The sequence below is a fragment of the Zonotrichia leucophrys genome, chromosome 3 (assembly GCF_028769735.1).
Source record: "Zonotrichia leucophrys gambelii isolate GWCS_2022_RI chromosome 3, RI_Zleu_2.0, whole genome shotgun sequence".
Lineage (NCBI taxonomy): Eukaryota > Metazoa > Chordata > Aves > Passeriformes > Passerellidae > Zonotrichia > Zonotrichia leucophrys.
In genome coordinates, this window is record NC_088172.1 from 28425056 (window position 1) to 28569234 (window position 144179).

General features: G+C 40.2%; 3 protein-coding genes and 2 long non-coding RNA genes across 5 annotated transcripts; 2 read left to right on the forward strand and 3 right to left on the reverse strand.

Annotated features, from left to right (window-relative positions):
• Nucleotides 1-1170: 1170 nt before the first annotated feature.
• NOL10 (nucleolar protein 10) lies at nucleotides 1171-50395 on the reverse strand. The gene is made up of 21 exons (XM_064707718.1): nucleotides 50281-50395; nucleotides 49771-49816; nucleotides 48947-49045; nucleotides 48104-48181; nucleotides 46239-46276; nucleotides 43297-43433; nucleotides 42504-42569; nucleotides 40788-40848; nucleotides 40190-40275; nucleotides 39756-39834; nucleotides 38409-38558; nucleotides 35949-36015; nucleotides 31227-31279; nucleotides 14858-14984; nucleotides 13806-13885; nucleotides 13530-13628; nucleotides 12854-12943; nucleotides 10987-11160; nucleotides 10351-10598; nucleotides 5069-5171; nucleotides 1171-1570 (listed from the first exon to the last, which is right to left on the reverse strand). Exons 1-21 carry the CDS (start codon nucleotides 50344-50346, stop codon nucleotides 1451-1453), a joined length of 2067 nt encoding a protein of 688 aa, XP_064563788.1. The 5' UTR covers nucleotides 50347-50395; the 3' UTR covers nucleotides 1171-1450.
• Nucleotides 50396-54212: 3817 nt separating this feature from the next.
• Nucleotides 54213-74366, forward strand: ATP6V1C2 (ATPase H+ transporting V1 subunit C2). Its single transcript, XM_064707720.1, has 13 exons — nucleotides 54213-54278; nucleotides 55150-55367; nucleotides 56517-56584; nucleotides 62895-62980; nucleotides 67047-67141; nucleotides 67835-67926; nucleotides 69521-69619; nucleotides 70580-70648; nucleotides 71577-71669; nucleotides 72079-72172; nucleotides 72509-72606; nucleotides 73029-73158; nucleotides 73976-74366. The coding sequence occupies exons 2-13, from the start codon at nucleotides 55239-55241 to the stop codon at nucleotides 74069-74071; spliced, it is 1149 nt and encodes a 382-aa protein (XP_064563790.1). The 5' UTR covers nucleotides 54213-54278; nucleotides 55150-55238; the 3' UTR covers nucleotides 74072-74366.
• Nucleotides 54611-61320, reverse strand: LOC135445367 (uncharacterized). The gene is made up of 4 exons (XR_010439516.1): nucleotides 61264-61320; nucleotides 58346-58442; nucleotides 55190-55283; nucleotides 54611-54724 (listed from the first exon to the last, which is right to left on the reverse strand). It is a non-coding gene; the product is annotated as an uncharacterized LOC135445367 (long non-coding RNA).
• On the reverse strand, nucleotides 74272-90379 carry PDIA6 (protein disulfide isomerase family A member 6). The gene is made up of 13 exons (XM_064707719.1): nucleotides 90296-90379; nucleotides 87199-87340; nucleotides 86318-86375; nucleotides 85551-85677; nucleotides 84947-85053; nucleotides 83439-83572; nucleotides 82913-83027; nucleotides 81867-82007; nucleotides 80606-80690; nucleotides 80440-80512; nucleotides 79268-79426; nucleotides 76585-76681; nucleotides 74272-75872 (listed from the first exon to the last, which is right to left on the reverse strand). Exons 1-13 carry the CDS (start codon nucleotides 90327-90329, stop codon nucleotides 75804-75806), a joined length of 1341 nt encoding a protein of 446 aa, XP_064563789.1. The 5' UTR covers nucleotides 90330-90379; the 3' UTR covers nucleotides 74272-75803.
• An 18490-nt stretch (nucleotides 90380-108869) lies between these two features.
• On the forward strand, nucleotides 108870-111814 carry LOC135446374 (uncharacterized). The gene is made up of 3 exons (XR_010439763.1): nucleotides 108870-108948; nucleotides 109045-109110; nucleotides 110821-111814. It is a non-coding gene; the product is annotated as an uncharacterized LOC135446374 (long non-coding RNA).
• The last annotated feature ends 32365 nt before the right edge of the window (nucleotides 111815-144179 follow it).

Sequence of the window (144179 nt, forward strand, 5' to 3'; positions counted from 1 at the left end):
AAGCACACCCAAACTGCACATAGATAGTTTCTAAGAGATAACATAATGCTCCAGGGGGAAGATGCAAAAATAAAAAGCATGAGAAACTTATGAACAATACAGAAATTTGACAGCTTGAGGTAAAAAAATAGGTATTGAGAGACTTATCATTTAGTTGTATGCAAGGGCAGAGGTGATGACTACAATGTAAGTTTTTGAAGATGAAAATATCAGGAGAAAAGTGCCTTTTTAAACTAAAGGTAGCAACATAATCAAAACCATTAATTAAAGCAGGCAAAATTAAGTCAGAGAGGAAAGAAGTTATCCACGTGGCTAACTTTTCTATCATCTAACAACAAACAAAAAAAAAAATCAGGCTATGAGAAACCAAGGCTTTTTACTGAAGTAATTGCAAATATTCTACAAATACAGAAACCTGATCAGATTAATACCTCTCTGGTTTATAAAACAAAATACTTAAGAACCTATGAGTCTCTTAAAAAGATTAACAGTTACAGGGAGATTCACTGATTTTAGGTGAACCAAAGTTCAGGTTCTTTTATCTAGCAAAAAGGTAATTTATAAAGGCTTTTAAAAAGCAATAAAAGGTTCCTTTAGGATCAAAGGTAACAACTAATTTATTTGCTAAATAATGACCTACTTAGGTTCAAGGGTTTTTTAAAGTTATTTAACTAAACTCTTTTTTTGAAGCATAGGAGACTACTGGCATGGCCTTAAAGTGCTTGTTATATGAAGATAAACCACTTGATCTATCATGAAACATGGCTGGCTTTCCAAAACAGAAACATCAGGATTAGGTTTTGTACTTACAAATTCTAAGTTAATAGGACTACCCTTCTGAGCTTCCCCTTTGTACAGTGGTGTGGCAAGAGAGGTTTCCTTACAGAATGACTCAGAGGAACCCAAATCAGGCATTCTCAATTGTCCCAACAAACATTTGTACCATTTGCTATTAAGGCAACCCAAGAATATAAAGCCAAAGTCAGTTTTTGAAAAATACAACTGTGTGTCATCCTTCAAGAATCAGAAAAATTTGTTGTGTCCTTGTAAAGATAAGCTTTTAGACAAAACAACTTACCTTTGATGTTTTATCTAAGCAGTCACAAAGATTTCAGAAACTGAAACTCACAGTTCTTAAGTTAAATAAAAGACAGGCAGCCTTGTTGTATACTAAATTCTTATATAGAAAACATCCAGGGTTACACAATAACCAATTGCTGGTGATTTCTGAACAAATACAGTTCACAATGGACCATATTCATATTGTCCTTTGGTCAGTACTTTAACTTTCATAAGCTTTTCAGTAATTAACACAAGGTTTAGGAGGTTCTGGCTTTGTGTTCACCAATGAATCAAAATACAAATCCATTGGTACTGTGTCCCAATTTGAAAAAGCCCCTTTTTCAAATGAAAATGAGGTAAAAGGTTTCTTAAAAAAAGCCAACATAAATCAATGAAATAGTCGTCCTCTTCCACGTCTGCTCTTGAGATGACTGGCAGAGCGCCGGAGGGTTTTCCTCTCCTGACGATGTCGTTTCTCAGCTTCCTGCTGTTTCCTTTGCTGCTCTGACTGGAATATTAAAACAAAAATAGACTCAGGTTCCTGTAAATTTATACATCACCTTATTGTCCCAGTATCAATATATCAAGTCAGAATTCCATTAAGCAAATCTGGAAATGTTACAGTTAGTTGCTTTGTGCTATCTTGTGTCAGATTCTAACTGTTAATTCTAGATATCCTTAGGCATTACCATTCCAAGCTTTTCAAAGCAAATGTTTAACATAAAGATATAAAAACACAGTGAATAATGTATTTCAGATTAAAAAAACAATGCTTAACAATACAGTCCATAATTTATGTTTAAATACTCTTAAGAACATCAATCCAAATTTGTGGTTACTTAGTATCTACTTTGGTTAACTAGTGTTTTCAAGTTTAATCACAGAATCACAAAATAGAATAAGTTGAGTTGGAAGGGACTCACAAGTATCACTGAATCCAACCCCTGGCCCTACAGGAGCCTCCCCGGCCAGAACCACACTATGTGCCCAAGAATATAGTCCCAATGCTTCTTGAAATCTGTCAGGCTTAATATTGCACAATTTAATTTTTAAAAGACAGAACAATTAGTTAAATTTGCTGAAGCACACGTTTCCTAAAACACGTTCTTAGGAGTTCTTGAAAGTGTTTGATAGACTGTGCGCAATTCTAGAAGGAATTTCTACATAAAAGTAATCTCTGCTCCTGTGGCACATGATCTATTAATGTTTCTTTCCTTAATCAAAAACATGCAAGATATTTTGATGTACCATGTAAATGAAATGGTTCTTAGAGTCACAAACTATTATTTTCTTTGGAAGACTAAAGTTTGTCTTTAAACTGTGCATGAACTGGAACTAGCAGACTTGAACTAGCCAAGCTCAGGAAACTGCCCATGTCAGAAAGTACTCCAGCAATTAGAGCAATTTCAAGCAGCCCAGGATAACTGCACTGAGAGTGTGACAGAATTACTACTGTGGATGCAGCTGCATCCCCACTGCACCTCTTTCTGTAACCAACAGCATTCACATCAGCTCATCCCCCCCAGCCTCCCATGCACACACCATTTAAACTAAGCTAGAGGTTTGCTTGCATGGACAGCATTTTGGCTGAGATGCAAACCAGTTTAACAAATATAGCAATCAGCCCATACTGGTATCAAGGCAGAAAAAGCTACTGGTTTTTAGACTTTGATGAAATTTATGAACTTCCATTTTCACTGCAAGTACAGCAACAAGAAACCCCCTATTTGAAAATACAGGTAGTTTCTCCCTGTCTCCAGACCTCTTCTGAAAGAGTCTTGATGAATCTTACTTAAGCTCATGTTGACAGCTACTCATAGTATACTGAAACTGAATGACCTTGATCTGCATCAGAAATTTTAAGGTTTGGGGTTTCTAAAGGTCTTTTATACTGTCCCAGCAGTGTAAGTACTTTGGTATTTTAGAAATCACACAATTTTGTTAGATCTATTTGCTATTGAAATCGAAAAATAAGCTGCCACATTGTAGGAACCATATTCCAATTCCCTGAAAACTAAACTGTGAAATATCAATGACAAATAGTTTCATCACTGGATGTGTCACTGGTAGCTGGGCATCAGGGGGCTGCCAACATACCACACCTGCAGGAGCCAAGTTCAGCCTCAGTTCCACTGACTTAGGAGTTGAAGTGACACCAACCCCATGGAAGGACAATTCTCTCCCCTACTAAATCTTTCCACCTACTCCTAAATACACCTGCCCTTTGAGGAAAGGGCAACACAAAGCAGAAGCTGACATTTCAAGTGACATTAAAATCCCTTTTATGCCTTGTTAATTCTAACTCTTCATCCTCTGAAAAGGAGTGCCAAGACCACATAGCGTGACTTCCTCCTAGCTCTCCCTGGCTCATTCCTTAGGACTTCAGAAGATATACAGAAAGTCTAGTTATTTAAGAGAAGACTTGTTAAGTCTTACTTTGTTATTTTTTTGGTAGGAGAAAATATCTTCACTGCAGATGCACTATTTTTCTTTAAATTAGATTTTTAAAAATCATTTTAATGCAGATGACGACTTTGTACATATTTCAATAAAGTAATATCAGTAAAAAGTCAGGAAAAGAAAATCCATACATGTCAGAAGCACTATAATTGAAAAAACCCCTCAAAGCTGTATCTTATCTGATGGAATCAAGTAAATTTGGCATTCTGAACCACTGCAGTGTCTGTCTTCCTCCTGCAAGGTCTGTCTACTTTGCTCTCAAATCTCCGTCAGTAAAAGGTGACAGTTCAGCATGCACCACCAACTGCAAGAAACCTTGTGGCTTTGCACTTTGAAAATTCAAGCTACTGTAAAAAAGACCTTCTCTGAAGCCCTGCAAACCCCATTTAATGAGCTGCAAGACACCAGCAGTTACAGAGTTGATAAAATTGCCAGAAAGATTACCCTACAAGGCCCTGCAGAGGAATTTGCAATTTTATTCCAGAGTCACCACATTTTAAATTCCAGCAATATAGGAATCAAAAATAGATGAAAAAGGACATCTGCCAACAGATAATAATCAATAAACTAAGTAAGGCAGAAACAGTCAATAATTCTGGGGTGGTTTTTTTCCCCTTTCAGGCATATCCAACATGACAATTAAATAACTACTTAGCCATTTTTGTGTTAGCCATTTCTGTTTTACCACTGAGAACAGTATTTGACCAGTGATAAGGAGAAATGTGTTATAGCAAAGATGTTTACCTGAGGAAAACCAATTTTAACCAAAGGAAATTTTGTCAGGTCAAGTATCAATTCATATGGATTTTCAGCTTTTAAATTGGATCCTCTCTTAGTTCTTAAGCAATTTTCCAGTACAAAAATCCTTAAGTGTATTGCAGCAGTAGCACATGCACAGAGGCATTTATTTAACTGTCTCCACACTATAAAGCAATCATCTGTATGCAATCTACAAAATTCTTTAGAATGTAAAATCAAAACTCTTGAGCAAGGTAAATAGGCAGCAGTCAACCACACACTCCATATGGAATTTGACAACCAGTACAGGACCAGAGCTCATTCCTGTGACCTGTGTTACATAAGGTCAATAATAAAGGTGGTTTAGAGCTCTGTTTCCATTCATGCTGAGACCTCTCAACATGCTGAACCAAGAGAAAGCCTAAATTGCAGCACCCTAAGTTGTGTTTGGATCTGCAGACTGAGATCTGATCGGTGCTGGCACTGAAGTCAGGCAAGGCCACAAACTTCTGGTGGTACCTCTGCAAATAAACTACTAAAAGATGCAAGCCATTATTTTCCACCAGAACATAAGATTTTATGAGTGTTGCCTGAGTTATACAGGATAAACACAGAGTCCTACCGGAGGCTTTTATTTTCTTGGCAAGAACCTGAAGAGTTGGCAGCTTATAAAGGAATGAAGAGGGACATTTGCTTGACGGTTTTAAGTTCCTGTTCTTTCATGCAAAAACTTAAGTTACTTGTGCATTATCTTAAAAATTACACACACACACACACATAAATATATATATGTACACATATAGCTCACCTTCTTTAATTTGAATGTTGCCTGTTTGCTGCCTACTGTGGTATCAGACACATTGAGTGTGCCAAGTTTTTCTTCAAGCTTTAAACGATCTTCAAGAGTTTTCCTGCAGAGAAAAACTAACATTAGTCCCTATTTTTGCCATCTTTTTACTTATCATTTAAATAAAAGTTGATAATGCAGTCAAAACTAATCTCAATTTCTCTGGAAACTTGAAATGTCATAACTAAAAAAAAAAACACTCAGGAAACAGAAAGATAAATTCAAATAATTCCCTCCAGACACTGCTTTCAATAGAAATACCTTTAAAATCTATGTAAAGTTCATTGTTTTTGCTGCTAAAAATTAACATGATTCTAGTTGAGAAAGAAACCACACCCTTCTATTGCTATAGTTTTCTCTGAAATATCCAATAAAGTTGGTGATGTTAAAAAAAGCAATGCTAGATATATTCAGTTTCCTTGAAATCTTGTAATTTCTGAATTGGAAACACTTTTGAGGGAAGGAAGTAAGCTTGACTATACACCTGAACGAATTAATCTCCAAACAAATCACTTCACTATTTAATCCAAGCACGAATGCCTGTTTGGACACTGTGCCCAAAACAGTCTAAGTAGTCTGCTGATTAAAAGAACAATACAAACAAGAGAATGTTATAAAGACAGACCCTGGGCCCAGACAGGAGCTCAACACAAGCACATGCCTTCAAGCCCAGTTTATCACTGAGTTTCTGTAAGCAAACTGGTGTAGAGCCTTTCCCTCAGGCACCAAACTCCAGTATTTCTGCAGACAAGGGGGTAGGTGCTGTGGACAAAACTGACAATTTTCAGCTCTCCTCCACTGAAGTTAATGCTCAGCAAAAGCAAGCCACATGGATGTGCCCCAGTGGCTCCAGGTTGTGAGCTGGTATTTAGTATCATGGTTGCCAACATCAGTTAAGGTGGGCTGTAAACTGCAACAGCTGAGGAGTAGAAAAACACCTTGTTCCCACACAGCCTCCAGCTCAGGGGGCAGCAGGCAGACAGGGACAGTGCTGCCTTCAGCCAGCCTCCCTAAAGGCACCCGGGAGTCCTAACATGGCTCATCCTTCTCTTGTAATGTAGGTCCTATGAGTCAAGTAGCACCCTCTGAGAATATGACATGGCTTCTATGATCACACTCTCTGCATGTGCTTAGAAAACATTCCCCGTACTGTAAATAAAATCAGTTTCTGCAATTTGAGATTCTGTTAGTGCCTCATTAGCCCTCTCTGAAGAGGTCAAAGAGATCTTTTCTGTACAATTTTTAAAGCAGAAAATAAATCATCATAAAAACAGAGATCATATATAAAAAAGAGTAGCCACCAAAGTCAAAGGCATTTACTGTGTATGAAGAACTCATGGCTGTGGCCTATGCATGAAGCCTCTGAAGTCCACTGAATTTTGGTTAATGAGCCATTTTATGTAACAAAGACTTTTCAGATTAACAATGAAAAATTACTGTCAAGAACTACTTTATTTCTCATGACTAGGTACTTTGTATTTTTTTCTGTAGTATATTTTTCATTGAGTACATGTAAAAACTTGTTCCATCTGTGCGAATCGGAAAGACAAGCTAAGCCTTAGAGCTAACTGTGGCAGAAGATCAGTCACCAACACTGTGGTGGGATTTCTACATTCAAGTGAAGCCCCATTTTCTCCCCTTTGAAAGTGAACTGGAGAAATATGGCTACAACCCAGCAATTATTGAGCATGACTGCCTAGACATTGCTTCAGTCAGGAGAAAAATTAAAATGAGTAGGTACTAGCAACATGCTGTGGGGTTGTAATCTTACTGAAAAAAACCATAGGTATGGCTCTATTTATCTGAAAATGTGCAGACCTCAAATGATAGTGAATTGTACATACTGATATACAAACAACAGCTGGGTTCTTTGGTTTGGGTTTTTTACATCTTCCTGAACAAATTAATTCAAGAGATACATTCACACTATCATAGGAAGCGAATTCCCCTGCCCTAATGTAAAAACCAAACAAAAAAATTACCCATGCAATTTTTTTTTTTTCTCATTATAAGAGGACAGTTTTTCAGGACATCTCCTGCTGTAAAACAGGAATATCTCTTTACCAATACTAAGGAATATCAACTATGCTTTTGTTGGCTTTCTTGGCCACCTCTGAAGACAAATGCATTAACTGTCATACTTTTTATAAAATATGACTACTATAGTTTTTGATTTTGACATTTTTTAACTTCAGTAACATCTTCTTTAAAGGGACATCAAGTATATCAAAAAACTCTTAGCACACAGATAAAAATCCTTTCCTTTTATGGTTTCCTTTCAAATTACTAGGTAGGAAACTTATGTTGTAGGGAAAGAAAGCAAGGATTTGAAGCTTTTTTGTGCAAGTGTAAGAGTACAAAAGGGGAAAATTAAACATAGACGGATTTGAAACAAGGGGTTTTATAGAACCATGAGTAAACTTTGCAGCTTTCCTGGACAGAAAAATGTAGACTGTTGGTCTAGAAAGAAATTTATAGTACGCATCACTGCTTTAAAAGTTGGGCTTGGAGCCGTGCTGAGTCAGGAACATGTCAAAAGAAACACCCAGTTTTATATAAGTCATAAACTGTTTCCTCAGGTAGAACATTATATGATTAGAGAGAAAAAGAACATCTAGCCATTAAATGCATAGTGAAGGTATTAAGGTACTTAATTATATTGGTCACAGACCATCATCCTGTAACTTGGATATATCAAATCAAAGACAAACATGCCAGCCTCACCAGATTGTACATGCCACTACAGTCTTCCCAGTTTTCAGTATCCTACTTCAATTAATTACCTTTATGCTGACTATTTATCACTGAATAAGGCCAGCACAAAACATATTTATTTTCTCCATAAAATTATAATATGTAAAAATACTTACTAACCAAAGAAGTTAGCTCAACGCAGGCTAAATCATTATGACTACAAAATGGTAACGGATATGCATCATATGTAAGAGATATCAGCTGTTGATTTTTAAATTTCTCCTAAGAATTTGATGAACACCAAACTCCATACTGACAACAATGCTTGGATGACCACAAAGGGGATCAGTGAGTACACAGCTAATTGTTTAGACAATGATAAAAAACCCCCATGTAAGTCAATTCAATGACAGCAACTCAGAAAACAAAGGAAGTGATGCTACCACATTAATTTTTTTGGTCATCCTGGTCTGTCCTCAAATTCCTTTCCTTTTTTTGTTTTTTTTTTACATTTTACATTACAGTCTATTTGTGCATCTACCAGAGAGGATATCTATTAGCAGCACATCTTAAGACATTCTCCTTTCTTTACAAGCAGCCTGCTACAAGTCTTTTGATGGTTTATGTCATCACAGATATTTCTTCCTCTACAGGACAGGTCTGTGATATATGCTTTTGCTTCTCCTGGGGTGAAGAAATTATTTTTCTCCCTTAAACCCATATAAAATGTTTCTCTTCCTTACAACTATCTTGGCTTATTTACTTGAATTTCAACACCATTTTTCACATTTAAGCCTTCTGTATTTTGAACAAAATGAAATCTTTATGCTTCAAATTGAGAGTCCTTAGAGTTTTCTTTGGGGCTCAGCAGCTGAATTTGTGCAAAAGAGCAGTATATGAGTAGTCTGCAGCCATACAGTCTTTTAATGAAATATTTCACTTGCACTGAGAATACAGTGCCATTTGACCAGTGTTTCAGGCTCCTTCCAAGTTACAGCTAATATGACTATAAACCTAATCACAATGTAAAAAATTATTTTTAACCTATAATACTTTGTCAGAGTATCCGGAGTAGATTTTCTCCTGACAAAGAAGAAAAACTGACAAAATTGAAAAGTTGCTTCATCGTCTGGAACAAAGGTAAAAAGAAGAATAATCAGAAGACAGTTAATGGAAACATCTAAGGAAATTAAAAGTTCAGAATAAGTGGACATATTCAATAAAAAGAAGAAAGAAAAATCCCTGTGTGAAATTACTTGCTGATAAAAATAGCTAAGGAAAACATGGCAATCAGTTTTGCTGAACTGCTATAAATCCCTATTTATAAAATATCACTATTTCTGCTTAAAAGAGGTCTTACAGTACAACATGGAAATCATAGACCATCTAACTACCATAGGAACACTGTCTTGCTAATACTTAAAAATCCACTTTACATGATCATTCTAGTTAAAAGGTTGAATTTTTATCAAGTGTTTCTTTATGTGTCTCCCAAAAATTCCCACCATAAAACAACTAGATTGTAGAGTAGTCATTAGTGACAGAAAGAAACAGCCCCATTGTATTATTCACCTTCTTTCCTTTGCCTGTACAGTTTCATTCCAAATAAAACCGAAATGTTTATTATGAGATCCATCGAGCCCAACAATCCATTTCCATCATCAGTCAAAATTCTGTTCTGCACCAGCTGTGCTGCAAGAACTTTGAAGTTACTGTCTTGAAAGGTTTAATGAGTGTCTGTACTCCAAACAATAAAATTCTATTAAATCTCACCTTCTGAAGGGCTCAACTCACCTCTGAAAAAAACTAAATCAATGAGATTTGCAGCCACTGAGCACCTCAAAGCCAAGTCCTTTAATTAATGTGCTCTTTCTTTCTTTAGTTTGAAATGCTTATCCATGTACCCATTATTTCAGATGATCACCAATTTAAGGAAATGAAAGAACCAAACCAAACAAACTACACTTAACAAACACCCTCCTAGCCTGGTATTTTGTACTGCAAAATGAAAAACAGAAATAAGTCCTGACATTATAAGGACAGTGTAGATTTTGAAAAATTCTAGATGCCATAAAAATACCCAAACAAAACAATTTTTCTTTCACCATGTTGACCCATCTTGATCCTACTCCCAAAACAGTGACCACTTATGTAGCATTCTAAACCCTTTTGGACAGTCAGATTAAAAACATCCAGTCTGTTAACCTCATAGTGACACTAGTGGAGAAATATAACCAGTCTCAAAAGACATCACTGATACCTGTGAGAACAGCACTGCACTAACACTGAGTAATGGATCCCCCAAACGGACTCAGGAGTATCTTACTAATTTCATTTGCATTGTGTCTCTGTCCTACTTTAAATAGTGTATTTGTTTATCTATAAAACAAAGCATACAATGACCATGTCACCTTAAGTTATACCCTTGGATCACCAAATGTAGCTTTACTATCAAGTGCTTCCATGCCAAAACACTGTGGGCCTGCACTGTAGGGAAATACTTGAGAGTCATCTACCCCCACCTATTAAAATAGGAACATTAGCCTTACTTCATTAATTTTTGTTTTTTGGCAGAGTCTTTGAAGCTTCTGAATTCCTCTCCTTCTTTAATCTCAAAAAACTGAGGTTTTAGTAATGTTTGCTGATCCTCCTTGAGCCTTTCCTGCCGCTTTAGTTTTTCCTCTTGGCGTAAAAGCTTGCGCTGTTTCCTGACCTCTTCAACCCAGCCTTTTTCATCATCTGAACTCTCAGAACTTTCTGCATCACTTGCTTTTCCTTCTGGTTCTTCCTCTTCTTCCTGCAGACAAAAATAGTATAAAATAAGAAATCATCAACTAATTTTCTTTCCAAATCATTCCTGCAATTGGAGTACGTGACAGCTTTTACACAGATACAGCTGCAGACAACTACAACTTTTGAACAAAAGCAGTAACAGCAAATAAGCTGAAAATATATCACAAAGTTGTTACCATCTACATATTTTATGTTTTTTCAAACCTGTGTTTGTGCAAAAACAGTATTACATCTAAAAACTAGAATAAATTTATAAATGACACTTAATTATTGTAGCTGGTAAGACATCCTTGCATTGCCTTCATCTTTCTGGGGTGAAAAGTCTGAAAGCCTGAAGCAGAGGAAAAGAAAACTCCATAGGCTTTCTTAATCCAAATGGGAAAATATTTTACCTGTCCTTGTGCTTCCAGTTCTTCTAAGATCTTTAGCTTCCTCTTTCTTTTCTCACTTATTTTAGAAACAAGTGGGTTAAGTAGCCTAAATTCTTCACTCTGCTCATCCACCTGGAAATCTGGATTCTCAAACATGACCTTAAAACGATCATCTTTGAGAAGGCTGGGCAGATTCTGGAACAGGAGCAAAGCATGAGCAAGTTAGACAATTCTGAAACAGACATTAACAAAATACGTAACACTTTTTCTTAATTAAACTAAATTAATAACCAGCATATGAAATGCCAGTTGCTTTATCCTTCCAGGTCAAATAAAAATCAAGATTTATGCTTATTGTACTTTAACAAAGATTGTTTTAAGCTACCTGTAAGCAAGAGTTTTTTTAATACAAAGTACAGACACTTTAAATACACAATTACTAATATTTTCAGATAAATGTTTCTCATACATTCAGCCAGCTAGTCTGGAGACATGTTGATATCTACTGACTAATCAGCAGTACCTGCAAGGCAAATATACTGCCTGATGGGGATGAGTCTACAACATGTAAAACAAATTATAAGGGTACGTATCTTTATGTAATGCTACTATTATTTTAGTGTAAATACTTAAGAGGAAATGTTGTTATACATATTATAACACTTTTTCTTCACTACTTTCACACGCAGAATGTAAAAGGCAGTTTAAATCATGTCAAAGTAAAATGAACTCAGTATAAATTATGCTGCTGGTGAATTCAGAACAGTTCAAGCTACTAATTCATCTTAGGAGAAGACCAGTTACTGTCATTTTGAAATTATTGCACAAATAGCTTTTTAATAGAAAATGTTAATTTTTTAATATTGCTCAACTTATACCAGCATATTAATCCCACCACTGCACTAGGTTTTCATTGTTATTGAAGCAAAGGAGGGTGGAACTAAGGATACAGAAAACAAGAATAAATTTCAAACACAAAACCAGTGCAAATGTGTAACTTTCAACCACAACAAAAATTAAATCCCAAAGCCTGAAATAAATTGCTTGTCATAGGACTCTAATACTGTTTGAGAAAAATAATCTCTATGTACATTTTTATATACACTTTATTTAGTCCACTTAATAACACAATCTCTAGGTACTTCAAGACAAATCAGTCCCCATCTACTGAACTCTCATTTAAGTTTCACCACCAACCTATCTTTTTAGTAATTCATCCTTCCTCTAACCTCAACACTAACATTTCATTATTTATCACATGCAGGCTAGTGTCTGCCTATCATGAATGCTATAGTCCTGTAAGAATGAGCACCTATGAAGTGCTACCTATAAAAAGCCCTCCCTCCCACTAGATACTAAACATTTACCCATTTCTTCAATTAAAAACTTCTCATAGCAGAGTAGTAGATTACTTTTAACATCTAGAAGAACTCCTGTTGCATAAAAGCAAACCATTTTGGCTATTCTATAAAACATATTTAACTGTATACACAAAAAAGGCAATTGTATCTTAAATTTTATAGATAACATCTATCCTGTCATGGTCACCACCAAAATACCAAAAACATATGCAAAGAACAAGTCTTGTTTGAACAGCTGTGGTATTGAGGCTGCATTAACCAGTTTTTGGAGTTCTGTGAAACCCATATTACCTTCACAATGGGTATTTAATAATTTTTAGAATCAAGTTACTATATGTTTTTTTTTGTGCTGCAGCTACAGTCAAATACACTTAAAGCCACCTACCAGAATACGTTATTTGTAAGAAACAGAACCAATGGTATTTTGAATCTCTTTGGCCAAACAGCAACAATAAAAAAAAAAGAATCCTGTAAGCATTGCTAGTTCTGTGCTCCCAGCTAGAGAATTCACCAAAACAAGAGCTCACCTTTTGTTTTCTTTTTTTACTGAACTGTTGCTCTTCTCCTTCTTCTTCAATCAGTTTGAGTGCAAGTTCTTTATTAACTTTTGGGAGTTTCTAAAAAGAGGAAAGCAATTAATAAATTAGCCTTTTACACATGCAACCTACATGCTTTACTTACAACTGTTTCAGAAAAGCTCCTTGCTGTTCCAAATATCTCTAAGTACTAGTAAAGTAACTGCCCTTAGAGAAGATTAAAGAACTTGTATATTATTTTTAATTTCTAATGCATCACCTTTAGAACTTTAAAAGCAATTCTTTCTCCTTTTATGTTGAACAGATCCAATCTAGAAAGTTAGTAGTTATAAACACAATACAATTTTCATGTATCTCTTTCCAGAGTATCATGTTTCAATGGCTCAAGTAATTTAATGACAGAAGTAGAAAATGCAAAGTTTTACCAGTGGATTATTTGCTGAAGTGGCAAATGAGATGAGACCTGCTCTTTTAGTTTGGTATCAGCCTTTCAAAATCCCACACATGAGAATTTTGCTTCCATTCAAGAAGTTCTATAAATTACTTTGTGTGTGCAATGACAACAGATTCAACTCCTAAGTCACTACATCTCTAAGATACACTTAGGAATACATTACTCTTTATGAATAGCTTTCCCCAAAGTCTACCATTTATTTCTAGGATTTACCTTCAATTGAACTCTCTGTGCACGAGTTTCTTCTATCTTCTGCCTTATTTTCTCTCTTCTATATTCTTCATAGGCAAAGGGGTTGGCCATCATTTTTGCCTTTGAACAAACAGCAGGAAGTAAAAGGAAAGTACCATTAATACAGGACACAGTCCATTATCCGGATGGAAAAAAACTCCAGCCAAAACAAGAAAAACCACAAAAAGATGAAGAAACCCCACAGCACATATAATTTATTGTTAAGAATAAAAATTGACAAGATTCAGCCATAGTTACCTTATGATAAAGTCTTATGTCCATGAAGAAGCCATGCATGTATGCTCTGAGCAATGATGATCCAATGAGATGAGCAAGGCCTAGGAAAAAAGTTCCAGAGAATTTCAAAGAACTTTCACATATAAAGAACTTCTATTCCAAGACAGCCACTTCACTTCCTTAAGACAAACAAACACTGCCAACGCAAAATATCAATCTAACAGTCACAGTCATGACATCAAGACTAATTAAAAGTGGGAATAAGAATCGTTTTGGCCAGCAAAAAAATTTAAGATTCTTTGGAGCAACCAGATCCACTTTTCTTGTCATAATACATGTTACTGAGCACTTCTTAAAAATTGCCACATGCACTATACTCTATAGAACTTCACAAAGAATTCCAGAGGATGATTTTTGGGAAGTCCATAGATATTTGATAATCCCTTTTTTAGTGTGATAAATTTTTCAATTAAAGAGTTTTGCCCTGGGTCAAACCCAACACAGTCAGAGGTAAAATAAGTAAACTGGAGCAAAACATTGCAATCAAACCATGTAATGGACAGAAAAAGGACTAAGTGCCTCAAGACAAGGTTGCTTACCTTCTCTGCTATATAATTTTCAGTATTTCAATTTCTTGAAACTATTAGCCCTAGAACGATTTGTATTTTCTGAAAATTACTACATTCAAATAGGGTAGCCTTTGGCTGCAAGTTCCAAATTCTATTTCAGCACCTCAAAAATATTTTGACAACTAAACCAACTTTTCTTCCTATGCTTTCCATGTGGCATATGAAAGCACAACCGATTCCCAGATGCATTATACCAGCAAATATCAATTACCTTCTTGAGATAAAAATCTGAGAAACACAAGTGTCTTGTGTTATACTGGTTGGGAATCAAAGAACTTAGAGCCATCAGTCTGGAATATTTATAACCAAGAAAACAAGAGAAAACTAATGTCAGTGAATTTCTAGTAGCCCTCATACACGACACTGGAATTACAAAAATCAGATGTGTAAATGTTCAAAAGCTCAACAAAGAAGTCAGCCAAAGAGTGTATACAACTGTTTTACCTAAATTTTCAAGGTCTTTTCTGGTAACAAATTTGTAATCATCATAAACAGTGCTTTCTGGATTCTCTTCCAGTTCTTCAGTCAAGTTGTCCAAGAAGGAACACCATTTTGGGGCAGGTCCTAAAACCTGTGAATATTAGGGAAAGTTATAACATTGCATTTTCTCACAGAAAGCCTACAGTTAGGCTCTTGGCTACCATGCTACAAACAAATCAATCCCACAGCACTTAGAGAACACAAACCTATTGCTTGCATTACCAACAAAGAGTACTATAGATTATGTAACTGTTATTTTAATTTAGATCATTTGAGACCAGCCAGTCTGGAGGTTTCAAGTTTAACTGTTTCAAGCGGTCCCAGTCTGATTAATTTTTTAAAAGCTTAGAGACAAACATTATAGAAGAAATTACAAACTAATGGCACTAGATAACAACTAATTTGTAAATTGCTGCTGGATCTTGAACGTGCTAGGTTCACTATGCAATCATATTAAATCCTACTCTACCCTGTTTATCTTAATTATAACACCACAGATGTATTTAATGTATTTTATTCAGGGATAAACCCAGACTGTATGAACAGATAATAGAAAATATTAAGAATACTTGCATATTTCCATGATAAGGCAAAAGATTTGTTTGCACAGTATTAGGTAGCACTATCAATGTATTTTTCCATATAAGTTTCCTCCAATTCCCCAAGTTAAAAATCAGCTCCCTTTACTTTTCCTTCCTGCTGTTCTGATGGAGATTCCTTTCCATCTCGACTCATGCAGCCACACTCAGCTGTTCCAGTACTCCTATTTTAGTAGGCGAGTTAGCTGCATGGAAAAATCTAACACTGCATTTCTCTCCCTAGTGTAAATCAGCTGACATTTTAGAATGTTAAGTCACCAGCTAAATCCCATTGTGGGACTTTTAACGAGGCTTCTGATTTGTTTGCTAAAAATTCATGTTAAAAACTCCAGTCAATCATACAAATGCTTGTGACACAACAGCATTTTAAGATCCTATTCAATTAGGGAAACAACTAGAAGTGATTTTATTTATTTAACATACACATAGTTTGTTTTAACTTGATTGCTGATTAACTGTATGAGCTAATGCTGTTCATTTAAAAAACGTGTTTTTTCTAATTCAAAAGTCTTATTTTGAAGACAGCTACACTCAAAAACCCTGTAAAATTGTGCTCTAGACCATAACATTTTATCTATCATTTCTTGCCTGTAACACTCTATTCTAGAGAATAATATTTTATTCTGGCCCACTACTGTCTCTATATTAAATACAATTTATCTTCCTAAGATCTCAGCCCTAGCTGAAACCATTACGTGCCAAATGAAAAGTGTACTTTTTTTACCATGCTGCATATTTCATCCCAATTACCAAGCACTTCCAAGGAAATACCCAAGATGTCACTAACAAGAAACATTTTACCTACTTAATTAACCAAAATCCCCATGTCTGCTCCAGGAATAAATGACATATACAACATTCAGACTGACTTCTTGCCAACATTCCAGAAGCTTTTGTCTCCATCTTGTCTCCAGCCAGATTTAAATTTTTGTTTTATTTCCCCCCAACCCACTTATTTAAATAAGCTTTTATATTAAGCTTATATATTAAAAAACTTTTATATTAAAAAGAAAGACATCTATTAAATGTCTTCATGTCACTTAAGTCAGTTATCTGTGCCTCATTACCAGACCATCAAAACATGACTACAATTTTGTTTTAGATGAAGCAGTTTGTCCTTCTTACTAAAAAAAACTCCCAAGCTGCTTACTAACTAAACAAAACTTCTCTTTTAATAAAATTTAAGGACAATATTCTCTCCTATATGCAAAGCCTGATACTTAGAGTAAAACCTTTCATGGGGCATAATCTGTGCCATGAAACACATGAAGCAAAAACCTGATTATTCACAATCATCTGTGGAGTGAACTGGATGATCAGATCATAGAAAACAAAGTGGGGGAAATGAGATAATTAATGGAAAAAAGTGGTGGCAGAATACCAGGAAAAAATAGAAAGTCCAACCATTATTAAAATTTTGCATGTTAACTGACAGAAAGGAAAACCCTACAGAGATGTCTGTGTATGTTTATTACCTTATTTCCCCTTCTCCCACCCTGCTGAAACCACTTGCCTACGTTCTAGGACACCTTAGGAGCTCCGCTTCATATATTAAAATGAAACATTTTTGAAAGCTTGGGAAGAAATTCAAAAATAGAAAAACAGTATCAGCCACAATGACAAGAACATAAATAAGAAAATTTTGTCCTTCTTTTGCAATAGTAATTCTTCACATAATTTAACTGCTACTGCATTTTTAACAGCAGAATTTAATGGTCCACTGTCAAACAACAGCTGTCCCATGATGATGCTAAAAGCACTCCAGAATGCCAGGCTCCAGGGCTCCACCATTCCTGCACCCAGATACAAAAGCAACAATTGACAGGGTTGGTTTGCACTGGGCCTCCAGGGACAAGGTGGGAGAAGTGAAACTGGCCTGTCTTCCCCAGTTCATGACTTTCCATGCAGTGGCCACATTGCAACACAAGTGGGACCCCTTGGAGCTGCTGTCATCCAGCACTGGCACCACCTCAGCCTGGCCTGCAGTCCCTACTAAAGCCACCAGAACAAAACAAAACTGTGGAGTTTGTGTAGTCAAGTAATATACTGGCAATTTGGAGTGAAAAGGTACAAATCTACCACACCTCACAGAGAAAAAGGCACTGAAATTCACAGCACAAATCAGAAAATGTTATGAGGTAGGTAATTGCAAGCAACTTAAGGGACAGATATGATCTTTACAATATTCATGATATGCCAAACAGGTTTCTCTGCAAGTTTTAGAAAAGTTGCACTCAGTCAGTGGGAAAATAATTATTAAATGAATGCACATCTATGCTTGGCTTTTATCCAAATACTTTTTAGCACAGGAAAACCAGACATGAGCACCAACAGTGATCAAATTAATATTTTTTCCTGTTTTCATTATTATGCTGCTTTCTGTAGGATAACCACTTCTAGAGACAATTTCTGCCAATTGCTACAGAAAGTCAGTAAGATTGCTTTGAAAATGTTTTTGCCCATCAAGAGAGGAGCTTCCCCCACCAGCAGGGCCCAGCTGGCAGCGAGTGAGGGGGTGCTCTGCTCCCCTCCCAGCACTTTCCTCCTTCACTGGAAACAGCACCCAGGAGGTACCAAAGCACAGCTGTCCCTCAGTGTCCCACCACCACACTGCAAGGCAGAGAGACAGATGGGTCACACCAGTGCCCCCTCCCCACAGCAAAACTTACCACTACCATGGTAATGCAGACACCTCACCACTGCCCTTCATCCTATTCCAACCCATAGGAAGTAAAAATGTGGACTTAATAATTATTAATGTTGTGCCACCTAATATTAAATTTTTCTTACACACATTAGAATATTTGTCTACTTTATACATAGAAAACACAAAATATGAGGAGTCGTCTCTGCTCAGTTGCATGCTAGACAAGTCCGAGACCAAACTGTCAAAGAAATGGAAGAGAAAAATGTTCACAGAAAAATATGTTTTAAATATTGTAAAAAAACTTCAAAAATCACAGTTCTTTGTATTCTATTCTACAAGATGTTAGACTTTGTAATCTTGTGGCACCACAAGTCTTACATGGTCCAGAATGTTCTTCTGGCCATGCCTAATTCCTGAGCACTTCTATAGAAATATCACCCTGTCATTGGTCTGTAATTCTCCTAAATTTAACAAAGCCTAGAACAGCATAGGTATTATGCCCAGCCCACAACAGACGTTCCTTATCTTCATTTGAAACACCAGACAGCACTTGTACTGTTTTAAACACCACTCAACAGTTTGACAGCCAGCTCTGTAGAGCTCTTACTGCCACAAAAACCTGCCCTAATCCAAACTAGTACTAAACATGTTCAACTACTTAAAAGAAGTCCAGGATGTGTAGAAGCTTCCATAGTCAGGCATCAAGAGATTTAAATTAAACTACTATGAATGCACATCCAGACAAGTTTTGTTAAGTATCTGTTTGAAGGTTTCTAAGACCAATTCTACAGGAGTGACTGAACAGTTGCTCTTTTCTTCTCAGGGAGCAAAAACAGGTTCCAATCTGTTTTTCTGGATGTTAAACAGTAAGTTCCTGGAAGATTTCAAACAAGGCAGTGATAAACTCTTCAGCAATAAACAAGATGTCAAATATAGTAAGACCAACCCTCCCAATCTTCACTGGTTCATTTTAGCAATCTGAAATACGCAAAATGCTCACAGACAGCATTTATCAGATTTGAAAATTACTCAGTAGAATTTGGAAAGTTTAGACTGTCCAAATTTATTCTAGAAGGCTAACTTAATGTATGGGGACAGCATTTAACCACGCAGTTCCAGAAAGCAGAGGCATTGGAAAGCAGAGGCATTATTTGCTGTGGCTGCATGAGATTCAGAAAAATTTCAGTTTCACAAAAATGAACTCTGTAAGGCTGTATCATGTCGCACCATAGTGATAGAGCTAGTAACAAAAAAGCATGAAAACACATCCTATCACTGTTCTTTTGTATTTTAGAAGTAAAACCTTCCATCAAAAATCTATGTGTTGTGGTACCTTCCACACATTTTGATGAAGATCATGACTAAATAGCAAAAACGTACTAACAAAATAATTCACTGCCATATGATTTGAATAATGGTGATTACAACAAAAATAGCACATATTAAAGGTCTTCAACAGATCTCTAGGTACAGTATATTGAGAAAAATTATTAATGAGTTGGTGGAGACATTTTGAACAAGTCCAGTACATGTGAATGCAAACTGTAGCAAGGACTGTGAAAAGCAGCAAGGAGGATTTCTGAAACAGTAAAGCTTGCAAAAGAATAAATACATCACAGAGACACTACAAACTAGAGCTGAGTTAAGCATCAGAAGAGCGTGACTCTTAGCAGCTTTTTAAGTGGCAATAATGGGGAACAACAAACAACAAATTTCAGATGAAGTCTGAAATATTGAAGAAAAACATTATATAATCTGAGTGCTTGTAATAAAAAGGGACTTGAATTCAGAATCCAAGGTGGCTCATCCATTCCTCCATTCCCAATTAAAAACAAAACCAAAAAATAAAATTTAAAGCACTTCAACAAGGAGATATTATTTTCTAGGCTATACTGTCTTGAAACTAAATATATTCTATATATCCAACTCTACACATATTATATATAATATAATAATGCTATATATATAGAGTTATATACACAACTATATATCACTCTCTCTCTATATATATATAAAACTATATATAACTCTATATATATTATGTATAATATATTCTATATATCCATTCTATATATCCAACAAGGAGAGATTATTTTCTAGGCTACAATTTCTTGAAACTAAATATATTCTATATATGCAACTCAAAGACTTCACATACATATTTACCTAAAGGACAAAAAAGAATTCCTTGGAGAAGACATATAGTAACAATAAGATCTCAATTTTGTTTGTTTGTTAATGAAATGGCACAATATAAAGCATTTAAAACCTTTAACAGGATACAATTGCTGGAGAAAGCAAATGCACATCTATGCATGCATATTCTCAGTTTCAATCACACCACTTAACAGGAGAAAAATTACAGAAGGTCTAATGACGGAGATAAAAAAAAATTATGATCCCCAAGGTGTGAACAGTGATAGAAATGTGCAATTGCATTTTAAACATAATTAGCTCCCTAATTGCATAGCCAAGTTTAATTAATGCAATTACATGAAATATTAATTACTATTCATTTTAAGAATATTGTTTTCAATGTTTTGTTCTCGAATTTTAAGAATTAGACAGATCTCAATATGTACTAACTTTGAAAAGTTTCCATCTAGATGCATTGAGAAGACAAGAGAAGAAAGAACACCTCATTGCACCTTGTTAACAGTTAACATTAAATCAATTGCAAGTGGTAACTCAAAAAACCTAATAGATCTTTTCTAGCTTGTAGATGAGAAAAGCTGCAGCTCTCTGTTCTTGTTACTATGCTTTTGGCCTTCAACCACAGCCAGCCCAAGAGATCAGCTCGTGTAAGAAGGAGCCTTGGGATCACATTATCTTGTTATGTTTCTGTCTACATTTCCATACACAGCAATTCCCATAGCAACCAATATGCTCCAAACAATTTGTAATTTTGAGTTCTCCATTCTTTTGTAATCGTCATCCTTCCTATGAATGCTCTACAATCAACTACAATTATGCTCTGTTAATCTTGTAATTCTATTTAATGGACTGAAGAAAATTCTTTGATTCTCTAAATTAAATTGGTTTGGGGAAAAAACTCCAAACAAATTTCCCATATATTCTTCATAATTTCATGTTTTCATTCACCCTGCATCATATGGTGTGAATTTGGTGCTTTTAAAGACATCAAGTAGCTCAGTGGAGTACAGACATGACCAAGAGAGACTAAATAGCACACTCTCCCCTTTTGGCACACTACTGACAACAGCACTCATAAATTTCACTGAACTATACAATGAATTGGCTCTTTCACTCATCCTAACTCCAGCACATCCAGACATTTTTGGCACATTCATTAATCAGTGAGGTTGAATACCTTTCACTATGCTATGGAAGCTGCCAAATCAACTATTTGGAGGTTTTACTCCTTAGAGAGCACGTTAAAGGAAACATTGCTTTTAAGACCTCCCCAGTGTTAAACAAGAACTCCTGCAGGAACTTGCATGCATCTTCCAGAAATGAGAGTCTAAATCTTTCCACCCTGGTAGTTATCAGATAGTAAGTACTTCTTTTTCTAATTCTAAGCAGTTTGGCTTTATAGTGGTGGTTTGGGGTTTTGGTTTTTTTTTTTTTTTAATCACATACTCTCTGGTCTGATAAGTACTACAGTCCGTTAACCAGTCACAGGTCTGCTCTCACTGTGAATGCTCCTTCTATCTTTTGAAGGAGACAATGGTCCAGTTGCTCATAATGTTGGGAAAAAAACCCTCAAGCGAACAAAGTTACTCCTTAAAACTGTAAATAAAGTTACCAGAATAGCTCTTTTCCTCACAAGACAGAACTAAAAAGGTACACTTCTAAAGTTATCTGTGACTTACCAGCCATGGCATGAAGAGTAGAATCTGATGCCTCCACCAATGTCCCTATCATGTTCTGACATACATAAAATAAACATTTCATCAGTGTTGCTATAGATCTGTTATTTATCAGACTCCCTACAGGTTTTAAATATTGAGATAATGTGAAGTCAGAAAGATACACTGAAACTTGAAGCACAAGAAGACACTACTTTCACACGAAGTCAACTCATCAAATGAAGCTCAAAAGGTAAGGGGAGAGTGGCTTCTCAAAGCATCTGTTACAACCATGAACTGCTTCAAGCACCTTCCCAAAAATACCAGTTGGAAACAATTCAGGAGTTACCAAAAGTGTGTCCTTATTCTACACAGCAGGTTCTATGGCATACCAGCTGTAAAAAGAGAGGCAACTAGGAAAATTGACTTAATCCTGTGCAGTAGGTTCAGCTGGGACTCCCTTCACTGGTTTTATTTACCTATGGACATGTGTTGATTGTCTTTCTTTATCCATGAAAAAAAAAAAAAGTCAGGAACCACATTTTACTCTGGCCATCCACACCTTCCATTCCCTACCACATTTCACTAAGTGCTCATACCAATTCCTTTGCATAGGTTCTGGTACTCATCAGAACCTTCACGAAATCAATTAACTGTTTAGTGACTCTGTGTCACTGAACCAGCACAATCTCCCTCACATCAATACCACCTTCATGGTTTACACAGTCTAACAAAAACCTCCATCCCATCACGACACATTAGAAAGAATAAATTCCTTGCAAAGTTCTTCCCTTGCCTTTACAACTGGGACTACAGTAGAGGCAGACAAGGAAATGGTAAGTGGGAAACTTCATAATGTCTTCTCTTGACCTTCCTTTTAAACAAGGAAAGAACAACTACACAGCTTCCAACTGTTCTAATATGTTCAGAAATCTGTTTCTCAAAACATAATGGCACATACGCCATTCTTCTTACCACACAAAGGGCACAGGCCATCAACAGACAAAACTTCCACTACTAATATGGATAAGAGTAACACCTTGGTTTTAGTAAGTATGCAACAGCCCCCGATGGCAATCTAAATTAACAAGTAAGAACCACCAAAAATAAGCTAGAAATGCCAAGTCCCAACATGTCCCCTTATCAATTTCTCTTGATGGGACAGGAAAATTCCTCAACTGTTTCACTGTGTAGGATCTTGCCTCTTGTGCTTTTAAGTGGCTGGGAACAGAGTTCTTACAGTACACACCAATGCCAAGAAATGTTACAGCATAAATATCTTTACAGTCATTAAAACAACACATACTTGAGGATGATCTGTATTTTAGGGAAATATGAGGAATGCTACAGATATAAAAGTAATGGCAAATCCAGCTCTTGTAGGTAAGGTAGACAAACATGTAAGGTTTGTCTACCTTACATGACTGACAAACTACCAGAAATCTAGGAATGTGTGAGTTTCTAATAACTCCCTACTATTTCAGCTTAATTGCTTTTTGCAAAACTGGGAGGAAGACTTCTGAGTTTATGCAAGTACTGCCAGACAACACAAAGGGAAGGAAAAGCAACTACCTGTTGAGAATATGCAGCTCCTCCAGATAATGAAGATAAGCTCAGCATAAACCAACTTCATTGAAGAGCATAATGCTAAAGAAATTTTGCACAATTCAGGAAATAATTTTAAAGAGAAAGCAGCTTTCAAATAAATACTCGAAAGCTTTCACATACATGATAGTTTTATTTACTTCTAAGGTCTTCTCTGACAAAAAACTTAAAATCTTTGTAAATTCCACTACTTCTGCATAAAATAGTCATAACTCACAAGACATTTCAATTCTGAATGTAACACAGAAGATGACAGTTACCCTGTACTTTCAAACGCAATGAAATAAAGACTGAGTTGAAATTATTACATGGAGAAAATTCTCACATGCTTTGTCTTTTCTGATTCAAAAGCTAAAACACTCCAGTTCTTATTACATGCTGATAGACATGTAGTACATGTACAAATACAAAACTTCCATTCAGCAATTACACATATTCATTATCTGTGACTGCCTCTCTCTACACTGACTGAAGCTAGGCAACTGCATCTCTAGATTTTCAGAAATCAAGTGAAGAATAGATGGACCAAAGGAAAGAACAAGTGCAAGTTAAGAAATAAAAAATATCTTTCAAATACTCAAGGCTTAAAACAAGGGGAGCACACTCCCCCTTCAAAACATGCTTCTTAAAATAAGAACTCAAGAACAGAATTGCTTGAGAAACAGTCACAACACTAAAAAGCACATGATTCTTTTCTCAGTGGTAAGAGCAATTACCTGGTATAATTCCATACAACTTCTGCTTTTAAGAGTTTTCTCCTGTGCTCTATGAAGGGTTTAACATAAACTATACGTATTACTTTACAGTCAGTGTGCTGCTGTCTGGTCAAAAAATACTGAAGAAGTGCTGCCTAGTACACTAACAGCCACAACAGCATTAAGCAGGGTTCATACACATTTATAATCTAGACTAGTACATCATCAGCACCAGAAACATCTAAAACAAGTTTTACAGGAAGATCAGAAATTGTTTCCTGATCATCACACATTGGTGTTTTCCTTCTATATACATGTGATAAGCGGGACTGTGTCTCTCAGCCAACACATGGGAAATGGAGGATATCCTTTGTTGGGAATAAGCCCAGTGTGTTATTTTTCAGTTTGAAAGTGTTTAGGTTAAAAGTAGGAAGCTCACATTTCTGCTTGTAAAGATAAACAACTTTTTTCCTATGCTTGTAAATACTGTGAGATAGGTAATGCATCATTCACCATACATTTATTTTTGTGTAAAGGATTAGACTGTTCTGGATGGAAAACACAATTTTGCAAGATTGACATATCAAAACTCAAAATTATTTTAAAGGCCAAAGATGCACTCAAGTATCTTTTTATTAATGGAAACTTTCTTCTTTTGACACTTGGCAGCCCTAAAGCTCAACCTAATACATTACCTCATAACAACCCTTCTTTCCAGTCATTTCACAGTTTTCAAAATGAACAAACTAAGATTAAGACCAACATTTTCCATTTTACGTCACAACTACCATTTTATTTTACTATCCTTTTTCCCCAGACTATGAAATGCTTTTCTACATTACCTATTGTTTCAGGATAGAAAAAAAATCTCTTAGCACAAGCCAGTTTCATGGTTGCTTTCTACTTTACCAAAAACATGTTAGGGAAGGGCTGTATTGAACAGGATGAACAACTGTCTCCTAGTTTTCCAGAAAACACAGCCTCATCATATGATCTTCAAGACAACACTTGAGGTAGCATCTATACAGAATGACCTAATACTGCCAATCAGAAGACATGAAAACATTCTAAAAGAAACCAAAATCTTGCACTCTATTGGAAATCTGTTCTATTAGTGTCAAAATGCCAAACACAAATATAATAAGAATTGCATCATTTGATTCATAGCTTTTACCACACTAGCCAAAAATCTGTACAGAAGGTCTCACTGTAACTGCATCCACAAACTATCTGAATGACAGCTGACTATGCAGAACACTGGCCCTAAAGGTATGAAATACAAGATGTGGACAGGTAGGTTTGCATTCCTATCATATAAAGACCCAAAAGAGAAAAAAAGACAATCAGCAGATCCCAAATGGATAAAATGTAAGTCTCAGATTAACAAAATTTTTCTAAAAGTCTGTGATCATAGAGCTAAATGTGGAGAGTATAACACAGGGGAAACCTCCCACACTTTTTAAAGTGAAAAATGACAGACTTGTAAAGATAGGTATCTGATGGTCATAACATCTTGTATAGAACTAGTGAGAGCACCCTGCCACAGACTGACAGAAAATACCTATTTCAGATAAATGCTTTTTCTGTCTGTGAGTGAACTGAACACAACTTTAACCAATTCAGCCATTTAGAAGCAGCTCACCTGGGCACCTATGATCAAAGCATGTTCATCCCTAATTTACATTCTAGAACTACTCCAAACAAATATCCAGAAAGAAATAAAGATGGTGAACTAAGATATTAAAAAACTGCTTTCACTTGTATTTCCTTCAGTACAAGCTCCCTCTACAGATTTGTTTCACCAAATAACCAGAGCATTTAATGAAAACATGTAAACTAATAGGATTTGTTGCCTTAATCAGTGATTATATTGTTTCAGGGTTAACCACTCAGGAAAAACTAGTTTTTCTCAGGTCTTGTAAAACAGTTTTTTTTCTAAATCCAAAAAAAAAAAATTAAAGATAAGCATTTTTGATGCATATTCAAAACAAAAAGATGCTGATAAACAGTAATTAAACTAGACTAGAGGAGTATCAAAAAAAAAAAAAAAGAGAAAACAAAATCAATTAAAGAAATTAAAGAATATATGAAAGGCAAACAATGCCTGGTTTAGCTGAAAAGTCATATGATTTTAAGAGGACAAAATTCATATTTCCAACAATAGGGACAGCCACATATCCAAAGTAGGTATTGTATGAGAAACCAGAACCCTTATACTCTTAGAGAAACTGAATCATTGAGTAGGCAAGAAATACTTGCTCTTGAAGCATTTCCAGTTTATAACTCCAACAGCCCTGAACTAGGGGAGTGCTAGGATATCAAATTATTTTCCAAAACCACCTGAAAAGAAGCCAGAGACGCTCCAGGATTTATTTTTCCTTGAAGAGCTTAATATCTTCACTACACCAAAAGTACATTGCTTCTAGCCTCAATAGGGAGTGTTCTGCCAAGACTGCAGGAAAGTAAAAAAAATCCAGAACACAGAATATTACACTCAATTAATTACATGCTTAATTGCTCTCTTCTTTTAACAGCCTAATGAATAGAGCAAGTTTCAGTTTCAGTATGTTCATGTAGCCGAAAGTTTCAAGTCCAATAAATGAGACAGGACTGATTTGCAACGTCTGTGCTAAGATCAGACAAGTTTGTGCAACCAGAAGTAAACACTAAGAGTAAAACCTATGCCCCTTGCTCTCCACCCAGAGCACCTTCTGTACAACCTTCAAACAGAACCTTGTATGTTATGGAACATGACAGCCTCAATTAAGCTTAAAGAGAATCTGACTCATCTTAGATCCCAGGTCAGGGGACCACCATGTGTCAATGGAACTTCTGCTCTCTTCACTTCTTTGGCCAGGATCGGCTTGCACTATTGAATCAACTTATGTTTCTGAGTCAGTAGTCTAAAAACTATCCCAAGGCACACACAACTTTCATTTCAACCTTCTTGAGGCACACATCAAAGTGATGAACCAGGAAGCCAGCTGGCAAGAAGCAGGTTCCAAGTGTTTGCATAAACTGCAAGTTAGCTATTAAACTAATGGCAAACAGCCCAATTCCAGTCAGGAATTCAGAGGCACTTGCCCTCATTAAATCCCAGCAAAATAAAACAAAAACAAAGTCTCTAAGCTAAGCCACTAATGTTACCTATGTAATACAAACATTTCATTTCAAGGGTCAGATTCAATTTGCTTTTTGGTCACTCTGTACTGTGTACCTATATGAGGTATCTTCCCATTGAAAATCAAACCTGCCTGTCCTTTCTAGAAAACAAAAAAAATCACCTTGTACTTCCTCTACTTACAGCTTTGCACACAAAAGAAAAAACTGCAGTGATTTTTTACTTCTTTATAAGAAATGCAATGTTCCCAGACATTCCTAGTCTCAGCTGTAATACCCACTCTGATGAAACTTCTGCAGGAAAAGCTGATGCGTGCCATTTCTTTTACAAGCAATATTATGATACTCACTGTCAAAACTCTTATAATCCTGAAGTTAAGAGTAATTTTTTGGGTTTGAAATGGAAATTTAGCTTTGGCGTTCACAATGGAGAGAACGGGCACACGTACACAGATAATTCAGTCAGACATGAGCTCAGCCAGAGCACATTCCAAGCTGGCCGGACACGAGCCAGCTCCAGTTCACCAGTCATGAGCTGTGCTAGCACAGCACTGTGCCCACACCAATAAAACCTGCTGAGAGGCTGGGCATGCTGGGCTGGGCACAGTCCTGCCCTGTCTGGCCAACTCCAATCATGGACAGCGGATGCTGGGTCTGTATGCATCCATCTATGCACACACCGCTCTGCAAGTCCCACTCCTGTGAATTCTTTTCTCCTTACAGAGAGCACAGCACCCTACACTTGGGATTTGAAGTATCCTCCTTGATCACAGCCATGACAATTCCTTACAGCTGTTCCAATGAGCATTTAAAACAAGAGAATAATTATTAGCACTACAGGCCAATGACAGGCACAGGCAATTAAATGGATTTTATTTACACAACTGTCCTTTGCACTTAGTAGCATTTCTCCCAGGCATCTATTCTGTTGCAGAAATCAACACGACTCATAACTCAGTTCCTGTCAACATCTCAAAGACAAAAGACACATTTTTGGTACTATTCAAGTCTACCTTAAAGAAACAAAGAGAAAATTATGTTACTCATTAAAAAATTGTGAATCCTAGTTCTTAGGAAAAGATAAAAAAATGACACCATGAGAAGAGATCAATAAAGTTCTTCAAAGTTTTGCTCCAAAGACCCATGTAACTAAACTTAACTCTGCCTGCGCAAAGAAATTAGTAAGTCTTCCAAGGATGGAAAAAACACATGTATTAATCATCTACTGACAGAGAAACCAAAGGACAGGTGTGCTACTCTGAGCTCAAATAACTAGTCTGGAAGATCAAGGAATAAAACTGTAACATGAACGTGTTAATAACATTAAGTTTTCCTTAATAAAAAAAGCCCTGGAGCAGTTGAAGGCTGACACAAGTCCTCCATTTCATATTTTCGTCACTTAAAAGGTAGATTAAAAAATAAACAAAACAGCCAACAAACACAGATCTAGCGAGCTACATACTTGATTTTTAGGAAATGTAGTAAAACACTGTTCAATTATGCAACACTGGCTGTGCCAGCCCCTTCTGTCTTGCCTGTAAAAAGGCACAGGGTAAAAAAATCAGACAAGAGTGTGAGATTTCTGTCCCTATTTCAAAGTAACTTCTCACTACTATTTTTCTATTGTCTAAAGTAAGTATTACATGTTTTGAAATGAACTACAAATTGTCAACTAAAAAAGTAACAACAGTATTTCAGGTATGTTCAACAGCCTTCAAACTCAAAGCCATTGACATAAACTGGAGAAGTTTAGCTTATTTGAAAAGCAAATTTAAACTGGCCACTAGCCTTTAAAATAAATTTTAAATTTTCTTGTATACAACAATATTTCAAATATAGAACTCATATTTGGATTTATGCTCTTTATTCATCATTTGGGTCCATCTGTATACTCATTACACTGTGAGTGTAAAACCCATAAAAAGATACCATCCAAACAAGTTTAGGCAGACTCAGGTAACAAAAATTGGGGGATGGTCACACAGGAAGACGGTTTAGGGCAAAATTTATGTTAATCTTCACTGGAATAACCTACATGCTGCAAAAATACTAGATAGTATCAGTCAGTATTTAAGTTTGCAATATTGTCTCTAGGTATGATCTGAGATCTAATACAGAGTGCTTATAATTCTTAACTAAAAATTGCTTGTCTGACTTCAGAAACAAATTTAGTACTCACAGAGGATTCTATGGGAGATTTTTGAGAGAGCAAAAAGTAAATATTTTTCATTTTGATTTACAATTTGTGCAAGAATACTCAAAAATAATGCTTGCTGGAACAAGTTCTAACAGACAGTCATCACTGGTGACAACCAAGACAATGAAATAACTTTTTGGCTAAGTTGGATGTGAACTGCTCATGTGCTATAGCTGTCAGGTTCATGTATCATGCACACCTGCATAAAACAATCTCAGTGCACAATTTTCAGAGAGAAGCTGAACCTTACCTTTAGTGACAGAAGGAATGCTTTTTTGCATCTGGATTATTTAAATTGACTAACTAGTCCATTCCAGTTTTAAAAACTCATCAGATTTCAAAAAGAAGTGAGTTCGTGCTCCCTAATCCATTAATTAAAAGAGACGATAGAGAAAAAAAATGCTTGGAGAGCTACTCTCTCAACCTTACAAAGGACAAGGCAAATGGAAACAAAGTGTTCATCTTCTAAATACAGTTAATATTTTGTCATAGATAAAAAAATATTTGTTGTCTCCCTTTGTCACTCAAAGCATGGAACACTGCATGGAACAAAATGTGAGTTGGGGAGAGCTGAATTACAGAAACAGGCAATTCACATCCAAAGAACAGCCTGACATACCTCATGTATAAAATGCCACATCTTTTTAAATGCAAAAACCTAATAATATAAGTAAATATATCAGACTACAGAATTGTTTAGAGAGGTATACTGTTGTGTTTAGACACACAAATACAACATGTATATATATTCTATTCCACAAAGGGAAATGTAAACTCATAAATATCTATCCTGAACATAATCAAGATCATACACAGTAGATATGGCAGTGGGGGATGACCAGAAATGAACTGAAAAAAATGAAATTTAAATTCGTTTAAAATCTATTAGCTAAATGAAGACTTTTTGGCTCACTTAAAAAATAGTAAAATATGTATTTCAATATTAATAAACTTTATAGTTTGTCCAAAATTAATTAAGAAGTTACGTATTTTTAGAATCTGGTCAGCTCTTCTGCATGTAAAATTTACATAGGTATCCTATTTATCGTCTATCAGAACAAGAAAACCTCTAGAGAACACACTGTAGGAACTAAACCAAGAGTGAAATTCAGGTGTAATTTTCTGTACAATTCCCTGACACCAGAAGGCTTGCTGCTAAGTCTCCCTAAAACCAATCTGCAGAGATAAAACATGTAGTTAAACCTACAGTTAAGCCTTTCAAGTGGAAAGCTTATCCTGTGAAAAGCTGCATTTGAAGGGCATTGAGCAGAAGCTACAATCAAGAGCTGTACCTGAAGTCACACAGTATCACTTTGTCAGAAAAAAGAATATTTACTGCTATGACTATGTCACTGTACACCACATATTAAAGACACTAATAAAATATTTAACAAAGCAAAATTATTATCTTGAAAAACATAGTTCCTATTTTTCATCAGTTATCAAAAAAAGCTCCACCTGAATTTTCTGCAGCCACTAACCAGTTTTGAAACTGGCAGCAAAAAGCAAATTACAGGTTTTTTAAGTAATTCAACATGTTAAATTAATAAATTATAGTGACATCTCAGACAATGTAGATGTGAATTTCAACTGAAATACCTGAATGGCACCAAACAATTGTGTCTTTAGGAGCAATATCAGCAACAACTTGTAATACTTACTGGTATATAATAGATATTCATTTTAGGGGCTTCATTGGCAGTCATTAGCATTCCTAAAAAGAGATTTCCACATTTTAAAATATTGATTAGAAGAGGATAATACTATTTTTAAAAAAAAGCTCATAAAGTACATATTCTTGGCTTGCAATGGACATTAATCAAGATCTGTAATAAATTGTTGCATCAAATACCACAGAAAGAAAGGTGTAATATCAGCCTAATTAACAAAGCTTAATTTTCTATATATTCATTCCCTTTTGTCTTCTATCTTAATTGTTCAGCACCACTTTGCAACCACTAAGCTCTGATAAATGCAGGCTGCCAACTTTCATAACAAATATGAACAGTTCATCCCTTAATACTGTTTAGAACAAGTCCAGTTAGTATTGCAGTTAAAAATTACACCGGACATAAAATTGCATTATTAATACACTGGTATTAGAACATGTGATTATTTGTGTTTTTTTTTTTTTTAACACACACCTCAACAGAGCCATAAATTATAACATGGTTTACACCCTCCTTCATATTTCATCTGGGGAAATAAATACAACAGCAGCTTCTCAACTCAAAATGAGATAAAGGATACTGTGGCTTCAAAAGGAGTAATACTAGTCCTATAACCAAGCAGGGCAAATGTAGAATTTGAAGTATCTATGAATATACCCAAGAAACACCACGAATAAGGGGTTTACATACTCTGAATATAAAAAAATTACTGTAGGAATACTAAAATCTGTGGAAAATCTACTGCCACAATACTTCTTGTGAGTTCAAAATGAAGAACACTCTCAATTTCCTTCTACATAAAAGAGTAATAAGAACATTTGCCATATACTTTTATGTTTATCTCAATTCAGTCTTTCCAAAGTAGCTGACCAACAGGTAATACAAAAGATTGATTATGAAGAAGAAAAGTGCCATCAAATTAGACAACATTCTGATCTGAAAGAACTGTAACATATGCCACTGAGACTATGAATAATTGGGTCAATTACTACACACCCAGAGGGCAGAAATTTAATTTACACCCAAGTAGAGGAATGCAATTACCATGGGTGGAGTAATCCTTCCTACCTAATCCTTTTATTATAAATACACAATGCAGCTGGACTTATAATGTCAGAAAAAAGGGGGCTTGCTTTACCAGCAAAGCAAAATATTTGTGAAAGCTTAGTCAGCAAACAGACTAAAAAACTGTGTCTGGAAAGGTTTGCAGACAATTTAAGGAAAAAGCAAGAATTTACAGCATATGCTTGAATACACACACACAGTACTCCAGTATAGTGTACAAGATAAATGCTCTCCTAATATTAAACTCACTACTATTTTATAAGACAAAGTATCTTTCCATTGACTGAATAGGAATCATTAGGAAAAAAAGACAAATTAATTCTGCAGATGCTTCAAAGATGACAGTGAAGTAAAACCTCCTTTTTGAGAGTCTTCCACCAATAATCAAAGGAGGACAAAAACAGATTTCTGAACAGTATATGAGTGTATACTACAAGGGAAACAGAAGAATGAAAGTTAACAAGTCTTAAAGGAGAAGTCTATTCCATGCATTTTTATTGCTTTAGCTTGTTAGTTTTAATCAATTTTTATGGGAAGAGAAACCACACCCTAACAAACTACACAACAGCCTAGTTTGATTACTGTAGAAGGGAAATAAAGGAGAGGCTGTTTTCAGAAGTTATACTAAGACTGTCTCTGGAAAATGGTCTGCAATACAGTATCATGAATGTAAAAGAATAAAAATGGGAGTATGCAGTGAGAATATGTAGGAGCAGCAGTTTTAGAAAATGCACATTTTTACCTTTTAGTTTTTCTTATGGTAATTGGACACAGATTTCTATCACTGGAGATACTGTCAAGTTTCATTTATATTCTACAACTTAAATTGAATAAAGGCTAAATGGACTCAGTAAGTAAATTTTTTTCCCCTGCCCCCATTGTGTTCATTTGTGATCAGAGGAAGATATTCAACTATTAAGAGATCTACTGAAATTTGTCATCATATAGTTTTCAGTCAAAGATATACAAGGGTTTGCTTCCTAGGAAAGGTACTACTACTGAAGATGGTAGGTAAAATAGTTTAATTAAAAATGCCTAGCTATGACAAAATACCACCAAAAAAACCAGTTCACAGTATACTGATCTTGAGTTTACAGTAACTGATAGAATTATAGAACCACAGAACAGTTTGGTTTGGATGACATTCCCATGGGCTCAATTCTCAAGCTTGTCCAAGTATGCCTGGATGGCATCACATCCTTCAGCCTGGTGTCATCTGCCATTTGCTGAGACTGCTCAATCCCATTGTCTGTGTCACTGATGAAGATATAAATATCTAAATAAAGCTTGTCCCAATACAGAGCCCTAAGGGACACCACCTGTCACTAATTTCTACTTGGACATTGAACTGTTGACCACTACACCTTCTGGATGAGACTATCCAACCAATTCCTCATCCCCTGAATAGTCCATCCATCAAATCCTTATCTCTCCAATAAGAGTGAAAATGGGGTATTTTGCCTTTCTGAGCAGCAGTGACACATGAAGCGCTAAAACACAAGCTAGGCAAAGATCTCCTGGCTTTCCTGTGCCATGCATCTAGAGGGGCTCTGAGAATGCTGGGGCAGCAGTAAGAGCACGGAGCCAAACCATACTGATACTGAAATCATGTTATATTTCCACCTTTCCACAACTACAAGCCCCTTTTACTGAAAGCATTTCTTTATTTTCAGATCTTCAGTCATGATTATTCCTTAAACTCTGAACAAGCATGAGGTGGTTCTCAGGCATCTTAAGTGCTGGTCCAACAGTATTTATGATGAACATGCAATGCACCACCTCTTACCCTTGATCTCTCCATTGCAACATGCTCTTGTTTTTACCCCACTGTCTCCATGGCACTACAAAGTACAACCCAGTTTTCTTCCCACAACAGTTCTTACCAAAACCATCAACCCATCCCCCTACAGACAACAGGAAAAGCAGCACTACAGAACTGGACTGCACAATCTAGATCTCAATCACAGACTTGCGAAAAGCAATGTCCAATAGCAACATCAGGGACGTGTGCATTCAATTCTTTGTGCTACAAGATTTGTCGTGCAAAGTCTCATGAAAATAATTTCTGCAAAAGCACACGAGTCATGTCCACATACCACAAAGGCTACAGAGCATCCACAGCTGAGTAATGCCCATCCTCAACATATTCAAACTTGGCTTGACCTGAGCAATCTGATCAAACTTCAAAGCTGGATCTAACTTCAAGTTGGTCCTGCTTTGAGTAGGAAATATACAACTCCCAGGGGTACCTACCAACCTAAATTACACTATGATTCTACATTGACAAATTTTTTCTGTTCCACTCCCTGTAGTGAGCTCTTCATTGATGCTGTGTGGATGTTAATTTGCTGCTGGGCTATCTTTTAGATGCAACCAATAAGCTCACAGGTGAAACCTGGGTGAAAGGCTGAAAATCAGTCACTCCAACCATCTCTCTCTCTGCAGCCACCACAGATGAAGGTTTATCCATCTCCAGGGCGTAGAGTCCACCCTGTCACCATGCAGTAATTCTCAAATACACCCACATGAACTCCTACATTCAACCAGCACACATGGCATGTATTCTGCTCATAAGGTCGAAAATGCCCACCATCTTATCAGGGAAGTGTATCTAATTGCTCATCTTACCCCAAAAAGGAAAAAAAGGAAAAGAAAAACCTCCAACCCATTCTTAACTGAAGTTGGCAGAAAAGACAGATAAGTTTTAACTTGCCAAAAATCTCACGCTCACTTATCTACAATCTTAAATTTGAGCTGCTAGTATGAATCAAAGTCCAAGTTCCTCTGTCTTTACTGCTACCTCTCTCTAAAATTAAGATAATAGCAGTTTACAACTCAGGCATTGTCTGTTTCCAGACTTTTGCTCTGTGCCATCCTAGTGGCCCTAACTTATTTCATCCTTTTCAGTACCGCTTTCTAAAAGAGAAGTAGGTATCACACCATACTTAAGAACTAAAGCAACTCATATTAAGCATGAAAATTAAGTCCAGTTGCAATCTGAAGTACAACCAAAGCATATATGCACATACAACCATCATTCTGTAAAATATTTTTACTCATAAATTAAAGTCCCAGAGACCTTGGTTAAAAGTGATCCTCAGTTTTGATCTCTGAACATAACATTATGAGATGCAACAAATCTGAAAAAAATCACAAAAACCATGCAAATTTGTGCACTTAGGAATCTACACTTAAAACCAAAGTAATAAACCTAAGGGATGGCACAATTTAAGTGCTGTATTTAAATCAACGGAAGATCAAATTCTTGAAACACTTGAAAAAAAAGTGTAAATATGCTGTAAAGAGGTATTTCCTACCTCTAGGAAGCAAGCTCTAACTCATTGGGACTTAGTCAAGACAATAGGCCAAAACTTCTATTCTTACTATAGAATGAGTCACTTCAGATATTTGAAGGGGTAAAAGAGGCCAATCACTCAATTAACAGCACAGCAGCTTCCAACTGCAAAGAGGCTCCTATATAATATAGATGCAGAGGAAACAAGGAAAAAAGGAAACTAACTGACAAACAACCCTTTATTCTAAGTTCTCCCATAAGGAGGAAAGTAGACCTAAATTGTATCACCTAAACAAAGACCACACCTTGCTTTTCCTTTTGAATTTAGCAAGACATTAATATACTTAACATACCTGAATTTGGATAAAGGCAGACATCATTTATATCATGTTCTGGCTCCATTGAAGTAAATATCTTTCCCTGAAATTGCAGGAAGAAAATAAATCATAAAGAACTCCAAACAATATAATTAAATTCAGTAAATCTAAACATTAATAACAACTACTATAGAAGCTAAGAAACATGATGGAATAAAGATGGAACAGATTTTGCAGAACAATAAAATGTTATTAATATCTGAACATAACAAAGGGAAGACAGTATTGTCTTTTATCTCTGATTCAATCTCTTACAAGGAAGTACAGCCTACTGGTAATTGAAGACACAGCAATGTACAGTGGCACCTCTAATTTCTCAGCTTACACTTCTGTATTGAAAATATATGTCAGATTTACTTTATTTTATGCAAAAGTGAGGCTGAGGTCCACAAGTTCTGGGCACACTGTCAGTGTAACCCTCACTTTATTCAACTATGAATGTGGAAGTTTTAAATAATTTTACTTTGCTAAGTATGATTAGCTGAGAAAATGGATTAGGAGTAGAATTTGATTCTGGAGCTTGATTCTTCCACTTGTACTAATGTCTACATGAAATTAAATATAGCTCAGCACTTTATTTATGATTTATAAACTCATTTTTAAAGAGGTCTTGATATAAAATAAAAGCACTAAGAGCATACAGTGGTATCTAGCTTAGATCAGAATTGAAGTTATAAAGGTTACTTAAAAAAGAGGTAAAAGCGGGAAACAATGTTCTCAAAATAATAACTGGAACACAGTCTGAAAAACCCAGACAAAATACAGGTGCTCTTATAAGCCAACACACAAAACAGCCAGTAAAGGAAGAGTCTCTAACAACTGGACCACATAATCTGAAGCATGAGACTACATGCCTACACAATTCTAAATGAGGGACAGGAACAAGGTGAATTTTGATCCTGTTCCTCTTTTTTTTTTTTTCTTTCCCTGCAGCAATCCCACCTACCTTTCTGGGCCCTTCCTTTCCCTCCCAGTTACATGCTGTTACCCCACCCACCTCTGGTCTCTCCCTGATGATTAAGAGGAGTCCTCCTCCACCCTGGCCTCAGCAGACAAAAGCCTGGTGCTCCCCACCCCAAGGCACGTCTCAGCATGGGGCCATTCTGGTATCAAAGCCATGTGCTCTCCACCCGCAGTTTGCCTCTGCACTTGGTTCCTGGCCAGAGGTAGTCAGGAACCAGCATCTGGGACAGAAGGAGCCAGCTGGAACATACTCTAGGAAAGAGTCCAAAGCTATCTTTGCCTTCCAGCAGTGAGAAGCCCTCCTCTTTCCAACCAGAGGCCACCTGACAAACTTACAGAGCTTCATTCTCAAAGAGGGAAATATACATACCTAGGAAAAATGGAGAGAGGCCACTGCAGATGTTTTAAATAATAACCAATAATTTATTTGCTCTTTCAAACAGTAACAATTAACTGCAGAGGAGCTTACAAAAAACTACTTGCCATCACAGAAAAAATAAAAGAGGCTGTTGAAAGTTCATGAGGCAGCACAACAATACTGAAGTGACTGCCTGAAATAATTAGGAAAAAAAGCCTCTACTACAACTCTCTTTATGTTTCACTATAAAGTTATAAAAGCGTAAATGGAGCATGTTTTTCAGAAGGAACACAATGACTACAGACATCCCCTCAAACCAAAACAAGTTACAATAGTGTTACTATGAATCTCTGGGGTAACAAAACATGCTGCCCCATAGAGTCATAGTAAGGTTCATTTACAGAAAGATAAGAAAGAGGACAGCATGATATAATGAAAAGAGTGAAAGAGAGTGAAAGAGTGAAAATTAGAACTTACAATTTCACTTGGAGGCGCAAAGGGCAAGGATAAAGACATTGCCCATTGCAATATAATCCCCTAATACAGTGTTATTAAGACACGCTGTTATTTGGCTCGCTGCATGGTATCTGCTTCAGTATCCAAACGGGATCCCGTGAAAATAAGCAGTAACTGATTTTAGTACGTCTTTTAACTAACTGATCTACTTTTGAAATTAACCCTACTTTGAGCAGGGAATTGGAATGAACATGTTTTCTCTGGTAAAAAAACCTAACTGGATGTGTTCAAGAACATAGTGAGAAATATACAAACCAAGGCAATGGCTAACATACTACTTTTTATGTTTAAAACCTTCTCCTGAAAGAAGCCTCTTGGCCAGACATGTACAAACAGCTAAAAACCCCCTGAGACTACATCTTTATACCTGACAGGCTATTGAATAACTTCCCAGATGCTGATTTACTCAGACAGGACAAAATGCTGTGTAAATTAAGAGACATTAAAACCTCAACTTCTTACACTGAATTTCAGCTTAATTAATTAAGCTGCACAAAAAACATCCAAAAACAACAAGCCAAAATAAAATCCCCCAAAACTCCCAACCCAAATAAAGTAAACTTTTAAAAATCTGAATGCAGTAACATAAAACTACTTACTGTATCTTTGTTCCACATTTTTATGATTCGAGAATCCGCAGAGATAATTAAATCCAGCTGATGCTGAAACTGAATGGATTTAATAGGCAGTCCATAGTGGTGATCTTTGACTATTAATGGATTACTAGACCGAAGATCATATAATAGGACCTTGAAGAATAAGAGACAAATTAAATTTATAAAATTGTAAGACCATCAGGAAGTCATGCCCATCAGATCTTCACTAAACATTTAGCTAAACTTGAAATTTTACTTACATAGGCAGGATTTACATAAAATAAATTATTTGAATTCTGAAAACAACTTATTAAGTGAGCCGAGTTTATTCTAACCTGGTATTTTAACATCAGCATGCCTCCATCTAGAAAAATTAATGAATTTAAGACCTAATCATCTTTCTAAAGACTTTTTAATTTCTATTCAAAAAAATAAACCATTTATTGTTTTCAATATTCTTAGAGTTTCATAATTAGTAACATTTCACTTTCAGATTCTTGTGTTGTTGTTACATAATTTAAATTTTCAGACTCCCTTCCAGATTCAGTGAATATAACTTTCCCTCAGTGAAATACCACAGAATGTAATTTTTTATGTCAAGGAAAGTAGAGAGTACAGACCCTGTCTTCCAGAAACTTGTATTTTATCTCCAAAATTTCCTATGGAACTTGAGAAAGTTAAATCTTTCACATGTAAAGTGTGAATAACAATAATCTTTGGGAAAAATAATATTATCAGTTTATTTAATCAGAAACACCATCTGCAATAAAATTTGTCTGACTCGTACCCTAACATAGCAAATACAATTCTCACACGCATATCTGTTCTTGAAGAAGCTACAGCTTTCTAAACCCATGAAAATACTGATGATGGCAGGAAACAATCCCCACACTTCCCTTTACAAATATGATGGCAACAACAAATGAATTTGAATTAGTCTTCATATCAAGACAAGACACTAAAAATAACAGTTGAAAGCCAATAATTTCTGGTTTTCTAGACTTTAAGATGAAGGAGATCACATATGTTGCATTGAGATGGTACTCATAGCCCCAAAAAGCAGCAACTTCCCCTCACACTTGACTCAAGTCATAAGTCAACTGCAAATCTGCAGTTGTAGAGTATGCAGGTTATGATGATTTAAAGTGGTACCTACAAAATTCTGAAGAGTACAAGCATTTGATAAAATTACATTGCAGTTTGACTATTACTACTCTATACCTGTAATTTATGGTCTAATAAATACTTGCAGTAATAGATAGATACTGCACTCAATGTATTGATAGACATGGATTGGGAATTTCAAGAGCAGGATCTCCTAAGAACTGTGGTACATGAAGTCAAATCTACCTGCCCAGTAGATGTTCCAACAGCCATATTCAAGGCCCCATCAAACTTCAGTGCTGAAATGGATGGCAAACCTTCTATCCTGCAAAGCACAATGCTTACAGTTAGGCATACTTTCAATAAAGCCTGTAAATAATTTTTTTTAATGTTAAAAGAATAGCTAAGCTAATTCTTAGCTAAGTAAAATAATTCACAGGTATCACTGAGAAGTACTACTTCAAAAAGATGCACTGTTTACATTCACAACATGCATTTGTATACAAAAATAGCCACTACTTAGATCAGTGTCTAAGAGAACTGCTTTGTGACTAAGAAAATCCTTTATTCACACTAGCAATGACAAGAGAACAGGCAGGTCATTTTAAAGCAAAGTGGGATTTATTTCTAAAACAACCAAGACTTCAGAAAAATCCCGTGAAAAGGAAGCCTTTACTCACTCTGTGTCTGCTGTCACACTGCTTAATGCACAGTCCAACAGCCCAACTCGATTTCTAGTTCTAGGATCCCAGCATTCCACTTTTCCCTAAACAGTTTAGAAAATATGGTTCAAGCTTATGTAGCAGACACCTGATAGTCTGAAAACATTTAAATAAAATTATGAATTATCTAATCTAAGGAATAATTAACAAAATTTCCTAGGTTGACATGAGTTGTTCTAATAATGACATACAGGGTGCACACATTTCATTTGTAGTTTTTTCAATGTAATCTAAATGAAAATCACTAACACTAATTTTCTTAAGATTAATAGGGTACACATGCCAGCTAGTTTCTACAGATGGCTACACTGCAAAATGAGAGAACATTATTTTTGCTCCCATCTGCAAAATCTCAAGTGCTCAGCAACCAAGTAACTCCAATATTTTATCTGCACTATGCTCTGAAAAGTCATCTTTAACATTATCTATATCTACCATAGCAAATGAGACCAATTAAATTAATTAGGTTCATGATTTCTTCTTTTCCTCCTGCAAATTAATTTCAAAATGCAACAAACACTACTGCCCTTTTCATAAAAGGAAGGCAAACATTTACCTCAGCTGTCCCCATAGCAAACAAGAAGTGGACAGGATTTATGTCACAGGCATTACTCTCTCTACAACAGAAAAAGGAGCAAGTTTAATGACCTCAGAACAATTTAACACACTAACAACTAATAAGATTTCTGCAATCATGTACACTATTGTTCAGCCTGGAAAAGCAAAAATTGGAGGGAGGTACAAATGGCAACAGCTTCCCATACTTAAGGGGAGCTTACTAAAAATCTGGAGGCAGAGACAGTGCTGATTACTTCAAACAGGTAAAGTTCCAACTGGATGCAAGGATAATATTTTTATGCTGTAAGGATAATTAAGCACTGGAATGTGTTAATCATAGAGGCTGAGAAATTTCCATCTTCGGAATTTCCAAGACCCCCCTGAGAAAATTCACCTGAATTCATGAGACTGTGCCCTGAACAGGAGCCTGAGCTCTGAGTCTCTCTGCACTGCTCTGCCCATATCCAACACTTACCACCAAGCCCTGCCACATCACTCTGCACCACTGTATTCTTAAACAACTCAACAGGACTTGAAGAAATTGCCTCAAGGTGTGCCAGGCTCAGATTGGATACCAGAAAACATTTCTTCCCTGAAAGGGGCTGCCAAGCACTGGAACAGCCTGCCCAGGGTAAGTGGTTCAATCACCATCCCTGAGGATAATTAAAATACATGTAGATGAGGCATTTGGGGACATGGTCTAGTGGTGGACTTGGCCATGTTGGGTTAATGGTTGGGCTTGATGATCTTACATGTCTTCCAATCTAAATGAATCTCTGATTCTAATTATGTCAAAAGATCCTTATGATTACTTGTGTTCTAAAGCTTACATCTCCAGCATGTTCTGTCTGACAACTGGTCTCCTTTCTCTCACCCAAGTATTCTGTTTCTCAGTAGGGCACCCTAGAGCCCTGTATTGTGACAACAATTCTTCCAAAGTACAAATATTTCTTCCTTTCTACACTACTTATCCCAGCACTTTCCAACTTCTTCCATTCAAAGCTCTCTACCTCTAATTCTGTAAATCATCCAACTCCCTCACCTCAAAACCTTCCCACAACTTAAGTCTCATCTCTCTAATCCAGATTTTACTTTACACCCTTACCTCTCCCATGCCAGGATTTTCCCTTTTTTAAACTCCTGTTGCTCAGTTTTTTATTGTGCCTTCCCAAATACTTCTTCATCCGTTAAGCTATTCTGCCTACCAGCTGTTGCCCACCAACAAGCTACTCCATCTAGTGAAGTCTGTCTGCCTCTCCCCACATGAAAAAAGCTCAGTTCCTACTCTGGTAGGGTTTTCAAAAGAATCAGACACATGCTGGAGATATAAAAATTCTCTTTGGGCTACTTCAAGAGCAGAAGGACAAAGACATGTCTGGGAAAGTACATACCCTGTGGGTAGATCTCTATATGATGGCTAAATTGAGTAATAATGGCAAAGTTTTAATGAAATGCTCTTAAGATCAAGTTATATAATACCTATTTAGTCCATATTAAGCAATTTTAAAACATCCACAAAAGAAAATTCAATTAAACATAAAAACTAGAACAAAAAAATTACAGAACATAAAATGAAATGAGAGTCAGACTCAGCATATGCTCACTTTCAACTGTGCAAAGCATTTGGGCAGCTTTCAGTACTGGTGGTGAGCATGCTAGGAGTCTGCTCCCACCTGGTGGAAAGAAGAGAGGTCATGCATTACACAGAACTTACGAAGCTTCGGTTTGCAGGGAGTTCAGAAATCTTCCTTGTTCCAGATTCAGCCTGTACACTTCAGAACTACAAAAGAAAAACCCAAAATTACTCTTGTGTCTAACTAATACTGAAAAACACTGCTGTAAATTTGGAGGCATTGTAAAGATTCTTATTCACAGTCTAATTTCAAATATACAATTTTCAGAATTCACAATTTACAATGACATAAATATATACTCTGGTGTTCAAAATACAGAGAAAAATGTGCATGTTCACCATTTATTCATTATACTTCAATATCCTACCAATTACTATTTTTCCAGGCAAAAGATGCATTAACTCATTTCTCAAGACCTTTTAATTTCCTGTGATTTAAGTTACATCTTGAATTTCTACTTACTTTGCTTGAAACCCTAAGAATCTAATTTTATTTTTACCATGTCTTTTCAGAAACCCAATTATGTGATTTAACTCACACTTCACAGCAATAAAACACCAACCAGGATAGGAAGTTATTTAATTTTCCTTAAATGCTAAACACTTTTAAAAACAATGCACTGACCTGCAGTTTTGAATACAAATTTGCAAATACATGATATACATGGTTTAAGAATAAAAAACCAGCTTAAAAATAGCATGGGAAACTGAACTAATTTTAATCTTCCCACATTTTCCACCCTTCACCATTTCCCTTATTATTTTAGAAGGAATTGTCACTTTTTCTGCTTTTTAATTCTCTAATATTTTAATGTTTATTTTATTATTGGAAAACACTGCTAACAAAACTGAAACAAAATAGTCCACTTAATACCTTGCTCCTACGAAATACAGGTCACATGATGGGTAGTGGTAAGAGAAATCTCTACCAAATTTTGGTATTCTTGTCTTGTAGTAATGGCCATGTTGTGAATGAAACTCCACAAATCTGCCACACTGCAAGAAGACAATCTGAAAATAAAATAGAAAGCACTGAAATATACAGAAACAGACAAGTATCTCTCCAACTTGTCTTTTAGCACAAACTTCAGTGATTCTTTTTGTTCAAACTCATGAAGGCTTATCACAACTTATTCAAACAATTTCTACTAAAATGACAGAATCAACTAGTGCTTCATTCTCACTAGCCACGGCAGAGTTTTGTTAATATACATTATATGAATATTCACAGGAGTAAATGAGACACCCTGAAAGTGACTGTGCAGTCAGAAGCAGCACAGTTATTTCACACTCTGTTGCACCAAAATTAACATTTCTACTTCCTTCAAGACACTGCAGTTAGTGATTTCTTCCAGGTACAAAGCTTTGCAGACACCAGTACATTCACATGGACTAGGCAGATGAGCTACACATCCTGATGCACAGCAGCATTCCAGTAAATGACACCAGTGATCTTTCTACATTTTTGTTCTTTGCCAACTGAATAAGAACATTGTTTTTTTTCTGAAACTTAAACAAACATCTCACTCCTGGAAAAACCTACAGGGAGGCATTACTAGAGAGCTCAACCTACCCCAGTAAATAAAATAGGCCAGGTTCTGCTGTTACACTCCTTATGGCAGGTTAACATGGCACATACCCACAGGAAGGGATACCCAGAGACAGGATCACCCCCATCACGTGCTGCACCTCAAACTATGGCACTGAGCAATGGAGGAACAGCTGGCCTGGCCCAAACTCATGCCATGCATTATAACCCCTGCCAAACCTTCGTCTCTGACCTCATCACTATTTAGCTTGGATTAGAGAAGTGATACTTTAGTTTAGCCTGTGTAGTACATGCATCTTCTAAAAACAGTACACAGCAAATATCTAAAATTTTCTACTGCTGAATTACGTAGCTAGCAATAAAAATAAGGATGAGAAACTCAGGGAAGTGAGGTGACTTTTAAGTTTAAAGTTAAATTTAAAGTTTAAGTTGAGTTTTATTTAAAGTTACTTTAAATCTGTCATCTTTATTTATAAATCTGTATAACTGTCTTACCGCTAATAATTTTCTATTTAAACACAAATTTCTATAATATTAGACTTGAATATATTAATGTTCTCTTCCATTAGTAGTGAATACAGCTCACTGTAAATTGTGTTTGTCATTTCTTCTTACTAAATTAATTTTGGTCCTCACCAGAAAACTACAACTAACAGTAGCAAATGCATTGGCACTGGTGTGTGGCAAAAACATTATGTGGAAATACAGGTCTCCTGGCAAAAGGCTGAGGGAAAAAATACACTACACTCTCTCCCAAGCCTAAAACTTAGTCCAAGTCTAATACTTTTAAACCTAAAACTTAGAAAGGCAGAGAAATGTAACTGGCCTTTTCTTTCATACAGATTCATACTCATCTGTATGAAAGAAAAAAGGTGCTCTCACTATGAAAATGCAAATAAGCCTCAAAGAAGCCTTAAAGGGATGGCAGGAACAGATTTGGAGAGACACTATTTTCCCTGGCTATGAAAGGATGCTGAGAGCACCAAGAGGGCTACCAAGACTGACAAGGGACAGAATCCAGGACAAAAAAAATCCCTCTTTCCAATAGCAACAGTAAAAACTCAAGATTTTCCTGGGCAGGAACTAAAAATTCTTTATGACAAGATAGAGCAGAATTGCAACAATTTATTCAGTAAATCTTTGGAACCATCATCCCTGTGGATTTTGACAGAAATGTTCAAGCATTAAAATGATATTTTAAAAGACCCATTCCAATCAATACTTCTATGATTCTAAAAATTTCAAGTGTAATTTCTCGAATATCGTTCCCTCTTTCTAACATGTCCACAACACTATGGCAGCCACTTGAAGTTTATTTTTCTTTCTGATGATTTCTTAAGTTTTAGTAAAATAAAACTGAAAACATAAAGATTACATGAAGTTGAAAAAGTAGGGCTTCAGCCTGAAATATAGCACCCATTTCAGCTGAAAACACACACATCTTTCTGTTCATAACCAGTCAGAAACATTTGGGAAGACAGCATGTTCCTCAGTCTCCCAAATGACTATTTGGAATGTAGAGCCAGAAACATCTTCCACTAGACAGACAAGTGGGAAGCTACTGTGAAGTATCAGCCATTACATTCTGCTACTTGAATTCATGCACTTCCTTGGAAATCTCACAGGAAAAATGCAAAAAAAGCTACAAGGCTAGATGATTGTGCCTCTGATCAAAGAGCAGTATTTATTAAAACAATCCTGTACCTGAAATGGTAAGGTCTTTTCACAGAAAAAAAAGCGTAAAATAAACACTTGGGTGATTCCTTCAGGTACAGCACTTCATTTAAAAATAAAACTAAAGAAAAAAGATATTACTTCTCTCCACAATTTTTGCTTCATATGCTTATCGTCATGTCTATAACAACAATGACAAATCAGGTTGCTAATTTACTCATAGCTATCTCACCTTCCAAAAACAATGTACGTGTGCATCACTTGGCACAAGGGATTGTGACTAAATGTTAGCTCAGAAAGAACAGTTAATTCCATTTTTCACATTATTTTGCTTGTAGGATAGATCACTATTTGAGGCTTTTCTCTCCAACAGACAAAAGACTTTAAAAGTTGTAAAGTAAATTATAGTACAAAGACACAAAGAAAACAAAATTTTAAAGGTGCTAAAATGTTTACCCTGTTTGCTGTTTTTAAAAAAACATTTTTCATCCAAAAGCTGTGTTGATGGACTGCCTTTACTATATATGAAAATACATTTTAATATACATACTAAACAATTCTTTTATTTATACACTGAAAACTATTAAACATACCTTTGAGTAATCATCTGATAAAATCTCAAATGTAACCACTAGAAGAGAGAGGAAGAGAATTTTGAGTCAACTAAGCAAGCAGTTATTTGCAAACATTGGCATAATCCTGAAAACATTTAAACTCATGCTAATCTTTAGTCATGTAAGTATTCCCCACAGGTGTCAATGCATAATGCAGGCATTAATCTTTAGCAAGATCTCTAATTATGTAACTTGATTTACAAAACAATAAGTAGTTTTCTAAAACTTTAGAAACATATGAAGCATCCTGTAATCTTTTTATTGTTCTTGTATACTTGACACATTCCTCAACACAATGCTCAACCACGAGTTTATCGGTGTGGGAAATGTCTAATCAAATGGTTTTCAGTAAGTGTGTGGTCCATGGAGCTTGGTAATCCATCAAAGATGATAAAAAATTTAAGAGTTTGGACATATATGCATAAACTTGCACATGCAGTCCTTCCAAGGGGTAAGTACTTTCACAAAAGAAGTTAAGGCTCAAAAAAAAATCACAAATGTGAAAGCTACTACACGTGTTGAACACTACCATATTGAACTTTGCCTAGTTTTAATTGAGCTGAGTTGGGAACATTAGGGAGTAGCTGCTTCAGCTAAATTAGTTCTATTTAAATGAGATAACTCATTTAAAGTTACCTGAAGTGACTCTATGCTAGACTTCAAATTAAACATACTTCTGCAGTCTACCAAGATGCCAATTCAAAAAAATTTACTTTAATTAGCAGCAAGCATTTATAATTACAATGACTTCTACTCTTTTAAAGAGGGTTTCACTCTTGCCATACGTTCCTCTCCCCAGCTTCTCTGAAACCCTGCCTAACACTGTTCCTTCACCCTACATGACTTCTTGTAGTCCTGAGGCAGAGAGCACAAAAACACCTCCATGCTCTTATTAAGATTTTTATTTCTTGCATCACTTTCACACACATCAAAGTTCAACCAGTTCAATTCTTCTGTAATGAATGTGCTCATCTCCTTATTGTTTTGGTCACCCCTACATCCCAGCTTTCAGTCATCAGTCTTCAAACAGAAAAACCTGAAATAACAACACACCCACCGCCCCTGCCACCACCCCCCTCCCGCAAAAAAAAAACCCAAAAACCAACTAAACAAAAAAAAATAACCTTCTAATTACTGAAATTTAAGCACCCTAAAAGCTCAGAGCTGTAGCAGCTCCTGCCCTCCTCTAACTGCCAGATGATTCTCCCTTTCCCATTGTCTAGATGGCTCCCTATTTTCCTCACCATAGTTGTTCTCCCACCAAATTAGTAGCAAATAAGGTGCAATTAGGGCCTTGGCCATGCTACCATCTACCCTAAGTATTTGTTTCCAGAGAACAAACAGAAAACCAAACCAGCAAACAAACAAACCGACACCCCCCTCCCAGAAGTTCACTTTACTCTGTAACTCACCTACTGACCTGGGCTCCAGAGAGAAAACAGAGCAACCCACAGTGTGTTCTCCCATCTTCCTGCTTCACAGAACAGGTAAGAAGGGAGATCTTGCCACCAGCCAGCCACTGAACCTTTGTCACATTCACCAAACAGAACACAGACTTCAGCCACATTCACTCTCTGAGCCCCAGACTTTCTGCCTCAAGGTAAATTTTACATCACTCACACCCTCTTTTCCAGGCAAGGAAAGAACTTTGAAATCAGAATAAAGGGGAAAATTCAGAGATGAAGACTAGATGGTTTTACTCTAGATTCCTGCATTCCCCTGAAGTTCATTCCGTCTCCTCAGCACAGAGAGCAGAATTTCTGCTGGAGTCCAACCTGAATTATGTATGACAGACATGTACTAACATGTACTATTATGTACCAACAGCCATGGCTTGTACTAACCTTCGGAATCTAAGCATCTTTCAAATTTCTGGGATAACTGATAGGTATCAAAACAGCGAACCCTGGGCTTGTAAGTTCCTGAAAGAGTAATTGGATGTTTGATTAAATAAAAAGTTAAACAAAAAGATAATGCAAAAGCATTTTTTCAAGTATAATGTCTTAGATATACAGGCTTTACTATAAGTCTTCTGACCTTCCCATAGTCTCTATGACAAGAAGAACACACCTCTAAGTAACACAACCTTACAGCCTGGTTTCTGTAAGCACCCTACTAGTATGCAGGTTCTCCTAGCTACCAGATATGTCCTACAGAATCTAGCAACACCTTCCAGTAAATCTGAAAGATCAAGGCTCTTTATGTTATTAACACCTATTAAAGTACTCATGTTTGGATCCCATTTTGACAGTCACAAAATGCAGATTATCCTCCTCCTATAAAACAATACTCAAACAATGATGTTCAGAAGTTATTTAACATACATACACTAAAAGTAATTCAGAACTTAACATATAACTGTATTATAGATGGATTTGTTTTATTAATTTTTTATTTGTATTATAAACCTTGGCAGCAGGGGAGTTGGATTAGATGATCTTCAATAGTGCCTTCCAACCCAAATCATTCTATGATTCTAAGAATGTATGTATTCTAAAGAGAAGTGTTCCACAGCACCACTCTCAAGACAGCTTTTCTATCACATGTTAAGAGTATGTTTCCAGCAGAATGTTAATTTCCACACTTTAAAATGAACTCTTAACAATTCTACCTGAAACACTCAGTCACTGCACCCAAGATTACCTAGGACTTTTGGCCTCTCTTAGAGAGACTGTTTGTTAACTCACCAACTGCCATAATATACTGTCCATCTCTTGATACCTTAATCTTTGTGCTAATAGTGGGCATTTCAAAGTCTTGAATAAGTTCAATTCTTCTACGGATATCTGTAAAGAAAAAAAATTGTAGAATTAGCACAATTCTATCAGTCTAAAAAATTGTAACCGTTTCCTAAGGAAGCATGTTGAGTTAATTGAGTACAGGGAATATCCTTTACAGATATTTTAAGTACCACATTATAAGCAGTTTAACACAGTCTGCTAACCCTGAGAAGCAGACTACCCCTGTGAAAAAATAAATTAGAACTGCCATGTAACTGCGTAACAAATCATTATACAACATAGTAGCAAATACTCATTGCACACTGTCACAATTAAGGCCTTGTATATAAGGTATTCCATACCCCATTACCTCTACCCATTTTTTTCTTGGTTAAGTTTCTTGTATAACACTTCCTGTGAATCCAAATAGCCTTTTTTATTTTGTGTAAGAAGCTCAGGCTAAAATGATGTAGTCCTGCTCCCTAAGATTAGCACAGCATCACAAAGAAGTTTATTGTCTGATTTTAATGTAAGGGACAAGATGGAATTCATCCATCATGTTTCTGTTACAATCCACAACCCAAATATTTAATGTCTAAAATTTAAAACACCACTGGTGATACAGTGTTCAGGTGAAGCTATATGAGAAGTCACAATAACTATCTGCAGTTTAATTCTGTAGTTTTTATGTTATGACTTAGGGATAACTTCTGTGTATCAGTCAGTGAGGAGTCTCCTCTGGGCCTGCACGTTATGTATGTGGAGTAGCCGAGTGCGAGGGGAAAACTCACCCACATCTTTCTTCTGCAAAGCTCTTTTCTTCCTGTCAGAGAGCCACTGCAAGCAAAGGCATACATCACTCTTGAGCTCATTATTCACACAGGAACCCGAGAATCAAAGTTTATCCAACCATTTGAAACATAAGACATTTAGGCCGCTAATTCTTTTTTTTTTTTCCTAATTATCATCCACTTTCCCTTCCAATGATAAACTTAACCATTCCACATCAAGAAAACGCACAAGATCGTGCTGCTTACGGGTCTGTGCACTAGCACCGCCGCAGCCAGAGGTTCACTCATTTAAACTGCATATCTACACTCATTTAAATGCATATCTAATGTATGAAGCACTCAGAGCTGTTTCCCGGTAACGATCCCAACACAAGCGCACATGGACCGGGGCAGCCCAGCCAGGCCGGGCCGGGCCGGTGCTGGGCCCCCGCGCCGGCACCGCGCCGGTCCGGCTCCCGCCGCAGGACCCGGGCCGGGCCGGGCCGGGCCTGTTCCCCACGCCGCCCTCACCTCCGGGAGGCTCCTGCCGGCGCTCAGGCTGTAGATCTTCACCTCGTTGAGGCTGGAGACCTGCATGGCCGCAGCCGCGCCCGCCTCTTCCCGGGCAGAGAGGAAGCGGAAGGCGAGGCGCTTCCGCCGGCTCGGCCTCACCCGGCGGCGTGCGGAGCCGGCGGGGAGGGCGGCCTGTCACTGCGGCCCTGCCCCTGCCTCACACCGGGGAGAACGGGGGAAGCAGAGCAAGCCCGCGGGACAGCGAGGTCCGCTGGCTCCGCAGCTCACAGCGAAGCAGCTCCGCTGCCGCCTCGTCCCTGGGCGCTGCCCGCGGTCCCGGCGCTGCTGGGAGTCGGCATGGGGGGAGAGGGCCGGAGCCGGGGCGGCCGTGAGCCCTCTCCGCAGGGCCCGGCCTGTGTCCGGACACAGCCTGTCTGTCCGTCAGGAGTGTCCGTCAGGCAGCTGTGGCGTCATTCTCCATGGTCTTCATGTGAACTCAGGAATGCAGGAGTTCTTCCTGCAGCCTTGGTGGAGGAGGGTAATTTTCTCGCCCCGTGGCAGACCGTGTCCCTTAGCCATGGAAAACAGTGAGTGCGGGATTTGCTGATCAGAACCTTGACAGCAACCGTAGAAAGACACATTCTTATTGCTTTGTAGCATCGCTGCTGAAAAAAGTAAAAAAGAAAACCAGTATGCAGAATTCCAACCATTCTTGTTCCAATTCACAGGATCAAAAGCAAGGACTGAAATGAGGTATATCCAGTCCATATGCGTGTTCAAGAAACAATGAAAATCGCAACTAAATTTTTAACAATGCATAACTCTGGCACTGAAGCAAACTGAAGCAGTTCCAAATAAGTCTTATGCATGGAGTATCACAACAATGCTGATACCAATATCACAACTAAAAAGAGCTCTGTTAGAGTGTTAGAGCTGAGATTCCTGGGAGATGAGCACACCTAAATACAGGTACCTGTAAGTTTAAGCTAGGTGTTTAAGCTCCCATTTCAGAAAACTAAGGCTGTACTTGCTTATATGTAGGTTGTCTAGTGACATCTGAGATGCCATAGGTTATCCAGGGCACCTGGATGGCACTGACACAAGACCGATGGAAAATCCAAACCCTTCTGTAGTGTAATCTGCAGGCAGGATGTGCAGGGACATCTCTGGTGGCATTAGAAGCTCACGCAGCTGAATCTCATCCCTGGTAAATTAAGCCTGAGGAGTGTGATGCAGCGGCCACTGAATGTTTTCTGTGGGGTGAGTTTGATCAGGTGCCACAGTCTGATTAGAGCACCATGAACTGTTAATAGACATTTAAAGCTGAATTGCTGAATTCACTTGTCCACAATTCTGGGTATTGTAAGGAATCCCAGATATCCATGGGAGCTTGGTTAATGTGACTTGGAATGTGCAGCAGACCTGTGTTATCTTAGAACAGCAGCTTGAAGGCACAAGAGGGTATTCCAGGGCACCTCAAGAGGCATTCAGCAGTCTGATGCCTGAACCTACAAAGAATTCCTAGAGGTGTAGAATGCTGAAGAGAGCAGCTTTCCTTCTAGTGTCAGTGTCATAATTGCCTAGGTAATTAATTCTGGTTATCTGTTGGAGAAAGTTGTCTTGGGATATTCTTCAAGTGGGGTATTTCAATACCCTTAATCATTGTCTGGAGGCAGAGTTTTGCTCCCTTGCTGTGGCACCTGAAGAAGTACTCACAAATACTGAGAGAGGCAAAGCCACAGAAAAGTTCATTGCTTTGGTGGATCAAAGGGAGCAGAAAGACACGTGATGATCATGAGGGAATTAGACAGCCCTGAGATCACATGGCACCACATGTGGGGCCAGCCAGGGAAATGAGCTGGCAGAGCTGTGTTACCACCAGACTGCAGCACAATCCTGGTCCCACAGCATGTCTGCCTGCTCCTTCCCCTCCACCTTCACTGCTGCCTCATCCAGCCTAAAAATATGTAATGGGGTAAAAAGAAAAAAGTTTGAAAAGTCACAGTAAACTGAGAAAATATGATAACGGAAAACATTCAACAGGACATTGCTGAGACATTAACATCATTCTTGTCTCTTTTCTTGTTAGTTTTATTTTAAAACAATAAATAAGTAGCATAAAATATTTCACTTTAATAATAGTAAAAATGCTATACAAAGGGGGAAAAATGGCATTCCTGCTATAAAAATGTTAAGGAATTAAGTAGTGTATATTGTAGAATCCAGAAATTCAACAACCCTACAGCTTGGATTTTACCTTATTTGTTATAACAAGCATGTGTACAAAAAAACATTCCTAAAATCTATCACCACTGCAGCAAGAAACTTGTCTCATCTGTTAGCACTAGTTTCAACTTACATGATTCTAAACTTAAGGAGATTATGAGAATGTAACATTTCTAAAATTAATTATGCAAAGCATTTCCACAGCTTGAGACTGCGACAAGGATCCAGTTAAAACTGTTCTTGGTTTGTGATGGGAAAGAACTGCCTTATCTAGGTGATCAGGTCTACTGTAACTTTCAGACCTGTAAGCTGTGGGTAAAGATAGGTATGATGTAGATACTTAAACATCAGTTAAGTATGTTTTCATTATTAAAATGTATAGTTTAAAGAAACAAACAAAAAAGAAGGATTAGAAAATAATTACTTCTTCTGTGAATGCCATCTCACAGATCAATATGTTCATTTTTTCCCATAACTTCTGGAACACCCTTTGTCATGCCCTAGGGGACGCTATGATTGAAAAGAATTAGAATAAAAAAAAAAAAAATCCCTACAAAATGGTTATTTCAGCTACAGATCTTCTCAGTATCTTTTTCTGACTGCTTTCAGTAGAGACTCACTTCCTCCACACATGAATTGCTTTTAATATATCACTGAAAATGTTAAAGAGAAGTAAAGGAAGATGAATCTTTGGCTAACCTAAAGAATCTATACATTTAGGGTTTAAGACCTTGACCTGCACATTAGCTACCTAAAGCATTATTTACATGGCATCATTCAGGATGCCTTGCATCAGCTGCTTCTTCCTAGTCCTGAAGACACTTTAATATTTCAGGGATATTCATTTAAGGTTCTTGGAAGTGTCAAGAGCTTCTGTGCATGACCAGACCTGCCTGCCTCCAGCATCTCAAACCCTCTCAGTTTATGACAGATCATGTAGAAAACCAAGAGCATCCTTCTGTTTAATTACTTGTAGGGGCATTATTTACAAAGAAACATGAGTTAAAAATACACATTTTTGGAAGAAAATAAGCCCCCAGTAATAGCAGAGTTTGCCTAAGCATGACAAGGATTCCTAAGTATTAGACAACTCAGCTGGAAGATGAGAACTGGATAACCCCCAGTGAAGGGGCTCGACTCCGTCTTGCAGAGGTGCCTCTCAGAGGCAGGTACCCAGCGTTTAGACATTTGTTACCTTCAGACCATGTCTGGATTAGAAATGCCTGGAGAATATAATTCCACACAACCTGTGAAATACTCCCAGTGTCTTAACCAAGCTTAAGGCAAGGTAAAACAAGCTCAAGAGTTGCTAAGGACTAAAAGCCACAGCTACACATGAAAGAAGCAGCATCACCAGGAACGAAACCATCTCTATTATGCTGAGTCCACTACATATTTGCTTCATTAAATGAAGCACTTAGGGAAGTCCCTGAAACAAGAGTTTCCTAGAAGTCTTTAATTATTCCGAAAGTTTCAGACTTGCTGAAGGTAGGCAGTGTTTAATAGAAACAAATGGCTTCTGCGTTGTTTGCGCCAGCAAATAGACAGCGAGGAGATGCAAAGCTGCCCTAGTCAGAGCTGTGACAGAGCTTTCAGGGCACCAGGCGCAGCAGCTCCCTGTGCTCCGGGAGGGAGCCCCGGCCCCCTTGCACCCCCCGTGGACGCGGCGGCCGCCTCGCTGCGCTCCGCCCCGACCCTGCCCGGCCGCCGCTCCGGGCACGGCCGCGCCGGGAGCCGCCGGGAGCGGCGCGGGCACGGGGAGCGGCAGGGCCGGGAGAGGCAGCGGGCAGGTAAAGCAGCGGGCAGGAGACACAGCGGGCTGGTGAGGCAGCGGGCAGGTAAAGCGGCGGGCAGGAGAGACAGCGGGCTGGTAAAGCAGCGGGCAGGAGAGACAGCGGGCAGGAGAGGCAGCGGGCAGTGCCCCGCGGAGCCCCCTCTCCCCTCACAGCCGGGCTGGCAGCGCTCGGGCACGGCGCGGGTGCCGAGGGGCGAGTGCCGCACCCGCCCTGTCCCGCACACCTGAGAGCAGGACGTGTGGCGGGGATGCTCCGCGGGAGCTCGGGAAGGAACGGAGGATTGCGGTGTGGTGCCAGCTGCTCGCTCTCCTGCCCTCATCTCTTTGCTTCGTGCCACAGTAGTTGTCCCTCTGTTCTCGCTACTGTTCCATCTGTGTGGCTCTGCCGATACTGTCCCCGTACGCCAGGGCTTGCCTTCCTCCAGCTCCTTCCTATCGAGCCTGGGAAGAAAAAACACAGAGGGAAGCAATATTCTGTGCTGCCAGTGGCACCTTTTGCAGCCTCTATGTTTAGCAGAGGTCTTGCTTTCATTTTTCCTTGCAAATGTCTAACAATTTGAGAGAGAATATTTATCAAGTGGAAATTCTTTATTACTTTTGGGTGGTTTGGTGAAGCCCCCAAGCTCCCCAACGGGCACTGAACTTAAAGCGCAAGGCAAAAGGAACAGGCTGGGAGGGAAAAGGGGAGGAGGAAGCTTAATTTCTTCATGCAGAAACTGGATGGAACAATCCTGAGAAGGAAGGAACAGCCACACTCTTTCCGTGACATTCTGGAGAAGGTCATGTTCCATTTCAGCCTGACTCACTCTCCTGGTGTTTCTGAAGAAAAGAAATCAGTGATCTGTTCTAACTCTTTCTGTTCTTAGGGAAGGACACATTTTGTGTGGTGCTCTTTTAGCCACTTACCTGATTTGAGTTTCTACAGTGACCAGCAGCGAAGGGAAAATATTTTATCATGTCGGAGTTCTGGCTAATTTCTGCCCCAGGAGACAAAACAAATCTGCAGGCATGGGAGAGAATGAACACTGTGACATCTAAATCCAACTTGTCCAGCAACAGTAAATTCCATATTCCAGACTTAAAGGTAAGTGAGGAAGGGGTTTGTGTATGGGCAAAACAGCAGCATTAGCCAGGGCTAAAGACTTTTGGGATAAATACAAGATTTATCATTTGGGATAATATGCAGAGCATAGAAGAAGCCTGTGGTTGGGGGATGAGTTGTGTTCAGTCAACTGAAAATTGATCAGAGAGAAATAAGTAATTGTTCTTGAAGCTGAGCTTCACATTGGAAAGGTAGATGAATAAGGAGTAAACATGAGTGAGATGTTAAATAGCTGATCTATTGCATTCCATGTACAATGTGCTCCTAGTCATGAAAGTCATACAGCACGGTACATCCTGGATTGCTAATGCAAAGGGAGCAGCTGACTATCCACAGCCATGGCAGCAAGACTACTGACAGAGAAAAGAGTGTTGCTTTTTTGTGTGCACAACAAAGAGATTGATAAGCCTTTTATCATCCATAGACCTTATTTTTATCATCTGTGGACCTTACCCCACTGGTGGTGGTGAGAGTCTGCTTATGTTGAAGGAAGTAAAGCATTTGGAGTATCTGAAGATGCTCATTTGCATTCTATTTGTTCTATGTAAAATTTATTTCTTCTCTCTTAGATTGACCCAACATAATGTTGAGCTGGCAACATTACAAGAAAAGGTTTGGCAATATGCTGCAATACCATAAATATGAGGTTATGACTGACAGTGATTCAAAAAGCAGATGTTGGTCAGAAATGGCTTTGTGAGAGACTTGCTTTGGTAATAACAGAACACAGACACCCCCTTTTGAATAAGTGCTGCTTCCCTTTGTTCTCTTAGTACATCTGACTTGTTTGTATCTGTGCATTATTTGTGTGCATTTCCAGACACTATTTTGTCTGGTTAAGACTATTCTATGGAGCTTGATGATAGAGGACAAAGAGAAAACAGGAAGAAAGACACTTATGTGTAATCTTGAGATTACACATACTTTTTTCCTTTATTGGAAAAGGCTTTTTATGCCCTAGTTCTTGGGTAAAGAAATTGCTACTATTTTCCACCAAGTAAATAAGTTTCTGTTTCTGCCAAACTGTTAAATTCATGTGTACTAAGGACAAGTCAGTCCCCTTAAGGCTCTGCTAACAAAAGCCTTAGACAGAGTTGTGCATCTTTCACCTAATTCTCATCTTTTGCATAGGTGGGGACACTGGATGCTCTTGTTGGTCTGTCAGATGAGTTGGGAAAACTTGATACCTTTGCTGAAAGGTAAAATAGATCTTATTTACCACCTACAAATGAGAAACAGACATTGTTTTTATGGGATGGTATGTCCTTGTGTTCACCTTGGTCTGACTCAGTTCAGCCTGGACTACAACTGGACTAAAGTGGATAGGCTTTGTTTAACCCTTGTGTTGATTGTCATGGAGTTATCACAAAGAAAGACTCATTCCTTAAAATGTAGATGAATTATATCCACAGTTGCTTTGTCAGCACAGCAATCCATTCGAGTGGCAGTGCTAGGGAAGCTGTTTCTCATAAGGAAACTGTTTTAAATGGTGGGTTGTGGGGTTATTTTGTTTTGTGCTTTTGTTTTTGTTTTAAAGAACATCCTCCCACCTCATCCAGAAACTTGATAAAACAACATTTAGAGAATGTGAAGCCCTCCTTGGTCTTGTTTTGACAGAATATTTCTATTGAACCTTCTATCCCTTTTCAACTAGATAGAGGACCTCTAATGATTATATTCATTTGAATGAAGTCCAGACTGCTCCCTCTCAGGCTTTTAAACTCCTTAAAAACCAGAATATTGACTCATATTGTATCAAACCTACTTAAGCAAAGACTCACATGTTCTCCTTGCTGACAATTCCCAAGTTTGCCTTTTGGGACAAACTGACCTGGGCATACAAAAGAATAATGTAGTACAGCAAGCTAAGAAAATGACAGGTTTTAAGATACTTCATGGCACAAGGCAGACTTTGAGGCAGTGAAGGTATAAGCTGCTGGGTTTTTCTGCCTTGTTCTACTTTTTGCTTTGGCAGCTTTGGTCACAGACACATGCATTAGCTCTGGGTCTTTTGCCTTTTTTCTCCCAGTCCAGACTGATAAGCATTTTCTTGTCTAAATATGCTCAATCCTTTCATAGATCTTTGTGTGGCAGTTGCAAAGAAATACAGAAACCCTGATATAAACTGTTTGCATCTATGCTAGGCAGTTTAGGTGAATGTTGGTCTGCTAGAATACATTTCTCTATAGCATTTTTTTTCCTGATTTTCCTAGTGCTACACAAGAGTTGTATTAGAATGATTGCATATGATAATTCTGGGTTGCACACAAGATGGATCTTTTAGAATCATAGATACGATTCATATCTCGAGTTGAAACGGATCCATCACCATCATTGAGTCCAACACCCTGCTCCTCACAGAACTACCTAAAACTAAACCATACTGATTCTTCAGGACTTTAAGCAAGGCAAAGCAATCTAATTTATCAACAAAACCATCTCCATTGTGACCCTACCAAAGATACTGCCCCAAATCTTTGTAACATGTTCCAGCTTCTTCTTCAATTGTAGAGATTCTTGAGGAAGTGGAAAGGGGGGCAAATTTGGGGAGAGACAGTGCCCATACCTGCTATCTGTTCTAATGGAAAGTGTTGGATGATCCTTGTGGATCTCTTCAAACTCAGGATATTCTGTGATTCTATGTCTCTAATCAGGGCAGCAGATAGGAAGCAGCTGTGTGTTCTGGGTTTGAGGGCTGCCAGAAATTATCAGAACTTATTTTTCAGAAAGGCATAACTAATCCCCAGCTTTGTGAAGCATTAGGAGTTCTGAAAAGCTGAGTTCAGAATCCATGTAAGATCACGGAGGGCAGTTAGAAGTAAAATGTCAGTAGGAGCTCCTTAGGCTCACTGGCTCCTGTTATCTTTGTCTTTACTTGCCAGCACGATACAGCTGCTTGTTCAAGCTGAACACCACTTTACTGCACTAATTGTCCCTTTAATGCCAGTAATGACTCTTACCCTCTGATGGGCTCTAGGGACATGGAGCAAAGGGGTCAGTGAGGCCCATCCACTGTAGTCTGCTGAGGCAAGGACTCTTCCTGTTTGTCTCATTTGCCTGTCAAGATAGGTAACCAGCAAGATCAACAAGATTTAAAAGTAAGAAATATGTTTTGAAAAATAAGAAAAATGCATTAGAGTAGTAACATTATAGTAACAGAGAATAACAGAATAATCAGAGGTATTAGCTGACTGAGTCCCACAAGGACATACAAAAGTACTTTGCATTAAATAAATGCCTCAGGTTTTATGTGTAAACCCTTGTGATTCAAGGGTTAAAATGCCAGGCACTCTCACTTGGTTGAAGTAAATGGCATCCAGAGGGTTACAAGCCTGTTCAGATGACCTGAGCATTTATGTTCCTGGTTCTGTGAAAGAGCTGCCTGCTGAACTGTTGCTGGATAAACACAGCTGCCAGTAAAGCCAGGCAGTGCAAACCTGTCAGCGCTGCCTCCTGCCAGGACAGCAGAGAAGGGGCAAGAGTTTGCAGGAGCTATTGTTTCCACATACTTTTATTATTTATTTACACAGGGAGGAGGAGTGTTTTTCCATGTCATCCTGTGGTAGCATGGAGCTCTCTCAAAAGCTGACAGTTTCCTGGGTCACTCTTACCCAGGGGTTCTCCCTGGTCCTGGGTCAGTGGCATACCTGGGAGTGGCCTCAGACTGCAGGACTTCTGCTCCCTGCAGTGTTTTGGAGGCCCGGTGGGTAGCACCCTTTCTTTCTCAATATCATTTAAAGAGTGTTAGACTTTTATTTTTTTGGAAGCTAAAGACATTGCACAAGACATAATAGTAGCTTAAATGGAGTTACTCCCTTTACAGATTTTTATTACTACTTCTTGAAGCAGTTTTGCTGAAACTCTCTTTTTATAATGCATCATTTGATCATGGTATTTGCTCAAGATGGGATTCATCTAAAATGAATCTAAAAGCAGAGATCTGATACTTAGCTGTGAAAACTGTCTATTGTTGGATATCAGTGTAGTCAGTGGGGCTCCTCCAGGGGTCTGATTCCTGTCATTTGCTCCAGGCATCAGTGGTGTGGAGGGGATAGGTTCTGTCTTTGCATGGGAAATATATTGGGTGAGCAAATCCCACTTGCTTTCACAGGATGCAATGCAAGGCACAGAGGCTAAGGCAGGACTGGAGAACATTGCTCTGGCACAGTGTATTACACACAGTGTGGCTGTATCCTGCTGCAGGGACCATGGGATGTGTGGGTGGGAAGGGAGCCAAGCCTTGCCTGGGCAGGTAGGACTGTCAGGTGCATGAGAGCACACACCTGTCCCCTGCTCTATATCCATGGAGAGAAGCCAGAGCTGTCTCCCACCTGTCAGTCAGCCACCAGATGCACTCAAGAGTCCTGAAAGCAGCTCAGACCCTTTGGAGAAGCTCCTGGTTTATACATGTCCCTGTGAACTGCTTTCTCCATAATGTCTTTAATCTCTGCTATGCTGTTGGTTTTACCACCTGCTGTCTTGTTACATGTTCTTTGGGCTCTTTGAGCATCATGAAGGAGATAAAACCCAGCTCTAGCTACAAGCTGAAATTTGCAGAAGTGCTTGGTAAGGCTACAATTGTCAGGGAAGCTTTGCCTTGATCCCTCAACCCCCCCACAGCCTGAGTGTGGGAAACGTGCTGTCCCCTCACAACCCCCAGATGAGTCCCTATGGGGCTGCAGCCAGGTGGGGAAACACTGCAGCGGCTCTGAGAAAGAGAGGTGAACTGGAGCACAGTGGTATAGATTCCTCCTACAGGCACTCTGAACTGCATCTGTCCAGGGGCATGGGAAGAATGATTTGGGTTGAAAGGCTACTTTAAAGATCCTCTGGTTCCAACCCCCTGCCATAGGCAGGAAAACCTTTCATTATACTAGATTGCTCAAACCCCTATTCAACCTGGCCTTGAATGCTTCCAGGGGCTGGGCATCCACAACTCCCCTGGGCAACCTGTGCCAATGCTTCATCACCCTCATAGTAAAGAATTCTTTATATCCAGTCTAAATCTTCTCTTAGTTTAAAATTGTTGCCTCTTGTCCTGTCACTATAGGCACTGGTAAAAAGCCTTTGTCCAACTTTCTTATAGGAGCCCTTTATATATTGAAGTCACAAGATCTTCTCTTCTTCAGACTGAATTGACCCCAAATAGCACAAATTTTGAGTATTGCATTCTTGGCAGCATCAACAATCTCAGACTTTTCCCTGCTGTCACAGGACTGGAAAACCTTTCCCAAGACTCTAAGTTTCTTCACAGTAACAAAGATAGATGCAACTGCTTTGCAGCACATGAAAGAAAACCCTCTTTTCTAACACTTTCATGGTATGTATACCTGGCCCAAAGTCTCTTTTCTGGTCCTGAAAACCACAGGATTGGTCAAACACCGCATTGTCCAACCACATAACACAATGTCCAAACACTGTAGATGCCTTTTCAGTCTCCAGCTCATCTGCAGCTGTAGCAGTCTCCTCTTAGTAAGGAAAGGAAGAGAAATGAAGCAGAAGTGAAACCTGCTGTTACACTCCCTGTCACAAGGCCAAGGATTATGTCTACTTTGTGTCTCTGCCAGTTTAATGGTCAGGCAGTAACCTTGTGGCTTCAGGGTTCTATACAAGGTGTAGTCAACCTCAGACAGTAGGGAACTGCAGGCCAAATTCTGTGAATACTTTTGAGTGCAGAAGGATACTTAAACAACCAGAGAGTCTTCCAGCCTGTATGAGACAGGTACTTTGACTACAGACAGGGGGGACTACTGCTAGAGGGACTCGATTAATCCATTTCTTAAAACAGGCAAAGTCTTAGTGGCACTGTTGTCATACATAGTGCAAGAGTTCTACTGTCATTACATTGCAAGGGTTCCACATTGCCAGAGTTTTGTACCTCCTTGGTGTTTCTTGCAGGCAGCTTCTCTAGTCACTAACTCTTGCTTGTCCTCACAGCAGCCAACTGACTCCAGTTCCCACCAATCCACTCTTTTATAACACTCTTCAGATTGGCTACAGCTGTGGCCTGCTAACAGCTGGCCTGCTCCTAATCCTTAGTAATTGGTTCAGCTGCAACTCTTTAGGGGGTAAGATTACTTTGTATACTACCTGTATTTACTCATGCTCTATCCCTCTACAATTCCCCCTTTTACTTTTATATATGGAGTTGCAGCATTCCTAGAAGGGCATATTCAAATAAACTAACATTATGACACAGTCATATATTTCATTTAGAACTAAGAATTACAGAAATGTTCAGACAACATATTATAGTACAAATATATATATTTCTGAGTGTTGGTTCAGTTTTGCAGCTTTTCTCGCTTTATAAAGTACTTATCTTCAATATCTTTTATAATCATATTTAATAAACACTAATACCTGCAATTGATGTATTTTACCAATAGTTTAGTATTCAAGTCCTTTTCCCCAAATCCACAGGGTTATATAATTGAGTCCTGTTTCCCCAAATCCACAGGATTATATAGTTTAGTCCTGAATCCATGGGGTCATATACTTTAGTATTTGAATCCTTTTCCTCAAATCATGTCAGGGTCACCAATTTGTTGTCATTATACTGCAAGAGTTCTATTGTCACTACATTGCAAGGGTTCCATATTGCCAGAGTTTTGTAGATCCTTGATGGTTCTTGTAGGCAGCTCCTCCAGGCACTGACTCTTCCTTGTCCTCTCAGCAGCTAACTGACTCCCATTCCCCTCAGCCAACCAATCCACTCTTTTATAACACTCTGCTGATTGGCTGCAGCTGTGGCCTGTTAACATCAGGCCTGTTCCCAATCTCTAATAATTGGGGCTCAGCTGCAACTCTTTAGGGGGTAAGATTACTTTCTATACTACTTTTACTTATGTTCTACCCTTCTACATGGCACAGTGGAGACGGTGTTCTCTAGGAGAGTCTCTGCACAAATCACTATTCTGGACTGGATGGAAGGATTTGAATCTAGCTCTCCTACACCTTAAAGGAGTGTCTTGTCCACCATGCTGAAAGAGAAGAGAGAAGGAGTCCTGCAAAGATAAAGGAATAAGAAAGAAATTCCCCATCAAGCAAGATAACACTGCTATTTTCCCCCGAGTATTTTCTGAGAACCTTTTCTCAGCGAGCACTAAGAATGTCTTTAGCATCCTATGGAACAGATCTTTAGTCAGTGTCTATATGTAGCCTCCTTTGCCTTCATTGCCTTGGGGGTTTTAAACATGAGTTTCTTGCCTTCTGGTTTCTGCTATGCATAAAATGAGTGTACAAAAGACTGAATCTTGATATTCTGTAAGTCCAGAACACAGGCAAAATGACATTACCTATGTTTTTGCAGAGATCAGTGTATTTAGAGGTAAGACATTTAGTTCTGCATTGTGTCCTAGATTTTTTATTATAATTTGAATTGCAAATTAACCTGCCTTGCTTCAGAAATGTTTTGTTTGGGCATTTCTGTGTTTATTAGATCACTGTGAAACTGTTTTTAAATAATTTTGTTTCTTCACTAACAAAGCTTCTTTTGTTACACTTAAGTGTAATAAAGAAAATAGCCCAGTACATAGGAGAAGTTATGGAGGACTCAAAAGACAAAGTCCAGGAAAATCTTCTGGCCAATGGAGGTAGGTGCTGTGAATGTGGGGGTTTAAATGCATTGATGCTGCTTTTGCTTGCTTCAGAATATGAATATGTGGAATTGAAACCCTCACACTTCAGAAAGGACAACCATCAGCAACATTTTATAAGAATGTGTCTAGCCTGCTCCCATTTTTCTCAGCAGAAGCTAACTTTGGAGTGAAGATGAAAGTAAGAGACATTCTTGTTCACTCCTAACATGACTTAGCACACTCCTGTGCCCTGCCTGGGCTTGATTTCTTAAGGGCACCTAAATCACATTCTGTATGGTTGTGTGACAACTGTCAGTGATCTGTCAGTAATTTGCATTCCCCAGCTATTCTGGAAAAATACAACAAAATTGGATGTGGTATGCATGCTGATTACAGACTTACAGCATGATGCTTTTTGGATAAACTAAGAGTGTACACTCCATCTCCCTTTGTCTGCAATGTTATACTTCAGACCTGTATTAATAAAGGATGGGGAGGAAGTTCTTTTAGAAATGTCCTTGAATGATATAAAACTGATGTTTGATGGGTGCAACTGTTCGAGAAATACAATAATCCCATTTGCTGTGTTTCAGGGCTAAAGGATAAAATGAAATGTCTCCAAAGTATGTTGAGGACTGATGGTTGTGGTGTTGTTCCATGCATGCATTTGTGTATATTAGTGCTAGACACAAGTCTTGGTCTGGTTGTAGAGATACAGTGATCAGGTTACGATGGATTTCTCAAGTAACAACCTCGTAGCTTGATCACGATATCCCTATGACTTGAGAAACAACAGGTTTCATTAATTTCCTCTGTTTCCCCTTTTTACACCATTTTTTCCCTATCAGCTCTGCATGTGTTCTATTAGAAGGATATGGAAATTGCTTGCATGTCTTACTAATTTCCTCTGTCTGGGGTTGGTCATCCAAACAAATCATATTGAATTAGGGCATTAACCTTTATAAGATTACTGACTGCATCTTAAAAAATGAAGTCAGCTTTAGTATATGAGGATTCCCCTAATATATTCCAGTGTCAGTCTTCATAAGCTTCAGCAACTTTACTGGACCAATTCTTCCTCCTTCCCTTTCTGATTAGTAAAAGAACTATAAAGTTGAACACTTTCTTGAGGCTGTGAAATCAGAACCAAAATTATAAGACATGATTTATTGTTGTACAGTCCTGTTTCATACTATTTGACCATCCCAAGATTGTTTTAAGTAACACTGGCTTTAGCTCACTTGTATGTAACCCCACTAGCAGTTTGGTAGTGGCTATGTGTCTAAAAAGTTTTTTTGCTAGATTTTTAGGAACAAAAATGCAAAATAGTAAAAAATACAGCACTTTTAGTTACATGAACTTGCACACACACACTCTCTCAACTTTTCGGTGGATAACAGTTGAAAGCAGCCACATGCAAATTTTCCTCTTATAGAGGGAAATGTGTGCTTGTGTAATATAGAAACTTTTAATATATCATAACAGCATAAACAACCTTTCTTGAAATGTAAGTAAAGCTGTCCTTCAAAGATTCATACCAAATTCTCTTCCATTTATGGAAATGTTAAACCTAAATGAATTTAAAAAATTGGTAAGTGGTGGAGCCATTCCTTATAGTGAGCCCAAAACAAAGCAAAATGGGAATCATAACAATTTTGAAGAATTGAGTGTTTTGGAGAGGAAGTATTTAACATTGTGTTTTAGAGCTGGTATGTAAGTTGGATTATGAGACATGCAGGCTGTGGGTTCCCTGGGCAGCTGTGAGCTGGTAGGAATCATCTCTCCTGGGTGGGCAGCTGGGTGAAGCCCTTTAGAAGTGACTCAACAGGTTCCATAAATGAGGGATGCCATTCCAGGAGCATCAGGATGCTGGGGCTGCTTGGCATTTTAAACACAGCTGTGCTAGTGTGTTCACAGTAGTTTTTTCCATCCCCAGGATCAGGCTGCTTAACTAACCTGCACCAGTGCCAGCTGGCACTGGCAAGTTCACTCAGGAGTGAGCTTGAAAAACTGGGCTGAGAACTCAAGCAGTGCTCAACTGCCCAACATTTGGATGCTGCTGAGATTCAAGGAATGTGAGGTTAGAAAGGACATGTGAGGTTCTTCAGGGAACTTTCATATCTCATCAGCTATAAATCGGTCAGTATCTGTCTTTAAAGAGCCTGTGTCTGCAAAGCCTGAGCCCACAAGCTTAGAAGAAAGGCAGCAGGGTGAAATCCTTGTGTTGTGTACCCTGTGCTGAAAATGCTGTGTGAACTTAGTTGCTGAAGTATTTTTGACCTGTCTGCCTTCCCCACAGAGATCACGAGCAAGCATCAACAGAGAAGTGTGCATGCAGCAGCTGTGTCATAGCTCTCCCAGTCTTCTGCCATTTTGCCCCTTTTCTGCACCCTCCCTGTGCATCAAAATTTGCTCATTCCTGATGGGGTATCAGCAGGAAGGGTTAGATCTTTGCTCTATGACTCTTGACCATTGAATGTGGGGGACATTGACACAGCTGTGGTTTTGCAAGAGGGGGAGAACACTGCCATGGCAAGGGCTCTCTGCCTTCCAGGCAGTTTATCTCTTGCTAAGAAGCCTATTTCTCCTAACATAAGATTTTCCATGCTTTGGAAATCTAATAGGGTAAACTGACTCTGTTGTGGGGTGAGAGAAGCCCATGGAAAGGATAGTACTCTCCTGCCAAGGGTATTCAGTATCACATGAGACTGCAGAGTACCCTCAGCCTGGTAGTATGGCAATTACACAGTTTTTCACATTCCTTCTCATGCATCTTGGTTTAACTAAACCTCAAAGTCCAGCCCATAAGAAATTGTGCTCAGACCTTGCTGTGGGACTGAATTAACTCTCTGAACAAGGCAGCAAAGAACACTGAAGTGCCCCAGCATGCATGTCCTTTTACTTAGCACGTTGAGCTTGTTTTGCTCCCTATCACCTTAGAGCAACTTCCCAGACATTCTCCATGTCTACCCTCCTGGTCTGGAAGGAAGCCCACCCTTTAGGTGACATGATTCTGGCCTCCTTGTCTAGATCTTGAGACCCTGCCTGCCGCCTTCCCCTCGTCTCCCTAACTTTCTGGGGGGGCATTCCAGCCCTTCTCATTGTGACAGGGTGCATGACTTTACCCCATCCTAGAAAGGTCTGCAAGAACACTGTAGTGGTGAGTTCAGCATCCAAAGGCTCTTAGGACTCAGACAAAGGCTGTTTGATTTCATGAGCTGCTGGAGGAGAATTCTTTATTTGGTACCATAATGTAAGCCTTAATGTTTCCTAACCTTAAGAGCCCTTGATCTTCAAACAGTGAAACAGGAAAAACCTTGTTCTAGGAGCTGGGTGTTGTATGTGTTCATTTCCCCTTCATTCTGGAAAGAAGCTGTGGGTCCCTGTGGTCCACGGGTGCTTTGTTTTGAGGGTTGCATGCACAGGTCCTTATTGTGAATTTCTCTTCTTGGATGCTGTGACTGGATTTATCTATTATATAAATAGCCTCTAGCTTTGTGTGAAATGGGGACCTTTGTGTGAAAAGTCAGTGAGGAATTCCTCATCACACCTGCATTTGTTTGATTTCTAGTGAGCACTTGACTGAATCACAGAGAAGTGAGATCTGCTACAGTCTTAGTACCTTTGATCAGGCTCTCAGCAACCCTGAATATTACTGCTGATCCTGGGCACAAAGTATTTTTCTGATAGCTGTTGCTGGGATTAAATTCAGGCATATTGCAGAAATCTAGATTGAGTTTACACAAAACTGCTTTTACTGTGAAGAAGAGTAGCTGTACACTGCTGTGTCCCACTGATACAGATAATTTTACACTTTCTCTGTACTTTTAGGTGTAATGCAAAAAATATTTTTGGTTTAACTTTTAATTTTTGGAGATGTTTAGGAAGTTGATTAGATTGGGTCATCTGTGCATATTTGATCTAGATCAAATCTCTATAAGAATTGAGAAGTAGGCTTCTGGTTTTTAATGCTCCGAAGTTAATCAGAGCTATGCCTAAGCTATAGCTGGGGACTGCTCCCCAAAGCTTGACCTGCCATCTGGTACACTATCTGCTTTCATGCATCTCTTTTTATTTTCAGTTGACCTCATTAGCTACCTGACACGGTTTGAGTGGGACATGGCCAAATACCCCATAAAGCAGCCACTGAAGAATATATCAGAAGCATTATCAAAGGTAAATTGTACTCCAGATTTTAAGATGTCAGCTTGGGGAAGTGTCTTTTGACTGGTTGAGATCCCTCCCCTCATGGTAGGAGAGGAGCCTTTGCCTTTGGTTTGGGCAGGAACAAGCTCAGAAGCACACACTTTGTACTAAAGCAGTTGATATTACTATTGCAGTATAAATTAAAATAATGATACATATATTGAAATTTATCCAGTCTGTAAGTATATGGTCCTTTATGAGATTCACTAGAGTACATTGATATGTTCTGTGCACTTTAATCCCCTCCATTGTAATTTTCTTTTTTTTTTTTCATATACTGCCATATTATTCTCCACTTCAGAGGTGTTTTTCATGAAATTGTTAGTCTGATATTAAATCAAAAGCCTTCAGGCTGAATGAATTATTTATGCTGTCAGTTCATTCAGAAAGGCATGATGTGTTGTTGTTCAATGTAGGTAAACAAATAAAACCATGAACTTGCCCCTTAGGTACAGCTCTAGCACAGCAGCAGCTGACCGAACCCCACTTTCTGCAGAGGCCTTTGCGCCAGGGGAGCTCTGACCCTGGCTCTCTCTTGGCCACAGGCCGGTGGTTTTAGGAGAGCTGGCAGCTGTGTCTCTGTGTTAAGGTGGTAGTTGTGGGACAGAGGGGAGAGCAAGGCCTCAAGCACTGCATTGACTCCCTTTTTTCACTTTGTTTTAGCAAGTGACTCAAATAGAAGCAGACCTGAAGACCCGATCAGCTGCGTACAATAACATTAAAGGAAATTTGCAAAGCCTGGAGAAGAAAACGATGTAAGTATTTTGCACTGGGGATGCTGTTGCTGGCCGAAACGTGGGCAGTGTGTGCTCACACCCATTGCTGTGTTCTGGTGGGAACAACTTTTCCAGCTTTAGAACATGCTGAGCATTTAGAGATCCAATGAGAACAGGTGGTAGCTGGTGTGGTCAGCATATCTCAAAATCAGCTCAGGGAGACTGAAGTTCCTAATAGGATTTTATTGACATTGTGAGCAGGCAGTCTTGGGAAAAGTCAACTGTTTTGCTCTGATGGGACTTCAGGGAGTCAGAAATTAGATGAGCTGTGTCAACTGGTGGATTCCTTTGCCACATGGAGCTGTGCCTGATATGCTGAACAGCATTTGCAAAGCTCCAAAGGAAAGGGCTCTGTCTTTCTTGATCCTGCACCTCATTAGCATCCCACTTATATTTTTGTTTTCTTTTTTTCCTTCTGTTGGTTCAGGTAATGCACTGTTCAGGCTTCCCAAATGTTTTCTCTCCTGTCTTCATCTGCTTATGGTCTTTGCCTATGTTAGTGGTGACACCTGGGTTTTTTTCTAGGATATTACTAGGGAGAATGGTAAAATTCAGTAAGTAGTAAATTTAAAACAAGTTAGATGATGCTGTGCAAGCTCTCACCCAACACATGCTCGTATATACTATTGTTCCTACTCAGGATTGGGCACAGGGCACAGGTGGCTGCCTGCTGGCCAGGGCTCCACCAATGTGCAGAGGGAGAAGAATGGAGACCTCATGGCCAGGGACAATTCTCCTTGTCATCATTCCTCCATCTTTAAATGCTGTCAACTCTGGTGTCCACCAGTGCTACATAGCTTGGGTTGAACAAACATTGAATAAGTTACCAGCCAGTTAGTTAATATTTAGACTGGCCCAGGGAACCTCAAACCCAAAACTAATAATTTAGGTCCTTCTTCACTCCTGCCCAGTGACAGGGAGGGCAGCTCCTTTTCACACCTAGTGCTTTCCAGCCACATACAGCCAGCCCTGGCTATCTACATGTCCTAGGAATTAATGTGATCAGGTGGGCTTAGTGTGTGGAGACCTCCTGCAGGTGCCACCTGTGCATGAGACTGCTGCTCTCGCTGCTGTTCAGCAGGAGTGTCTCAGCCTGCTGGTCCACAGCAGTCCAGGAATGCCAGGTTGCTGTGATGGCTTAGGTCTGTACATACATGTTTCACTCTGCCTGCAGTACAGTCACACAAGCAGCTCAACAGGCTTCCTGAGAGAGCAGGTGCTTCCCACAAGATGCGGTGATGACTGGGAGCAGATGTGCACTTCCCAAGTATTTACACCCTTACTGTAAAAACAATAGCAGCAGAATGGTGTGTTTTACATAAAGGGCATAAACTGGCCTTCTCTAGTCACCAATATTGTGTCCTTTAGTATTAGTTACTTTTTGAGTCTTTTAGTTGCTGTAAAAATAACAGAACAGCTATTTAAGAAGTGTAGCTGTGTCCTTTAGCCACCTCTTTCTGGACCTTCTTCTACCCCAGTATAGATTAGCATCTCCACCCACAGCACAATGCCCCCAATGTTGCACTGCTGAGTTCCTGCTACTGTTATTTTTACTTTGTCTTCTTCACCGTAGGGGAAATCTTCTGACCCGGACCCTGGCAGACATCGTGCACAAAGAAGACTTTGTTCTCAACTCTGAGTACCTTATCACGCTGCTCGTCGTGGTGCCAAAGTAAGGCAGCAGTGGGTGGCACTGAGTCCCAGGCCTAAGCACCACAACCTGGTGACATCTGGTCAGGTTGGGGCAGCTCATGACTGCCCTGCTGGGACACAGGTGGAGCCCTTAGCAAAGAAGAAAGAACAATTTCTGCCAAGAGTGGTGCTAGCACAAAAGAGGGAGATAAAGACTGCACCAAAGCTGGAGCAGGACAATTGGCCTGAGGGTTCTTCGTGGTTACAAGTGGGTTCTCAGTCTCCTGATAGGAATAGTATGAGCTAAAAGAAAACCAGATTTTGACTGCAGCCTAGCCAGTCTCTAAAAGGAATTAGACCTGTTCAACTCACAATCTCTCTCTGCTGGCTGTACCCTTGTAAGTGGTCATACATAGGATGACTGCTAACAATGGGGAAGTTACACCAGGTTCTCCTCAGAGCCCTACACAAAACTTTTCCTCTCCATATAGCCCTGTCCCAACACACACATACAGCACCATCACTCTTCTGTCTTCTCTCTTTGCAAACTCCTGCCATACCCTTGTTCCTTTCTCACAGGGCTGGCATTCACCATGAGTGCAGTCTAGCACCAGATCAGCTCTGGGATTGCACATAGCAGATGTAGCACACCTACCCATGGACCAGAGCAGCTTGTGCAGGGGTCCTGGAGCATGGGACACTGTGTGGCAGCCTGGAAGTATATGCCACGTTCTTCCCACCATCAATTTCCTGATACTGACCCTTCCTGAAGCCAAGGTCCAAAGTGAAGACAGCCTGTAGTATTGAGGGAAGCATCTTCTCAGCTGGTGACTAGGAGAGGAAAGGATAGGAGAGGCTTAATGCATTTTAATGATGTAACCAAGCACAAAGAGTTCAACCCTTCTACCCTAAGTTATTAGCATAATTAACTACATATATCAACATTTGCTTTCCAGTATATAGTATTTATTTACTGTGCTTTGGTTTGTGTTGCTCAAAGGTCAAGCTATGTACAGTGGCAGAAGACCTATGAATCACTCTCAGATATGGTAGTACCTCGCTCCACCAAGTAAGTGAAATTCCAAATTAAGCTCTGTGTTTGTTTCTGAGATCCCTGTCTTGTTTCAGCCCCTCAAACTGGTGGATCCTAGAGGAAATCACTAGCCTAAATGCATAGGCTCCACATTAATATATTTGCAATTCAAATAGAAATTAGTTTGTTGAAGGAAAGTACAAATGAAAGAAAGAAAGGTCAGATTTTTTTACAATTAGCTTCTCTTTTCCAGTAATCTATTCGTTTTTACTTTCAACCAGACTGTTGCTTCTTTTTGTGTAAAACAGGCAATTTATTACATTAATTGAGGTATAGTTCAGACATATGCAATCATATAGAGCTTTATGGAAAGTACTTTATAAAAAGATGAAACACTAAATATGCATTTTTAATTGCTTCCTGTTGTAGCATAGAATAATTCAGCATACTGTCATTTGAACTAGCAAAAGCCATATTAATGCATTCTTTCACGTTGGGTAAAAAAAATCTTTCCTGGGACTTAAATATTCCATTACATAGCTCATGCAGACTATGAGATCCAGTCCAGGGCACAAAAGCTGACCATGGTATTACCTGAAATGCAGAAGGTGGAAAGCATAGAGAAATAAACAAGCTGTCTTGTCTACTGCCTGTGACGAAAACACAAGTGCATGTAAAGCTGGGGCAATATTACCAGGAAACACAGAAAAATCAGGCAGACAGAATGTGTGTGGATTCAGTGGGCTCAAGAACTAAACCAATTGAGTTTTACATTGAGATAGAGTAACCAGTGCAAGTAGAGTTGTTGTTTCCTATTTCTGTCACAGCAGTTTTGAAAAAGCAGGGTGTTGTTCAGTATCATAAACGAAAATAGAAAGAATTGCAAAAGAGGAAGATGAGGTAGGTAAAAAAGGCATGAGGGATTTGCCATGTCAAATCACAGCAGTGGATTTCCCTCCCACAGAATGATTGCTGAGGATGCAGAGGGAGGACTCTTCACTGTGACCCTATTTAGAAAAGTGATGGATGACTTTAAGGCTAAAGCCAGGGAGAACAGGTAAGAAGCCCTGACTGCTGGGCAGGGCAGGCTAGCAAGAGATGAGGATCGGGTGAGGCCTGTTGTGTGTGCAGGATGCTGAATCCATCATTGGTTTTAGGACTTCTTGACTGCTTGTGTTTCTGTTGGTCCTAAAGCCATTGAGAAGGCAGGGTGGGAAGGAGCTGTGGTAGCAGAATGAGTGATCCTGTTCTTTAAGCTCCAAGTTACAGATCCTGGAATTGCCCTTTCTGCTCTCATTCTGCTGGCTTTCTGGGGGTGATTTCAACTCCTACCCTCCCCATACTTTAACTTGTTAAATGGCTTAAATGGCTAGCAACTTCCCATACTTGCTTCTCCTTGGAAAAAAGAAATGAGTTTCACATTGCCTGGACTAAGGCTTGTGAGAGCAAATGTCATTCAATTGTAGGTTCATGGTTCGAGAATTTTATTATGATGAGAAGGAACTGAAATGTGAAAAGGAAGAGCTGATGAAATTAGCTTCTGACAAGAAGCAACAATATGTAAGTAGCACCTTGTGAGCTGGTGGCCCACATAGTGGCAGCCTTTGCTACCAGGGTGCCTAAACACCTCTCTCAGAAATGGCTTTATGGTTCCAACTGTCTCTGGTGAGCTCATTTAGCCCATAAAACTGAGGCATATATAATGATAATAATAAAATTATAATAATTAACAAAAATAATGATTTGGCCAAGGTCACTTGAGTTTCTGATAGACTGGGAGCTACTATCAGGCTGCCTGGGAAGTATCCCAGCAGTCCATGATGGCCTCAGTGGCAGTGCTAGCTATGGAACTGCTTCACTCAGCGAGGGGATCACAGCACTGTTCTGGTCTCACAGGGCCCCTTACTGCGCTGGCTGAAGGTGAATTTCAGTGAAGCATTTGTGGCTTGGATTCACGTGAAAGCCTTGAGAGTTTTTGTTGAATCTGTCCTCAGGTGAGTACACACAGAGTGCAGGCAGAGATTCCTGGGCAAGTCAAAATGTACAGCTCTCTTCCTGGTGCAGGTCCTTTGTGGGAAGAGCCCTTACTCACCTTTTTTGTCTTGCTCGAGGTGTGTGCCTTACACACTCCATTCCAGAAGCTCACAGCAGACAATATAGACGTCCACAAAAAAGGTGACATACATATCTGGTGAAAAATGATTTTTTGGGTGTACTTACAGGGAAGGGGAAAACAGAAAGGCACTGTTTAGTTGACTTTTGGCTTCAAAAAGAAAAGGCTTTTCAATAAGGAGGCAGTGTTGTAGATTCTGCAACACACAACCAGTGGGCATGCCTGGAGGCTGAGGAGGGAGAAGGGCATGAGCAGACGGCTGTGGCCTTTCCCAGCAGGTGATCAGGTATGTTGTGTTCCAAGGTATGGCCTCCCTGTGAATTTCCAAGCAATGCTGCTGCAGCCAAACAGGAAGTCTGTGAAGCGCCTGAGAGATGTCCTGAACGTGGTCTTCAAGCACCTGGATGAAGTTGCAGCAGCAAGTATAATGGATGTATGTATTTGGACTGCAGGTGCACATGCTGTAGCTTCTCTCAGCTTAGCTGAATGAACATTTCCACTGTAATGGGGTTAGAGCATGCATCTGCTCACATCTTGCCATGACAGGAGTCTTGGATGCAGCTCTAATCCCAGCTGGTTACAGACTGGATTAGGGTAGGCTCAGATTATGATGCAGATGCAGAGAGATTGCTTGCATCTTGAAGCATCTGATGTTTACAGCTACCAGTACAGGTAGCTCTGCTACCAAAACAGGTCTGCTCAATTATGGCTGTTCATCTACATAAAAAGCTTAAAATCTACTATAAACATTCAGATCGACACAAGCAAGAAACATTAATTTGGAACTAAAACCTAGGACTGTCACACCTCTGTCCTCTGTAAAAGGCTGTCATTTATAAATAACTACGCCTTCAAAAAGCAGCAGTACTTGCTTTCTCCTTCCCCGTATGTTGAATTACAATTCGAAACAATTTAGGCTTAAGCAATAAATGAGGTTGCAGGCCTTCAAAACAGCCTAAAACCAGCAAGCATGGGTCCCATTGCACGACGGGAACACAGAGATGAGTTGCTGTGAGCTGAAGCACGCAAAAATGCTACAAGTTCATAACAGCACAGGCATGAATACTCAATGCTAATTACATTAGGCAGCCTGAAACAAGAAGCAGAGCAGATTCTCAGTGAATTCCCCACCTTAAGCATGGCACATACAAAGCTCCATTGCACCTGTGGGAAAGGAGCACAAAAGCAATCCCCTGGAGCTTGGAACTGCGCAGGTTTACTGGTACTAAAGTGGTTATTTCCTTTTGCAGCCTGGCATGGACATCCCTGGGTTACAACTGAGCAATCAAGAATACTATCCTTATGTCTATTTCAAGATTGACCTCAGTCTTCTTGACTGCAGTTAAAGAAGAATTGCTCAAGCTTCATCTATTAAGTTTCAAGACTGTCATGTTACTGTAAAACAATCTTTAGCTGCTGAAAGTCAAATTAAAATGCAACTACTGTAGCAGGATGAGCTTCCTACCACTTCTAGTAATTTTTAGTGACTACAGTAAAAGTTCTCTCTTATTCATAGTTTTACAAAAACATATTTCAGAGGCAGAGGTACTATGGTAGTATTTATTTTTTTGGTAAATTACAAAGATGGAATATCTACTGGACTTGAAATAAAGCAAATTAAAAAGTATGGTGGCTAACGGATCTACTAGGTGTATACAGTCCTCTTTTTCTAACAAAGCAAACTTAAAAAAATCCAAACAGAAAAAGTAGAAAGCATCAGAGCAAAGCCCAAAGTTCCTTTAATTTAACAAAAAACCCCAAAAGCCTAAGAGGAAAGTGCTGTGGAACTTATCATAATATGATTTACAGTCCCAAGTACTCATGAGTTTAGTTTTTGTAAAGATATTTCAGTTAGAACAGTTGTGTTACAGCTCATCTGCTGGGATGAGTTAAGAGTTGGAGCACATGTCCTGCACAGCATCAGCAGTTACTGCTGGCTGCCCATGGTTCTGACACTGTCTTTTATGAGGATGAACTACGGGCAATCTCTTACACACACCAGATGACAAATATCCACATTATGTTATTTCCTTGAAAGAAGGGGAATCTTTCAGCTCTTTCATTCCTTATTTATAAACAAGCTGATCACATCAGGGTCACTTCACTACACACCAATATACAAGACATAGAGAGCAATAAAATAATGGTATTTTTATTAAAAAAGCAGCAGTAAACATCCCTATTCACAGTCCTGATTCCCCTTCCAAAGGAAATAGCAATTTCAGATCAAAACAATTCCAGATGGGAAGTGAAGAAATATTACTTTATTTGCTGGAGACAGCACCAGGGTGGTTGTCTGTTAGCACCTGGAAATCCTTATGCCCTAAACCAGAGATTAGCTTCATCACTAATCCAGGGGAAAAGACTGACAGCTCCCAGCATCTCTCATTGCAGCAGCAATCCCACTTCCATTGTTATAATGATCTTATGAAGCCTGGCACAAAGAAAGAGAAAGCCCCTGAGAAGGAACAGGAAAAGGAAGACTGAAGAGCATTTAAACTAAGATTGTCCATCTTATCAAGCTTTTTAGCCAAACTGTCAAGATCTCACAGCAAGGAGGTGGTTTAGGACTCCCCTCTGCACAAACCTCTATTCTAAAGTTCACTTTGAAGAGTCATCCAAAATGGGACTGCTTGTACTATGTGCACCTTTCTTACTCTATACAAGACTAACACTGTGTGTCAAAAAATATTTTATTCTTTAATTGAAACAGAAGCTGAGCAGTTTCCACCTCCATGAAAAAAATTACAGTTAAAATTGGTTACACTAACAGCCTCCAGTAACACTCAAACAGCACATTATCAACAAAATAAAACCCAAGATGTTCCAAAGAAATATCCATGTTGTCCTCAAAATATTTGTTACACAATACAATCAAGTTTACTGGTTATGACAATTCATAGAATTTCTGCAATGTTTTCTTGAGATGCGTACAGTCCACTGCTGCAGTGCATCCACTAGCACAGTGTGTCATGTGCTACTTCTCCAGAAAAAGGCCACTGAAATATCTGTCTGATTGTGATCCAGGCTGCAAACTGCTGCACAGGCTCTCCCAAGAAAAGTTGTTTCCTGAAGATCTCACAGCTCATCTTTACCCAAGTCATCCAGATCCACATCACTGAGATCAATGTCATCTTCAACTGGAAGCTGTTAAAAAGGGAAGGTTTTGAGTACATGTTTAGAAGTGCCAGGAGATCCCTGAGTTGGAAAGATTCTTACTTCATCCTGAGAGTAAAGCTCTCTCCTGTCATCTCTTTCATTCACAAAACTCTCAAGTGCACTAAGCACAGGACAAGTGATCAGAGTTTAGAGTAGGAGGTTGGTTTTTCACTAATCAAAACACTCCAGATGAAGGCTATACAAATAAACAATGTAACAAAACTACTACCCTATTCTGTGTTTTTATCTATCTGGAGTAGATCAAAGGCTGCAGTAACTTCGGTTTTTACACCAATGTTGAACCTTAAGAAGGCAGACTTGGTCACCATGTTATTTATTACACAGGCTTTACCTAAAGCTTTCTGGCATTAAAACCTTGATGGCAAGGTCAGCATATTCAAACTCCACAACACTGGGGGTGTTGAATGCATGCACTACCACCTCCCTTAGTCAGCAGTGGTAATACATTTCTGCCTCAAGTGATCCAGCTTTCAGATCACATCCTAACAGCAGGAGGAACATCTGGGCTGCAATGTCAGATGATCAATGTACCATTTGGTCTGCTGGCAGGATTAAGATAAGGGGAAACCATCAACACAACTTGCCACAATCTTGTTAGAACAGGAACTTTCACACTGACAGCTGTTAGTTACTTCTGAACACTATTGCTGAGCACTCTCAGAAATGGAGTATCTCTTACCTCACCATCTTTGCCATCCCAAGGTTCAACTGAATGAATTTTGGGGAAAGCTCCACCACCCACTGGTGCTGTAGAGCCACGACCAACAGAGAGTTCCCTGAGAAAAAACAAATAGAATTAAATTTAAGGAATTCCTCCAACCATCTGGAACAGAGCCTGCTTCAGATAAGAGGAATACAAGTTCAAGATTTCATCTCTTTAAGTAGATCTAAACTATCTGAATGCAAAAACCTCAAGAAGCAGAAAATTACAGAGTTCTTAAAGCACCATTGAAAATTCACAAGTGGATTCAAAGACATCTGTGAGATACACTATTTCATAGTTCAGCAGTGTAAAAATCAGATCAGTGCAGCCTCTTTAACAGTTTATCACTTAAAGCAACTCCAAGAGGAGCCTGTAATTCTAGTTCTGGAAGTCACCTGCAAGTGTTAGTGGAAATCACCAATGATTTTCTTTACTGGAGGCAGCCTCCATGGGTTCCACAGGGTTTGAGGTAACCAGCTTTATTAGAGGCACTCCATCCTGAGCTTGCTAGTTAGGCTTGCTGAAAAAACCCAGCATTAAAATCCTGAGGACCTAATCCCTTTGCATCTTTCAGAGGCAAGCAAGACTGAATTAGCATTCCTCCCCAAATGGAGTTGACAGTTTTTCTGCTCTTCATAGTGCCAATTTCCTTACTTGTAGTCAACACTGCTGAGACTGCTTATTAGATTGCAGAAGCTGCCTACATCAGCTGAGTGAATGGCCAGCCACACCAGCCATGATCATACTGCTTTCTCTAGGCAGCATAGCTGAGCTGAACTGGCAGTAAGAGATTATTCTAGCAAGCAGTGCTGCATGATAAGACAATACCAAACCAATTACCTAATGCAATATAAGCTGTTAAATTGGCTGTTGTGTCCTTGAAGCACCATCCAGCCTCACCCAGGAGAGGCCTCACTAAGATGGACAGACTAAGAGAATTTGCCATGTTTCACAAAGACAGACACTTTCATGTGCATTAGTACAAACCATCTGGTATTTCTCTTGCATCTGTATCCTGACTTTAACTTGATGCCCTAAGAATGTTCCTTTTTTTGGCATTAAGAAGAAAGTCTGATCACTTTCACAGATAAGACTATAGCACTGATTCCATTAATCCAGTAGGAACTGCATTCAATTAATGTGCTTTTTATGGCAAGGTGGGGAGAGGCTGTTGCATTTGCTTTTGCAATTCTTGCTGTTTCTCTGCCATTCTCCAAGGACAAACATGGAAACAACACTTTTAAAGTAAGGTCTCAAGGGCTCTTGCATAATTTACAGCAGCTGGTCCTTTATGTGTGTCCTGAGGTGACTTCATAATGCTTCTATCCCCATTTGTCTGTTTAGGCCAGAAATAAGTTTTGCACCTTTAAAAGTGGTTCCAAGAGCAAAGGGAGAGAGAGAAGAAGCGCACAGTTTGTTATCAGAAACTGCACTCACTCCCCCACATCCTTCTCCTGAACAGTGCTGTCTGCAGCACAGACAGACAGCAGGAGAGCACTTTGCTTTTAGCTAGCTAAGGCAGAGAAGTTCCCTGGACTGTGGTTTTTATTTATTTTTTTTGAATGGTTTAAACCTGATCTGGACTGAAAGCCCAGAAGAGTACCAGCAGCTCACATCTGTGGCCCACCAGGCTGGGCCTGAGCCATGGCATTTCCAGCACTGGAGGGATGGTAACACACTGAGTGAGCCGAACTGCAGCCCAGGGAGGGGACTTTGAGTTAGTCACCTCTTCAGAGCAGCGAGAGCTTTTATTGTTAAATATAGGTTTTGGGTTTTTTTTTTTTTTTTGTGCTGGTAAATGCTTTGCCTGTTAAATAAACAGGTTTTTTCCACTTTTCTCCAAGGAAATCTTTTCCCAAACCAGTTGGGGGAGGGGCTGCTTAAATTTACTTTCTAAAAGAACCCCTTTAGGATTGTTCTCCCAAATCTGCCATAAACCAGGACAATGTGGAAGCAGAGTTCCCACTTCAGTTTGACCACACTAAAGTAATAGTTTAAGTTTAGTTGCTCTGTTTCAGTGCTGCTGCCACCTTCTGTCATCCTCTTCATTTCCTTTCCCTATTCCATTCTTCTCAGCACTGGCTCTTGCCCAGCTACATAAGAGGCAGTTTCACAGGACTTGTGCTGAGCAGTGAGTTACTGACTTTTTGGATGGATTGTTTCAACTCTCCCAATCAATTTATCAAGTGCCAGGAGAATGGAAAGTTGGGAGGGGGAAGACAGGACCAAACTGAATCAGAAAGATGAACAGCAACATATACAACCTCAAGAACTTCAAGAGCACCCACTGTGATTCCCAAACTGGGGACTTTCCAATTACTAATGACTAGTCAGAATGCACCACCTGAATTAAACGGAATTCATTAGTAAGTTATTTCTTAAGACAAACAGAATTTTTCAAAATCAAAGTCTACTTCTGTTTTCAAATACTGTACTAAAACTACCTATCTAAGTCTAAATGGCCAACTTAATTCTGCAACCCAAAAGAGGTAATGACTGCTTTATTGCAATTGCCATTGAAACCATTCCCTGACTCCACAGAATTCTCATCTTAATTCCCTTAACCATGCAAGTCTTGTGTGGTGCAGGAGTGTGCTTGTAGTCTAAAGAGTCATAGCCCTAGATACAGAAAGATTTAAGTCACTTAAAGATTACATACCTGAGAAACTCATTAATCCCTTGCTCACTGAATGATCCTTTCAGAAGGGCAAATTTCATCTTCCGAGCATTAACAGCTGCCATTGCTGGATACCCAAAGCCTCCAATCCCCAGAGAGCTCTCAAGATCTGATTGAGCACCTGCTTCTGTCCACAGCCACCTTGAGGAAAAGATGAAATAGGAAACTAATAATGAGGATAGGCACCACAATAATTTTCAAATCACATATCCTGCAACCCTGCAGAGTTCAAGCAGGGCTCTGTATTGCCCTTGACACTTTCAAAGTCAGTAGGGAAAAGGAAACTCCTGATCCTGAACCTTATAACAGAAGAAAGCTCCCTCTCAGCAGCACCTCTCGGCCAGTCCCCCTCACACACCCACCAAAAGCTGGATAAGAACAGCCACTACACACAGTGCAGGGGAAGAACTATGTTAGCAGTGTGAACACACAGCTACACTTTAGCTGGTATTAAGGGGAAGGTTTAAAAGGACTTAAGTCACAGATCTAAAGATTCCAAAGTCCTGCCCAAATATCACTATGGAGGATTTCTAGCTAAGGACACTCAGTCCTCATTCCTCTCATCTTGGCAAGACCCCTGAGGAACCTCTGGAATGAGCCAATCTCAGCATTTTCCCCCAGGCTTTCATGCCATTTTGCTCCTCTTCACAGCAGTCAGTGTGACAGAACAGCTCTCACTTTCCTGAGAAGTCCAAGAGATTCTAACCTGCACCTAAGAGAAGAAGGAGTAAAGGCACAGCCTGCTGGCCTGTTTCTTTGAGAGCATGAAACATGCTAATGAACTGCAATTTACTTGTCTCTTTGAGAATTCAACAGTCACACTGGCACATTCACCAACCAGCAAAAGATGGTAAAAGAAACCTCCCTAAAATACTTGATTATTCAGGACAAGAGTAAAAGATGCTTAATCTCATTAATGCTTAGATATCACTTGTAAATGCAGAATTTGAGAGGTGGATGAAATTTTTTAAAAAGGGCTATTTTAAAGTCACAGCATTCATTTCTCCAGTAATTAGTAAAATACCAAGATATGCTACCCTGAACAAGGAACAACCCTTTCTGTAGCTTAAACAAGTATCATACAAATTTTATCCCATTTACCCCCAGAAATGATCACATCTTTTCCAAGATGACCAATGGACAACAACACTTACCCCCACATTTTCTTTTTGTATTTTTCAGCCATTTTTAACATGACATCCAGGTAAGAATTTCTTCCTGAAGCTCCTGTTTGTTAAACAGAATTGGACAAGTTAAAATACACAACTACATGTTTTAAGTGACAAATTCGTACAGAAGTCAGCTTGCTTGTATGTGTACCTGTGTCAAGAATATGAGGCAGGACAGAAATGATGCAGAGCTGATGAGCATCACAGGTACTCTTCAGAACATCCTCACTAATTATCTAGAAGAAAGCAGCACAAAGTCAATGACAGTAAGATCTGGTTCTTCAGTTGTGACTGTACTTCTCTCCAACAGCCTAATGACTCCATCCTGCAAGGCAGTAAGCATTGAAACAACTTGACACAAAAGCTTACAAGTCTGTTCTACTTCACTGGTCCCCTAGCACAAGAGTAATTTACAAAGAGTTCACAAAGTCTTCTGTTGAGACTTGCAGCAACAAGAAACTGCAGTACCAAAAAAGGCTTACAGTCAGATGTCACTTTTTGCTCAAAATCACTGTTCTTGCCCAAGGCTGGAAAGAGCAGCCCCAGGCCCATGTGAATGCTCTGAGCACAAGCAGAGCCAGCAGAGGCAGCCTTTGCCTTTGTGGATGAGGATGTTCAAGCAACAGTAACAGCAACACTGGTTTTGTGGGATCTGCCTCAAAAAGGAATTGATCCAGTGACCTACAACAGTGGTATCCAATCTTTGTGCATCCTACCAGAAAATAAATTTGTAAGCATGCAGCCTCTGATATATATAAATCAATTGTATGCATATACACATACATCAACACCTATTGATGTATTAATATTAGAATGCATACAAAATAAAAAATTAAGAAGGATAAGAAAGATGAAATAAGCACCATATAAAAACATCTTTACTAATAGTACAGATATTTTTTTGTTTTTTCCTTCCTGCATCCCAACTGACTGTCTTGCGTGCACCTCACTTTGGAGACGAGCGATCACCATTTCAAGTCTGCCAACAGCAAGCTGAAAAAAGAAGCCGCCTGACAGAGGGTGAAGTTTTTTGGACAACAAGCAAAACTACCCATCATGCATCTCCTAAAGAGCACATGGCAAGGCTCTGCCCTATTATTGTAAGGAAAGAGATGGGGAACAGAACTCAACTTTTTCACTCATTCCTCAAGAGCAGATTCAGACACCCTGGCACCATCCTGTCAATGCCTTCACTGTATCAATTCTGACCATCTTCCAGACAACAACAAATTGATGGTAGAAATGAGCATTCAGCCTTTTGTTACTCAAAGCTTGTCATCCTTTAATTTCTGGGGCAAAACAGTGCAGAAGCACCACACTTAGGCAGTTTTATTTAGCGTTCATATAGACCAGTAAAAACTGCTGCCAAGAGTATGATGGAAAAGAAATTTGAGAAAATGATGTATAGGTACCTCCAGGAGCTCAGGTGGTGGTGCATTATCAGAAAACAGATCCAGAGCACGAGAAATGATATCAGATCTAGTTCTCCCACCATCATAATCAACAGGGTCTTCTCCTTTCTGGAAGATTTTAATGGTGGGAAATCCACGAATCTGCAAGACAAGTTTAAACCATCAGCTCAAATACACCTGAATATTTATGGTAGAAATTATCTGCTTGTCTGATGTCCTCTAAACTAAGAGCAAAGGAGGAGATTCAACATCTTCGTGTATCGAGTCTCACATATTCTGACTCAACTTGAATTTTGTAGCTTCCTACCTGCTTTGCAACAATTCAAAACAAGGTGAATGTACAATAAAATGCTGTTTGGGGTTTTGGCCTGATGACTCAGCAATGGTTTTACCTCAATTTAGATGCACCAAGCACTGCAGATTTAAGCACCATGAGGACTATCTTTACCTTGATATTTATTAAACATTGATTTTCTGATTTATCTGGGGGTGGACAACACTGGGCCTACATGGCAATAAGTGGACCTTAAGCTCCTTCAGCTACACTTCCAGTAAATCTTGCTCAGTGCTCCCTCTATGCTGTCAGCCACGTGCACTTAGAGGGAAACTATGCAGTACACTGTAAGCTCCATGGACTGTACTAAAATTTCAAGAGTATCCACTCTCTTTTGGTGAGCAACACACCTGATCTGGGCAGCTGATGTTGTCAGAGTGATCCCTGATAATTGGCTTCATGGGTTCCAGAGATGCCCAACCAATCTACAGTCTCAAGAAAGAGACCTCTCACTCCAGATGATAAAGGTATACAAGATGTTATGGAAATAAACAGCCTTTCTCCTCAGCAACATCCAGAATAATTCTTTTCCTCCTTCTCCATTTATTTATCATTCATTAATTATTTGTGGGAAACAAACTGAATTTGTCAGTTATTTTTGGCACAAACATTGAAGTAGTACCAGACTAAAGAACAGTTCAGTAAGGATTGAAGAGAAATCTGATTTGGTAGAGATGGAAAGGAAATTGTAACCACTGCAGAGCACACTCACCCCATATCGGCTTGCCAGCATCTGATTGACTGTTGCATCTACTGCAGCCAGTTTTACTTTTCCTTTAGTTTGTTCCTTCACTTCAGTGGCAGCAGCTGCCCATTCTGGCTCCAGGCTGAAAAACAGAGTACAAGTGCCCTAAGCTCTCTCAGAGCTAGCAAAGGTATACCACACTTCAACATTATGCAGAATGTTTTACTGAAGAAAAAAAGTCTCTTGCTGCGAATGACAGCTAAGAGGGTTATCCAAACAAGACTGATGTTCTTCATCTGAAGGAATTAAAAGTTTAATAAAACTTCCAGGTCTTATTTCTACTGATAACTGGGAATTTTACTGCTAAGGAGGAGTGCAGCCAGAGCAGCATGAAGGGACCCTAATCAGACGCCCACAAATTTTTGTTAGATCACTTTCCAAAAAAACTCACTTCTGGTATACCAGAGATGCAAGGTCTCTTTTAAGGGATTAAGGGTATTACACAAAACAGGCACTAACAGGAACTGAATTGTTAAAGTAAAACCTCATTTACTTTTTGCAGTGCCCACACCATGGGGCATAAAACTCCACCATCCATACATCGTCGCTATTTATGACATTCTTATCAAAGCTGTCATCAGTCAGCTCAATCACATCCTTCTTATCTCCACCTCCGCTCTCCCGGCTCTGTAAGAAACAAACAGACCCTCGCATAAGAAGTAACCAAAACTGGTCTCCCACACAGGCCAGCTCCTGTGTGTGTGTGTGTCACATTGAACCAAATGATCTTTATTTGAGCAAGATACAAAACAGGCAGTGTTAGGTCATACAACTTTCCTTTTTTAGAACTGGCAGTACACACAGCCTACTCCCCACAGCATTTTCAAGACACAGCAAATGAACCTTCTCTTGAAAAAAGAGAAATCACGTCAAGCAGACTACCAAGAAGATGGGGGAACACTTTTTCAGTTCTTCATGCACTGATCTGTCCATGAATAAAGTGCTCTCCAACGCCCAACGCCATCTGGAACCAAGTCATGGTTTCCAGGCAAAACAAACAAGTGGGAGTGTGATACACACTACAGGGCACAGTCTACCCAGGTCTTCTGTGTGGCCACCCTGAGGATGTGAGAATGTATTTGCACCCCAACTCAGAAATAGCAGTAGAAGCTGGAAGCGTTTCAATTTACCTTCAGGAAGAAATCCAGCAAGCCAACTTCAGAAAAACACTACCAAGTTAAAAAACTTAATCTGTCTAATTTAGATTAGGATTAGGCAAATGGTACCTAAACCACCTGGAGAATGGGGCTAACAGGAACCCCAAAGTTCAAAAGGAGATGCACCCAGAGAGTAACAGCCCCCTATACCAGTATGCACTGAGAACTGACTAGCTGGAAAGCAACTTTTCAAAGAGAAACTAAGTGCCCTGGTGGGCAAGCTGAACATGAGCCAGCACTGCAATCCTGTGGCAAAGGTGGTCAACAGCCTCCTGAGCTGCACTAGGCAGAGAGTTGCCAGAATGTCTGAGGAGGCAATCTTCTGCTCAGCACAATGTGAAACAGCTGGAGTGCTGTGTCTAGTTCTAGGCTCCCCCACAGAACAGGCATGCACACACTGGAGCAAGTCCAGCCAATGGTCAGAGCTGATTAAAGGCTTTGAGCATCTGATGTGTGGATGAGAGTGTGCAGGAGAGTAAAGAAAACAAAGGCAGGCTCTTTGCTGCAACAGGAGACAAAAGTGACAAAGGTGAAAAATAAGAAATATCATTCTATGATTTTGTAACCTAAAACATAAGAGGAAAGATTTCTACTGTGAACACGGTCAAACACTGGAAGAGGTAGCCCAGAGAACACAGTCCATTTGGGGTCTCAGTTCTTGGAGATACAACTTTAGGAGACAGAGACTGAGCAATCTGCTCCAGCTAGCCCTGCACTGAGCAGGGCACCTGGACTGGATTAAACTCCAGACATCTCTTCCAATTCTGTGACTGAGTTTGGAGCACTGATGTCCTCTACAAGACAGCTCTCCAGCTGAAAAACAAACACACATTCCCTCAAATACCTGTCTTCCAGAACTGTATCCTCCACTTCTGCCACTAAGACGTTCTTTCACCAGGGACCGAAGAGCACTTAGAGCCGCCTCAACGATAGCGTCGCTTGTCCTGCCACCTGCAGTGCAGCAAAATAAATGATCAAACCATCAAAAGGCCAGTTTAAGGTGTGCTCCTAACTTAATTACAAACTTAATCCTCCCTCACCCTAATGGTCTTTCAGGAAAAGCAGGACTAGGCTATGAGTGATACAGTACTAGTGGTGGGACATCTGACTTAAAAACACAAGCAGCAAGACAGATTTCACTACACCTTTTTATTACCTGGCTTTTCTTATGAGGAATGACTCTATGGCAAGCTCCAAATAAACAGGAAGAAAGGAATAATTCCTTGAAACTCCCTATCAAGATCCAACAACTATGAACTGCAGGTGGGACTGTTAGACAATGCTAAGACACACAGTTGGGTCAAACCACTCCCACCCATCTGTTTCTCCATTACTACAAGCACTAGACAGGAAGGAAAAACCACTCAACACAGCATTAACAGCTACCATGATTACTGCATTCAGGGAAGGTTTTAGGCATGCAACATCTAAAAATTCATCACATTTACCCTGATAATCCTCTGCTTTGTTTTTGTTGGCTCCAAATATCTTGATAGTTGGAAACCCTCTGACTCCATATTGTCCACCCAAGGACTGATGTTTATCTGCATCTACTGCACCCACTTTCACTACACCCTGCAGAAAAAAACCAAAAAATGACACCCAAGACTTCTACAGCAATTTAACACCTTTTGCCTGCTGGGGACACAAGGGAAGGGAAGAGAGAGGGGCAGTTACTAGGACTGCAACAGAAGAGAGGTATTTTACCCCATGAGCATTAAACTACAGAACACTATAAATGTCCATTTCTTTCTTCAGCATGACAAAATAAATTTTAAATTGTTTGGGCCACTATTTAGTTGGGTTTTTTTTTTTTTTGTGGTTTTCTATGAAGGAGAATATACGTATTTCACCTAGGCAAGGGTTCAGCTAATCACAACATGACTAATTTTTCTGTAATTAAAAAAAACAGTCAACACCAATGGCTTACAAAGCTGTTTTCAGTCCTCAAGAATAATAATGAGAATTCACAGGGACAAAACTGGCTTTCTTCCTCAACAATTCAATGGCTTTTTTTAAAAAGGATACAACAAACCAAACAAAACAAAAATTCCGAGTTTCCAGGTTCCTGAATAACACTTTTCTGGCTAGACAAGAATGATTAAAGTGTTAATGGCTATAAGGACCAAACCCCTCCACATTCCCAATCCAGATGTCAAACAGCCAAATTCTCTTCAATACACTTCCACAAGCACACCTGAAAGGCTAAACTTACTTTTAAAGCTGTTGCTGCTTTCTTCCACTCAGGAGTTAGCCGTTGACAGTGACCGCACCTTTTAGAAAGAACAAACAAACAAAAAACGATAAATGTCGTTCAGATCTGACAACTATTTCACAGTTACAGCAAACTGTAGGATACTGAGGATTTACTCATGAAGAGGAAAAGAGCCTGTGCCACAAGATCAAATCATCACTCAGGCTTCTGAAGAAAAACCTCCACATTATATAGACTGCAGCAACACTACAAGAGGCACAGCAAAGCTTTCCCTAAACCTCTTGGTCCAGAGTCAAGCTGTCCCAACAAAAGGCCATTTTCTCCAGAACGTGGAGCTTTGGATGGCAATATCACAGAGGATTTGTACAAAGATGGAACATATGTATAACCAGAATTTAAATGAAATAGAGACTCCATACTCTGGACCTGAGCAGAAAGAAGACAAAGAGGGATGCTAAATTAAGATGTACAAAGCCAGTAGTTTTAAATGGAAATTGGAAATTTGAAGTGTGAATTCAGATCTGTGCTTTCACATCAGAATTAGGATCAGAAACACAGAAGTGAGGAACTTTCTCACTTACCTACTGCACTTTAATCAGTCATTTTTAATACTAATTTAACCAGAATAAATCAAGTAGAAAAATGGCCTAGGTTTTGCTACTAGGTTTTATTTGCAAACTTGAAATGCCAAATCCTGCCTTTTCCCCTCATGAATATAATTTAAAGGACGAATCCCAAGTACAGCTATTTTGCTAGTCATGAGGCCATCAAACTGACAACTGTGTGGCCAACAACTGAATGAAACCTAGAGCTATCAGCAGCACATTCCTGTGCTGCTTCTCTGTCACAGGAGCAAGCAAGTACACAGCTGCAGTTCTTACCATGGGGCATAGAACTCCACGAGCCACAGGCTCTCACTCTGAATGACCTCCTTGTTGAAGTTAGCTGGTGTGAGCTCTATCACATCATCACTTGCTGAATATAAGCTGTTAACTGCCAGGAACAAAGTGCAGCTCACCGTGCCTACAACGAAAAGCAAAGACATCAGCAGTCCTGTTGAACGTTTATGACTCCCCTGTTGCCATGGCTAAAACATCTCCCCATCTTTGCAAATCAGCAGTGGTGCGAAGGGATTCCAGTTAGACCAGATCAAAAAGGAAGTTAAGGCAAGATAGATGCTCTCCCTCCTTGCTTAAAATATGATTCCACAGGATCATGTAAAGTAGGGTCTGTGCCTAAAGCTAGCTGGAGTTACACCACTCCTGCTATGGCTCCCCAGAGAGACTTGTATCAAAGCTACCCTAACTCCTGCTGGCACCAGACCACCATCAGCTATGTTTTCTTTCAGTTCTTATACAGACTCCTAAGCCAATTGTTCAAACCTCTTGCACAGCAGGTACTCAAACACATCTTTTATAGGATCACATCATGCAGGACTGTCCCAACTAGGCTTGGCACAGTTACAGTGATTTTAGGACCAGCACTTGATGCACTGGTAGTGCATCATTCTTGCTCATGAGGATCTTAGTCTACCATTGATTTATGTCTTTAGGAACAGACTGGAGAATAACAGCTAAATCTCTCTGGTTACCAACTCAAGCATCCTGAGAATGCTAAAAAAACCCAAAACATTAAAAGATAGAAGGAAATTGCTTTCTCTTATGGCTTTGTACTTCTGAGAATTTCTGGAACTTACTATTGCTTGAGACTTTGTGCATAAAACCTCATAATCCTTCCTTCTTCCTAGCCAGGGAGACTGAGAAATGACAAGTGTTTCTGTAACAAAATCCACCCAGCAAAAAACTTTTCTTAATCCCTGAAAGACTGTACAGAGTAAGAGCTCAGACACTGAAGTTAGAACCAGACATAAAGCTTTGCTGCAAGTGGTTAACAACTTGAATGGGAAGCTGCAGATCCTCTCTCAAGACTCAACAAGAGAGAAAAACAGGTCAGTGATGCAGGAACTCTACAGCACGTTATAAAGACTGCACAGCATCACCTGTACTTTAACAGTCCCACCCAACAAAAGCCAGTGTCATTACCCCTATTCTGCAGGAGAGTGAAGCTGGCTGAACTAACATCTTCCAGGTTACTCAAGCAGAGATCAGGACTGAATTGCCACTATAAACCAGTCCCCTCTCCACTGCACCACTACCCCATCCTAATGGTTTCTTTAGCACGAGGACCCAACCCTTTTCTTTTGGGGTGATCAAAATCTGTTTCCACCACCAGATGTATGTGTTAGATTGGCTATGCCCCTTCAGTACGCCCATACATAAGCAGCATTTCATCAGCATTGAAAAACTGACTTCCAGGGAAATCTGGAGCTGTCACAGCATGTTACCATGACCTACAGCAGCAGCTGCTGCTGGGGTAGAGTAAGAAAAAAAGGATGGATAAAGCTTCTTGAATGTTACAGTCACTCTCAAGAGAAAAAACCTCCTCTAGACAGAATGATACCATTAAACTGAAATCAGCATATTCTTGCTTCACCTTTTGGGTGATCTCTGGCAGAATACATTCAAAAGACAGAATTCACTCCGCTGTCCCTTGAAAGATATATATATATAAAAAATATACCTGCTAAAGAGAACTCACAAAAGAAGGTACATGGTGAAATTCACCTAGTCCCCTGTCACTGCATCATTTTTCAAACTATGAGTCATGAACTGATGGCATAACTTTCCTTTCTATAGTGAAATAGTCAAGGTTTAATTCAACTTCATGCAAAGAAAAAGATCATTTTCCTATAAGCATCAAGCCAGATAAATGCAAATCTGTCCTTGTTATTAAGGAAAAAAGAAATAGATACTCTGACTACAGAAGTCGTTTTCTAATGTAAGCAAATAACACAGACAAAAGCATCAATAAACCAGCTAAGGCAGCTCCATGCTGGTATTACTAGTCCTAACTGAACAGTAAAGTTGCAAGTCAGGAGATCTATTATAAAAAAAAACTTCTGACACGGGATGATGATGAAGATTCTGCGAAGTTCCGGCTACAATGACCCCCTCCTGCAGCAGCGCTCGGTGTGCCGGGCCCCGCATCCCCGCACACGTGCGAGCAGAGCAGAGCAGAGCTCCCGGCACCTCCGGCGCTTCCTTGGAAGGGCCCGAGTGGGAATCGTCTACCGATTCCTCCGGCAGACAAGAGGCGGCAGCAGGGGCAGGGGATGGGAACACCAGCCCCCATCGACTCCTCCGTTTGACCTCGGCCATCGCTCTCTTGTTGCCCTCAAAGCACCAGATCGCGAGGCAGGGCAGCCAGGCACGCACGACACCGCCGCTTACTCAAATCACTCAAATCAAAGACAGTCTTTGATTAGGGTGAGAGATAACCATCGTTTTCTTTTCTTGGATTTTGTTTGGGTTTTTGTGGGCTTTTTTTTTTTTTCTGCTGGTATCTTTAGGCTCTCTCTACATGCGCTTCTTTAAGGCACCGAGCAATCCCCCGCCCCCGCGGCACAGACCAGCCACAGCCGGACCGCGGCTGCGAGCGCTGCCCCCACACAATCAGTGGGGCTGGGGAAGCACTCTGAGATCAGGTCCAGCCCTGGCCGATCACCCCCATGCCAAACAGACCAGGGCACTGAGTGTCGCGTCCAGTCTTCCCTTAAACACAGAGACGGTGACTTCACCACCGCCCCGGGCAGCCCGTTCTAACAGCTAATCACCCTACGGGTGAGGAAATTCGTAATTCATCCTAATGTCCAATCTAAAACCCCCCTGGCGCACCTTAAGACTATATCCTCTAGTCCTACTCCAAGCTGCCTGGGAGAAGAGGCCGATCCCCACCTGGCTTACAACCCCCTTTCAGGAGGCTCTCCGCTCCGCCCGCCGCCCCGCGGAGCGGCCGCACGGCCTCGGGCCCCGCTCCCTCCCTCCACGACGGGGCCCACGAAGCCGGGGAAAGGGAAGCCGCGTCCCGCCGTGTCCCGCCGCCCCCTCATACCGCGCCCCAGGCCCTCACGGCTCCTACCCCACCACAGCCGGCCCACGCCGCGCACCCCCATGGCTGCCCCGCTCTCTCGGCCACCACCGCCGCCGCCGCCACGGCCTGCGTGCCCCGCCCCGCCTGCGCCACGCGCCCCGCCGTGGCCGCCGCGCATTGGCCGCGCCGGCGCCCCGGCAGCGCCGCAGCCAATGGGGAACGGCCGCGCCAGCCGCTACGGCGGGCGGGAGGCTGGGGCGGTGCTGAGGGGCGGAGGGGAAGGAGGGTGGCTGCGGAGGGCGGGGGCAGCTGGGCTGGAGCTGGAGCTGCTGGGGGTATGGCCGTGGTCAGCTCTGGTGCTCTGGGGAGAGGTCCCTCAGTGTGCTTCTAGCAGTTTCCGAGGGTCTTGCCCTGTTCAGAGCGCCCCCAGCCGCCTCGGCCTCAGCGCTGCTGGGTGCCCGGGCCTGGGCCAGAACCCGTGCAGGCCTTCATGGAGAAGGAAGGCAGGCCAGGGATTTGTCCTGTTAGGTGGGTGAGCTGCTTTGCTACAGCCTCTGTGAAAACAAAGGCAGGGATCTAGATCTGAAAAAAAAAAAAAAAAAATTTGAAGTCGCAAGCTCGCCTGCAGAAATTAGCCTGGCAATACAAGCCGGGGGAGGGGACTGGTGTATGCTGATAAAGGGGTGTTAAAGCCCAGGTAACCTGCCTGCATCCGACACACTGGGAGGGCTTGAGTCCAGCAGCACAGCATGTGGGTGGCTCTTCGGTATGAAATATCAGCATCCCAGTTCAAAACCACTGGAAACAACTGATTTGAAAGGCTGCTATTCTGCCCCCCTCTTCCCCCAAAGACTGCACGTTGCCGGTGGGCCCTAGGGTTTGGGGCTTTATATTGGGCACAGATCCAGACAAAGACTTTTGTAGAGCTAGGATTACACGATTAAGTGAGCTGTGAATTTTGTAGTGTAGTAATAGCTGAATTTAACATACCATTGAAATAGATTTTTTCAGCAGCTGGATCTGAAGTCTAAATTTTATTCCCATCCACACCCCCACTGCTTCATGCGCACAAATAGCACTTTTCAGTAGGGTTCAGTCCTGCTTTTTGAGAGAATGAAATTGTTAGCACGGTAAGAACAGACAGCCGTTTTCACCCTCAAGTTTTTCCAGAAATGGGGACACAGGAATACCGGGAATAAACGTTTTAATCAGAATGGCTACAAAGTACTGATGTCTTGGCATTTCCATCCGTAAAAGGGGCAGGCTGCTGAGCAGGCAGGTTCAGGTTTGTGACACTTTATAGATCTTAAAACAAAACATGTCTGTTATTTTACTGATTCCTAAAGCAAACAGGAGCTGCTTTGCAGACCATCAATGAGTGTTTCTCGAAAGTGTCTCGTACATTCCACTGGTATGGTGAAAAAACTAAACATGAGATTTTATGGCACTACTAAGCAATTAGCATGGCGTTAGCTCCAGGTAAAATTCTCAAACTCAGAAATCATAAAGGAATCGTTTCATGGTGTGTAAATCAACAGAGAAAATTGAGAATTGGTGGTGAGGGGAGAGAATGGCTAATAGAAGGATCTGCAGAAGGAAAAGAGTGATTTCTTTTCCACGTGTGTCTGTTACAGTAAGTTGAATGGTTGTATTTAACATTTCTATAGCACCTAGAAGCATGTATTAAAGTACTTACTGCCGAATAAGAACCTTTAAGAGAGATTTTTACTGCCTCGTCAAATTCCTGGTGAGTTTCTGCAGGAAACGGTTCTACAGGAAGAGTTTGACTTTTTTTTTTTTTTTTTTATGCGTGTTCTGCAAATTGGCATAGGATAGTGCTAATAAAACCTGCACCAGGACAAATATTAGTTAAGTGATAAATAACAATGGAAACAAGGAAACATAGAGGCTATGTGATAAATGAGTTGCCTTCAGCCAGAAGGCATTCAGGGTGGTGATGAGCTCGCGTGGGGCTTTACTGTCTCAGTGAGGACAGTGCTTGAATGGAGTCTCAGCAGAGATTTGGATGCTGTTTCTCCATTGCAGCATGAACTTTGACGTATTAGTGCCCAAAAGTCTCATGTGACTCATAGTGCATACAAAGGGGAATAGAGAAAATATACTTTGTCTGCAGAGGTTAATGAGACAAGTTGTTGAGTCTGCATTTAAAGATCCCTAGATATTTGCAGGAACAGGATTAGAAGGGACTTGGCAGATTTTCCAGGCTGATGAGGATACATCATTCTGTGTATGAGCCTGGGACACCTCATGGAGGTGTGCAGGGGAGCCAGCTGATACCAAACCTGAAATTGGTTACCAGACAAAGGATATGCTGTGTTTGAAGAACACAGGGTACCAAGATAATTGATATCATAAATGTAAGAAATAATCTTGTATTCCAGGGGTCTTGCCTGGTTCCTGCCTTGGCAGATGAGTTTAAAGAGTATAACACAGAGACATTCTGAGTTTACAAGTTCTGGTTGCTTTCTGACTTCCAAATTGAGATGGGGCTGAGTATTTCTGTAGTGCAGTTCACAGTAAAACATGCTTTGTCTGAAGGAACAGGCAAATTCACACAATTTTCTTTTGTGTTATTAACATATGTTTAATTTTAGTCACTTGGAGTTAGCAAAGGGCTAGAATCAGCCATCTGTCCTCTTCTGTTGCTTAAATGGAGCATTCACCTATTCAAATCCATGCCTTTCTCTCCCAATTCTTTGCTATCATGGTCATTCAGGTTCCCAAGGGGACCTGTCATTCCACTTCTTAGTATCATAATTTATTTGGGATTAACCTCTTTCACAGCCATTCTGTCATCACTTCTGTACTCTCAAAATGGCATTGAAAACCCAGTGGTTTTAGAGGCACCCAGTCTGACCTGATCATGCAGCCACAGCTCAGACTGCTGCAGTATGAGGTTTATTCTTTATGCCTGATAACAGAAGGTACCACATTTCCCAGATGCTTCTCTCTTAGGTTATACCCTGATAGCAAGTGAGATGGGAACAGTGACACACCCTGACATGGCAAGTAATCTGTCATTCCTCTGGGCCGCGTGGAACAGTGAGATTGCAACATGTATCTGAAGGATTTCTAGTGGCATTTTCTAGAATGTTGTTTGATGCAGGATACCTATCAGAGGTCCCTCCCTTGAGCTGTGAAGCCTCTATTCTCCTGGGATCTGATGCACCCACTCCTTCAAAATAGCAGCAAATAGTATTTTTTTAGTACTTCTAACATTAATAGCTGCCAGACCAATTTTTACTGTTGCCCATGAAGAAGTTTGGGAGGACTGGCCATTCTTGATGAAGGTGGTACTAGTGTCGACACCATTTCATTCTGGTGCTGCTGGAAGCAGTGACAGTAAGAATGTGGGAGACCCAGCTGACAGTTCCTGGCTTTGTATTCAGCAGTTAAATTTAATCGATCTAAATTCCCTGAAACATCTGCACAAGTGAAGGGGCGGGTTCAGAAGCAAGAGTCTGGCAGGACCCCAATAGTTCTGACTTCTATGCCTCAGATTTCAGTGGCAAAAGGAAAATAGTCAATAAAGTGTTGGTTTATTGAGGGTGCCTCTGTGCTGAGGATGCTGCTGAACTTGTGAGAAGCAAAAGAATGCATGATGTAAGAGAAGTCTCAGATACCAGAATATCAGAGAGGGTGCAAGCATGAGCATCCAGTTTAGAACCATGAAAAGCTTTGAAATTCAGTTAGTTACATGAGAGAGGACTTGCCAAAATTTGTCCCAAAGAGTACATAATGACAATTCTTCCTGAGCCTACATTTCCAAAGTGAGAATAGAAACAGAATGGAAAAATAAATTCTTTTTTTGCTAAAAAAAGAGAAGGAGTTGCTTCTGGGTCCATTTCCCTGTTTTCTTCAACTTGATCAAGCAACTTGCAAGCACAGCAAGTCTCCAGCCTTCTAGCTTGAAGTATCTAACAAGGCTTGACAGCATAGAAACAGTGTTTTCAGCAGCTAAATAAAATCCTTTGCCTCTTCTGGCAGATCTACCAGAATATTCTGCATTAAAAGAAAAAATTACACAAAACCATTTCACCTAAACCAGTAAGATTTTCAGGAAGTAACATGATGCTTGGTGCAGGGACTGTGTTGCAATTCAGAAGATCCTTTAGGAGCATCTCCAGTTGAGCCTCACTTCTGTACTAAACATAGAATTACAGTCTCTTCATGAATCTCAGGGCTGACTAGGTCATGTGTAGTTGTATGGCAGGCCACACTGTCTGTCACTTTGGAAGTCACCCTGGCATTGTCAAGAAAAGACAAGTATAGTGGATAATAATTGTTACAGAAGTCCAGTAAGTGACTTGACGTTTTTCAGAGTAACGGCTGTCTTGTTTTATTTGACTGTTTATCCCAAGGAGAAAAATCTGTTGTAATACAGTAAGAATAGCTGTCTTTCATTAAGAAAAATAGGTTTGACTTGAATGTATGGCATATAGGCTGATCTGTTGTATAGAAAAGCTTTGGAAGTCACTCTGAATGCCCATGAGCACAGATTGTTCTCCTTGGTGAGGAGAGCCTCCTCAGAGCGTCCTCAGCCTGAGTTCCCACTATGTCTTGAGAAAGGACCAGGGAAAATGTTTCAACCAAGAAAAATTCCAACAAAGGAAATGGTTATGTGATGGCAAAACAGTTTTTGCTTTGAGAGTGACTGAGCACTGACACACAAAGATTTTGCAGCCTTCATCCCTGGAGATATTAAAACTCTGAATTTGATGCTGAGCACCCAGATTTAACTGTGGCTCTGAGGATCACCTCCAGTGTTCCTGACTCTGTGAAGGCCCATCTTTGCCACCTACTTGTACAGTGAACACAGCACTGCTAGCATAGTTAATGCTTTCTTTTGCATGACACTATTTCTGTGCAAGGCTGTCTGCTGAGGTAAGCTTTTGCCACACAAATTTAATAGCTCTCTGTAATTCTACACATCAAATCACTGTAACTCTGCTAGACAAGCACTGCATATATTTGCAGCATCTGTTTGGCCACTTCACATCTCTGCTCAAGAAAGTCAAAGCATCAGCCCATTGAAAATCTAAGAGCCAGCAGCACAGACCTTCCTGTCAGATTGTGTTAGAGGGACTATAAATAAGTTTAAAACCAGTCAAATGTTTTCTAATTGTTCCTGAAAGGCTGAAGCTGTATGATCTTGTTATAAATATGTGTTTCAGCAGAAACCAGTGTTTTCAGATATCTCATGTATAGCTTGTGAGTTCACCTCAGCTTCCCCTCCTGGTGTCTTGCTTTACTAAGTCATTGAATATAGAAACCTTCCTCATTTAGCTGCTTTGGGCTGTACTGGTTCCCATCTACCCCTGAACAGGAGAGTTTGCCTTAAGCTCCAATAAACAGAGGCCAGCCTGGCTTTGCATGTGTTTTAGTGAAGCTTCCAGAAGCGTTGATTTTAAAGGATATTTGAGAAGTGATGGAACAAGACTAAGAGAGCAGATATTGAGGGAGTTGAAAAGTCCAGCAGTGTATGTACACCAAGGGAAACTGTAAATAAGAAAGGGGAAATACCATGAGTGGCAGTGAAGGGGTATTTTATTAGGTGTTATTGATGTAGATCTCTACTAGTTTGTTTGTTTGATTGCTTGTTTCAGGTTGGTGAAAGCAAGTCTGACTGGAAGGGGGACCCTGCACCTCCAGGCAGTTCTAGTGGTACCTGCATCCCTGGGGATACTGGCTGATGGGACAGGGTTCTGAAGCCCTGTCATGCTCCTCTCCTTTCAGCTTGGTCAGTAGTTTTCTTCCAAGGTACAGTCTTGTTGATTCTTTGGCCTGATTTCCTATTGCTGTTTTAGTTTTTCAAATGCTTATCTAGCTTTCATTAAGAAATTGATTATTTTGAGGATGGGGTTGGAAAAAAAATCTTCTGTAGGGCAGTTACCACCAACCTTGTTTGCTTTTCTGGAGTTTCTTGGCCTGAGTTGCTACTGGACAACATAAATTGCCTCATTAGCTGAATAATAGATAAGCTTGCCTTTATTTGCACCGTGACAAAAAAATGGAACTGCTTTGCTAAACAAAATCCCAACAATAAACTGAAATTATTTTTGAGAAGGGCATCAAGGTGACAGAGGTTTAGAAAGACCTGTTTCCTAGTAATGAGTAAACAATGAAAATAGATGACAAATACCTGTATAGTACAAATATCCACATGATCTGCTTCCAATATGTGGAAGCAGATGAAGGAGAGTTGAGAAGAAGTTAAGGACAAGTTCATAAAAAAAGTTTGTTGGAAGAGCTATTGAGAATGACTGAGCCTGGGGCTGGCTCCTCATGCCTGGGGGCTTCTCTTCAAGGGAGCGGGAGGCAGAAAGACCTCCAGATTTCTCCTGCCTTTTAGCTTTTGTATTTTATAATTTAGTTTTATAGCCGTACAGTTTTTAGATTTCCCTGTCTGAGCACTGGCGCAGGGCACGGCCCTAGTGAATCAGGGATTATTGCTTGGTATCAGCTAAGGCAGTAATAACCACTAGGTGCCACTGTGCCATTTCTGTGTGTATGACTACGTGCCCTTTGCAGACCCGAGCACAGTATGTTCCTTTCAGTGGCAGCTCTGATGCCTTTAGCTCATGGGGACCTCAGCAGAACACTTGGAGGTGTGTGTGAGTGGCTTTGTGTGCATATTATCCAACAGAGATTTATGACAGCGCTGACAGAGAAGACAGTAGGGAAGGTTATTTGTCACTGAGGTTATGCTACCGGCTCTAGTTCTTACACAACAGAAAGCAGCAGTGACCATTACTCTGTAAGAAGTTTACAATATTTTTCTATAAGCTCCTCTTGATCAGTACTGAGACTGAGTTGCCACTTGCCTGTGACTGAGCATGGGGACAGTCAGTAAAACCCGCACTGAGGATCACTGAATAGGGACACAAACACGCAAGAGCTTTGTAATGCACCTAAACATTATTAAAACAAAAACCCCTATAGATGACACCCTCTACTGTGTTGTAACCTAATCAACAGTGCTTCATGTTGCTTCCTTGTGATTTTATCTCCTAGTGATGTTACCAGCGCTGTTGTATGCAACTTCTTTAGTCACTATTAAATCAAAAAGTGTTAGTGAGGTTTAGAAAATTCTGGTGAGAATAAACCACACTGCTGCTAAGCTAAGAGCTTCCTCTGGGCTGAATATTCCTTAGAGAAGGTTTAGGGCATTAGCCCTTAGTTTGCTTTGGAATATACTTTCCTGTGTCCCTACAGCTGTAGTTTTGTGCTGTCTTTTTCTCTTAACCTGGCCCTAAACCTAATCCTAGAGTGTTCCTTGGACAGGGTTGCTCAAACCTTCTCCCAGTTACACCACATCCAAAGAAGATACTTTTTGCAGTCCTTTCTGTCATCGTCCAGCTCTGCTCCTCTGTGGCTCTCAGATCTAGTCCTGTCCCAAGCAATAAGCTAAGCCATAGGCCAGCGATCTTTCCCAATCAGAATTCTTTGGATATGAGCTCTGGTAATGCCACTGCTTTACTTCAGTGTTGGGTTGAGAGAAAGCCCAGACAGAGCTCCAGGAGCAGGGCTGATGGCACTCTTCCAAAGTGGCTTCTGGCATCAGTCTTTAGTTTACTTGGAAAGACACCTTCCAGCCTTTTACAGGTATAGCTTTTAGATTATCTTTTGTCTCTGTACTGAACTGCGATCCTTGGCTGGACCTTAGACAAAGTGACAATAGTTATCTTTTAATTGCAAGAGCCAATCCTGTCGCTATCCATCTATAACAGTGGTCTATGGCTAGTGCCTCAGCCTAGTATTGGGTGCTGAGGTACCAAGACATCCCAGAGATTGCAGCTAGGGTGGAGTTGAGTTGGAAAGGGGCTGCCAAAGAAAGCCTGGAGCTGCAGAAAGATCTATCCCATGGGGACTGTGTAGCTGGAGGAAAGGCTCAGGCACTTTGTCTAAGGTCCAGCCAAGGATTGCAGTTTACCATTCTGTAACAAACTTTGCTGCTGTTGCCAATTTAAAGCCAGTGATGATTCATAGGGACTCCACACTGTAGGCATTACCAAAACAAAATGAAACAAAAAAAAAATATAAAAAAGGAAAGAAAAAAAATGAATTGTTTTCCCTCCAGAGCTCTTTTGCTTGCAAATTTGCCTTTCCCTTTTCCTAGCTCATTCTTGCACATCCTCTGAGATGAGGGAAAAAACTCTGCAGGAAAACATGCCATCCTTTTGGCATAGCATAGATTTTTGTGAGATGATTTTCTCTGTTCTAATTGTGTGGTGGAGAAGCTTGGGAGTGTGATTCTGCATGGCAGCCCTGTGTACTGTAGTTAAATTTGTATCAGTGAGATAGGACAAGTCTGCCCTTGAGATTCTGCAGTGGCGCAGTGCCAGCTGTTCTCTCACACCACTTAGATATGAGGATCAAATTAGCTTCTCTAATTCACTTCAGTTGGTGGATCTCTGACAAAAAGAATTTGTAACAGACTTGTGTGAGTGTGCACATGTGCATTGAGTTCCAGAGAATTTACAAAACTTGGCGAACTTGCGAAATAAATAAAACAACCCCAGAAGCAAGTAGTGTGGGTTACTCATTTTCAAGCTAATGAATATCAAGAAGCTGAGAATATGTCCATGTTTCAAATTGGAAAACAGAAAAAAAATTGCTTTTCTCATGTGAAGACTCTTGTGACTTTCTCCTATGCATATTCCATTTTGCATTTAGCCTTATTTGCTACATTTTCATCTTTGTAAGTGTAGGGATAGCGAGGATTACAGTGCAGGCAAATGTCTACATGGCAGCCCTGTGCATGTGACAAAGATGTGGAGGATACATAACTTATCAGAAAAGATGCTAAAATGTAACAACAGCCAGTTTCACTTGAGTCCTTCTAGTACAAAAACATTTAAATATAGTAAATTGTGTGTTAGTAACATTGCAATTTGCAGATTTCCCATGAAAAGAGAGGTTCAGCATGAGCAAGGTTGCAAAGAAACATGAAACCACAATTGAAAGCCACAGGGGGTCCCTTCTGTCTTGCCACTGGCCAGGCTGGCCAGGCAGGTTGTGCGATGAGCCAGAAGCTGGTCACCCCAGATGCATATTTTATGCTACTCTGTTTTATTTAGTATTTCACACACTTGATTTATACTATATGAGTAGAACCAGCTACCAACTCAGTGCTGATCCTCTGCATACACTTGTTGGTTTAGCATGTGGAATACTGTCTTTGGAGTGATGCCCTTTATTTTTCAAATATTGTCTTAGTCATCTTGTGAGTTCTGCAGTTTTTCCTTTGAGTGACAAATGAGTGACAAGCTAGAAGTCAAAACACCTTATCTCCAGACACCAGCTGGTACTCTGTCTGGCCTCAACTGATGGCTTTTAGTAGTATGTGAAGTCTGTATTAAGCATCTGAAAAGGCATGTGTTTGCCTTGTGTTAGTATTTGGATCCTTTTGGATTTTAGATCTTGCTGTGCTACATGTTTTCTGTGCCAGAAGTTGCAAATCTACAGACTAACTTATCTTCCTTTCCCCTCAGTCTGCTATTGTCACTAATTAAAACATGTCATCCATCAGAAAGCTAATTCCTACTACTGTACAGAAGAGCAGTCTGAGGAAAGGGTATTTCTAGGAGATCAGAGCTGTGGCATGTGTTTATTTTTTGGAAGCTAGAGGTCTGGAGAACTATCTTGTTTTTACTTTTTTTATCTTTTTTTAAAACTTTTGTCAGGGAGAATGTCTTGCATCAACTCCTCCTCAGAGGAGGAGGTTGTTTTCATAACTGACCTGCTTGTATGCTACCAGAAAAAGCATTGTTTCCCAAAAGTTTCTTTAAAAAGAACTTTTGGAAAGTCTCTAGCCAATTGTCCCTGTGCAAGGAGACATATTAATTCAGATACATGTTTGGAAAGGGGATGGAGAGCAAATGGAGTAAAAGAATAGAAATGAGTGGACTAGAGACAGCCGCTGCACTCTATCTTAGAGATTCTCTGAGGGAAAAATTAGAGGATCATCTGAGACAAGAGAATATTGTGGTTATATGTGAATGCCTGTGGTCAGGTCTCTTTTGCCAGATATCCATCTTGGACCTTAGGAAACTTTTTTCCCCAAAGCCTTTAATTTAAAGTAGCATATTACTTTGAATGCTTTTTTATTGCAACAAATCAAAGTGTTCAGAAAAATATGTTGTAGTTTGCTCTATTTCAAAAAATCTTGATTAGTTTGTCATGAACTGATTCAATGGCACGTAACAGTTATCTTTACTGTAGAATTTTATAGAGAATTGGGGAGTGTGTGAGAAATATCATCTTTCCTTTTCTCACCCACTTCTACTGCAGTATTGCCCAAGTTTGGTGCAAGCCTGCTGCTCCTTGCAGTGCTCGGAAAGAGCTGGCAGATGGTGCTGCTTGCCTTTGACATGCAGCATATCTCACCATTGTACTGTGGGTACTGTCAAAACAGTCTGCTCATAAAAGTGTTGTGTGCTTGAGATTGGAGATCAAGGAAGAAGAAGAGTAAAAGGAGTTGAACAGGAGTGAGTCTTACAGTCTTTAAGATTTTGATGGAAGCTACCAGAAACAAGGTTAGTTTAAGCTACTGCATTGACATGACAATTTGCACTGTTTGCTAGTATTAAAATGGAAAATCATATGTGCAAAATTAGACATAATGTGTTGTATTTTTTAACTGAGTACTCATAAGTTAATGTAGCTGTCAGCTCTGGGGCAAGAAGGGTTAATTCTGATAGTGTGAGCTGACCTGAGTTGAAACAAAGGTCCTTCGGCTTCCCCTACCTGAACTAGCCCATATCTTTTAAAAAGCAGTTTAAAAATGAACAAAGGTCAGGAGTTGGGTCAGTATTAATTTATCCCATATGAGGAAATGTTACATTGAATCTTGTGCACTGAATTTTACAGTGCTTCTGTGGAAGAAAAAGGTCACTCACACTGCCACATATTGCATCACATCACTGTAGGAAATAATGCTGCACCAATGTATAAACAATTTTATAAAGCTCAGAGGCAGATGTTATATGGAAGGAAAGATTATCTCATTTTCTCCCACTCTCATACCTGAATGATTTCAAGCACTAAGACATGTGTCTCCAAGTCACATACCCACCATTCAGGCATCTGAGATGATCAAGTTGATCAGGTAGGCAAGGTAGTCTGGTCCATGTGCATTGTGGAGGAAAAATACACAAAGGACTCTGATTACTGAGTACTCATCAAATTTCCTGGGTTCTCCATAGTTTGATGACCACTTGATAATTTCAGATAAGCATTTTTGCACCCACAGAAGCTGATGATGACCTGATGACCTTGATCTCGTCTCACTATCCCATTGCCTCTCATTCAGAGAATTTGCTCATGATTATTTATCTCCTTAAGAAGAGGTTTTAAGGATCCAGCCCTGTTAGAATCACAGAATGGTGGAGGTTGGAAGGGACCTCTGAAGATTATCTATTCTAATACACCTGCTCAAAGCAGGGGTAACCAAAGCAATTTGCTTTAGACCATACCAGGTGTGGTTTTGAATATTTCCAAGAGTGAAGACTCCACAACTACCATTTTTAAACACCCCTTCAGGTAAAAAAGGTTTTTTTATGTTTAAATGAAATTCCCTGTTCCTCATCTTCTTACCATCGCCTTGTAATGTCTTGAATCTTTGTTTTAGTCTTGATGTAGGATGTTCTTTATTTTAGGCTCACTTTTTTTAACCTAGCCTGGGTGTGAGACATGCAGAAACTGTTGGTAGATATGCTATGAACTTGATGATGAGCTAATCTAGGTGCCAACACATGCCATTCTTACACCCTGCTTCTTCCATGCATTATGGTGCATCTGCATCCAGACATTTATCTTCTTTCTCTACTGGGATGGATCTTAAAGTTTCTGTTCCAAATCTTAACATCATCAGTGTCATATAGGGACATTCAATTTAATGAGACAAATACTAGTGCAGAATCACCAGGTATAACAGAAATGGATGTAGCAGAGTAAGACATTTTTCTTCTCATCCAACTTGGAGAAATAAACTTAATTGCAGGGAACAGGGCAATATTTCAAATTAAACCCTATAAATTCTCCTGTCACCTTTGTCTGTGACATGGAAATAAGATCTTGAGTGTTAATTTGGGAGGCTGACAATATGGCAATGAAGGAAAATGCAAGAACATGTCCTTGCTATGTGACAGTGGTCACAAGGGTCTTCAGGGTGAGAGAGAGACGAGAATGTTGACCTCATGTTCAGAAGGCTTGATTTATTATTTTATTATATATATACTACATTATAACTATACTAAAAGGAATAGAAAGGAAGGTTCTCAGAAGGCTAGCTAAGCTAAGAATAGAAAAGGAATGGATAACAAAGGGCTGTGTCTCAGCAGAGAGAGAGACCCAGCTCTGCCATGAGTGGTCAGTGAATCCAAACATCCACCAGAGACCAATCACAGATCCACCTGTTGCATTCCACAGCAGCAGATAACCATGGTTTACATTTGTTGCTGACACTTCTCAGCTTCAGCAGGAAAAATCCTAACAAAAGGATTTTAATGAAAAGATGTCTGTGACATTGCTACATTGCTAAAATTAGAACAAGCAGCTTCTTAAATGTTGAAGGACATTTGTTTAATGAGCAGGGTCCTGAATGGATGCTAAGAGGTTTAGAAGGAGACTCAATACTGAGGAGTTGAAAGTTCATGTACATGGAACAATCAAAATTGTTCTGTATTCCTATTGTGAAATGTGAAGTTTTAGGACCAAAACATTCTTTGCTGCTTATGAGAGTTACTTGGGTGAGATGTTGTGACAGTGTTCACAGGGGTCTTAGGATGAGGGAAGAGGCAAGGATCTGACTTCATGTTTCAGAAGGCTTGATTTATTATTTTATGATATATATTATATTAAAACTATACTAAAAGAATAGAAGAAAGGATTTCATCAGAAGGCTGGAATGGAATGATAACAAAAGCTTGTGTCTTGGACAGAGAGTCTAAGCCAGCTGACTGTAACTGGCCATTAATTAGAAACAACCACATGAGACCAATCAAAGATCTACCTGTTGCATTCCACAGCAGTAGATAATTATTGTTTACATTTTGTTCCTGAGGCCTCTCAGCTTCTCAGGGGAAAAAATCCTAAGGAAAAGATTTTTCAGCAAATATCATGGCTACAAGATGTAAAGACTTTGCTGACTTTTTCTGATACTGATGTAAGCATGGTCTTGAAGGAAACTTAAAGAACATTTCGCTGCTTGAGACCTGTGAGCCACAGTTGCTCACAAATGTTGATTTTGTGTTTATTGGCACATATTCACCTTTGGACTTCATAGAACTTTGCAGTTATTATGTTGGGCTTTCAGCCACCTGAGAGCCTTTCCAGAGGGCAGAGGAGAAAAGGCTGACTGATTTTAGGTATCACAAAATCTACTGTGCTTCGATTGGGCTTGTTCAGATGTCAAGGCTCCAGTACACTGAGCAAAAACCTGTTTTTCACAGCTCTTGCATTGGTAAAGCTTCTGAAATCACACGGAAAGGGCAGCAACATAGTAGACAGAGTGGATGGATTTAAAGGCCTGTCTTATAACATCTACATTTCAAATTTATGTCTTTAGCATCTGGAGGTGCCACATGAGAAGTAAACTGATCATACCAGCTGGCCACACATGGCAGTGTGATTTGTGAAATGTCAGTGTGCAAATATGCATTATCAGGAAGCAAGGTATAATTTGGACAAGTATGAGTATTGTCAGAACCTGTGATTGAACGTCTGAGCCTGTGCAGCTCTGGTGTTACACCCCAACTCTTTGATATCGCAGTAACCTGCCCAGATTATTTCAGTTAAACCCTTCAAAACACCCAAAGACTTTCCTTACACTGCTGCATGTGAAAACAGTGACACCAACAGTGAGAACAAAATCCAGAGTCTAGATTTCACTAAGGGGATTAAATTATGGTTAGTTTTATGTTATATTTTTAGCCTTAAACATATAATGCCAGTTTTTCTCCTTTTACCAACAAATGGATTAAGTTCATTGCAATTTCAGAAGAATGGTTAAGGGGACAACATAGATCTTTTGGTTTCATTGCTTTGAGTTATTGATATACTGCAGTTATACTGACAGTGGTAAACTCAGCAAAACCTGGAGCCCTTTCTGGCCTTGAAGCCAGCTGGCCTTATCTGGCTATTACCACACTATGGAGCTTTTTAGCTTCTGAAGAATGTTGTGTATTCATTGATTGATCCCTGTCTTGTATTAACTCCAAAAATCCCTAGTTTATATTAATTCCAAAACTATACCTGAGGCTTATGTAGGAAAGTGCTAGTTGACCTGAGACAAAATTATGCCATGGATTATTCTAATGATGTAGCCACTCTAGAAAATTCAGTGGTCAGGTGTATGCCTCTAGCTTAATTTATTAATACTAATAGAGTCCTATATGTTCAAGCATAGTTGTTTTTTGCAGGGGGTATAGTTCATCCATGACTTCTAGAGACAGGAGACAAGATGAAAAGCTAAATTTTCATGTGACTCTTTTCCTTCCACAAAACCCAATAACTTCTTCGTAAGAACACTTAATTTGTATTTTTAAAGCCATTTGTCAGAGTGATTAGAAAAGCCCAGGGGACAAATGTGCAAAAGGAGGTGTCTAGAATGGGAGTTGTCTGCTTGACTTCTATATCAAACAGTTATTGAAACCATGATGGTATCTTAGGCTGCCTTTATAGTTAAGAGAGGTAACTGCTAATCTCACTTAGGGTTTTTTTACAGAAACTGTATGAAGAACCTGGTTGAATGCCATATTGAGCCTTCAGGCAGATGAATTGGGAAACTCACTTTTTCTTTTTCATAAGACACCCTAACAGGTTGCCCAGAGTCTTTGTGGATGCCCCATCCCTGGAAGTGCTCAAGGCCAGGTTGGATGGGGCTTTGAGCAACCTGGTCTAGTGAAACGTTCCCTGACCATGGTAGGGGCCTTCAAACTAGATGATCTTTAAGGTCCCTTCCAACCCAAATGATTTCCATGATTTTGGTGGCTGTGAAATATACTTGTGGAAATATCTACCCCTACTTACTTCCTCAAGAGTGTTGCAGACATCACCAGGGCTTTGTGTGGTTGTCACTTTTCCCTTTGTTTTACATAAGCCTTGCAAAGAGACATCTCAAAGTTGCTTTAGTAATCAGTGATTCATCTCCCCTGATTTGTGTCAGAAAATAATTAACTTTGGTTTGCTAAACTGCATATCTCATTAAAGCAGACTCTGAAGATAAGGAAATAAAAAGATGTCATTCAAACCTCTTCTTCCTGTTCATGATGAGAGGAACCAAGGAGGAGTTCTCCAGCTGGGCTGGGTGGGCAAAGGCAGCTTGTCATGGCTTTGGCTCCGTGACCTCGGGATCATGTCAGTTGGGACTAAGGTGGTGATAAATAAAGGGATGGATGCAATGGAATTGTCCAAAAAATAAAAGGGTTTAATGATGAAAACAGCAAACAGGAGAAGCCCAGCAGTGGTATAGGACTAATTCCAAAGACCCAGAATGGCATAGGCAGGATACATATATGGGGTCAGTTGAGGGGTGGATGAGAGGATAAAGGTTCAATCTGAAACAATGATTAGGAATATGGAAAACTCTACACCAAATGACAACCAATCAGGGGGAAAAAACTGGGGAACCTTCTAGAACCACAAGCTTATATGAACAGAGCTATTACTATATTATTTCCCAGGAGTCAAAGCTGCTTGAATCATGCTCACCCTATGGGTGTGGGAGTCTGCATGGCAGCCTGGTTGCAATCACTGTTTCCATCCCCATGTCCCTGTCTTACTTTCTGTTCCTCCTAAGACAGTTCAGTGAGAGTCTTGTAAGCTGCTATAGGCTGAGGTTGCATCTGAAATAAGCCACAAAGGTGGGAGAACAAGTTGTTTCTAGTGGGGCAGAGGCTAAATCCTGATTCTGCACTGCTCAATTCCCTGAGGCCAAGCAGGAGGGCAGCACAAGAGAACTTCTTGTGGATAGAGAGGTCTCAAAATAACAAAGGCTGTGAACTTGGTGCTCTGTTCTGTCAGAAAGGGCATAATTCCCCAGTCTGAGTTTTTCCCAACCGGGACAATTTTTTCTAGAGTTTGTGCCAGGTAAACATACAGAGGTCACATTTTTGTGGATGAATTTTAAGATTATTTATATTTGAAGAAGTGGTATAAAAGTGCATGCAGCTTGTGCTGCAGATGATAAGAAGTCCTTCAAGTTGAGACTAAAATCCAGGATAGAGAAATTTAAATTGTTCCCTAGCAATAGTTGGGGGAATATTTTTTAAAAATATGATACAGATGATATTACAGTCCCCTGAAGAATTACTGCAGGGGTTATGGAGAGAAAATTTAATCTTAAAGTATGAACTAATGGTGTTTTAGCTCTGCATTAAATACAAATTTTAGTGAAACACCTGCTATGATGTTGCTACCAGGTTGCATCAAGATATTCAGTGTGTTTCAAATTGCCTTTCTTGAAAACATCAGATTATACAAATTGAAAAATCATTATAAAGACTGTTTTGGGGATTCTGTAATGGATTCCAGTGGCCCAAGATCAACTCCACCCTCAAAGCATAGCCAAGTAACTTGCTGGAAGACAGAGAACCCACAGTTATCACTATATCATCAAGATTCAGGGTCAGCCTTTTTATCCCTGTCAGCCTTTTATACCACCATGAGAAATGACATTTTTTCTATTGGGCAAATGACTGAGACCTTTGAGCATAAACCCAACTTAATCTGTATCTTTGCTATCAAAAACTTAAATCTTCAAAACTCTCATAGGGTTGTTGCCAGAGATGCTTGAGCTTCACAGGCAGCTCAGTTTTCTGTAACAGCTCCAGCAAGAGCTGGGACTCCTTCTTTGCATGCCAGAATAACCTTATTTTCTTCAGGGCTGTGCAGAGTTATTTATCTCATACCATATCCTGACAAGACCCAGTAATTCTGCATGCAGATTTAATAGATGCCCAATAGAGCTCAGTATAACCAAAGCAATAAAACAGAAAATGGGAGCGTACTTATTCTGTTATCTTCTTTGACTGAGCAGCTTCAGACCTATGTTGCATGTATGGAAACTAAGTACTGAGCTACATTGTTCTAGGATGAAAAAGAGGGGGTGCTGACCCCCTCCTATTGGAGCTCTTCCTCTTTGTACAAGGGGCTGGAAGGTTCATGTGTAGGTGGGCAGGATAAGCAGACCGCAGGTTCGTGTGGGCAGGGAAGCTATGGTTTCCATCCTGTAGAACAGGTTGAAGAACTGCTGTGGATGGGGGCCCAGTAAATTTTTTGATGGAAACGGCATCATAAAGTAATGCTTTTTGCAACTGTGTGCCTGTGTCTTTGGGCACCTCGTTCCCTCCAGGCTTAAGTAAACATTTAACAAGAGATGGAGATCAGTGCAGTTGCTGAAGTTACCGGGTGATGGCATGTGATACTAAACTGTGATTTGTCTAACAGTAAAGCAGTTCAACAAAGCAATACTGTCTGTGAGAAGGTGTTGATCCTGAAATTTCCTGGGTGTCCTGAGAAAAGAGAGAAATAATACAGCTACCAAAATTTCCTTGTCCCAAGTCAGTTTTAGCATTTAAATCTGAGAGAGAAACTTCTAAGGATTCAGGATTCTGTATCTGGTATCAGGATTCTGTTAAAAAGTAGCAATGATGCTCTGGGAACATACATTAAATCAAGAGTGCCAAGCCATGGACCAAGGACTGTGAACTTGATTGTTCGTGCTGTAAACTTGCTAGAAAAGTCATTGACATAGTTTTGGTCTCATTCAAGTAGCACTCCCCCAAAGAGCTCATGAGAAGAACTGAGGAGGGATCCAAGACTGGGGCTTTTTCCCAGGGAGAGGTCACACATCACCATCCTTTCTTGGAGGTGGAGTGTTTGTCTGGGCTGCTCCTGCCACCTGGCCCTGATACTGTTTACAACATTAGTATGGATGTTACTTCTAGGTGTTTGTCTCTATACACATTTAAATCACTGTCACTCTCAGCTCTGTGGTGAGAGACAGGCAGTTTTAAGACGTGATTCATGTCATCTTAAAGCAGATATCTAAATAAATCAGATGAATCACAGCCTAAAACTTCTACATGCCATTAATGATGGCAGCACAGCTGACTGATTCAGATGAAGGACCACCTGCATAAGTCCAGACAAATTCCTCCCTGTGTGTGCTCATACCCAATGGCCATAGTGTTCAACTGCAAGCAGGGCCTCTGAGACCAAGCAGAGAGACAGGACCCTGGTGTGAGTGGGGCTGGAATCTTGTCCCTACTGCAGAGAGGCACTGAGAGCCATGAAGACATTACTGCTCAGCTCTGTCCTATGATTTAATACCTAGGTTTGCTTGTATAATCCTGTAGGTATAGTTTGTAGCAATTTGGAATGGGCTGTGGCCTATCCTTATCCCTGATGGGCTACAGCTGTGAGAAGCAGGTGAACAGAATTGACAGCAATGAGCCATGGAGTGCCCAGGTGCACTGACCAACCACCAAAGGGACCAGAGTGCACACAGGTGCAATGAATGAACATGAGGGATATAAAAGGTTGGGCTATAGAACAAGAAGGGTAGATACTTGCTGCCTTCTGAAGTGATGAGATGGTACTCTGTATGGGCAGACAGCTGAAGTCTTCTGATGTGGTTTGGTGTTAGTCAGTATAGATTGAAGCTTTCTGAAATTGTATGATGGTGCTCTGTGTATTGTGGCTATCTGTGTCATAATCCTACTATTCAATTTTCTTACCATTGGCATCTTTTATTAATGCTTTTTTTCCAGACCTAATACATGAGCGCTGCTACTCACAGATGTGGTCAGACTGGAACTGAACAGTGTTATTCCAAAGTAGGTATAGCTGAAAAACTAATAGTCTTTTGTGAAAACCACAATCAAACATCCCACTTTGGAGACAATAAGTTACTTTCCAAGGCATCGGGCGGCATGATAAACTCAATTGCTAAGGAACATGATCAATCTGTGATGAGATCAGCAGTGATGCGAGTGGTTACAGGTTAAACCATGCCAGATGAAGGTAGCAGGCAACAAGGGGTACAAATTTGAGTGCTTGGCAGAGGGATATGGGGGACAAAAGCTGCAGGGAAGATTCTGGTGGGCACTGGGTTGTATTGTTTTGTAATGTGTTGCAGGAAAATATTAAAATATTGAAACAAACTGGGAGACTATGACAACCTTTCTTGTTAGAGGATAGAAGTAGGAACAGCTTAATTTAGGAATGCAGCATTTACAGCAAATCTGTATGTAATATGTAATTGAAGACAAATTCTTTCATTTTTAGTCCTTTAACTGTCCTGGCAAGATGAATGTTACCTTTTGGACAAGCTTATATAACATTGCTAATGCTGATTAGACAGTCACAAAATCTAACAGAAATTAAGGTGTTGCAGTGTGCAGCGTGGTGTGGCCTTAATGTAGTGTCCTTCCGGCTAGCTGAAAGGTGGCCAACAGCCCACTGCAACTGCACGAACACCTGTTGGCATCAGTGGCCTCAGGCTGTGTTTGTAGCAGACGGCATCGCTGCGAAGGTAGACGAGATGAAAGAGCCAGGACACTGTCTGGGGACGGTGGGATTTATTAATCCGAGGAAAGTCTGCCGGGGAGCAACCCCGAACTGCGGGTGCAGTAAGGTTTTATGGGGGAAGGAATCCAGGGGCGGGGTTTACATGAGGACCAGTCAGGGGAGGAAGGGGAGTGGACTCAATACAACAGACAGTCAATGAGAACCAACAAATACTTTGTAGAGGTGGGGCCCTGGGACCACAGCCAATCATGACTCCCATAAAAGAGAACCTTCTAGAGAGGAGGGTTGAGTGGGGAGTGATTGACTGGGCCCAGGGAGGAGAGACAACTTTACAAAAAAGGGAGTAAGGGGAGGAGAAGTTATATAACTAGGGGAATTGACACAACTAAAGGTGGGAGAAACCGTAGCAACAACAAGACAGGCAGAACTGAGGCGGGAAAACTCTCCAGGGCAGAACCATTACATAAAATAGGGGAGCAACGGAATAAACTAACTGAACACACCACAACAGCAATGGTAATAAATTTTGAAATTTTCCAACAATAGAGGAGCAATAAGCAGGGAAAATGCTGACTGTTCAGAGAAGTTTTCAAAGCCTTCCTTGTAGTGAAGTCTATGAGAGTGATTGAAAGCACTAAAGAACCAGCCCCTTGACCTATTTGCAAGATCAAGAAAGAGGAAGGTTTGGTTCTGAAGACCAAGGGCACAAACTTAAATAGGTTAAAAGATGAGGAATTAGCAAAAAGAGCAATGCAGATTTTAGCAAACATGGAAAATCAGAAAGTAAATTAATAATCTCTTTCAGAAAAGACCATCTTCAAGTGTTCTTTTAGCCTTTTTGATATGTTTTAAGATGAACTTCTGGTGCAAAAAAAAATGATAACCCTTAGCTGTAGGGAATTGCTCTGTGCTCACAACTGCACAACAAAGCAATGCAGGATAGGGGCTTTTAAAAGCTACCTGTTAAACCCTCCAAATATTGTGAAACTCATATTCAAATATTCATTGTATTTCAGTGGAGCTGAAAAGTAAAGGAAAATCAAGGGGCATTTGTTCCTGTGAAAGGGCAGAAATACTGGAGGCAGCCGGGAAAACAGTTGTGCAGCTTGGAAACACAGAATTCTAACATATGGAAAACTATCAATATGTAATATCTTTATTTCATGAATGGTGGATGTAACGTGGCACATAAGGTGACATACATTTCTACCTATCTATCTGTCTAAAAGGTGGCTAAGTCAAAGATAATTAGCAGAGACACTCTTGTAGTCAGTGGATAAAACCAGGCTTTGCCAGAAGGCAATTTCTCTCAGGCTGAGATTGGTCAAATGAATTGCTCTTTGAAGTTGCCTTTTGATTGTGGATTGACCATGGCAGTTGACACCTAGGCAACTAACTTTCCAACATCTATAATTACATCATTTAAATCCTATTGCTTTTACTTTCACATGGTTTGTCACAGTTGGGCTCATCTGTAGTTGATTTCCTAAATGGTAGGAGATGAGAATGGATTTGAGAGGAAGGCAGTTGCCATTTGTGTATTTTCAGAAGCAAGCTCAAATTTGAATATGCCTTCCTAGGAATTCTTTGAGTTAGGCCAAGGCAGCAGCAGAATCTCACACAGATCACAAAGTTTCTCTTTTCCCCAGTACCCACTTCAGATTTGCAAAGCTAGATGGAAAAATTGAGAAAGCCACAGAAAAGATCTTATCCATTGGATTCATTTTGATTCAAGCCTCACAGAAAAAAATCATAGGCTGTTATAATCTGCATTTTATTGGGAAGAGTGACAACTGCAAATATTGCTGTGAGCTATTACCCTGAGTTCCACACAGGCAGCATTTACCTTAGCAATTTCATCATTTGCAGTGAGAAACACTGGCCTCAACACAAGCATGAATAGATGGTTTCTAAATGACTAACTTGCTACCAGGACAGAGCAATGGGATATTGATCTACCTTTCAGAGTTGATGATATGGCAGTTAAGAGTTGCACACTTTTGCTTTGGAACCCAGCAAACAGAGCAGTAAATTGTGTAATGTCTACACAAAGCAACTCCTTTGACCACGAGAAGAGTCAAACCTGAGTCACACAGGGAGATTTTGTCCTGTAAAGATAATTGTCCCTTATCAAATAAAGCAGTACAAAGATAGCAATTGAAGCTACATCCTGTGGCAGTGCTTCTTGTTCAGGTGTGAAGTACACTTCTGTCCTTATTGTGACAGTAATGAATGTGATGTGGAAATAATGCACACTATGTCCAGACAATGAGGCCCCAGTTAATTAACAATAGCAAGAGAAAGCCACTGGTTGATCTTCTGTGAAAATGACCTCATGCTTGTTCAATTGGATATCATTAGGTTCCAATTCAATGAGAGACTATATTTTATCCTCTTTAGTTCATACTGTATATTAGAATGATAGGCAAGTGCTTAATGAGAGACTGTGGTTAATAATTAGCAGTAGCATCTCTGCTAAATTTAACGTTTCATTTCTACTTCCTACTGGTTAATGAATTAGGCAATGAGTGATTTTTAAAATTGGAACAAGCTTGACGTATATATGCAAGTTTCCTTTCTGCGGGTCCTTTGATAGTACTTGCTTTGATTAGCAAAGTAATAACAGGCCCTGCTGTGTGGAGGGGATTGTAATTTGTTGTGGGGTTCTTTTTCAAGAGACTGAGGGAGTGTGCCTGCAGCTTAGGTTTGAATGTGTGCAGAAATTTGTGTGAAACCAGTAAAGTATGACTACAGCAAACACCAGAGATAGTTCCCAAACCATGAACAGAATGGATTTTGGAGCTGAAAAACTCTTGTGAACTAGTGACCATTGAGGAATATCAGTAGAGGATTTTTGTGAGGACTCTGTTCCTTCTAGTAGATAAAAAAATGCTATGGCACCATACAAGCACTGTAGCCCAGTCATCTGTTCAGTTAAATTGATAACAAGTCTCCTGATCCAGTTTGACACTGGGGACGTTGCAGTGCCATTCCAGTTGTTTAAGTTTTCCAGGGATTGGTCTCCAGCATTATTTAATTTATTAATGCAGCCAAAAGTCCCTCATCCTCGGTTTAGGTTGCAGAGGACAGCTGTTCCTTACCAGCTCTTCATTTCACGGGACAGCAGGAGAAAGAACTTGTCCTTATCTCTTTAAGGCTCATTCCCATTCTGGGCATTTTGCTTGTTCTGAGAAATGCTGCTTTAAAAAAACCTCTTGGCCATATCTCTGAAGTCTGGTCACTGTTGCATCCCTGCCTGCATGTGCTCCTGCTGCATTTGGTGCCTGTGGTCACAGGCGGAGCTGTGGGTGTAGCTGCAGCCATTCCCACTGTTTGCACCACTCCTCTTGCAGTGCCTGGTGTCCCTGGAGATGGAGAAGCTGAACAGGATGCTCATCCACCTCCAAAGGGCAGGAGTCACAGCCTGATGTACCAGTGCCAGCTGTGTGCACTTCATGCCGTGCTGATACACAGGGTGATGCTCCTTGCTGCTCTGCACAAGGGGGAACACAAGTGCTACCTTGCTGCTCTGCTCTGTGGGCAGCAAGTCAGGGGCTCTTTCAGCCATTCTGGCTAAATCCACCTGCAAATACAAGTCAGTCTCAAGCTTTTCTCAGGCCTTACTGCTCAGAGAGCTGTCAGTGCTCTCACTGAAACAAAACTCCTATGCAGTGGAAGAAAACCCAAAACATCCTCATTAAATATCTCCTAGTGTCTTTTAGAGGAGAAGAGTTTGTTTTATCAGTAGTTAGAAAGTCTAGGGTCAGCCTAACACCAGTGGGCTTGGGCTATTTCTGCCTGGTATTTGAAGTTATGTTAATGCTTCACCATCACTCGCAGTGTTCACACTCGAAGCTCATCACAGGAAGTTTTCACCTCTAGCAGTACTTTGGAAGGTGGGTCACCTACAGTACTGGCACAATAATTACCTTCAATTAAATAGCTGAAAAATCAGTTCTGAGCCATGGTTTTCCTTAGCAAGGGGCAAGACTTTAACAAGCATTTCGGTGCCTAACAAAGCAGATGGGCGCTGTGCAGGTTGTGTAGAAGGGCTGAACTCCTGGCAATTTCATATGCTTAGATGCTTTTGGAAGTCCCAATGAACATCTAAATGCCTTCACATTTGCAAAATCCACACTCTTAAAAGTATTAAAACTGACTTTCATACTGCAGGATAATTAAATCATGTCCTGGGTGTACAGTCTAAGATATAGTTGAAACCCACTTATTCAGAAACTGCAGTGATCCTCTGTTATAGCAGCATGGAGGAGACATAGGTAATAAGCAAGAGTTTACTGCTGTTGATCTGATGCAGCAAGTTCTGGGTGCAAATAAGAGGAAATATTGCTAAGTATTCCTTATCTGAATTTCTTTTAATATGTATTTCTATACAAGCGTCTGGAACAACAATTGCCTAATTACTTTCCCCCATTTAGACTGTGACTCTATTATTGTGTGACTTGAATATCCTGTAAAATCTGGCCATTTAAAACATAGAAGTGAAGTCACTCCAGGAAGTACTTTGTGGAGAGGAGGATGTCCAGAGGAAGCCTGTATCTCTAATTAAATTAAGGGAAACAATTTCCTTACATATCTGGTTTTTTTGTTAGTTCAGCAATTTATTTAGATCTAGTCGAATGAGATGTACATTAAAAGATTTAATGAAATCAGCTAAAATATTCTGAAACTGAAGGTCTTTGATTAAAAAGGCTGAAATGAGTAATACCTAAAAAAAGAGAAAATTTAATGAAAACTGAAAAATTTTCAATTTGTTTGCTGGAAAGGAGCCAAATTGAATTCTGAACAAAAGCAGCCATTTTGCTTTTCCATATAAATATTAATATAATGTTATTTGGAATTACAGTTATATAATTAATCGTAATGAGATAAAAAAAATTAGAATGCTCAAGTTCAGAGGAATCAAGTAGTATTGTGGAAAAGGAGAAAGATGTATATTACAGCCCTTCACCTCTGAGCAAAATGTAACCTGCTTCTTCATTGTCAGCCTCAGAAAATAAAACACAAACTCATGCAGTTCAGCTGAACACTTCTGCAAATGGAATCCTGTATATTAAGCAAATCCTAGTTTTAGTCTCTTTATATTTGTGTGCACAAAATTGTGTTCTAAAGCTGTAACAGATCAGTTAACAAACATAATTCTGTGATCTTATTAATATTCCTAATACTTTTGCATACGAGATAGAAAAAAGAAATTACCTGTGATCGTCAAGATACAAATGTAGTTAAATATAAATTCCTGTGAGTCAAAGTTAAGTACATTTTCTGTAAGAAACACACATGAAAAATATAAAGTTTATTTACATGCCTGGGTATGAGCTATGACCTGTTGACTATTAATTTCCCTGCCCAGAAGTGCCCAAGCACTGAACATTAATGGCAAGAGAGTCCATTGCCAGAACAAGCTGGAAAATTAAATGCTTTTTTTAATAGGCTGTGAAGGTGCACTCTTATGAGGTTGCTACAGCATGTGAGCATACTTATAAAGTATGCACATGCATACAGAGGGTTAAATATATTTTATTGAGTATGTTTTTTGTCCAGTGCCTCTGCACTGTTAAATATCTGATTGATCGATCTGTTTTTTTATTATTCCACAGAGGCTTTAATAATTAAATAGAACCTGACTTCTACAGGTAGAGCTTCTACTTTCTAAAGCCATCTTAAAAATTTAGTACTATTACAGCTGCTAGAGCTTGTAGTTCCTGGAATTTATTGTTGCTCACCGAAACATTTTCTGTTTTTCCTTTCTGCTTCTGCTACGTATAGCCTTATATTTTCTGGTGTGAATTTTAAAAATAATTGACTAACACACAAACCAAGATTTATCTGGCTGTTTTTCTTCCTAGGGTCGCTCAAAAATGCAACCTCTTTTGTATTTCTTTCACTTCTTTGAAAGCACATGGTTTTGTTCAGTTTCTAGGGCGCCTGCAGTCTACCCTTGGCAGGAGGTCCCTCCACAAGCCATTTCCAGGTTTTGGGTATGAAAGTCACAGCAACCACCAACAACTGTTTTGTGGTACCAGCCAGAGCCTCTGTGGAGCTGGTGCCCTCTGTCTTGGATATAGAAGTTTCCTTCAGAAGTCTCTAGCTTCTTGAGCAAATAGGAACTTATTGAATGCTCTCTGTCTTGAGATTACTATAAAATTTAATCACTACTTAAGTCCTTCTTAAGGTCACTGTTAAGAACCTGGGAAGTATTTGAACACTGATCCTTTGCAGGGTTGAAAATTTAATCTCTGGCAAGATAAAGGAATTTATAAATTGTGCTACCAAGCAGACAACTGAACAGCAGCTCCTTTAGGGATGAGGTGCTGTAAAACAGTGTGCTTTTGTCCTACTATTTTCTCTCATTTTCACCCTTCAGCAGACAAAGTTGGTTTGTTTTCTGTTTAAATTTTTGAATTGGTATCTATAGTTCATCTTGCTCTAGAATTTCATGATGCTGGCTGACCTGGTAAGAAAATGACAGGTGAAATTCTATCAGTGACTGCAAGTAAAGCACAGGCAGGGAATGGCCCTAGCTAAATGCAAACATGATTTAGCTACCAGCACTCTGGGAAGAGCTGGTATTCAAATTCAAAGGGAAAGACAACATTAGGGATTACTAAGAGAAAAAAAACAGAGAACAAAATACTTAGTCATTTAGGTGCTGTAGGAATCAGTTCCCACAACTCCAGTACTAACTGTAGCCAGTGCTACCTGTGGAATCAAATATTCCCTTAACCTCAGAAGGGGGAACAGAGAGCTGTGAGGTGAGGCAGGGGAGAGGTATGCTGCAAAACATAGCAAGTTGCTCCTGTGGCTTTGTCAGATGCATTGCACAGAGATGTCTTCCTAAAGAGTCAGAGTTGTGGAACTCATTGCTGCAGGACATCATGGTCCCAGCAGGTGAAAATGGGTTCAGAAAGGCACTGTACCTATTAGGAGATGCCAGGTCCATCAGAAGCTATTAAATATAGTTGTCTGGATGTAGCCTCTGGCTCAGGAAGTCAAGAAACACCTGCTTGACAGAATCTGTGGGAATAGCAAATATATACACACCTATATCCTGTCCACCCTCTCCTTTCTTGAGACATGTTCCTGGATGACATCTAACCCAGACAGTTCTCTCATTTTTGAGTATTTAAATGTCATTAGCTTTCCTTCTTTGTAAATAAGCTTTAGGTTGGGCGATTCCACTTAATTCCCTGGCTTTATACAGTTTATGGGCTCAGAGCAATGCTTTGCAAGCTTTGCACAAGCTTTCTGTATCTGGAGGCAAATGGCTACTTAAATGGGTTTAGCTGTTACTGAGTCATGTCTTTTTCCAGACACACAATAAGAACATATATTTAAAAATCTGTGGGGCAGAAAACAGACTTCAGAAATGGAGCATTAAAATTCAGGTGGTGACTGGATGCACTTTATATCATGAGTTTGTTTGGTGTTTTATTTAGAAAGTATTAGAAACACAAAACTTCAAAGGAATGCACAGACTACACAGGGGTTATTAAAGCAAGCTGTCCCACTTCCAAGTAGAGTGCCAAGGGGGAGACAGTTGAGTGTAAAAGGTTTATAGGAAAATAAATGCCTTTTCTTTCTTCAGTAGTTTTAATGTTGCTGCCATGGAAAGAAACCTTTATTTACAGGGATATGATATAAATCAAGACAAAGGGAGAGATACAAGTGTTTTCTCTCAAATTTCAGCTTCCTAATTAAAAAAAAAAAAAAGGAAGAAGAAAAAAGAAAAAAGCACACAAAGTCTCATAATTATATCTTACCTGCAAAGTTCAAGTTTTGAAATTTCCCAGTCACAAGGGATACCCTGGGCAGACCTAGTGGATGCATCAGAGTTACTAAAGTAAGGAGAACGCAGAAATCCCTTCTTTTCCCTTACAACTTTTAGAGTCTGTTGGATGCATTGGCAGCTCTCACCACTTTTGACAGCCTTGGTTGCCATTGCTATTTGGGGGTATAGCAGCTCTGCAAGGGTGGGGACTGGAAGGGGCATGGGAGAAGTTAGGAAGAAAAATGGATACCATATTGATTGGGGTGTTGGAAAGCAGTGTGTATCTAATGAAATAATGTTTTCTTAGAAAAATAAAGGGTTTCTTGAAAACAATAAGGCAAGGCATTTATGCCCCTACTGGACCTGCAGTATATTATCTGTTCTTAGGGAAAAAAATAAATTAGTAATTACAGACAGAAGTGTCAAAGTTTCATTTAATTCTCCACACCTTGTGCAAACCTAGTCTCTAGGTAGGTAAGCCTCTCTTCTCTGACCCTCACCAAGCACAGCCTACATCACTCTAAAACAGGCTTCTAATCTTCCCTCAGCCCTCCATGCCGTGCATGAGGGTTTTGAGCAGCATTTGGGGGTGATTCCAGCTGCCCCCCTTGACCAGAGCAGTGCTGAGTTGCATTTCAGCATGTTGGTCTCAAAGAAATGCTGCCTTTCTTGTAGCACCGCTCAAGCAAACAGAACCCTGGCATTTCTCAAATGTCAAATAAGTTAAGTTGTTATCTGGCACATAATTACATACATTAAGGATTACTGGAAAAGGAAGAATTGTTGGGGCATAAGAGAGCCCATCTTTTTGAAGTTCTGCTCAAGGCAGCAATACTATGCCATGTAACACATCTGTGTTTATCTCACTGAGTCTTAGACACATGCTCTAGAAAATAGTGCAGTTAAAGATCTGAACAATAAAATCAGAGTTAATAATGAATGGTAGGACTGGAAGATAGGGGAAAAAAATAACATGATATCACCAGGCACCCATGACACTGGTTTTCTCCTGTGGTGTTTGGCTATGTCTCTATCTTTGCTCTCCATCCAATGTTGTGGGGCATGGCCATTCTTTATGTTATAGCTAGTCCAGGGTTGTCTGTGGGCTCCCAGTCCCTGGAGAGAGGAGGTGGCAGGGACACGCAAAGTGGCTGCCCTGGGTGGTAGCAGATGTTAGAGAGGAGAGCTGGTCCCAGCAGGACAGGCGGTGTGGAGAGCCCTTCCTGTGGATGGGCCTCCACTCTTGTTCCTCCCTGACTGTAATCCCCTCTCTCTTTCCTCCCAGACCCCTCTGGCCACCCTGGGATCCTGCCTCTTGCCTGCAGTCCCGGTTTGCTCCTCACTGTTGGGAAAATGTCCTCTGAGAGAGACTGACTCACAGTAGACCATGATAATTCCAAGCATTTTTACTCAAATAGTTCCTACTTATTTGTCCAAAGATGCAAAGCAGGAAAAGAGGTTAAATGGCTAAAAGGCTGTTCATTTAATTCTTCATTAAAGTATGTAGTTTTTCTCATGAAATGTGGACGTATCTGACAGCCTCAGACCGACCCCACAATCTCAAGATCTCACAGACTTGGCTGTGAGAGAAGCTCCTTGGCAACTTAATTAAAAACTGAAACCTTTTTCTGTGGAGGAAGCTTGTGATCTTCTTCTGCCTTAGGAAAATGAGCTGTTTAATTATAGCTGGCAGCTGAAAATAGTGTCTTTCTAACCAATGGTTAGAATGGGTTGCTGTTCCCTGCCTCAGAAAGTCTTATTTAGAGATGTCTTATACCTGTCTGGTTTTTTCCACTTCTATTTCTGGGCAGACCTTAGAGCCAGCTATGGGGTAGGATGACACATGAAGCAGGTAAACCACACAGTTTATAGGTCTCCTCTGTTTTCACAATGCATAGAATCACAAGGCCAGTTTTTTTTTCTTTGGATTTAAGTAAATGTTTCTCTTCAAGGCAAATGTGAGAGTAAGAGGTTTGCTCCAAGACATGAGGGCAGATGTACCAGTCCCTGCACAGCTGTGCCAGTTAAGAAACTACAGAGGTACTTCTCCCCCATCCTTGCCTGAAAACTTGGTAGAATCCCTCGGGCAGCACTCGTAGGCTGCCAGGCCTTTCCTTGGCCACTCCTTCAGTTACACCAAACTCCTTGTGGGAGCTGCTCTGGCTGAGGTGGGACTGATGCCAAACACTCCTTTGAGAGCTGATAGTGGTTTCTGTGAAGGGTTTATCAGCATATTACAGAGTTTTATCAGATTTTCCCATGAATAAGATGTCTCTCAAACACATGTAAGAGCATTAGCTGCATCCCAAGCGATCTAGGAACAAATATACTTCATGCCAATTAAATTAAACATGTCTTTCCTAAGGAAGGTAGAAAAGGGGCTTTCCTATATTGTAAGACATTGTGTTCTGGCTGTGGTGACTCTCAGGGATAGCTTCTGCTCCTTCAAAGAAAGTAGGAGAAGGGATGAACCACCCCAACTTTGCTGTCCATACCTACTTCCCACTATGCAGGGCTGTAGACAGCTGCCAGCACTTGGTGTGCAATTTCCAGCAGCAATCTGCTGTATGGATCATGCACACTGTGCAGTCTTCCTGTCTGTCAGCACAGCCAGTGCCATTTACTCTGAGCCTGCAAGTGTTTTCTCTAACCTAGTAGTAGGTTTTAGCACTCTTGATGAAGTCATGTGCAATGACCTGTTGTAGTGCCTCAGGCGCAAATTATTTTGGTGGTGACATCTTGTTGGACAGCCAACACGCTAGCAGCGGCTTACAGAACTTGTTTAAAGTTGCTGTGCTTGAGCTGCTGAGGGGTTTCAGGCCAGCACAAGGATGTTAGAGTACATAGGCAATAAAATGGTTGTAATGTCTCGTATATTGTTATTATTCAGCTCTCTTAGAGATTTGTGTAATAAAATCATAAAATGTTAAGGGGTTGGAATGGACCTTAAAGATCACCTATCCCAGTCTCCCCTGACATGGGCAGGGACAGCTCCCTCTAAAACAGCTTGCTGAAGGCCTTGTCCAGCCTGGCTTTGAACACTTCCAGAGTTGGAATATTGCCAATCTACCTGGGCAACCTGCTCCAGTGTCTAACCATCCTCACAGTAAAGCATTTCTTCCAATATAGTTACTTAACTGCATTAAGAAATCCCATAAGTGCTCAAAGCTTTCAAATGAAATTGATGTCAAATGTTTTAAAGGTTGGTCCACTCTGAATAAAGTGCAGAACTAAACATTTATATGTGGTATGTTCTTTGTTTTGCTATTATGTTTTGCTTCTCCTTTCCTGCTTTACTATTCTTCCAGAATATCTGCCAAAGAATTCACTGAGCACTTAACACCATATGCTTTCCCAGTTCTCTGAGTTGTAGAAGGTGAATGTCTATAAGTTATTTATTTCAGTAATTAAACAGACTATTTTGACTGGCACACAAATGCTAAGGAAAGATTTCATTTAAGAGACTGAGATCTTTGCCCTCAGTTTCCACAGCAAAGCAATGTTATTAGGACACTAAATTAATTACAGACTTGAAATTTCAGCTTTGCTTATTACATGGCTTTCTGTAATGGCTCCATTGAAGATAGTGGAACTGTTCCTATTAAAGCAGAGAGACTTGGGTTAGGACATGGATTGTGAGCATCATCATAAAAGTCAAGAAGAGCAATATTGTCCTTGCAGCTGAGAAAGCCAATTGTATCCTGGGCTCCACCAAAAGCATCGTGGGCAGCAGGGCAAGGGAGAGGATTCTGTCCCTCTGGCCTGGTGAGACCCCATCTGGAGTGTTGCAGCCAGCTCTGGGGCCACCAGAATAAGAAGGACATGGACCTGTTGAAGTGAGTCCAAAGGAGGCCCTGAAGATGGTCAAAAGACTGGCGCACCTCTTTTACAGAGACAGGCTGAGAGAGTTGAGGTTGTTCAGTCTAGAGAAGAGTAGGTTCTGGGGTTGCTTTAGAACACCTTCCAGTACCTGGAATGTCTAAAAAAAGGCTGGAGAAGGACTTTACAAGGGCTTGTAGTGATAGGATAAGGGGGCATATCTTTAAACTGATAGATTTAGATTATATATTAAGAAGACATTATTTGCTGTGAGAGTGGTGAAGCACTGGAACAGGTTGCCCAGAGAAGGTGTGGATGCCCCATCCCCGAAAGTGTTCAAGGCCAGGTTGGAAAGAGCTTTATGCAGGCTGGTCTAATAGAAGGTGTTTCTGCCCATGGCAGAGGGCTTGGAAGTAGATGATCTTTAAGGTCCTGTCCAACCCAAACTATTCTGTGGTTCTGTGATCACCGAAGTTATAGCATTTCATGATAGAAAATATGGATGAGGGCAGAATCCAGTCCCTGCAGGGTAACTTAATAAAAATAGCATGCATATTGTGGTAGGATTTTTTCTCTATCCCTATACTCCTTTGCAAAATATTTTCATTTTGTGGCTGTATGTGAAAGTAGTTCTTGAAATCAGAGGGTTGAGAGAACAATTTGATTCAAGATTTCTGCAGACCTTGGCTCTCAGGCTGCCACTTCCATTCCTGCCAAACAGCCCCTCATTCACACCCCAGGGAAATGTCTTTTGAGTATTCAGACTTCTTGCTCAGAAAAGTAAATGTAGCTTTCCTAAGGACAAATAGGCTCTGTAAATTGAGCCTGTCTGGATCTGAAACAATGATTATGTGGTAAATCTAAATGCTCCCAACAAAACCGCATCCATCATTAGCTGGAGCTAATGTAGTGGAGTTGAGTCAAGCCCCTCATAAACTCTTGTTAAAATCAGCTGGCTCTAATGCCACTTGCATGGACAAAACCTGAAACCTCATTTAGTATCTGATCGTATTAAGAACTTATTTTGGGGGGGCATCCAATGCAGCATAAAGTGAAGGAGAAGTGAAGTGTACTCAAAATATTTCTGCTGGTCTGTCTGCTAACAGTAATGGCAAAGCTGACTCATGAAGTAAGAGACAAGAAACTCAAATCACAAATGTGATTGCCCTTGCACAGTCTGAGTAAGAGCCTTTTCCTGCTGTTTAGTCCCAATGTCTGCACTCACTTTTTAAATACAGATAATTGCATGAGGCAGATTCTCCCCCACTCCCCGACTGGTAGTCTAGACTCAATTCATCAGGAGTACAAAGATGAATGAGATGAATTCAAGTTGCTGCAACTTAGAGAAATGTTTTCTATAGTTAAGAAGAGGATGTCTGCTTTTTGGGGAGATTGTTCTGAGATAGTACAGATGTAGTTGTGACGCTGATTAGGTATTTTGTTCATAGTTTGCCCCTAACTGTTTATAATAAACAAATATTCTAAGAACTGGAGCTGCACTGGGGAGTATATCTGCCCTGAAGGTTTTTAACTACCCTGTGGGTTTATGGAAGGATGGATAATGTTATCCCTGTAGCAAGAATGTCATGGTTACAATACTTATGTTAGCAAAGATATCACAGCACAACAGACCTTTCAATCTGCCACAGCCTTAAATTCATTTTCCTTATCTCAGCTTCTATGCCACAGACATCACCACGGTGATTTAGTACCTGTGCAGAGAATATTATGCATTAAGCAGTGACTTTTAGAAGTTCAATGAAAGCCTAAACCAAGAAAAAAAATCAGTAGTATGCCTTCCTTACATTTTCTATATTTTAAAATTTCCTTGAGAATGCAACAAAATGTTTAAAATCTACTCTTCCTTTTCATTTTTCCTGACTCTTGGAGAATGCTGCTATATGAGATTTTTATCCCTAGAATGAATAGAAAAAATTCAATAGCTAGTTTTGATAATTTGTGCAGAATCCCTGCAATGAGTGCCTTCTCACAATATAGAAAGATGACTTCAAGACCATTATTTCACTGTAAACTCATTTCAGAGTAAAGGATAGAGTAACTGCTACAGATTTGATGAGGCTCACACTGAAATATGAAGTGAACATGATGGTCTTACATTCTATATTTTGGAATTTTTGCAAACCTTTAAACCAGTAAATGATCCATTACCAGAGTAGTTCTTCGTAATTTTGCACCAAAACCTCTGCTGAACATGAAAATTTCACATGTGCATCGTAGCTATTGACTATCTGCATTACAGAAGGCTGCCTCTAGACTATTCAGGTAAGTAGGCACAGGCCCTTAAGATTGAACATTTATGGATTTGCAAAGAAAAACATGGTGTAATTTAATCCCAGATCAACTAGAACTCTTGCAAAGGATTCCTGATCTAAAAAGTGCCATGAGCCAGAGACTTCTCCCAGTAGACAACTGGGATGTGGTGACACACATTTGTTTTTGACAATAAGGACACCAGCCTACTGTATCTGCTGGCTTTGTGGGTAAAAGAGGGGCTCTGGCATTGTTTAGTTCACTAGTAGAGAAGACAGCCTTGAAACAGCACTCAGTAGTGTGTCACAGTTGGCAGGCTGTCCTGGTTAAAAGGATCTTAATGTTTTCAGCCTGTCACCCAAGAGCATCTCACTTAGGGGATGTGACTCTACAGTGTGGGCTCAAGGGCTAACAGCAGTTATGACCTATGGTAGATACCAAGTGACTGTTCCCACTAACAGAACGCAGTATTCTCATCTGCAGAAAGCCATGAGGAAGGGGGTTCCTTAGTTCAGGTGTCCTGTTGGAATCAAGAGGCACTGGGAAATGTGATATCTGTGACCCTGAAGACCAGGGATTCACAGTGGTGGGGCTGGACAGTGCAGCACAGCATTGGTTCAACCCATTTCTCCTGGGATAAACAGGAGCAGCAGGAAACCTTCCTTTCCCCTGCTCCTTCTGTAAGTCACTCAAAGCAAAAAAGTTTCCTTGGTCCCTCTGAAGTCAATCTCTTCCCATCTTAACAGCTCCCAGCTGCCCATTTTTTGCAGGGTTTCAACGTCCAGAATATCTGAGCACCTCTGAAGGATATTAAGGAAATGTTAAATACTTCTGTGTTTGCCTCTGAGTTACTCTTAGCTGGATCTTTGTGAACTCCATGGGGACACAGCTGGCAATGCTCACTTTTGTCTCCAGCCTGATGAGATGGCAGCCAGCAGTGCTGGAGCTGGTGCAGCAGCCAGGCTCATGTTTTTATCCTGTCAATAAGGCAGCCGGTGCTGGCTGTGCTTGATTGATTTTAAGAGCAGCAAATTACCGTGCATTTTTAACGATGCTGCTTCGCTTTCTGAGACGGTAATAAATCAGCTTTTGTAAAGGGTAGAAGAGTTTGCTTTCTGATACTGCTGAGATTCAGAAACCTGTAATAGTACAAATGTACGAGGGGAAATTGCATCTTATCCACCTGTGGTGCTTATGTCCTTAAATTGAATGGTTGGATAGGAGCAGCTGAGGATTTACAATAAATATGAGCAAACTTCATATTTTAAGACACAGTAATGAGAAAGGATAGTAATAATTATCAGAGTCCCATGTCTCATTAATTACTGTCTCTGGTAATTTCTGTGGAATTAAAGACAAAGAACCTAAAATACTAGGAGCTTTCCCCCCCCCCCCCTAAAATCCTAGAGTTCCTCCTGAAAAAAAAAATCTAGAAATTTGGTAAATCATTTATAGATGGGTATGTGAGAGTTTGGAAATATAGTGCCCAAAGAGTCTGGATGTGGGGAATTTAGAGGAAAAAACCCAAGTCCTCATACAGTTTCTCTAATGTTAACTGCTTTTCCCTGTTTTTCCTGCAGGCTGGCATTGCAGCCCCCCTGAATAGCTGCTGTCCTCAGTTTCTCTGCCTGCACACAACTCATTTCTTTCCTCATGCCAGAGGAGGGCCAAGAGGGAAGACAGGTGTGCTTAGAACTGTTTGCTCATTCTCTGCTCTTCCTATGCAGAGGAGAACTTGGTCCTTAGTACCACCAGCAGACTGTGGTTTCCGTGAGCAGATCTGTGACACTGGCACTGGGATGAGTCATGACTCATGAGTGCTGAGGGGAAGAGGAAGATGACTGGGTAATAAGGCAAAGTAATTATTTGCTGCTTCATTATGAGAAGTTCAGGCTTTTTATGTTCTCCTTCTCAAGCAAGCAATCAAACGTTCTTGTCTCTAATTCACTGAATCCTATGCTAAAACATGATGTTTTATCTTAACCATGTCTCCATAGTCAGTGTTTATAGATATTTCAGGTATTGGCAGTTTTGGTTTCTTATCGCTCATTTGTGTCACTCATGATCTCTCTTCTGCCACTCTGCAGACACAGCCTCGGGCTGTGCTGGCTGCGGACTGGCGTACATCGCTGGTATAGGAGAGGAACGGAGCTGACCATTTCCCGGGGGTTAAACATCGGTTTATTGAAGGTGATGCCGGATCCAAACACCGGGAAACCAACCGGGAAAAAGTTTTTTTCATAGGGGGTGAAAACAGGATTATAAAGGAGGGGGGTGGGTACAGGCGGAGCCAATCGGGAAAGGTGAGGGGATGAACTTCACAGAACTGACACTCCATGGAGACCAATAATCAAAAGGTAAAGGAGGTGTCCTGGGACCCCAGCCAACCACCATCTCCAGAGAGGAGAAGGTTCTCGAAACCTGGGAGGAGGAAGGGAGTGATTGACTGGACAGGGAGGAAACAACTTTCACTTATAAGGGAAACCAGGGGAGGAGCAATTACATATCGGCAACTATGAATAGTGGTTACTATAGCAACTTAGCTGACAGGCTAGCACTGGCGGGAAAAACTGGGGGAACGAACCCATTTTACACATAATAGGGGAGAACAATACATAAATTGGGGGAATAACACAAGAAACTTAACAACACACTACCACAGGAGAGGACCAATGAGTAGGTGCTGCGTGAGGGCAAACATTGTGGCTCCCCTTTCTACTGTGCACTCTCTCTTCAGCCATCAACCTTCACAAGGGGGTCCTTCTGAAGAAAGGGGTCCTTCAGCTTCTGGCCTTGTTTAAGAACTTCTGGCTCTGCTCTCCAGGTGTGAAATGGGGTGGTGGGCAACTGCCTGCATGCAGCCACTTTTTGAGGAATAAATAATGCTGTGGGAATGAGAGAGGTGCCCCTGCCTTGTGCAATAGTGCATTGCCTGCAGCTTTTACATCTGGGAATTAGTAGCTTTTCCTCATTTTGACATCCTCAATCTTTTTCTCTATCTTTTTCTGGGATACTTGTTGGCATACTTGTTTACTAGCCCATGCTACAGATGCTGCACTTAGTTCTCAGCTTAAAGGTTTTCATATCTAGGCTTCCCAAATCCTTGGGGAATAGCTTGAATGGAGCCTCCTGATGGAAGGGGCACCACATGGTGCTCAATGACAAAAGCTTTCTGCAGCCAAAACTGATGAAACTCAGTAGGAGGAGGGACGAAAGAGACTTGCTGCTTTGAGGAGGCTTAAAATGGCATGCAGTAGGAGAGAATGAATTTTATCAGGGGGAGAATGGCTTGCCTTAAAGATGATGACATTCTCTCTTGGTCCAAAACAGCTGAATTGGGAACTGTCAGCAGCTGTTTAGCTTAAGCATCACTTTCTCTGAAGAATCCTGTAGCTTTAAATAAGAGGAGTCCTAAGACCTAGGAATGTTGTAAGCTTTGGGGCAAACTTAGAATTTAAAACTTAAATCTTCAAGTGTCCAAACTTGGGTGAGGGCGACTCCATCCCAGTGCCTCAGCATGATGGAGAGTCACTGATCTCACCTGTGCAGTCAGCTTGGGCACCAAGCTCCAGATTGCAGAAACCATGAGTGGCTGCAAACAGGTGGTCCATGCGCTGCTGCAAGGGTCCAGTTCTGCTCCTATCTACAGCAGGAAGTGCTGCAGTGGGGATAAGCCACTAAAACAAACCCAGTCATCTGCCCATCTAGCCAAGAACACACCTTGAGCCCGTGTCCAAAGGAGATGCAACAAAGAGACCCTAAACCTCCTCATCAGGGAGGGGCCTGAGCATCTCTGTTCTGCTCACCACTTAGCAATCCTTCAGATTTTGTCTCTTACTGAACTAATCTCAATATCTCATCACAAATCACCAAACCATGTCCCAAGAAAAATTATGCCAGTAGTTTGTGGTGAATTTCTGATGCATTTTACCATTTCTTTCACAATTACAGCTCTATCTAGAATGAAGATTATATTGCTATGCATTTCTAGAATGATAAATTGCAGGATATTAAAAGATTCTTCACAGAATGCAAACAATAGAGAACTTAATTATTGCTCAGAGTGTCAGTGTAAAATTATGGAACAATTTGAAATTCAACTTGCCTGGCTAGATTTATTTTAAGTCTGACATTTTCAGCCTTAGCTTTCACTTTCTGGGTGTCTTTTTCACTCTGACAACACATCAATCTATTTTCTAACAGTTCTAAGATTAAAATAATCTCTCTTAATCTGAATTTTTCTCCCTTATTTTATATTGGGAAAAAAAGATTTATGTGCACATCCAGCAGGGTACAGGAAATATGATTATATAGGAGACAAATTCAAACCAGCAGCATTTGTGTTCTATGCATCTTTCTTGTCATAATTAAAGCTACCTCAAAATTCTCAAAGAACAATCTTGCAATGAAAAATGCTGTTTAATTGAAACAGTGTTTTATGGGAACAAATTGATTGTATTAGGATACTAGATTGCAGTCTCAACTACTAGAGTGAAATGTTCATTGTAATAACAGAAATATATTTCCTGTTAAGTATGTAACATTAGGGTTAGGGTTAGGGTTGGGCTTAGGGTTAGGGGCATTCTCTGCTGCAAAGACACTCCTGTTGTTGTGTCCCTTCATCTGAAGGAGAGGCACCCAGAGGCAGCAGACAGACACACACCTGCTGCATGGCATTAGTGCCAGAGACCCCTTTCCCTGGCACAGGCTGCTGTCAGCATCCTCTGTGGCTGTAGAGCTCCAGCTGAGACTTGTGCCATCAAAGCTGAGCGTGACATGACAACACCTGAGGAAGGACTTACACCCACTTCAGTCTGAATGGCTCATGTCTATTAGTGGAAAAAACTCCATCCTCTGTGCCTTGTCCAAAAACATCTGAGTGGACTTTATCTCACCCAGCCTTGTTCCACTATCAGTGTGCAGCAGTCATTCTGGATATGTTGGTGGAGAGAAGCAAGCATCTCCAGAGATGGATCATCCAAAGGCACGGGGCTGGATCTCTCCTCACAACTGCTGTTTCTTGCCCCTGACTAAAGATGATGAGCTGAAGTTTCAGCACAGAAAAAATCCCTGGGATTTGGGTGGCTGCATTAAGGGATGTCCGGTTTTTGCACAGCCCACATCTGTGAAGTGGTGTTACCCCCAAGAGTGCTTGTGAAGAATTAGAAATCATAAATCTGAGTTACAGCATGATCACACAGATGTTGGGTCACTGTAAGCAAAGAGGCAACCTCTGATGAAAGGGATGGGCATGACTCCATGGCAGGGATTTGAACAGGACTTTCCTGAACTGGCTCTTTCACTGAGGGCTCATCATAAGCCACTGTGTCTTCGAGGAAGAGGTTCTGATACAGAAAATCTTTAAGCACCTGTGCAACTGTAGGCATATAATTCAGGTGTGTAACACTTCTCTCCATCAAGTACAGCTGGTGCCAGCCAGTAGAACAGGCTCATAAGTAGCACTGGAGTGTTGTGCCCTGTGGGACACCACCATGATGGAGATGCAGTTGAGTGTTCTGTCTGATCTGCCAACAAAGCACTTCACTTCTCCCTGCGGCATGTGGTCTTTAAGGGACTCCTGCAATCTCCCATCAGGCTTGAGGAAAAATTAGGAAGACAAAAAGCTGCTATTGTGCCTGATTCAACATCTTGTTCAGAGGGGATGACATAGGAACATAAAGATCACAGTCCTTAAAGATCTGTGGCCAGAAACTTTGCAAAGTGATTTGAGGAGATTTCAATACCACTTTATTGAAGGGAAATATTTGCTGAGATTTAAATCACCTCTGAGAAAGGAACACGAAGTACAAAACACACACATTAAAAAAAAGAAATAGATGATCTTCAAGACTCCATAAAAGGAACAAAATGTCATTGTCATATTTGCAAATTGCTAGCTGTTGTATCCTGAGTTCTGTATTTTGGTTCATTCAGTCTCATTCTTCTTCCCTTGTAATAAATGTCCAAGGCAGTTCCCCAGTGCCCTGTGACTGCAGCAAGCACAGCCCTGGAGAGACAGCAGCCCTGAGGAGTAGGGGAGGGGTCCAAGTGTTGGTGGTCACTCTCACAGGTGGAGCAGGTCACATGTACAAGGCTGCTTTGGAACAGAGCCAAGCCCCATGTCCCCATGCTGGAGGAGAATGGGATGTCCTACACCAGCACTGCTGCCAGCCCCACACTGAGTGCTTGTGCCATGGTGCAGTGAAGGCAGCTCAGGGCAATTGTGTGACCCAGCTCTTCTCTGGCCCTGGGTGTCATCTCCTGCCATGAGAGACAAAAATGAGCTGCATTTTCTCCTATGGGTGCTGAGCTGCCTCTGGATTTAACTGCTTCTGATAAAGAATCTACAGCAGGAGGTTTTGGGGAGTTTGGCTCCCTACAAAAAGCCAGGGTTTATTGACAGTTTCCAACCTTACCACTGCTGTCATTCTTCTGTGTGACAGTGGCAAAAAAATTTATGCTGTCTCTTCTCTAACAATGAACAGTTTCTTCATAATAAAAGCAAATGGGATTTATCCCTCCTAGCCATCCATTTCTCTGCTGCACCAGAGCAGACCAGATTTTTGTAGTGCCTAGCTCTGGTTTCCTCCCCTAGATGTAGAGAGGCAGGATCTACTGCCTCTGTCCTGGTTACAGGCATGGCTGTGTTGGTTTCTGCTGGGATAGAATTAATTTTCTTTGCAGTGGCTGGTTTGGAGCTGTGCTTTGGATTTGTGCTGAACACAGGATTGATACTATAAAGATGATTTTTGTTTTGCTGAGCAGGGCTTGCAAGAGCCAAGGCCTATTCTGCTTTTCTTACTGCCACGCTGGTATGTGTGGGTGGATGGGAGGAGATACAGCCAGGACAGGTGACCTAAACTCACCAAAGGGAGAGTCCAAACCATGTGACATCATGCTCAGTGTATAAAGTAGGGGGAAGAAGGATGAGGGGGGAGGTTTGGTGTGATGGAGTTTGTCTTCCCAAGTCACTCTTATGTGTGATGGGACCCTGCTCTCCAGGAGACAGCTGAACACCTGCCAGACCTTGGGAAGCAGTGTTTTAATTCTCTGTTTTCCCTTTCCTTGTATGTGTGGCTTTTGCCTTCCATATTAAACTGCTGTTATCTCAACCACAAGTTCTCTAGCTTTTACCCTTCTGATTCTCTCCCTGACCCTGCTGCTGGTGGAGTGAGTTAGAGTGTGGCTGTGTGGGGCTTGGCCGCTGGCTGGGGTTAAAGCATGGCATGGCTCATTTCTTTTGCATGCACCCTCTGAGTCACCAGTGATTAGATGTTCTTTGCAGCAGGAAGCAATTGGAGTTACCTGGCTTGAGGCTCTGGCAGTCCTTCCACTTCTGACACCAGCAAATTGCTATTAGCAACATCTTTTCCCCAGGCTCCAGGCTGAGTTTGAGGAGAATATGGCTCAGATCTTGATTTTATTATGCTGTTTAATAAACTATTTTCTTTAAACAAGTTAAAAGAGGATGTTTTCCCCAAGGTCTCATGAAATATTTATTTACTGTTTGGAGCTCTTCAGTAGGTAACAAAGGTCTCAATTTGCGAAAACACAAAAGTTTCTGTAAAACCAATCTGAGCTTGCTAGCTGAATATTAAAATGCAGGATGGGTGAATTAGTAAATAATTAATGCATAATAAAACCCATATGCATCTTGAAGTAATTAGCCAATTGTTTTGATTCAGGGAACATTTGATTAATAGCCTCACTAGCTGCTCACTTTCTCAACTACATCAAAATTAACATAAATGGAAGTGACATTCAGATAAATTAATAATTTGAATAATAAGAAACTCAGATTTTGTGGATGTTTAACTTACTTAAGTAACAAAAAGATGGTATTAAAAACATTTGGCAGTGGCAAAAAGTAAATACTGAAGACATCACATTATAGTAAAGCAAAACATGGTTCAAATGTTTCAGTGGCTGAAATTTCAGGGGGCAGAGATGAGGGGTGAAGTATCAGCCCAGAGAGCACCTCCTCTGCCCCTGTGTGCCACGGAGAGCCTGTGCCAAGGCACACATTCATTGCATTGAGGAGAAGTGGGGTAGTCCAGATGTGAGTAAGAGCTCATCTGTGCTATGTGGGACATGCTGGACCTTGCCTAATGCTGTCAGTGTGACAAAGCCACGAGTTGGGTGGACAAGCTGGCTGCTGGTCCCAGCATTGTGTGCTGAGCAGCATCAGGAATCAAAGCATCCCAGAGAATCAAAATTTTCATAGACCCAAACTCTGCAGTGGCTGCAGAGTTCCTCATGTCCCTTGGGCAGGGCAGGTCATGGACCCTGTACTTTAGTTCTTCACTAAACTGTGGTACATTCCGTGTACTTCCCAGCAGACAGTAGGGTCAGTATCCTGTAATCATCAAATCATAGAATGACCTGTGTTGGAATGAACCTTAAAAGACTGTTCAGTTCCAACTCCCCTGCCATAGATAGGGACACCTTCCATTAGACCAGGTTGCTCAAAGCTCCACACAAACTAGCCTTGAACACTTCCAGGAATAGGGCATCACAAATTCCCTGGGCAAACTGTTCCAATATCTCCCAATAATGAATTTTTTTCCTAATATCCAATCTAAACCTGCACTGTTTCAGTCTGAAGAAATTTTCCCCCTTGTCTTGTTACTACAAACCCTTGTAAAGGGTCTCTCTCCATTTTTCTTGTAGGCTCCCTTCAGAACTGGGAGACTGCAATTAGGTCACCCTGAAGCCTTTTCTTTTCCAGGCTAAGCAAACTCAATTCACTCAGCCTTTCCTTGTAGGGAAAGTGCTCCATTTCCCTAATCATCTTGGTAACTGTCCTCTGGAGTTGCTCCAACAGGTCCACGTAATGTTGCATGACAGGGAATAACACAGCCATCCACAATGGTTTTCCCATTACTGTCTAGGTCGAATAACAAACTAGAAATGCAGGAGCATTTAATGTGGAATTGCCTGGCCCAGGGAATGCTCTATAGAAGCCAGAATGGGTCTGTATAGCAATGGGGACTTCAGCCAATTTCACCGACTGTAATTAGTAACATGTGCTATGATCACCTAAGCTCACAACTACCTTACTTACAGACCAGTCTACTCCAATCTTTCATATAGAAAGCATACCATCCCAAATGGTATGTTTCTGAACTTTTCTGAACTTCCTTGTTCAATCATAAACAAAGGTAAAAGAGCTGAAACCCTAAATTTGTGTTTCCTTTAAAAACTGCCCACAGTAGTTTTTTATTTTTATGTCACTTCTAAAAATGTAAGTCACTCAGGTGCAGAGTAGTCAAAAATAATGATAAGGGTGACAATGATGATGATGATGATAATAATAATTTACTTAGAAGTAAACAGATATGGGATTGGATTCAGTTTAAGACTGAGATGAACACATTTATGTGCCTGTGTATTGGTAGCTGCAGGAGTCTGAAGTGCCTAAGCAGCCTTTATAGTCAAAATAGTCCTAGAGTGAGTTCAATTGTCTGAACCTATGGGAATTTGAAACTTCATAGGACAACATGAGTTCTGCACTGTAACAGCCATGGACTTACAATACAGGATAAAAGTTTCATTCATTTCCATAGATAAAGGTGTCTGATGATCAGTTTGTCCCCTGCAGATCCATAATTCCCAGTGGACACTAGGAGTATGTCCCATTCATCATAAAAAATCCATTGCAACTCTTTTGGCTCCATGGGGTCTGAATATTCTTTTGGAAGCAGAAGTTGTCCTTTGACCACAGGGCAAATATTTTCTTCTCCAGAATGAGCTACCCAACACAGCTGCAAGGGTTACCCAGCCCTGCCACAAGTTGCACAAGAAAGTTCTGGGGTCTCCATCCTTGGTGATAATCAAAAGCCATCTGGACATGGTCCTGGACAACCGTCTCTCTGGGATCCTGCTTGAGGGGTTGAAGCAGATGAACTCCAGACACCCCTTCCCCTTTCAGCCATGCAGTGATTCTGTGGTACTGTGCTCACCTTGAACTGGTCATGTGAATAACAAGGGGACTTATTTTTCTAAGATCACTATGCTCTGGAATTAAATCTAGTCAATATTATGTATATTTATACATAATCATATCTATTAATAGAAATTTTTCAGGCCTGGGTACAAAAGCCATTTTGTCATGGTGTTTATTTACAGAACTATAGCATGGGTGCTGGAAAAGTGGTGGGGTGTGAAGAAAAAAGAACAGAAAAAATAAAAGAGAGTTATCTGGCAAGACTGAATTTTTGCATCTTTTTTAGGCCTGCTAAGTGTTGCTGAATGCTGGAAAAGATAGGACAAGAACTATACAAATATGAACTCGCCACAAAACCCCCACTTCATCCCTAACCTGCAGCCAAAATTTATGTTCTGAAGTATCTGCTTGGTATATTCTCAGCCTATAAAATAATTTAGCTGGATAATGTGATAGAATGCTGAAAAGTGCTTAGTCTCACAGCTATTCTTATGGAAAACCAAGATGTTCTTTGACATTAAGATAGTTATGTTAACATGCAACCTTTGCAGATACAGGCACTGTGGTTTTTTTATCTCACTGTAACTAGTGAGATAAAGACATAAAGGTTGTCTTGACTGTTGTACCAGAGACCTGTGCCTTGCCTTTGCTAGGATTTTGAGCTGTGACAGCTCCTTTGAAATGCCTCTCTGCCACAAAACTCTTTTTTCTCTTACACCAAAGACATGGAAAGTTTGCTTGTCCTTCAAACAAGATATCCCAGTTCCCTTTTCCCTTTTCCCTTATATTGTTGTATTCTTTTCTCATTTCTCACTATCTAACATATTTTTCCCCAAAACTTTTGAAATAGGCTACTTATCAGTGACAAATATATTTGGAAACTGTGCCAAATTGCACTGAAAACATTGCTGAAATAGCCTGTTAGAAATATGACATTGCTATATTCCTTGCTCCTGAGTGAAGGTGTTGTTTCTCCCACAGAATCCAAGTGTAAATGATTTTTCCTGTTGATACCCATTTATAAATTTACTTTAAGCCCCCTTTGAATATTGCAGGGGCTTCCATGGAAGAAGAGAAAGCATTGGGAGAACAGGCTTGACAGAACCCCCCCACAAAAAATCAAAGTCATCCAAACCATGTATGAAGCCTTATTCTGGGGTCAGTCACATGAGAGTAATTCCTTCAGCTTCAGTGGAATTAATCCTTCATTAAGCAAAGGAGAAAGGATCCCAGTTAAGCTCACAAATATGAATTTAATCATGGCAGATTTGTGTGTGAAAAGCTACTTGTACAATAGAGCAGGATGATGATCCTACACTCTTTGAAGTGGTCTTGGCACTGAGTATTTCTTGTCTCCCAGGGGTTCTCTTCACTGCTCTGTGATTTCATGCTTTGCTTAATACCAAGGTGATAGCTTGCCTTTGGTTTGCCTTTGTTTGGAGGATATACTTTGTTTCCAAAATCAGAAGTAGAATAATAATTACATTTTGTCTAAAAGTCACAGTGCGTTTTTCTTCTTTCACGCTGACACAATCTGCTAGATTTAAAAATTTATAGACTTGAAAAATGCTGAACACTCTCATTACAGCTGCAGATCAGCATTAGAAACAAGAAGTTATTTTTAGCAGCAAGGCACCCTTGTCTTTATTCATATGTCTCTTCACTGGAATGTTCAAGGGTAATTCAAAATTCACACATTTTGACATCTTGTTACTTTTATCTTCATTTTCTTTTCAAACAGAATGTCTCAAAATTTTAACATTAACACTGTGCTGGGTGTCCTTGAAAGTCACCACTGGTCTTAAATGGATTGGTCAGATTAGCTAAATGACAACTGGCAATATTATTTGCTCATTTTCCATTCCCCACACGCCCCAAATGCATGTTGACTGGAGCAAGGCTTTTGAATATGAAAAGTTCAGAGTTTTGCATGTAAAGCAGACCATTTGAGAGGGAACCCAAATTGTGCTGAACATATCAAAATGCAGGGGTGTTGGGCAGCAAGAAAAAATTTAGAAGCCATGTGCATAGCAGCCATCACTAATGCTGCTGTGTCTTAAAACTCATCTCATGCTATTTCCACATCAGAAAAAGAGATGTCAGTTAACAAAATATGCCTATTATTCTAAATTCTGACCTTGTATAAGTGCTTGGAAAATACTGTCAAGGTTCCATTTTCACACAGTTTTCAGTTTCTGTTCTAGCTGAATGCATTGCTGCACTCTTCGGCCAAATTACTGCCCCGTGACATTTTTCAGAATATGAATAATATGACATGGGACCACTTCTCTATATTTTCACGAACTAGATGTTGATGTCATGTAAATATTCACTTTCTCAGAAAGGTTTTAACATTGGTGTAAACCTTACTCTATGTCAGACAACGCTGCTGGGTTGTTAATCAAGATTTTCATGGGTTTTCTAACTCCAGGTATATAAAAGAGTTAATGAAGCTGAAAGCTGTTATTAAACCTCTTCATAATTTAGAAATACAGTATTTCAGAAGGAGGTTTAAATGAGATAATTAAACATTTGAAAACATTCTCTGCTGCTCAACTTTACTGATAGATTTCAAGCAGTGCCGTGCACAGGCCTGTGGCATAAACAAGGCTGCAGACAGGGCTGAGGTGCTGCCTCTAGGTTTTCACACCCTAGTGTTAGTCTGTAGTTTAGTCTGGGACCCAACCAATGCCCCTAGTGAGGAAAGAAAGGCAGAGCTGTTTCTCTGGGCGTAGCTTTGCAGGAGGACTCTGGAGGAATTTCACAGTGTCGTGGTGTGTGCTGGTGAGGCTCTGACAACTCCCTCCTGCAGCTGGTTGAAGAGCTGTGGCACTGAAAAGCTCGGCAGGAAGGAAATAAAAATAGCAGTACCAAGGTGTTGGTTTCAGAGGGAGTAGGCTTTGTTCTCCAGGACTGTCTATCCAGTCAGCTGTTCTGTCACAATCAAGTCCAGCACTTAACAGAAACCTTTGGATTGCTACTTTCAGCACATTTTCTAGAGGGGACACATGAAGATATGAGAGGCTAACAAAGAGCTGGTATTACTGACAAGAATGCTGGGACTATTATGTTTACATAACAATGATTTACAAACTTCAAAAATCACACCTGCACCTCCAAATTCCAGAGATTTTATTTTAAAAAGGCATTAAGATTATTTTCAGATAGTTTGTTGCTACTTTTTAAATTTAGAATCTATTTGTATTTTAAAGGTTTTTTTCCCCAGACTTTTCTGTAGAAGTGCAAGCTGACACTCTTCAGTCATCTCTGTTTTTCATCATCTGGGTCCTTCCAAAGAGACACTAAATTACAGGTGCATGACAGACTCATACGAGTTGTCACAGAATGATGACTTTTTTATTTCTGAACTGATCTAACAGTTTATCTGGAAAGAAAGCATCATGTTTCTTTTCTCAAGATTTAGCTGTACAGGTAAAGCTGATTTCCTAGGGAAAAGAGCATGAAATAACCAGAAAATGCACTGTACATCTTCCCATCCAGTAATTTGAAAGAAGTTCATATCTCAGGACTGCTGGTAAGAGGACTCCTTTACATTTCATCCCCTTGGCACCCAAACTTGGAGCTGACCTTGTGCCCACTGTCCTGTGACTTGGATGTGGCACTTTTGGCTTACTGGCATTTCTGTGGTGGTGACCAAACAATCCAAGTCTCAAAAGGTTTTGGAAAGAAGGCACACCCTACGCAGATGGCATCTGCAAAGATCATTATTATTTTCACAAATGACAGCAAAGTAAGAAATTCAGCTCTGCATCAGGAGCAGCATTTCATTTTGAATGCAATGGTTCTGTCACTCACAGAGCTACTTTTAGCTTTAGGGCTCAGTGGTGTGCCAATAAAAGTAATGGGAATTTTGTCACTGCCAGGAGAGAGCACAGTATTTGGCCTTTCAGAGAAACACACTTAATTCCAGTGTGCTGTCTGGTTTCAATTTTTAATGAGAAAATGGGAATAAACGGAACAAAAAGTGTTCTACAAGTCCCAGATCCTCAATAAACGCAGCATAATGGTAGAGATAAAATTAATACTATTTTTTATAATCTGAATAGATTGGTGAGACAATCTGAGGAGCATTTGCTATATCATGCACAATAGTCAAACTAATTTCTTCTTCCTGGGGTATTGGACTTACTGGCTGTCTGAGTTCTCCACTCAAAGCACTGTTACTCCAAGACCAAGACAGAGAGTGGAGAATCATGCTGGGCTGATGTTGGTTTGCTAGAAATCCTGAAGAGCCCAGAGGAGAGGAGCAAAGTCTGCCTGTGTCTGGGTCTTCACTTTAATTTTTGTATGCAGGAGTGAAGAGGCAAATTGCCAAAGCTCAGAGCACTTCAGGTGTAACTCACAGCAGCAGCAAAATGCTCAGCAGGGCATTGCCTTTTTGTTGCCTTTTGCTGTTCTTTTCCCATCACCTCTGCAAGTGTCAATTGTCTCAGTCCTCAGGTCTAACCCTCCTGGAGGCAACGGGGACTTCAGGGGAAGATTCAGCTGAATTTATCAACTTCCCATGGGGGCCCTTCTATGGAGTTGTTACACTGAGGCAGTCACTGGTGCCATTGGTGAATGCCTTCACACATGGGCATGGGCAGACATAAAAGGGGCAGCTCTGAATCTTTAGAACCAGCCAGGAATTCACGTCTTGGGCCTGATTTGCTCACCCCTGGCTCCCTCTTTGCTGTCAGCTTGGCAGCAGTTTATTTGACTCTCCTTCTGAGCTCCTTCAATGGGGAACCCCAGGGTCCTGAATCACCCTGGAGCCATGTATCTGTGCTAGGACATCAAAATTACTCATCCCAAAGCAGTCAGCCTGACTCAAGCCTTTAGTAACAAGAGGGAATTTGTTTCTCATTTTTGCCTGGTGATTTCTTTTCAATCAGGTTATATGCTTGTTTCTTCCACGTGGTAATTGTAGTGAAAGCTACAGCTTGATCCCAGTGAAAAACTTCAGTGGTGGCATCTTGTGGGGTGGTTTGGGGTCAAGAAGGGGCATTCACAGCATGCAAGCATGAGGGCAACAAGGAGATGTCTCTTGCAGAGAAGAGCAGAAATTCTCCTGCCAAGGGCTTCCTTAGCACCACCAGCTTCTCCTGCACTGCTGATGGAGAGGGTGGCCAGAGAAAAGACTGCAAAGGGCAGTGTCAGGGGAGGGAGAAAAATATCTGAGTGATATCTGAGTGCAGCATGATAGAAGAGCAGTAGACAGCCTGTGTCATCAGGTTATGTGAGCAGGTCCTGAGCTGTGCTGTGGGGTCATGGCACTGAGAAGCCACAGGAGAGCAGCTGCAGCTGTCTGTCCAACTCTTTTTTCCCCCTTCTTTTTTTAAATGACCTCTGTGTATGCTGAGCATAGTGGCCTTAAATACCTCCCAGCTGAGCCCAGGGGCTCTGCTTGCTCCTACTGAGCTCCAGTGGGAATCCTCTAGATTCCTAGAGGTGCCTTGGGCATGCAGGAAGCAGCAGTGCTACAGCACTTCAGGAGCCAGGAACATTGGCTGTGGGAAACAGTAGTTCTTGAATATTGAACTAGAGTGGGATCATGTGTATGTAATGGAGAAGCCCTAAAGGTGCTTCCAATAATTTATTGCTATCTCCTCTAGAGGATAAAATATGGCATGCTTTTCATTTGCTTATAATTCTTCTTAATGGGCTTAAACTGCAGCAAGGGAGATGTAGGCTAAGCACTAGGAAAAACTTCCCATGGATAGGAAGAGCAAAACAAGATAATAGTTTGGCTGGGGATACTGGTGTTCCCTCACTGGAGCTAAAGCAGCATCTTGGCCTAGTTTCTGTCAGAGGGCATTTGGGGGTAGATGCTCCTCCTGCAGGTAGGGGCTTGCATTTGACATTCTCAAGAGCTTTTCCAGCTCTGTTTTGTACAGTCACCAGCTATTTTAGATGCTCCAAGATTTTTGGCTCTCAGTATGTGGCTCCGGGAGAGAGAAGGCTGTGGATGACTGGAATATCCTAATGACTGGAGCAAGGATGCCAGGAAGAGGGGACAGAATCTATGCAAAGGCTGAACCAAGTGAAATCTGTGTTATGTGAAAGTCCTCCAAACAGAACAAATGCACTTTCCAAACCAGTGCTGGGTTTTTTGTCAGTTCCAGTAAATTTGATTAGAGTATTCTAAACTTAAGCCATCCCCACAGAAATGTAGTGGAAAATATTTAGGATTTAAAGCAATATCCTTCAGATTTATAATGTCAACAGACATCCTGATGGACAAGGTCAGGCAAATGTTTATGTGACTTTAAACTGGGCTTTTAGATATAGATAGAGATACAGCTTGTTGACAGCTGTTCTTAAAAATGACAGTTATAAATCAATAAACATAGGAAAGCTGTTTTTTGAAGCCAGCAGTCTGCTGGAATTTAGATGAAGTCCAAGTAAATAATGATAGTTCTAAAGTATTTTATCCCAGGATTTTGATTCACTCCCTAAAAGGTGCACTTTGTTGTTTAGTATTTTATCGTGTATCTCTGAATGGATGGTGACATCTATATCTGTGTAATTTGCAAAGAAGAGACATAAAAATGATGTGGTAAAAGTTTGTCTGGCTTTGAGGCACCTTCCAGGGCCATTTTCCACAGCAGCTATTACACCCTGTTGGGCTGTTTACGGTGCCTGAAAATGGTGGATTTCCTGACCCTCCACTCTGTCATGCAGAAATGTCAGGTTGGTGAAAGTGAATGATCCCCATATTTGCTGAAAACATTTTCTCAGTTATTTGCTAAAACCATCCAGTTGTAATTGCAGCTGACTTGTCTAATCTCAAAAAAAAAAAAAAAAAAATTCCTTCTTATCCATAGATTCAATGTTTTTCAAGGACCATCAATATTGCCTCAGGTCATTGGCTTAGATACCCAAAAAGATAGCTGTGTAAGAAGAGGGAAGCACAAGAGGATACTCTGGTTTGTGTTGTCGGTACTAATTCCACAGGAATAAGAGAAAAACTTAGCATAAGACAAGTTGGTAGAAACACAGAATTTATTGCGAGTGCAAAGCAAGGTTTTTCTGGCCCATTTCCTGTTTTATGACAAACTCACATGATGGGTCTGACCCGTTATTTTAATGCATTGCTGCTAACACACACCAGAATCCAAACCATCAGTCTTGTCAGTGCGGGCAACTGTGCATGTTCTGCACGGTCTGGAGGAGAGGATAAATGAAATCTCCAGGGAGTCTCTTTCTTCCACCTAAAGAAGCTTTGAAGCTCATATGTGCAGCATCCTTCTGGTCCTCTTGTGACATGGTGTATGCTGTTCCTAAATTGTTGTGAATTTTATGCCTATTGTGCTCTGTTTCAGAGGGTTGCAAGGAACAGTTAAACTCCTGTGGGTCCTGCCACAATCCTGGGGGCCCAGAACTGCTGGTGCAAAGCCATGGGTGGTCAGGGACAGAAACCCCTGGCAGAGAAACCCCTATGAGAAAAATCCTGGTGTGCTTTTCAGAGAGAGCACTGGCTGAAGGACACTTTTGAGGAAGAGCTGACAGTCCCTGCTGTACCTTGGAAAGAGGAGCTGACATGTTCCATAAGAGCAAACAGGAAGCAAAGAAGCATTAGATATCATCATGGCCACAGACTTTTTATTAACTGCTTGTCTTAAAAGCAAGAACCTATGTGTAGAAAGCAATTTTGATGGTGAGTGTCTTCCCTCCCATTCCTGAAGATCTACTCCCTGTCGTTGTTCCTTTGAGATGTTTCCCTTCTGCAGCCTGTAATCAGCACCCAGATCTTGAAACACTCACAAAAATCAGGATCCTCAAAGGTCCTGATTTTTACCATGATGCTTTCAGGTCATCAAAGTGACAAAGCCTGGTTTGTGGTTTTTAAAGCTTTCCATATTTTTACTCCACAACCCTCCATGTGGATGAGTTATTGTAGCTGCACTGCTCCCCAGCCCGTTTATCCCTGCTCTCCCAGGGGTTGCAAATTTGGTGGAGAGGCTCTTTTCCTCTCCTGCCTTCCAAGTCTTACAGATGGGAAGATGTGCCATCAGCTCTCATGGATGAGAGCACATGCAAGAACTCTTGCTGCCTCCAGGATATACAAGAAAAATGTTGTGCCTTGCTCCCCAGCGGGCTCCATCTTAGTCTATTTCTGATGGGACAGCCTATGTTCCTCCTCTCTTCATTCTTCCCCTCTGGATGTTTCCTGTGGTACATTCTTGACTGGTTCAAAGCATTTGGAAATACCTCTCATTTGCTACCTAACCACAGAAGAGTGATGATTTCAGCCTTCACAGCAAAGGAAAAACAACCATCACATATCCTGAAGGGTGTCAAACTATCTCTGTGACCACACATATTAATAAAGTAATGCTTATTTGAGCATGAAATGCAGCATCAAGCTGTAAGGGCTAATCCGTTTAGTGCAGAACGGCACAGCTTTAGCAGGAGACGTGGAGGCTGTGCATGAGGGAAGGCATGTTTTCAAAAGGGTTGAAAATTCTAATTTTATGATGGAATAGTACTTGCATGGTGTAGTTTCAGTGCCTAGGCACTACAGAAAATGAAAATCAAACTCATCCACACAGAAATGTGTCAAAATTTGACACTTTAATTTGAAGAAAAAACTGCAATCCAGAAAAAGGTAGATGCAAAACCATGGCAATAGAAAGGAGTGAACACAGTACATTCAGTTCAGAAAAGCATATTTAATCAATCTCTGTAGGGAAAGGAGACAGACAGCAGAAAAATAGAGTTATTACCCAATTAAGAGAATTAGGAAAAAATGGTACTTTCCAATGCACTGAAAATAAAATTATACACAGACAGCCTTCCCCAACTCTGAAGCAGATGATAAAATTTGAGGCTTTAGAACTGTTAATAACACTGTTGGTTTAAAATAAAAGAGAATCCCATGTAAATTACAAAGGTAAAACTAACAGTTCTGTTTGTTGCAGTTAATAAGATTTTTGCTAATGAGGTTGCTGGCCACCGATAAGTAGTTTTGAAGGACAGAAGAGAATAAGAGAAATCCAAAAGCTCAGATGTAAAATTGACTGGGAATTTTCAAAGACAGATGAGAAGCGTATCTGTAATTTAGTGCCCTAAACTGCATTAACCTTCCAAACTGTTTTAACTGAACTTTTTTTATTATTATTCTGTAAGTACATAAAGCACAGACATGTGTCATTAGCAGTTCATGAGAGGCCCTTTAAGATGCATTCAGAAATGTCACTAGAAAATATAACCCATATTGCCCTGGGGCAAAGCTACGAATGCTCAACCACTGCACTTAGCATGGGCAGCTTTGCTCCAAATATATTCTGCTGCCTGTGCTCTGCTCTACATCTCCATGTCCCTATGCCTTTCTACACTTTTAAAAGATCATCTAATAATACATCACACTGGTTTTCTACATTTTTGACAGAAACATTAACTTTGCTGCAATTTTTTGTCATCCTGAAGACTTTCTTTTTCCTCAGCTTGTGATTTTTTTCATGTCTCCAGCTTTGAGGGAAGGTTTTCAAGGCAGCTCTGCCATTTTACTGTACAACTCAGGCACCAAACTACCTGCCAAATGCAAAGTGATGGCAAACTCCTTCTCCAAACTTCATCTCTAGCTTCTGAGTTCTTCAGGCTGTTTCAAAATGCCTTTCCTTTTATTAGGAAGGCTGTAATTACTATCTGAGGGCAACCTTTGTTATGACATGAAAAGAAGCACTCCAACTACTGTGCTAAACATTAGATGTTCAGCTGAGTGATAAAACACTATAATCAAGCCCCACATGTGAATATCTCCTTCAACCAACCTTTGCATGAGTAAGTGCTGAAATTTCAAATTGCAGTATTTATTAGGACGCAGCATAGGCTTGTGAAATGAAAGTCTTATTTTGCACATGTATAGAAAAAGCTGAATAACCACTGTTGTGTGCTGTGTTCCTCCCAGACTGGCACATGCTCCCAGGAAAAGCAATAGTGGCAGTAATGGCTCCAGAGACTAAATGATTCTCTGAGAGTGGCAGGCAACTGCAGAAATTAAAGAAATATTTTTGCTTTTAAGTAAAAGTCAAAAAATCACAGGCTAATATTGCAAAGTTGTAGCACTTACCTGCTCTTGCTGTTTGTGTAAACTCTTAGAATGTTTTTGTAGTTTCCAGTGAAATCCTTAAATCTGTCCCTGTAGTTTCTGTTACATTCCTCTGTATTCCCTGGCTACATTTCACAATGTCACCAGTAAATGTTTCTTTCGTGCCTTTAGAGGGATCAATCCCATCAGGACTGCTTTGAGCAAAACTGTTGTGGGGATTCTCCTACAGCAGGGTGGCTGGATGAGCAGGAGTGCATTGAGGAGCGGAGAGCAGGACAGTGTGGTGCTGTTGGGAGGGACCCTCAGCAGGCCACAGCTGCTCAGCTTTGCCACTGCTGGAGAGCAGTGCTGGTGGGAACTCCAAGACGTGGAGAAGGAACACAGAAAGAGAGTTCCCCTCTGGGCTGGGAGAGGTGGTGAGTAATTTTATCCCTGTCTCTGTAAAGGTCTTTCATGGAAGCTCCCTCATCAGCTCCCTCCTTTTCCCAACAGGACA

What these genes read in the sequence shown, in the direction of transcription:
- NOL10 (XM_064707718.1), bottom strand. Translation starts at nt 50,346, where the DNA reads ATGCAGGTCTCCAGCCTCAACGAGGTGAAGATCTACAGCCTGAGCGCC. An exon ending in AGTGTGACAGCAGACACAGA is followed by an intron (nt 39,835 to 40,189) that starts GTGAGTAAAGGC and finishes TGTGCTTTGCAG; the next exon opens with GATAGAAGGTTTGCCATCCA. An exon ending in ACATAAGACTTTATCATAAG is followed by an intron (nt 13,629 to 13,805) that starts GTAACTATGGCT and finishes GTTTGTTCAAAG; the next exon opens with GCAAAAATGATGGCCAACCC.
- ATP6V1C2 (XM_064707720.1), top strand. Translation starts at nt 55,239, where the DNA reads ATGTCGGAGTTCTGGCTAATTTCTGCCCCAGGAGACAAAACAAATCTG. An exon ending in AAATCTTCTGGCCAATGGAG is followed by an intron (nt 62,981 to 67,046) that starts GTAGGTGCTGTG and finishes TTTTATTTTCAG; the next exon opens with TTGACCTCATTAGCTACCTG. An exon ending in CAGCAGCAAGTATAATGGAT is followed by an intron (nt 73,159 to 73,975) that starts GTATGTATTTGG and finishes TTCCTTTTGCAG; the next exon opens with CCTGGCATGGACATCCCTGG.
- PDIA6 (XM_064707719.1), bottom strand. Translation starts at nt 90,329, where the DNA reads ATGGGGGTGCGCGGCGTGGGCCGGCTGTGGTGGG. An exon ending in AAGCAGCAACAGCTTTAAAA is followed by an intron (nt 85,678 to 86,317) that starts GTAAGTTTAGCC and finishes TTTTTTCTGCAG; the next exon opens with GGTGTAGTGAAAGTGGGTGC. An exon ending in GGGATTAATGAGTTTCTCAG is followed by an intron (nt 76,682 to 79,267) that starts GTATGTAATCTT and finishes GTTTTTTCTCAG; the next exon opens with GGAACTCTCTGTTGGTCGTG.